Consider the following 144179-nt stretch of genomic DNA (forward strand, 5'->3'; position numbering starts at 1 on the left):
AATGTCTGTTAATACTGTGAAAACTCTCAAAACACAAAATTTTCAATGTCATCTTTTTGTCTAGAAATTTTGCCCCCCAAAATTTATGCTAGAACAATAGTGAAGGATTTATGAATATATGTGCATAGAATTGTTCTATTTGAGTTTTAACAGTGAAAACTTAGCCATCACCTCCTTAACATCAAAACCGGATTGATTATTTAATAACACCATAATTATACAATAGAATTTATGCCATCATTAAATAATAAGGTAAAACTGAAAGTATTATAAAAAGATATAGACCATATATTAATACATTAAAAAGAAACTAATGGCAGAGTATTATGGCATGGTAATATCTCTATGTATATCTAGAGGTACTAGGAGTTCTGAAAGGAATCACTCAGCAGTTTAACAACAGTTATCCTTGAGGATGTGGAATAGTAAGGTTACTTTCTCTTCCTATCTATCATTTAAAATTTTAGAAGAATAATATGTTATCTGAAAAAAAAGCTATTATGAAATGACTTCAATTGTTGGCTTCTAAAGAGCTTTCTGAACAACTCTTTATAGTTAAATTTATTGGGATGACAGTGGTTAATAAAATTATATAAGTTGCAAGTGTACAGTTCTAAAATACATCATCTGTATCTTGCACTGTGTACCCATCACCCAAAGTCAAATCTCCTCCTGTCACCATATGTTTGACCCCCTTTATCCTTTACTACCTCCCCCTACCCACCTCATTTCCCTCCGGTAATCACCATACTGTTGTCTGGGTCTATGAGTTTTTGTTTGTCTCATTTGCTCAGTTGTTGCTTTCAGTTTTATATTTGCATGTGAGTTTTTACATTTGATTTATTTAACTTAGCATAATATTTTCAAGATCCATCCATGATTTCACAAATGGCAGTATTTCATCTCTTCTTATAGCTGAATAGTATTCCATTGTATGTATGTACACACACACACACTCACTCACACACACACACACACACCATATTTGGGCAATCTTTTTTTATACAGAGAAAATCATGCGAACTAAATAACATAGAAACTCTTTCTTCTATGATTACATCCTAACTCATAAAGCTTGGATGCATTCCATTCTTCAGGAACTAGAATTAAAACTAATATATTTGCCACTTTTATAGAGTTTTCTACTTGGCCATCTCATGACTACTTAATGCTTATTTTTCTAGTTTCAAATACTGACAAATTATATAAGGTATCTGATTGTATAAAAAAAGCCTAAATATGGAGTTTTCCTATTTTTATTAAGGTAAACCATCTTCTCAATAACCTAAATTCAAAATTATAGAACCATCTTTAATTTTTTTCTGCTTCTTATATCAAATGTCTAACAAAGTCATTAATATTCTCCTACGCCTTTCTACTTTTTATAATAAAGGTCAGTAGACTTTTTAAATAAAGGGCCAGTTAGTAAATATTTTACCACAACATGCTTAGATCTTAAATGCCTTTTGCTATGTGACAGAAGTCAGACATAAAAAGACTCGTTTTGTACAATTCCATTTATTTGTTGCTCTGGGAAAGACAAAACTACAGGGACAGAAAATGGGCTATTTGTTGACACTGATAAAGGAGTGAAAATGTGAGGTGGTATCTCATTGTGGTTTTAATTTGCATTTCTCTAATGATTAGTGTGAACATTTTTTCATTTGTCTATTGGCCATCTGTATATCTTTGGAAAAGTGTCTATACATTTCTTGTGCCCATTTTTTGATTAGAGAGAAAGAAAAATATCATATGACCTCACTCATTTGAGGAATCCAAGGAATAATGAGAACTGAGGAACGGAATTGAGACAGAGGAGGGATCAAAGGGACCAGAGAAAAAGAGGACAGAGGGAAAGGGGATGATAGGATGAGATAAACCTGAAGGGAAGGGGGGAGGGCGCTGTAGGGAGGGGGACAAGGGAGATGTTGAGGGGAATAGGAGGGAGGGGGGATGCATTCGGGTGACCCTAGAATCTATGTAAACACAATTAATTAAATAAAATTAATTAATTAAAAGGAGTAAAGGGAAGTATTGAATGTAAATAAGCAACATGACGGAATCTGGGGGGTTAGAAAACTGTTCTGTGTGCAAGTGTGGTGGTAAATGCATGACTCATTGAATTTTTTAAAACTCAAAGAACTGGCCCTGGCCAGTTGGCTCAACGGTAGAGCATCGGCCTGGCGTGCGGGGGACCCAGGTTCGATTCCCAGCCAGGACACATAGGAGAAGCACCCATTTGCTTCTCTACCCCTCCCTCCTTCCTCTCTGTCTCTCTCTTCTCCTCCCACAGCCAAGGCTCCATTGGAGCAAAGATGGCCCAGGCGCTGGAGATGGCTCCTTGGCCTCTGCCCCAGGTGCTAGAGTGGCTCTGGTCGCGGCAGAGCGACGCCCCAGAGGGGCAGAGCATCACCCCCTGATGGGCAGAGAATCACCCCTGGTGGGCGTGCTGGGTGGATCCCAGTCAGGTGCATGCGGGAGTCTGTCTGACTGTCTCTCCCCTTTTCCAGCTTCAGAAAAATACAAACAAACAAACAAACAAAAACTCAAAGAACTGCGTATCACAGTGAATTTTACTGCATGTTAATTTTTAAAAAATCAAATGTGATATAGGGTGTGATGGAATGCAAATTGTGACAAATCTAGCTCTGTTACAAATTATCACAGGACCTGACCTAAGTAACTTTGGCAATTATTTGACTGTTTACTCTAAAAAGACAAAAACATGTGCACACAAACTCAGTGTTCTAGTTTAGGGGTTGACAACCTATTTCAGTAGAAGACAAGAGGGTAAATATGTTGGCTCTGTCAGACCACAGAGGCGCTGTCACAAGTACTGAAACCTGCAATTGAGCACGGAAGTAATCATAGACAATACATAAACAAATAAGCATGGCCACGTTCCACTAAAACTTTCTTTATAAAAATGTGTGCTGGTCAGGTTTAGACTGTGAGCTATAGTTTGCCAATTCTTGCCACAGTTGGCAAATTTGTTCTTCACAGGGGTATGGGCTAACAATTCTGAAACTACTTTATGTTTCAAGTTAGGATTAAACTAGGAAGTAAAGATATTATAGAAATCGAGTTTGGTTTCTCACTGTCAGAGAAAGAAGTTACAAACAAGGAAAGGTGGATGTTAGAACATGGTACTAAATTGGAGATGGAGGTATTAAATTGGGACTCATGAGTTTTGTTATATCTACAAATAAATATAGAAATAAATCATGATGTTTTTAGCTGGCATGATTAAGGGTACATACATATATTTCCCAGCTCTATCCACTAAAAGGTACTAGAAAAGGGTCACCTCAAAAGCATGAGCTTGGCTTCCAAATATCACCCTTTAATTAAAGAAACCAGGGTTTCTTGGAAACCTGCTTCATTCCTGGGCTGGACAGGGAAAACTTACGATAATCCTGGAATAGTTTGTAATGCCAAAATGTAAAGAAGTAATTTAAAATAAATAAATTGGCCATTAAAAAAAGGAACCTTTAGTCTTTGCAACAGTTTGTATGACCCTATAAAAGCATTATGCTAAGTGAAGTAAGCCAAAGAGAGATAAGTACCATACGATTTCACTTATATGTAAAATCTAATGAAGTAACAAGCAAAATACAGACAGACTCATAGAGAGAGAGCAGACTGACAACTGTTGGGAGTAGGAGGCTGGGTTAGTGTAGTGGAGAGATTGAGTAAAAAAGAAAAAAGAAAGAGAAAAAACTTATGGACACAACCAACAGTATGGGGACTGTCAGAGAATGGGGGTTATGGAGAGGTGGACGTGGGTAAAGGGGTGATAAAAGGTGGGGGATAGAGACTTGAGTTGGGGGTGAACAAACTGTACATTGTACAGATGATGTGTTGTAGAGTTGTTCACGCAAAACCTATATAATTCCGTTAACCAGTGTCACCCAAATAACTAAATAAATAATAAAAGATTGAGACATTGAAAGGCCACAGTGGACAACCTGAGAAAAGCTCCCAATGGCCAAAATTAAAGTAATTTGATTAAAAAAAATAAGTAACAATGGTATTGAATTGTAATTCAAAGAATGAAAAAGCCTGACCAGGCGGTGGCACAGTGGATAGAGCGTCAGACTGGGATGTGGAAGGACCCAGGTTCGAGACCCTGAGGTTGCCAGCTTGAGTGCGGGCTCATCTGGTTTGAGCAAAAGCTCACAAGCTTGGACCCAAGGTTGCTGGCTCAAGCAAGGGGTTACTCAGTCTGCTGAAGGCCCATGGTCAAGGCACATATGAGAAAGCAATCAATGAACAACTAAGGTGTCGCAACGCGCAACGAAAAACTAATGATTGAGGCTTCTCATCTCTTTGTTCTTGTCTGTCTGTCCCTGTCTATCCCTCTCTCTGACTCTCTGTCTCAAAAAAAAAAGGAATGAAACAAATATCTACATTAACAAAACAAAATTTGAATAAGTAAACAAATAAATAGAGACATACAGGAAAATTTTTTCTTACAAAAGATTTTTAATTAAAAATGTAGAAGGATGAGGAAAATAGAAAATTAGCATTAGAACACAGCAATAATATTTGCCTCAGGCAAGATCCAATGATGGATGCTAAAAGTGGGTAAAAGTTTAAAAAGAAATAGAATTTTGCATAGTATCCCTTCTAAAATGTTAAATACTCAAAAAGGGAAAAACAGCAACTTAACAATGGAAAAACCTGGTCAATCATTTGGTCAATGCCAAATGATAAAGATTAATATCATAAGTAATAAGACATACCAATGTAATTCATTCCTGATATGATGCATTAAGAAAGGTACATCACCCCTGAGATATTCTTTTCAAAAAATGCATCATCTCAATCAGATCAAGAAAAAGTCTGAAAAACTCAAATGGAGGAAAATTCTGCAGGATAACTCACCTGTCTTCAATGGTTTCAGGGTCATTGAAAAAAAAAAAAGCAAAGGAAGATTGAGAAATCATCTCCAATTAGAACAGAATAAGAAGACAGCAACTATAAGCAATGTGGGATCTGGATTGGATTGTAGAAAAAATAAAAGAGGGGCAGTAGTGGAAAAACTGGTAAAATTTAAATAAATATTGTCATTTAATTAATGTCATCATACCCAGGTTAACTTCCTAGGTTTTACCATCCTTTTCTTGGTCACATAAAATGATGGCATAAGGATATACTAGGTGAAAAGTATATGGGAACACTTTGGATTATTTTTGCAACTCTTCTATAAGTCTAAAATTATCTCAAAATTTAAAAAGTATTAGGGCTAAAAATTCATGTATTAAGCTCCAAATATATGCTAAGTACAGGATTCAATGTTAGGGTTGTTAGAAGCCTATCACACTGGTTTACAAATACCTATGCAATTGAAATTATACTTAAGATATTATCTTAAAGGTTCAATGATTTTTTCTAAGTGCAATCCATTTCTCATTATGAGCCTAGTGTAAAAGGACATAATGATAACCAACTTTAGCATCCAGTTGTGAAGAAATTAGATAAATATAAGAACATACCACGCTTCTCCTGTTACACCTTGGTGGAAGCCTCAGGCCTCTGGAGAAACCCAGCATTCCACTCTTGACACCCAGCTCAGCCGCAAACCAACAACAACATTAATGCAACAGGGCTCTAAACACTATGGATCTCTATGTCCTGTACGTATGGATCCAGAACTATCTACATGATCCAAGATAATATAGACTACTGAAAGGATTAATGGGCCAACAAAGGTTTGGGGGTCCTGGCTATATATCTGAGATTTTAACTCTGGAGACAAATGACTAGAATCATTGACTTCAGAATAGATGCCAGCAGAATGTCTCTAAACACCTTCCAGATGTTGTAACATCCAAGTGGATATCATTAGGGGCTAGATAAGGCCCCACACTTACCAGAAAACCAGCAAGAGGTCACACCTAACTCAATATACCTCCCCTACTCATTTCTCTCCTGTTTCAACATGGCCACTTGAACTTCCTAAGAACCCAGAAATTCTCTAAAATTAAAGCAGGAGGGAAAAGAAGAAAATTTAAAAGACTGAAAACTTACACCAAAAAAGACTAAAACAAGCTAGAGAGTTTATTTATACTGGGAAAGATTGAGAAACCATTACTTTTTATTCTAGACAATAACATCTCAGACATCTCTCATAGCAATATTTTTGCTGACTTACCTTTTCAGGCAAGGGAAACAAAGGAAAAAATAAACAGATGGGACTACATCAAAACAAAAATTTTTGCACAGCAAAAGAAACCATCAACAAAATGAAAAGACACCCACTGAATGAAAGAACATATGTGTCAATGATCCATCTAATATGGGGTTAATATTAAAATTTTATAAAGGACTTATAAGACTCCACACCAAAAAACAAAAAAACCCATAAAAAACAGAAAATAATTCAATTGAAAAATGGGCAAAGACCTAAATAGAGCCCTGGCCAGATAGCTTGGTTACTTAGAGCTTTGTCCTGAAGCTCAGAAGCTGACAGTTTGATGGCCAGTCAGGGCACATTACAGGAACAGCTCGATGTTCCTGTCTCTCTCTCTCTCTGTCTCTCCCTTCTTCTCTCCCTAAAATCAATAAATAAATATAAAAAAAATGGGAAAAGACCTAAATAGACAATTCTCTAAAGAGGACATAAGGTTGGCCAAAAGACATATGAAAAAATGCTCAGTGTTAATTTGCATCAGAGAGATGCAAATTAAAACCATAATAAGATATCATCTTACACCTTCCAGAATGGCTATCATCAATAAATCAATAAACAACAAGTGCTGGTGAGATTGTGGAGAAAAAGAAACCCTTGTGCACTCCTGGTAAGAATGCAGACTGGTACAGCCACTGTGGAAAACAGTATGAAGTTTCTTCAAAAAATTAAAAATGAATCTGCTATTTGACCCAATGATCCCACTTCCAGGAACATATCCTAAGACTCCTAAAACACCAATTTGAAAGAATACATGCACTCCCCTGTTTATTGCAGCATTATTACAATAGTCAAGATCTGGAAACAGCCCAAGTGCTTATCACTAAATGAGTGGACAAAAAAGCTGTGGCATATTTACACAATGGAATTATACTCAGCTGTACCAAAGGAGGATATCTTACCTTTTGTAACAGCATGGATGAGTCTGGAGATCATTATGCTAAGTAAATAAGCCAGACAAAAACAAGTATCATATGATTTCACGTATATGTGGAATCTAATGAACAAAATAGAACAGACTCATAAATACAAAGAACAGACTGACAGCTGTCAGAGGGAAGGAATTTGGGGGACTAGATAGAAGATAGAGGGATTAAGCAAACAAACACAAAAAAACTCATAGACAAGTGTATGGCGATTACTAGAGAGAAAATGGATGGGAATAAGGAGGAGTTATGCAAAAGAAGAGGTAATGGAGTTAGAAAAAGACTTTGCTTGGGGCAGAGGGCGTACAATGCAGTGTGCAGATGGTGTTTTATTGAGTTGTACACTTGAAACCTGTATAGTTTAGCAAGCCAATGTAATCCCAATAAAGTCAATTAACAAAAAATAAAATTTAAATAAGTAAATGCAATTCTGCAGCACGCCAAAAAATAAATTAAAAAAATTAGTGAGTGTCAAAATAAAAAATAACCAGAGGAGAATCTAACATGTCTTGATTTGATTTTTCTTAAGAACAGATTTATCAGAATTTAATTAACATACCACAAATTAACCACTTTAAAGCATATAATTCTATGGGTTTTAAATCAGCAGAGATGTGCAACCATTACCAGTATCTAATTTTAAAACCCTTTCATCACCTTCAAAAGAAACATAGTATAGTGGCTTCCAGTTGAGACAGCAGAGTAGATAAATGAGGTGCTTCCCTCCCCCATGATCACATCAGGATTATGACTACATTGTAGAATAACTACCACCCTTGAAAATCACCTGAAGACTAGCTGAACAGAACTCCTATAACTAAGAATATAAAGAAAAAGCCATATCTAGACAGGTAGGAGGTATGAAAACACACAATGGGCTGGTCCCACATGTGGTGGCTAAAAATCAGGAGGGATATTTCAGCTTCTGAGGTCTCCCATTGAAGAGTGAGTGGTCCTAGGCCCATATGAGGCTTCCCAGCTTAGAACACCTGTGCTAGAAAGAGGAGTCCCCATAACATGTGGCTGTGAAAACCAGCAGGGATCCTGTCCAGGTGAGATGGAGGACTGCTAGAAGCTCAGGTGTCCTTTTAAAACGCCTAAGGAGACTCACACACTCGAGTAGACAGCTGCTTAAGGAGCATCAAGAACATACTAGAAAATTGTAATTATTTGGTTTCATGGTGAAGGCTGGAAAGGCAGCTTTCTCTGACTTACTTCACAGACGTAAGTGCTAACAGTTTCTATTGTTCCTTTGCTGAGTCTCCCCCAATCCAGCCTGCAGGTGTGGACAGGCACCAAATCTGAATCTCCATCAAACTCACTAACACCACTCACCCAACCCCGATGAGTTCCTGAGAACTCACCCCACCAAACTTGAACACAGTTCCAAACCCCTTTCAGTGACTGTCCCTCACAAGAGCCTGCCTCTGCCCATGGGGTAGATTTCCTTAAAATCTCTGAAAAGCCCACAAACCCCAAACAAGAAGCAGCTGGCGTTGGCATGCCCTGTACTGTGGGAGACTGCAAGCTGGCGAAGCCCTCGCAGTTTGAGGCTTAGCCAAAGGCTAAGTTCTTCCCCCTCACCTCCATATTGGCTGTGAAGCTGAATATTTGTACTTGTCCCATCCCCTCCCACCTCACTTGCTTGATTAAGTTGTTAGGAGCAATTTACATGCCCGTCTTCTCACCCTTCGTTTGTTCTGAGGTTGGTTGACTTCAGTTATGCAGGGTAGAGGGTTTTCTGCACTTGGGAGAATTCTTAGGTTGCCTTGGAGATGTGTGACTTTGTATTGGAGACCTCTTTATTTGCATGTGCTCTGTACTATATAATAAAGCAGACCAGGGGCTTTGCTTTGGCTCTTGCAAGCTAGCTGCCTGCATTGCAAAGAGATTTTTCGATCCCATCCTTTTTTCTCTCTGAGTTTAGTTCTTCATTCTGCACCATCCTCACTCAGGACCTGGACAATTACTAGCCACGCTGGTCTTTGGCACTCTTACCTCTTGCTAAGTGGTCCCAGGTTCAGCACTTGGTACTAGTGGTAGCTGACCTTGACTCACAGCATAGCTTCTCCCAGATGCCTTCAAGCCCAGCAGAAGCAACTCAGGCAAGGCATAGGCAGCAACTGACCTGGGCCTGCACCACAAAGCCTCCTAAAAGGACCCAGAACACAGCACACTCAATGTCCACTTTGGTAACACCAGAGCACCACTCATTAACTTCACAAATGATACACCCAAGGGATGGACTCAGCAGGCAACAGAGCTTTGTTAAAGCAAATTTTACTGTGTGATCAGTCCAGCACAATAGCTTGCCCACTCTAGTCACAGCCAGTCCCCACAGTCAGTCCCCATATTCAGCCTGAAGGTCAATCCTACCCACTGACATGCCAACAGTAATCAAGGCTCAACTACAACAGGAGGCACACACAACTCATAAAAGGAGCCCCTGTGGAGCACCCAGAACAGGTGACTAGGGAGCCTGCACTACTGGGTGTTACAGATAATCTACTACATAAGACCACCTTACCAAGACTGGGAGCCATAGCAGAGCTACCTAATACACACAAACACAGGAGACAGCCAAAGTGAGGAAACAAAGAAACATGTATCAAATGGAAAAAAGAAGATAAAATTCAAGAAAAAACAATAAAATAGAGGCAAGCAATCTACCTGATAGAGAGTTCAAAACACTGGTTATAAAAATGCTCAATGAATTTAGAAGAAGAATAGATTGATTCAGTGAGAACTTCAACAAAGATAGAAAATAGAAAAATGGAAATAGAAAACATAAAAAAAGACCAGTCAGAAATGTAGACTACAATAACTAAAATAAAAACATTATATAGAATCAATAGCAAATTAGATGAAATAGAGCATCAAATCAGCAATTTGAAGGACAAAGTAGCTGAAAACACCCAACCAGAATGGCAAAGAGGAAAAAGAATTTTAAAATATGAGGATAGTTTAAAGGACCTCTGGGAACAACATCAAATATAACAACATTTACATCATGAAGGTACCAGAAGAAGAAAAGAGAGAATAGGAATTGAAAATCTATTTGAAAAAATGATGACCAAAATCTTTCCTAAACTGGCAAAGGAAATAGACATACAAATACAGGAAGTACAGAGTCCCAAAAAAGATAAATTCAAAGAGGGTCACACCAAGACAAGATGTGGTACATACACACAATGGAATACTACTCAGCCCTAAAAAATGAATGAAATTTTACCATTTACAATGACATGGATAGACTTAGAGGTGTATTATCCTAAGTGAAATAAGCCAGACAGAGAAAGACAAATGCCATATGATTTCACTTATACTGGGAGTCTAAAACTTGAAATAAGCAAACAAGCAAAACAAAAACAAACTCATAGATACAGAGAACAGGCTGACGGTTGCCAGATGGGAGGAGAATTGGGATGGCTGGGTGAAAAAGGGAAAGGGATTAAGAAGTACAAATTGATAGTTACAAAATAGTCATGGGGATGTGAAGTACAGCATAAGGAATATAGTCAATATTGTAATAACTATGTATGGTGCCAGGTGGACACTAGACTTATTAGGAATCACTTCATAAATTATAGAAATGTCTAATCACTATGCAGTATACTTGAAAAAAAAACAGCATTTTGAAGTTATTATAACCTCGGCATCACTGACTGATGAGTTTAAAAATTATCTGTCATGCAAATTGGAAAGAGCCGTTGGCTGAATTTTTATGTCTCTTAGGCTTCTCATCTTAACTAACCTTTTGAAAACACTAATTATTTAGTTTTTGATTAGAAGTTGATAAGAATATGTGAATTGTTAACATAATTAAAATCCCTAACACAGGATTTTTTAATATTTGCATAAAACATAATTGCGAAGTTGTATTTTTGACCCATCCATTTAGACATTAAGTAAACCTAAAATGAAATTGTGTTGAGTAATTCATATTTTAAGCATAAAAAAGTGCATAGCTTTAAACTTTTTGAAAATTCTAAGTAGTATTTCTGAATTGACAAAATAAGAAACTATTTTTACATATAAAGTGGACAACTGGAGAATGACTTACTCCCTTTACATTTTTCAATAAAAAAAGGTAAAAGCTTGCCTTTTATTCATAAGATAGAGCCTCGATAATATTCATGTTAGATATTTATTCTTCTTATAAAATTGAGAAATGGGGAAATTACAAAACAGTAAATTATTTATGCTGTGATGTTATTAAAGTACAGCATTTGGAGTTGGCAATACTAAGCATAAGAAATTAGATATTATATCATACTTTCCAGTAACTGCTTTAAAAATAAAAACACTTTTTAGGCTAAAGAGCTTAGATCCATATGCATTGATTTTAGCAACTCAGACCTTTTTAAGTGTGTGTGTGTGTGTGTGTGTGTGCTGCAATGTAAGTTTAAAAATGCTAAATGCATTAAATATGATGCTTGTCGAGACTATCATTTATTTAAAGATTCATTTTATAATCAGGGTTTTTTTTGTTTGTTTTTGGGAGGGTTGGGGTTTTTGTTTTGTTTTGTTTTGTTTTTAGTGAGTGAGAGAGAGAGAGGGGAGGGATCAGACAGGAAGAAAGATGAGAAGCATCAATTCTTTGCACCACATTAGTTGTTCATTGATTACTTTCTAATATGTGCCTTGACCAGTGGGCTCCATCTGAGTCAGTGACCCCTTGCTGAAGCCAGTGACCTTGGGCTCAAACCAATGACCTTAGGCTTCAAGACAGCAACTTTTGGGCTCTTGCTGGAGACCCAGTGCTCAAGTTGGTGAGCCCGTGCTCAAGCCAGATGAGCCCCGCTTAAGTGGGTGACCTCGGGGTTTTGAACCTGGGTCCACAGCATCCCAGGTGGACGTTCTATCCACTGTACTACCGCCTGGTTAACCTATAATCAGTTTTATATATGTGTATATATGGCACAGTCAAATATTTTAATTTCATCTAGACAGCATACTTTATTTGCCAGCTTTCTTGCTCAAATATATGAAGAACAATCCCTTTTTTTTTTTTTGCTAGCTAGATAGCTTATTTTTTTTACAATAATAACATGGCACCTTCTCAACTTATATACAAAGAGTTTTTAAGCAAAATTAAAGTATTGTAATGATGTCATTAAGCTATAAAATTCTGTGTGAGGCAAATGGGAGCCACATGCTGGTAATGCACTGCAGATTGCCTTGACACTGATTTCTGAACTAGGAACCTCAAAGAGCCAATAGGGAGTGACTCTTGTGCTTTTGATCCCTGTTTCTCAGCTATCCCACTGACTTGCTCCAACTATTTGCATGTTAGTTTACACATTCTTTCCTTTAATCCAGTGGTTCCCAACCTTTTTTGGGCCACAGACTGGTTTAGTGTCAGAAAATACTTTCACGGATCGGCCTTTAGGGTGGGACGGATAAATGCACAAAATAAAATTATGTGACTGGCATAAAAACTGTGGTATTTTTAAATATAACTGTCGAACTTATGAGACAAGCGTCAAGAGTGAGTCTCTTAGACGGATGTAACAGAGGGAATCTGGTCATTTTTTAAAAATAAAACATCATTCAGACTTAAATATAAATAAAACGGAAATAATGTAAGTTATTTATTCTTTCTCTGTGGACCAGTACCAAATGGTCCATGGACCGGTACTGGTCCACGGCCTGGGGGTTGGGGACCACTGCTTTAATCCACAAAAATTTTAATCAAGTCACCCTAAAAATACCCATTCTCTTCCATTTTATTCAACAGACTTTCCATATCTCTACCAAAGTTCTTGGGTAATACAGTGCTATTTCCTTTTTATTCTCATATTCCATTGAGACAGAGACTGCTAGCTGTCTATTCAGTATCCATACTCCTGTTCTTTGTATTTAACTGGATTCTGATTAGTGTGTCCTGCTAAAATATTTTTCAGTCTTTCTCACAGCTAGGGGTGTTCAATAGGTTCTAATCAGAAGGAAGGTGGACTTTTTAAAAATTGTCTCAAAAGGCAATTAGAATATTAACATGTACCCTCATGCCATTAGTCTTTTTTCCTGTCCACAGTAAAGGTGTGGTGTCTGGAGATCCAGCAGCTATCTAAAACAATGGAAAATCTTCAGGATGAAAGCAATGACCAAACATAATAGAATAGAAAGATAAAAGAGTCTGCAAACCAGTTAGCAATGGAGTTTCATTCCTGCTCTGGAATGTCTTCTACCTTACTTCTTTCGTGAAAACAAAAAAACAAACAAACAAATCTAAGTTTTTGATTTTTTATTATTACTTTTGTAAAATTACCAGTGTAACTTTTAACTATACTTTAGCTTTTTTTTCATTAATGTTGCATTGTATGTACATACTTAAACATTCATATATGTAGTAAACTATGTAATAATAACTATATAAGTTTATATATTATTTAAAGCTTTAAACTTTTGTTTTAAAGTATAAACAGTATTTTAACATAATATAGCTCAGTTTATATGTTATATTTTAATTAGCTGATATTATATATATGCATAAAAATGCAAGAATATAAGTAAAAATGATTTATAATAGCTGTTTTCTGATTTTCATTATTTAAACAAAAATGTTTTGAATAAAAATTATTCACTAATTGTTTTTAAAGTCTCAAAATCAAATAGAGTATAAAAATTAATCTCAATTTGACATTAAAAAAGAATGCACACATTGTTGATATTTAAAATTTATTAGAAAAATATATTTAAAACTTTAATTATATAAATCATTATTTTTATCTGAGCTAATTTTAATTGATATAGTTGTGCCACCCTCAACTTCTAAAACGTTTTCTTATCTCCTTCTTATAAAACTCTTCTCTTAGAGATTATTAGTTAACCTGAGTTGCTACATACAATAGTTAAATGCTAAACTGAACAGCCTTATATTGTTTACCTTCTACCTTTACCATATGTACCAAAGTCTTTCAATTCTGTTCTTGTTACATTTTCTTCATTGTTCACAGTTGGATTATTTTTTACTTCTCAGATATGTCTCTCCTTCTCCTTCTCTTTTAATTGATTCCCCTCTGGCACTGAATCTTTGGCTAAACTCCAGATTTTTATGTTGGCTCTCTACCAGATACCTCCACTGAATGGTCTAACAGTTATCTTAAACTCAACATATTCCAAAGGGAATTATTTATTTAAGTAGCAACAGCATCTCCTTTTCCTACAAAAGAGCTTCTCCCATTTCTCCACTTTGTGGTGTATGACAACTCTATTTCCTGTTCTTGATAGTTGCTTGGGCCAAAACATTCAGTTCTTCACTCACTCCACTCTAGCTTTTTATCTTTTTTGTTGTTGTTTTTGTTAGGTCAAAATTCGAACTTCTCATTATAGTCTACATATTCTCTGAGTTTGCCTACTAGTGTTCTCCTTGCTTGATTCCCTCACTTGGTTCTTGCTATATTGTCCTTCTTTCTCTTTCTCAAACAGTAAGTCCATCTGAGGGCCCTTGCATCAGCTTCTCCCTCTGCCTGGGCTATTCTTTCCCCAGTTACCTGAAAGTCTTATTTCCCAACCCTTCAGGTTTCTGCTCAAATACTACTTGATCAGTAAGTCTTTATTATTATTATTACTTTTTTATCTAAGCTGAAAGAAAGAAAGAAAACAGCCCCGTTATCAGTCTTTCCACTTGTTATTAACTTAATTAGGGTATCCCTAAGCTTGCCTTTGCTAAAAACGTCCTCAATCTGATTGAGCTGCATGTGGCTCATGAGCCACGGTTTGCCAACCACTACTCTATAGTAATCAGCACCATCTGAATATGTGTTTATTTCTTGTCCCTGTCTCATAAGTCTGAGGGGTCAGAGGAATCTTTCCTGAAAATCTGGGGCTTCAGCTGAGACCTGAGTAGGATTAAACTACCCAAAAATAGGAAGAATCACATTCAGGCAAAAGTGTCAGAATGTGTAAGGCTCTGGATCTGGAAAAGGCAGGCACAGGACACATCTGTAAAAGGATCAGGTGAATGATGCTAAGTGTCGCAGCAACAATGAACTAATTAGAGACCAGATGACATGTTCCGAGGGGCTGAGGGGAGACAACAGTTCTGGTCAGCAGACCAAAAGACTGAAGCCCCATTCCCAACTTTACTCAGATATTTATTAGCCAGTACAAATAACTCAAGGGAGCAGACAGAAGAAAGTAAAGGACAAGAAACACGCTGACTTCTAATTTCTGTTCGGAGAGCCTAAACATTTCTGTTGCTGAATCTTAACCTGCTTTTTTTAAAATTTTTTTTTTACTTTTATTAATTTTTAGAAAGGAGAGAGAGAGAGAGAGAGAGAGAGAGAGAGAGAGAGAAGGGGGAGGGAGGAGCAGGAAGCATCAACTCCTTGACCAGGCAAGCTCAGGGTTTTGAACCGGCGACCTCAGCATTTCAGGTCGATGCTTTATCCACTGCACCACCACAGGTCAGGCCTTAACCTGCTTTTATGCTGTTTCTAGCACACACTGTTTTCAGTATGGGGTCAGAGAGGCCCCTGAACTCTCATCCGCTCAGGGCTTTCACACTAAGGCCCTTCTGTCTCTAATTCTTCACAGCATATTCCTACAGCTGAAGATTTCACATTTCATCCCAAGCACAATAAAAAATTTAAGAATTCGGATGATATCATTAGAATTTCATTTTGAGAAAATACTTTCAGCTAGTGTAAAGAAATGAATTCAGGGGAGTCCAAAAAAGTGAGGAGAGCCAGTGAGAGGCCCTTGCAATGCAGGTGTATGTCTGCCCTCTGGTGGCTTCTAAAATTTGTCTTCTATTAACACATAAATCTCTTTCAGTCTCTGGTTACGAATTTCTCTTTCCACTTATTTTGAAATAGTCATATTTTCCCTTGGTTTGATAATAGCTATTTCCCTTGGTTTGGTAAAGTTAATACTATAGTACCTTTAAAATAGAGATTTAACTTTCTCATGAACATATATACATTTTGTTTTATCTTTGCATATGCAATCAAAGATTATACTTGGTTTAAAAACTCTTTTCAATCAGCTGGGTTTTTAGATGTGGGGAATAGGTAAGGAACTTGTACCGGAATCCCATTAAGAACATGTCCTGCTGTTATAAAGAGAAATCGCACAAATAGTCTGATACAGCACAGATTTCAAATCGCATGCATTTTGTTGTGAATGTATACATGTTTGCAATCCACAACGGGGACAATTTTATCTTACAGGATAATATTGTCCATGAGATGAAGCTCTAAGGGAATATTTCTGTGGTAAAGCAAATACTATTTGCGAATGTCTCCATTCATTTTTTTTTTCTATAAATGAAGGTGACATAATAATATCCTATGTTTTTGATAATTCCAACTCTAGTGCTTTTAACTGGCAGCTCCTTCTGTAATATAATATATACAGATTCTATTTGCTGCTTTCAACCTCACGTGTGCCTCTTCAGCCATCGGAATTTGACCTTAGTCTGTCATTTTTTAAAAGCATTAAATAGCCTAGAGAACATTGGCAAGGAACTGGTTCATAATAACTGAATTAGTAACTGCCTCATCTAGTATATTCTGTATGGTTAGGAGCTTTGCATGTGATCGTAAGTCAAAGGTACTTTGATTTAACAAGAGACTAGTTGAATTCTTGCCTTATCCCTAATCTATTTTTACATGTTAAAATTATAACTATGAATAAAATTTTCATTATGTCTTAGGCATAAAAAATTCTAAGAAATAAAATATGTTTATTTACTGTGTGTGTGTGTGTGTGTGTGTGTGTGTGTGTGTGTTTGAAATTTCTTTATCAGGTATAGATAGTCTTTGACTGCTTTTTTTTTTTAATGTTCACACTTCTTTAAAAAAAATTATTGATTGATTTTTTTAGAGAGAGAGGAACAGAGATAGATAGATAGAGAGAGAGAGAGAGAGAGACAGGAACTTCAATCTATTCTTGTATGTGTCCTGACCAGGGATCGAACCAGCAACCTCTGCACTTCGGGACGATGCTCCAACCAACCAACCAACTTATTCAGCCAGGGCTTTGACTTCATAATTAAATATGAATCTTAAAATTCATGTAGTCGTGGAAAAGTTAACTGCAGAATTATACTTGGTGTATGTGTTATCACTCTCTGAAGAGTTAGAATACAACGTAATTGCTTAATGACCAAAACTACACTGATCACAATTTAGGGTTTTTTTTTTAAATATTTATATAAATTAGATAATATATTTTTAAATGATGTTGAGTGTTATCCCAAAGATGATAAAGAGGGTAGGTACCTACTTCCTCAACCACCCATCCAGAGCTGTTCATTCAAGAGTTACCTGCTTAGTTATAGGGCTTTCAGGTAAAAAATTTTTTGAAGAATGAGTTTTTCAGACTTAAAGTTCATTAGGTCCAGACTTATTTGAAAGATTGAAAGAGATAATCGACATAACAGAAAGTTGCACTGTATTCAGGAAATGTTAACCTTCTCTTTCCCTTCCTTTATCCTTCCCACTCCACTTACTTTCTCTTTCCCTTCTTTTACCCTTTCTCTGACCCTTCACTCACGGATATTATGAGGTCTCAAATAATAATTTTACATATAAACAAAATAGAGAAATGGCAATATTTAATATTGAAAAAAATCTGCCCTAACATAGCATTTAAAAAAAATCCTTTGATCTGAGATATTTTGATACAGTAGTTCACAGACTTTATCCAGGCATTCTTTCATGTTCCCCTGCCAATGCTGAAGAGCTCAATTGAGTTTAATGTTATAAAATTGTTTAAATAGACATAATTTTTATTATTTTTATAGTTATTGATACTACAACCATGTCTTAGATCTTTTATTCTTTAACTCTTTGAGTAGTGAGGTTTTTTTCATGCTCACTGACCCCCAGGAGTAAGTTTTTGTGGGTTTTTTTTCCAAAAAATAAAATTAGTTATAGTAACGGTTTTACTAACTTAAAAATTGTTTGTTTGATAACTAATTTATAGAAACAAGAAGAATGTACATTTGCTTTTTTAAAATATTGCCTTACACATTTTTAAAATAAATCAATCATACTCTGGGTGGTCAAGAGGCACGAGGACATACATGAACATTTGTACTACTCAAAGGGTTAAATAACCACATAAATATTTGATAAATGTTTTGCTAAAATATTTTGTGGGACATATAGTCACTTTGGAACTATTCAATTCTCTCTCTGTAGCAAAAAAGGAACCAGAACCAGTACATAAACAATTGGTGTGTCTATGTTCCAATAAAAACAGGTCTGTGTTTTATGATAAGCAGGTATCCAACCTGTAGGCTGTAATTTGTCAACCCCTGTTTTTGAGTAAAATGTACTATTAAATACACACACACACACATACATGCACACATATCTAAGCAAGATTATTTTTGTATATTTTCTTTATATAATGTGTATTTTGTATGAATAAGAATACATTTTGCCGGGGTCCAGCCTCAGGGGGAATCCAGGGGTCCCACAGGAAGAGACGGCATCGGCGCGAATCCAGTGAGAGAGCCGAATTCTTTTTTTTTCTCTTTATTCTCTAGTTAGCATTTACTGCCAGGCATCTCTGCCAATGGCTGGTCTAACTTTACTTTTATACACACACACTAAGTTACAATCACATGATATTCAGAATACATTGATTAATAATTGTTTTTGTTTCACTATGGTTACATATTTCTAGGCAACAGTTAATTCATTTCTATAAGCTATAAATCAGATGGTAAGTCATTCAAAGTACAGTTATACAATAACTTGAACAGCAATAACAATATTGGTACAAACTTCTAAAAGGTCAGTACTGATTAATAACTCTACCTTACCTAAGATTCTATTGTCTAGTCAAATTTTATTTATTTACTATATTCATACACTAATTAAGTTCTAACTTTATTTTTCTCAGAATGTTCCACCACCTGCAGGTCAGGTATGTAAGAAGAAAGGAAAGTTTCTTTACTCTACCACATGAAAAGGCTACGGAGGTAAAGTGATGAATTAAGTGAAGGCTGAAAGGTGCTTCTGTGTATAGTTACTGTTTCCTACCTATTCATAAGTCACAATCTATTTTTTCTAACATGATTAATAAGAAGAAATTCTCCTACAAACTTAAACCTTTACGAGGGATATCATAGCCAGCCTCTTATGTTTATGAGCCCAGTTCAAGGGGCTTACAGGCTTTTCTGTGGAACTCACACCCTCTGTCTCATTTCCAAAGAAATTACTACGAATCTACAGGAAAAGCACGGTACTATTATCCCTGTGCCATAAATGATAGCACACACCCAGAAAAAGGGGGATATAAGGCCAGATTAATTCAAAAGATCAAAGGGGGAAGTATCGTTGTGTCTTTCCTTTGCGGTGACTTTGTCAACCCACAGCCATTGGCAGCCATTGGTCTTCACTGCAGTGACTTTGTCAACCAGCAGCCATTGGTCTTCTCTGCTGTGACTTTGTCAATCAGCAGTTTTGGATCTTCTTCTGCTGTGACCTTGTTAGCCAGCAGTTGTGGGTCTTCTTCTGCTGTGACCTTGTCACCAGCAGTTGTGGGTCTTCTCCTGCTGTGACCTTGTCAGCCAGCACTTGTGGATCTTCTCCAGCTGTGACCTTGTCAGCCAGCAGTCGTTGATCGGCTCCCGACAACATTTCTAGTGCTTCCTTCGGCAGTTTTATTTTTTGCATGTATCTAGTTTTATTTTAATATATAGCACATATATTAAAAGAAAAATAGATTTCTGGTCATTTGTTCTTTCTAACAGCTTATATTTTCTATAAGTAGAAATATTTTGTTCTGGTTTACTGTACTGGGGATAATTTAATATAAGGATCATATAGGGATTAGGCCAAGTCTGTTATATAATAGCTTAGTATTGCTGGACCTAGCAAGGGGAAAATTGTGTAGCAAACCTTGAAGAGTAAACCATCTAATGATCACAGCTGAGTGATCTATTGAAATACCTTAGTGAGAGCAAGTTGAGAAAAGTTACTTGCTACTTGATCTTGCAGGCATGAGTCTCTTAGAATAATGGAGATAGTCAAATATTTATACAAGTGATGTTAATGTACACCACAAGCTGTGTGATTATACAAGATGGGACAAAAACAGGTTTACACTTGTTCATATGGAACATAATATAATAATAGATAATGATACAAAAGGAAACTCTGTGTTTCACATACAACTGTAAGCCTACTTATGCTCCACCATGTAATGGTTTTGGTTCTTGCCAGAACTTCTAGAATTTGGATTCAGTAACTAGATTGATTTTTGAGTTGTAATTTTTGAGGTAAGCCATGTATATTCCATGTAAGCTTGGCATATTTTTTTTTTATTTTTTTAATTTTTAATTTTTGTATTTTTCTGAAGTAAGAAGTGGGGAAGCAGAGAGACGGACTCCCTCATGTGCCCGACTAGGATCCACCCGGCATGCCCACTAGGGGTTGATGCACTGTCCATTTGGGGCATCGTTCCGTTGCAACCAGAGCCATTCTAGCTTCTGAGGTGGAGGCCATGAAGCCATCCTCAGTGCTGGACCAACTTTGCTCCAATGGAGCCTTGGCTGTGGGAGGGGAAGAGAGAGATAGAGAGAAAAGGAAAAGGGGAAGGGTGGAGAAGCAATGGGCCCTTCTCCTATGTGCCTTGACTGGGAATGAACCCGGGACTTCCACATATCAGGGTGATGTTCTACCACTGAACCAGCTGGCCAGGGCCAAGCTTGGCATATTTTAAACCATGTTTTGAAATTCATTATGTATGACTACAGAGTAGTCTGAGGAGTAAACTACAGTACACCTTGTGTGTGTCTGCAGACTCTATTACTTTCTCTCTAATTGTGCCTGATTTCCATTTTGAATTCATATAGTTGTAGGGAGGCTGACTCTTCTCCTGAAGTCCTGTGGTGGATGTGATGATAACTAACAGATTTACATATTTCACTTCTCTCCTGGTAATAAATCCTTATGCTGATTGGTTCAGATGTATAACATAAGCCTATCTTAGCAGAATGGATATTGTGATACTTGCTGAGAATATTCAGATAAAAGACATATTCTCTGGGTCTGGATGGTGTGGGTGTTGCACATGAGCTATAACAGCGTCAGCCATTTTGCTGGCCTCAGGGAAGCCAGTGTAAGGACAAAGGCAACAACTCAGAGAGGAAAACAAAGTGGAAAGAACCCCTAAGATGCAAAACAAGACTCTGACTCGGATTTCCCCAAATTACCTCAGTTGCTTCAGATGCCCTTCCCGTACTACCAAAGTCAAAGCAGGGACATCGGAGTCAGATTTTATTGCTTCTTTTTTCTCTTCCTCACTTTCTCTTGGTTCCTTCCCCGAAACATGAAAAGTACTTTCTAGTTCTCTTAGAATATGGGGACTACCCTAACATTATAACCTTCTCTGCATAATGTCTTAGAGTAAAACACGATGATATGAGTCATACGTGGGTGTCTCGATATGTGAAAGTATAAGAATTCCAAGAAAAATATATCTTTCTCTAAAAATTCTGGTACTAAGGCAGTTGTTTTACCAGGTGATAAAAAATGTCTAGTTTGATCTTCAAAGCTGAGCAATGGCTGCTTTGTGTTGGTATGTTTGTGATGTTCTGCCATAGCACTCATCCCAATTTGTAACAAAAATTATTTGGGGTGATTATTTGTCTTCTCTCATTCCTTTCAACTAGACTGCAAATTTTCTAAAGGCAGAGACTGTGTCTGAGTTTTCCTTTTCTTTGTTTCTTTAATTAGTAGTTACTAAGACTCTTTTTATGGCAATACTGTAATTACATGTTAATATTTATTAGCAAACAAATGTTTCTTCAGTAAATAAAGAGCTGGCTAAATAAAAAACAGGAAGTCATCATATGTCTAATTGTTACAAATCTGAATTCACCATCTTCTTTTATTGAGGAAACAACACCTAAATATTAAGGGACAAATTGAGAGAAAAGAAAAAGAGAGAAAAAAGAGAGAAGAATAGGGGAGAGGAGGGGAGCACTAGGGGGAAAAACAAAAAGCAAGAGTATCCTGAATGTTACAGACCCAGGGAGCTCAGCATTGCCCAGAAAGAAAAAAAGCATTAATGAGAAGCTAGACAATAGCAGCCCTGTATCTAGGCATAGATATAGTTGTATATTAAAACAGATATTTGTTTGTAAGAATCTGACTTTCCTAAGGTTAGAAATCTGTTGAATCAAATGTGAAACTTTCTTCAGGACCTCCCTGCCTTCCTTGTTCCTGGTATTTACAATTACTCTCTGTGAAGTCTTGAACTAATCAATAGCTAAGCATAGCATTTTGTACTTTCATCTACCTGTTCCCTAATTGTAAAAAAATAACTAAACAAAGGCTGACATTATCACATCATTCCAGAGAATTTGTATCATTGTCTGGAGGTGCGTGGATATCAGCTCTGGTCAGTTCTCAGAATAAGATGATGCCAAACTTCCCGACAATGACACAATTGGTTTTAAAATAACATTTAGAAAATGACAAATATTCAGGTATCAATTTCCTAATTTCAATTCATTTTAAAACTAGAGTAATCCAAACAGTATAGTGTTGGAATAAACCAGACATATAGACCAATGAAACAGATTCAAAAGTCCAGAAATATATCCATGCATATGCAGTCACTAATCTTTAACAAAGGTTCCAAGTAAACATGATGGGAAAGAACAATCAATTTAATAAATGGTATTGGTAAAACTAGATATCTATATATAAAAGAATAAAACCAGGCCCTTATCTTACACTATTCACAAAAGTTAACTCAAAATGTAATGTTTGAACTTTAAAATTCCTTGAAAAAAATAGGCCTTGGAAATTTTGGGGGAGGTCTAACACCAAAACCACAGGCAATGATAGCAAAAATATACAAGTGGAACTACATCAAACTAAAAAGCTTCTTCACAGCAAAGAAAACCATCAACAAAATGTAAAATCAATCTACAAAATAAAATATTTACAAATTACATATCTATAAATACTTACTATCCAAAATATATAGGCTCTGGTCAGTTGGCTCAGTGGTAGAGCATCAACCCACCATGTGGATGTCCAGGTCCAATTCCTAGTCAGGGTACACAGAAGAGGTGCTCATCTATTTCTCCAGCCCTCCTCCTCTCACTTTTCTCTCTCTCTCCCTCTCTCTCTCTCCTTTCTCTTTCCCTCCTGCAGGCATGGCTCAATTGAAGTAGGTTGGCCTTGGGCGCTGAGGATGGCTCCATGACCTCTGCATCAGGTGCTCAGAAGAGCTTGGTTGCTGAGCAATGGAGCAATGCCCCAGATGCATAGAGCATTGCCCCCTAGTGGGCTTGCCAGGTAAATCCTGGTTGGGGAGCATATGGGAGTTTGTCTCTGCCTCCTCTCCTCTCATTGAATTAAAAAAACATCAAAAATATATAAAGAACACATACAACCCAATAGCAAAATAATAATAATAATAGTAACTCAATTTAAAAATAGGCAAAGGAACTGAAGAGACATTTTTCCAATGAAGACATAAAAATGGCCAATAGATACATAAAAAGGTGCTCAAAATCACTAATCATCAGGGAAATAAAAATCAAAACCAAAATGAGATATCACTTCATACCTGTTAGGATGATGGTTTTCAAAAAGAACAAATGTTGATAAGGTTATGGAGAAAAGAGAACTCTTATACACTGTTGGGAGTGTAAATTGGTACATATATCATTAAAGAAAAATGATATATGAAAGTTTCTCAAAAAAACTAGAAGTAGAACTACCATATAATTCAGCAAGCTCACTTCTGGTTATATATCCAAAAGAAATATAATCTATATCTCAAAGAAACATCTACTTTCCCATGTTTATTGCAGCATAATTCATAGTAATCACAATATGGAAACAACCAGTTTGTCCATTGACAAATAGAGAAAGACAATGTATGAAACCTAATAATGTCAAACTCACAGAGAGTAGAATGATGGTTTCCAGGTTTTGAGGGAGAAAAGGTGAGGAGGGAATGAGGAGATGTTGCTCAAATAGTACCTTTCAGTTATAGATGAATAATTTTGGGGGTGAAGGGTCTGATGTATAACATGGTGATTATAGTTAATAAAATTGTATTCTCAAAATTTGCTAAGAGAATAGATCTTGAGTGCTTTTACCACACACACCCAAAAAAATGGTAACTATTTGAGGTGATGGATGTGTTAATTAGCTTGATTGTGGTGATTATTTCACAATGTATATGTATATCAAGTTATTCTGTGGTACACCTTAAATATATACAATTTTTATTTGTCAATTATACCTCAGATAAGCTGGGGAAAGTGAAAATAGAAATGACAAATATAATGCATGCTGAATATAGAGAACTTTGGACTTATGTAATAGAAGCAAAGCAGAATAAAACCACATTAAAAAAATTCAGGCCCTGGCTGGTGGCTCAGTGGATACAGCATCTTCCCGGCATATGGAAATCCCAGGTTCAATTCCAGGTCAGGGCACAGAGGAGAAGCAACCATCTGCTTCTCTGTCTCATGCTCTTCCTCTCCTCATCTTCTTCCCTTCCTGCAGCCAATGGCTTGATTGGTTCAAGCATGGCCCTGGCACTGGGGATAGCTCCCTTGGAGTACATCAACTTCAGGTGCTAAAAATAGCTTGGTATGGATCATTGGCCCCAGATGGAGTTGTCGGGTGGATTCTGGTTGTTGAAAATGCGGGAGTCTGCCTCATTATCTCCCTGCCTCTTACCTTAAAAAAAAAATTAAAAAAAATCTATAGATGCCCTGGCCCAATAAATAGATCAGTTGTTTAGAGAATTGCTCCAAAATGCAGTGGTTGCCAGTTTGATTCCCACACACAGGAACAGATCAATGTTCCTGTCTCTCTCTCTCTCTCTGCACCTTTCTTCTCTCACTAAATTGAATAAATAAAAAACTTTTTTAAATCCCAGAGACAACCACTCCTTTGCAGGAGAAGCACCCATCTGCTTCTCCACTCCTCCCCCTCTCCTTCCTCTCTGTTTCTCTCTTCCCCTCCCACAGCCAAGGCTCCATTGGAGCAGGGTTGGCCCGGGCACTGAGGATGGCTCTGTGGCCTCTGCCTCAGTCACTAGAATGGCTCTGGTTGCAGTAGAGCCACACCCCGGATGGGCAGAGCATCGCCCCCTGGTGGGCGTGCCGGGTGGATCCCGGTCGGGCGCATGCAGGAGTCTGTCTGACTGCCTCCCAGTTTCCAGCTTCAGGAAAATACAAAAAAGAAAAAAAAAAAGAAATTTTATTGTAAGAAATTTTATTCCAGGCCTAAATATTGCCTGGAAATCTTTTTTACTTGCTTTCAGATTACTTATTTTCTGTCAAATTAAAAACTTTGTTATTATTTAAATATACAATGATTCCTGATGACTAAATCTCAGGCAGATCAGAGGCGATAAAGGATGCCCACACTGTGTATGGTACCTTAAACTAGACTAGCAAATAATTGACACTTTTAATAATGTTATTCTCAAATACAGTGGTTTTGAACTAAACATTAAAAAGGAATCAGAATCAAACAGAAAATCCCAAAGAATTAAGCCTCTTGCAATTCTGCTGACTTTGTGTAAGACCAATTGCCACAGCCACCATCGCTGCAGCCTGGTCCATGCAGGTTCGCATTGGATTCGGACAGTCGGTAAAGAAACACCGGAGCCAAAAACTGATGGGCCATCATCTTTAATCCTAGCTTGCACCCGGCAGGCAAGTAAAAACACACTGGGCTCCAAAACCCACTCATTCAGTGCTCACAAAGCTACTGACTTATCCAAGTTTCCTAGAATCAAAGGTTTCTAGCTCACCAGACTTATTCACCTCAATTCCCCATCTCCTTCCTTCTCCCTACTCAAACTCTGCACCAACTGGCTTCTCACTCAACACTCTGCCATCTTGGCTGCTTCTACTGGCCCCCTACATGTGGCCTTTCTCTGCTCTCCTCTCTGCTTTCTCCTCTGATATTAATCTCAGGAACCAAGAGAGCAAGCTCCTGTTCTGCCCCTATTTTATAGTGTAGAAATCCAAACCTTTAATCCAATATACAAAACAGGGAAGTCTCTAATACAAAGTCACTTATCTGAGTCAAGATGAGATTGCACTACCCCACATCAAAAAGGGTGGGAGCCTGACCTGTGGTGGCACAGTGGATAAAACGTCGACCTGGAAATGCTGAGGTCGCCGGTTCGAAACCCTGGGCTTGCCTGGTCAAGGCACATATGGGAGTTGATGCTTCCAGTCTCTGTCTCTCCCTCTCCTCTTTAAAATGAATAAATAAAAAATTTAAAAAAATGTATAAAAAAAAAGGGTGGGAAAGGCTTAGTCCTAAAACCAAGCCCCAGGCTACAAGGATCCTGCCTGCCCACAGCCCGCCCCCAACACACATTAATATCACCTGGGTGAGGGCTTCCACGTGGGCAGCGCCATCTTGAACAAAGTGAGCATAATATATTTTATCTGCCCAACACTTTGGCTTTAAATTCTGCAGTGAACAATTAGACAAGTTCCCACATCCAATATTTCCTTTCTTGCTCACACGACCCCTCACCAGCTACATATAATCTTTAAGAGTAATTCTACTCTTAAATGAATTTATTTTCTTTCATTTTCCTAAAGCACTCTACATTGCTATAAAAATCAATTATAATGGAAAAGCTGAAGTAGACCTAAGTAGGCTGAAGTAACTTTCCCGATTCACAAACTGGAGACTTCTTGCAGTTTAATTAACTTGGGGTAGGTGCCAAACATTTTACTTAATTGTTATTAATTTGAGGATAATTCAACATCATTTCTACTAGAAAACACTTAGGCTCATAAAAAAAATCATAGTTTACATAATTAAGTATTCGTCCTTGAGATTACTCAAAGTATTTGACATTAGGACATATTATTAATTTTTAACAATTGAAATAAAATGCTCCCTTCTTATTACAGTTAATATTTTTACTTATTTTTTTAAAACCTGTTGGTGTTATTGGTTTTCAATACACCCTTTCTAATATATTTAAGGCTTCTGCAATCAAGCACTCATTTGGTTATAGTTGTCTCTTCCATTTTCTCAATTTGAAAACAAATAAATGCTTTTATCTTCTCCAGTTTATACAAGAAATTTATGTAATTACACATATGTAATTAGTTCCCTCGTGCAGGTACTTTTTAAAGTTTTAATCATAATTAAAAGATTACTGACTTTATTTGCATAAGCCAGTAATTCATTCTAAGTAGTTAATTATAAAAGTGAACTCATAATACATATACTACTAAACCCCATTGGTAAGAAACTGAACACAGCAAAGATTAAATACAACAGGATTTGTAAAGTAATGCTTTTATGTGTTTATTGTTTTGCAAATAAATTCACCCAAGCAATTTTATTCAAATTTTGTTCTCAGCCATTAAATTTCTGAGTTGGGTTTCTTTTTTTTTTTTTTTTTTTTTTTTTCTTTTGTTTTGGCCACTAGAGGTCAACCACACCTATCTAGAAAACATGTTCATTTTTTGCTGTACAGCTTAGGGGCTTGCCTGAATATATCCATCATTTCTTCATCTTTTCATGTACTGTTTCATTAATCCATAATTCACCAGGCATTTATTCAACAATGTTCTGTGCCATCATGGTACTCATTTCAACAAAGGAGGAAGTTGAGTAATTTCTTTTATTTGTGTCTTTCCCTCTATTTCCTCGTACAGAAGACTCCTCATGTCCTGTTCTATCAGGCATCTCCCAACCTCTCTTTATCTTTAACTGCTACTTCTCTCTCTCTCTCTCTTGCACTTTTTTGTTGTTGTTTCTCCACCCATTAGAATTTAAATTTCATAATGAGTTTTCTATTCTGAAGTTTTTTTCACTCTGATCTTCTGGCCACTCATCTAAATCTCACTACTCATTTAGAGATGGGTTCTTACAAAGTCATCAGTATTTCCACTGTCATCTCTCATTCGTCCTCTCACTGTTGCTTGCCATTATAGCTTCCCTAACAAACACTACATCTTTGATGGTTATTCTCTTTCTCCCCCTTTTAAATCATTAACTTGAGTCCTGAGGTCATACTTCTTCAATAGTTGGAGAATCAAGACCACTTTCCTTCCTGCCTCCCCTTCATTCAGGTCCTAATCATTTCTCAATCTAAATGACCCACAGCCTTTAACTGGCCTCCTGGTATTAGTGTTATTTCCCTCCAATATCTTATACACCCCTACCAGAGTGACCTTACTAAAATACATTGAACCATTCACCACCCTGCTAAGGTCTTTTGTTACCAATGAAGTGACAAAAACACAATTCTTGTCTTGCTTGGAAGAATTTAATCAAGAGACAAAGTATAGCAAGCAAAGCAAGGGTTTATTGGCCATGCAGGAATATACTTAGAAATACCTGAGTGCGCAATTCACTCGTGAGAATGAGTGCCCTACTTAGTTACAGAATTTAAGTATTTCTGGGCTTTACTTCCTGGACTACCCCATTACCCACCTCCACCCCCTTTTTTTTCTTTCCAGCTTTTACTTCTCATTGATCTGTCTTCATTGTATTGCTGTGTGACTGATACCATGTCAGGGAATGGGATACCATGAGTCTGGGTGTGGTGAGGTAGATCCTGCATACCAGGAATGCATGGGGGAAATTCATGCCTCCCACTCCTTTGCCTCTCCCAAGTCATGTCTAACTAACTACCTAACCTAACATTCCAAATCCCTTCTCAACAGAGTGGAACCCAAAAGCTTTTGGGAAGTTGAAAGGTGAAGGTCTGGCTTCCATAGCTTCATCCTGCTGTTCATGGGCAAAGATAGATGGGTCTCAGACTTTTGCTCACTGTCCAGGACAGGATTAGGTAAGGCAGAACTGGATTTCTGCAAGATCTAGGGCAGTGGTCCCCAAACCCCGGGCCACGGACTGAACAGATCTGTGGGCCATTTGGTACCGGGCTGCAGAGAAAGAATAAATAATTTACATTATTTCCATTTTATTTATATTTAAGTCTGAAAGATGTTTTATTTTTAAAAAATGACCAGATTCCCTCTGTTACATCCATCTAAGACTCACTCTTGACACTTGTCTCGGTCACATGATACACTTATCCGTCCCACCCTAAAGGCCGGTCCGTGAAAATATTTTCTGACGTTAAACCGGTACGTGGCCCAAAAAAGGTTGGGGACCACTGGAACTGTTTGGGTCTTTCACTGAGGAAACGGGCTGAAGTCCCTTCATGACCATCATCTGAAACTGGATTGCCTAAATTCTGGAAGAGACAAAGTGAATGAGACAATTAAGTATGCATGGACCAAAAGTAATAGAAGGAGAATTGATGTTAAGGGGCCTAGTAGCAGAAGAAACCAAGTCATTTTGGGAATTCTATTTTGTATAGAATTCCAAGTGGTTTTTTCAATGCCCTGTTGGCTGTAGACCTGTAACCAATTAGCATGTTCCATAATTTTCTTGGTTCTCTGTTTAATTTGGCCTGTCGTATTTATATAAAAGCAGCAAGAGATGTTTGCTATAGCACAAATTCCAGCCTTTAATAACCTTCCATCGTAGGGTTTGTGGAAGATGAATAAGATCTTCTTGCTTCCAGCCTTAGCATTTTTGATATAATCATATTGTTCAAAACAATTAATTTCCTCCCGGGTATACTGAAGGATTAGGGTCTCCTCTGGGCCTGTTGGAATTAAATGCCCTAGAGGGAAATCTTGAGCAGAAGATGTTTTTTCTTTTTATCAGAGACTTCAGAAAACTTATTTCCCTGTGTTATTTCATCTGCTCCTTTTTGATGCCCCTCACAGTGTATAACTGCTATTTCCTTGGGTTAGTTTATAGCGTGGAGTAATTTGAGGATCCGAGGCCCATGCTTGATAGGGGCATCTCTGGCTGTGAGGATATCCCCTTTCTTTCCAGATAGCAGTATGAGTATGAAATACTAAAAATGCGTATTTGAAATCAGTGTAAATATCGACTCTTTTTCCTTTGCCTAGTTCAGGGGCCCTTGTTAAGGCTATTAATTCAGCTAACTGGGCAGAAGTCCCAGGAGCCAAGGTTCCCGCCTCAGTGACCCCGTGGAGATGTGCCAATCGCACGCACAGCACAGCGGACCCCACCCCTGATGGCCTCCTAGCACAGCAGGCCACGACTGATGGCAGGAAGACATGAATAAGTACCTGGTAATGGGGTGAGCCAGTGTTCCTTTTTACAGTGGAATAAGGGCAGGCATTCCTGGGATGACCCTATCTGATGGAGGAACAAACAATGTAAGATTCACAGGGATAGGAGAGACAGGGCAGAAGAACATGTCACCAAACATTGACAAAGTGTTGTGGCATGCTAAACACAGGAAGGTCTGGAGTTGGCAAGGAGGCTGTGTTATATTTCTGACAGGTCATTTAACATCACTCTATTTCCTACTTTGGGAATGCCACAGGAGTGGGACTTGATTGGTTACACAGTGTGCCTCATTGCATGGACATTTTCTTGCAGCTGGCAGGGCACCTAGAGCATCCTGCCCTGGTCTGTGACCCGATTATCCTGTCATGGGAATATTCTAGGGGTAAGCGTCCTAGTGGCTCTGAAGTGCTCCACCTGTGCCCGCAGTGGTACAGCAAATGGCAAGGGGGACGGAAAATGACTCTTGCTAGAGGAAAACAGCCTCACCAGAGGGTCAGCCTGAATTCAACTCCAAATGTGAGAAATGAAGAAAAGGGACGAAAAGAATATCCTTCTGGCCAAAAGGGCAAGGACCTCTATAAGTCTGAACTAGTAGCCTGACAGGAAAAAGCCACAGGAAGGGCCTTATGTGGTTTTACGGTGTTCCTGATGCATGGACGTTGTCTTGCAGTCGGCAGGGTACCTGGTGCAAACTTTCCCAGTCCGTGACCGAGTCATCCCGCCATGGGAGTCTTCTAGCAGTGAGCTCTCTAGTGGCTCTTAAGTGTTATACCTGTGCACACAGGTGCGGCAAATCCACAGAGAGAAAACCTTATGACCACTATGGGATTCAAATAATTTAACAGTCGATTCTCTACCCTAATGCTCATTTTAAGTATAAAAAAAGATATAAAAGATATACCAAAAGGTAGTTTATTATTTCATACATTTAATACTAAGAACAATAAGAGGTATGCAAAACTAGATTATGTTGTTTTAAAATTTTAATGAAAGAATATTAATAAATATTAATTTTTTAAAAATGAAAAAATAATCATGAAAACACTGTTATTTAAGATATATCCAGTGGCAGCTTGCCACTCCCTGGTTGTTTGACACTTTTTCACTTTACGTTATGTTTGCATACTGAAGTAACAAACGCAAGGGAATTAAAATGTAGTACTTCATCAAAGGTATAATGAGTTTTGTTAAATGAACAAATAAATATTACAAGCATAGTTCCATCAAATTTTTTCACCTATGGATGGGATAAACATTACTACAGGTGCTTAGAATATGCTGTTGCACAGATGAACATTAAAAAAGAGTAAGGAGTCTCATTTTTATATCCCATCTACGTATGGAATTATAAAAGATCTTATTTTTTTCTGATTTACTTATTTCACTCAGTATAATGTTATCAAGGTCCATCCATGTTGTTGTAAATGATCCTATGTCATCATTTCTTATGGCTGAGTAGTATTCCATAGTATACATGTGACATATCTTCTTTATCCATTCATCTATTGAAGGGTTTTTTGGTTGTTTCCATGTCTTGGCCACTGTGAACAATGTTGCAATGAACATGAGGCTGCATGTGTCTTTATGTATCAGGGACATGGACAAGAGTGTGGTGGTTACCAGGGGGGAGGGGGAGGAATGGTAAAAATGGGGTGGGGGAAGGGGAGGGGCACAAATAAAATCAGATAGAAGGTGACGGAAGACAATTTGACCTTGGGTGATGGGTATGCAACATAATCAAATGTCAAAATAACTTGGAGATGTTTTCTCTGAACCTATGTACACTGATTGATCTATGCAACCCCATTAAAATTAATAATAATAATAAAATTTTAAAAAGAGTAAGGAATGTAAATTTGTGATTTCCACATTAGGCAGCTGCCCAGGTGCCCACCTTAGAGAGAATCCTGATTACAAGTACCATTTTAATAATCAGATTGCTGAACTCAACAAAAAATTAGGTATTGGTTCTGTCAAACTGGTGTGAACTGGCTGAATCCCATCACTGCCCACAGCCAGACAAAGAGGTACAAGAAGCAAAGAATACATGATCACTCAAATCCTTCAAGCCAAGGCAGTGAGGACAACCGATCTTACCAGTAACAAGGAAATCCAAGTCTAGGTGCCAAAAAGATGTTACCAGTGAAATGACAAAACCTCAATTCATGTCTTGCTTTAGAGAAAGAATTTAATCAAGAGACAAGGTCCAGCAAGCAAAGCAAGGGTTTATTGGCCATGCAGGAATATACTTGAGAAGGCTTGAGTGGGCACCTCACTCGTGAGAATGAGTGCCCTAATTAGTTACAGAATTTAGGTATTTATGGGCTTTACTTCTTGAATTATCTTATCCCCCTCCCCTGTTTTTTTCTTTCCAGCTTCTTCTCATTTATCTGCCTTCATTGAATTGCTATGTGGCTGATACCATATCAGGTAACTGGAGACCATGAGTCTGGGTGTGGTGAGGACCCAGACTGCATACTAGGAATGCATAGGGACAATTCATCCCTCCTCCTCCTTTGTTTCACAGCTCCCATCTAACTAACTACCTAACGCAGGGGTCCCCAAACTACGGCCCGTGGGCCGCATGTGGCCTCCTGAGGCCATTTATCCGGCCCCCGCTGCACTTCCAGAAGGGGCACCTCTTTCATTGGTGGTCAGTGAGAGGAACATAGTTCCCATTGAAATACTGGTCAGTTTGTGATTTAAATTTACTTGTTCTTTATTTTAAATATTCTATTTGTTCCCGTTTTGTTGTTTTACTTTAAAATAAGATATGTGCAGTGTGCATAGGGATTTGTTCATTTTTTTTTTTTTTATAGTCCAGCCCTCCAACGGTCTGAGAGACAGTGAACTGGCCCCCTGTGTAAAAAGTTTGGGGACCCCTGACCTAACCTAACACTTTCATCATTCCCTGAGCTTTCAGGACATGCCCAAATCCCTAGGAGAGTACAAGAGTGGCCTGCCACAGGCCTCTACTTTATACCCTCCCCTGCATACTTTCTGTCTCTCCCTTTCCCCAGACCTTCACTCTGTAAGTTTCTAGCTTGTTCCTTTATTGTTGATTTTACACCCCACACTTTTCTTCCATGTTGATTTTTATCCTTTAGAGTAATTTTGTTAAAAGCCCATGGGTAGCCCTGGCCGGTTGGCTCAGCGGTAGAGCGTCAACCTGGCGTGCGAGGGACCCGGGTTCGATTCCCGGCCAGGGCACATAGGAGAAGCACCCATCTGCTTCTCCATCCCCCCCTCCATCCCCCCCTCCTTCCTCTCTGTCTCTCTCTCTTCCCCTCCCACAGCCAAGGCTCCATTGGAGCAAAGATGGCCCAGGCGCTGGGGATGGCTCCTTGGCCTCTGCCCCAGGCGCTAGAGTGGCTCCGGTCGCGGCAGAGCAACGCCCCAGAGGGGCAGAGCATCGCCCCTTGGTGGGCAGAGCGTCGCCCCTGGTGGGCGTGCCGGGTGGATCCCGGTTGGGCGCATGCGGGAGTCTGTCTGACTGTCTCTCCCCGTTTCCAGCTTCAGAAAAATACAAAAAAAAAAAAAAAAAGCCCATGGGTAATAAACAGTTTCTGTAAATTTTTTTTACAGTCTCTGTATATTTTGAAATACCTTTATTTTATTCTCACTTTTGAATGATAACTTTTCTGAAAACAGTATCCTAGTCTGACAGTTATTTCTCTACATCCTTGGAAGATAAGATTCTAATGTTTTCTAGCGTACAGCATTGCCAATGAGAACTCTGCGCTTACTTCAGTTGTACTTCTTGCTAAATGACCAATTTTTCCTCACCACTTTGTTTTTTAATTCTCAGTTTCTCCTTATTGTTTTGCAGCTTTACTTTCCATTTTACTAATTAGAACACAGTATGATTTTTTTTTTTTAATCTGAGGGCTCCAATCATTATATTCTGGAAAAATCTGAGAGCTTTTTGTTTGTTTGTTTGTTTGTTTTTGTTATTTATCTTTTCTATCTTTTTACTTTAATTAAATATGTAGAAATTCTTCTTTGCTTCTCTGGGAACTCATTTAGTTCCTGTTGGGAGCAATCTGCCATGGGACTGTGTTGGGCAGATAAAATGTATTATGCTCACTTTGTTAAAGATGGCACTGCCCACATGGAGGCCATTGCCCAGGTGATATTAATGTGTGTTGGGGGCTGACTGTGGGAAGGCAGAATCCTTGTAGCCTGGGGCTTGGTTTTGGGATTAAGCCTTTCCCACCCTTTTTGATGTGGGGTGGTACAATCCCATCATGCCTCAGATAAGTGACTTTGTATTAGAGACTTCCCTATTTTGTATATTGGATTAAAAGTTTTGAATCTACACTATAAAATGGGGGCAGAACGAGAGCTTGCTCTCTTGGTTCCTGAGATTAACATTAGAGGAAAAAGCAGAGAAAGGCCACGTGGAGGAGGCCAGGAGAAGCAGCCAAGATGGCGGAGTGTTGAGTGAGAAGCCAGTTTGTACAGAGTTTGTGCAGGGAGAAGGAAAGAGATGGGGAACAGAGGTGAATAAATCTGGTGAGCTAGAAAGCTTTGATTCTAGGAAACTCGGATAAGTCAGTAGCTTTGTGAGCACTGAATGTGAGTGGGTTTTGGAGTTCAGTGTGTGTTTTTACTTGCCCGCTGGGAGCAAGCTAGGATTAAAGACTATGGCCCACCAGTTTTTGGCTCCGTTGTTTCTTTACCGACTGTCCGAATCCAATGCGAACCTGCAAGGTCTGGACTGCTGTGATGGTGGCCTGGACTACTGGCTCTACAGACTGCTTTGTTGACACATGTGTCTAAATTGGGGTTCACTATCAGATAACTGACTTGCCTATAGACATAAGCATGTTCTTTCTCTAGTCCTATCAGTAATAAGGTGATACTTAGTCCTCTTCTGAAACTTAGCCTTATTTATCAATTGGTTTAAATCTTGACCAGGCAGAGGGAGCTATTTATTGGTGTTCCCTCAAAAAATATCAACACATTTCAGCAAAAGGTAGTAGTCTATGTCATGGTGACTCAAAGCACTCTTTTCTGCTTCTGTCATAAAGTAGCAATGGATTCACTCATTCAACAAATATCTACTGCACACCTATAATGTACTAGGCCCTGAGGGTACATCAGTGAACAAAACAGTCAGAATTTTTGCTTCATGAAGTTCACATTCTAGTGGAAGAGGAAGTAGAAGTTATAAAAATAATAAGTAGAAGACAAGATGGTGATAGAGTAGGCGGACGTACCAACTCCCACCTCCCAGAACCAAAGTGGATTACAAACTAATTTTAAGAACTATCATCTGGAAAAACCAACTTTGGACTAAACTAAGAGGACTCTTCAACCAAGGAACACTGAAGAAGCTACACCAAGACTGGTAGGAAAAGCGGAAACGTGGAGAGGGCTTCCCAGCTTCCAGGAATGAATGAAGCAGGGAGGGACTCACGTGGCAGTGAGTTTAGCAGAGAGGGGAGGGTCCTGAGCCCCAGGAACAAAGCCCTAGCCTGCAGCCCCAGAGCCTAGAAGAGGTGTATGGACAGTATTTAGCTGGAAACAAGACAGGATACTGTATGGACAGTATTTAGCTGGAAACAAGACAGGATACTGTTTGGAGAGACTGATTTTTCAGACCCAGGATTCTTCTTAAAGGGATCGCGCAGAACACCTCTCTCACAACCACTCACCCAGGGCTCCAGGGGATGGGGAGAGAGGAGAGAACCAGAGTAGCAGGAAGAGAGTGTAATCTAGGAGGCACAGGGAGAAACACTTTAAGGGACAGCCACCCTAACCCCTGGGATGAGTCACTCCCAAATATTCAAATTGAATTGAATATTTCCCCTGGAAACAGTAATACCAGCAAAGGGAAGCAGAACACCAACCAAACAAGCTCTCTCGTGGCACTCAGAGCACAGTCGCTTAGAAGGAGGGAGCTTTTGGGACTACAGTAGTGAGTCTTAAGGTCTGAGCTGCAGTGCCCCCACCCACACAACTGAGGGCTCGCCCGAGGGCGGGTGGCGGCAGGACTCAGAAGTGCGGTTCTGTCGGCAAGGGCGGAAGCTGGCTGGCCTCCACTGAGGCCCAGGTGTGAGCTCAGTCTTGCTCGGCTGGGGAGGAGGGGGCGTGCAAAAGTGGTCAAGCCCAGTTGTGGGCAGCCTGTAATCCAGCCTGCAGGGGAGGGGCAGGAACCCCGGAAGGGGTAGAGACTGGCCTTTGAGCAAGGGCTCAGGAGCATAGCCTTGCCCTGCCCTCAGAACCGAGGCTTGTGGCCTGACTTGGGAGCCAGCTCTGCCCACAGGGGTGGAGCCAAAAACCCAGAACAGACAGGCAGAGTCCCGCTACTGAGCATGGGCATGCAGTCCCACCTGGCCTGTGGAGCCAAAGCTTGCAGCCATCCCACGAGTGGGCTCCTCTAGCAAGAGCAAGGCGGAAGCCCAGAAACAGGCGGAGACCCGCAGCAGAGCAAAGGTGCTCGCCACTGCCCTCATGGCTGAACATAACGCCACTCACGGGGGTGGGGCAAAGGCCAAGGCCACCAAGGCTTGTACACCTGAGCATGTGATCAAAGCCACTCCATGAAGGAGAGGCAGAAACCACATCAACAGCCCTAGTGGGCAGGCACCAGCAACGCCCATACCCAAATGCCCTAGGCAGCAACAGCAGAGGGGGTGGCGGGCCTGCAGACAGACCATACCTAGGGAACAGAGGCCACACCCAGTGGACTCCAGTGGCCAAGACCTTCTTTTACACAGAGAAGATGAGAAGGCAGAGAAATGCAACACAAATAAATCAAGAGAAATCCCCAGAAAAGGACCTGAATGAATCAGATATAACCAAATTACCAGATGCAGAGTTTAAAATAACAATTGTTAAGATGCTCAAAGATATTAGAACAACAATAGATGGTCATTAAAAACACCTAAATAAAGAAATAGAAAATATAAAAAAGGACATTGAAATAATAAAAAAGAATCAGTCAGAAATGACAAATAAAATATCTGAAATAAAGAACATAATGGAAGGATGGATGAAGCTGAGAATCGAATCAGCGAGTTAGAGGACATGATAAATAAAGGTATGGAAGCAGAGCAAAAAAAAGAAAAGAGACTCAAAAAGTCTGAGGAGCCTGACCTGTGGTGGCGCAGTGGATAAAGCATCGTCCTGGAAATGCTGAGGTCGCCAGTTCGAAACCCTGAGCTTGCCTGGTCAAGGCACATATGGGAGTTGATGCTTCCAGTTCCTCCCCACCTTCTCTCTCTGTCTCTCTTTCCTCTCTCTCTCCCTCTCTGTCTCTCTCTTTCCCTTTCTCTCTCCTCTCTAAAATGAATAAAAAAATTAAAAAAAAAAAGAAACCTTAAAAAAAAGTCTGAGGAAACTCGAAGAGAGCTCTGTGACAACATGAAGAGAAATAACATCCGCATCATAGGGGTTCCTGAAGAAGAAGAGAAAGAACAAGGGATAGAGACTTTGTTCAAGCATATCATAGCTGAAAACTTCCTTCAATTAAGGCAGGAAAACATCTAACATGTTCAGGAAGCACAGAGAACTCCATTAAAGAGAAACCCAAAGAAATCAACACCAAGACACATCATAATTAAAATACCAAAGTTAAGTGATAAGGAGAAAATATTAAAAGCTGCTAGAGAAAAAAAGATTATCACCTACAAAGGAGCCCCCATAAGGATGACTTCTGACTTCTCAACAGAAACACTTGAGGCCAGAAGGGAATGGCAAGAAATATTCAAAGTAATGCAGAACAAGAGCCTACAACCAAGACTACTTTATCCAGCATAATGCAGAACAAGAGCCTACAACCAAGACTACTTATCCAGCAAGGCTATCGTTTAAAATTGAAGGAGAAATAAAAAACTTTCCAGACAAAAAAAAAAAAACTCAAGGAATTCACTACAACCAAACCAAGGCTGCAAGAAATGCTAAGGGGCCTGTTGTAAACAGATCAAAGGAGAAAAAGAATATAGCAAAAGAGGAATACAGTTTTAAAGAATAAAATGGCAATAAACAATTACATATCAATAATAACCTTAAATGTAAATAGATTAAGTGATCCAATCAAAAGACATAGGGTAGCTGCGTGGATAAGAAAACAGGACCCATACATATGCTGTCTACAAGAGTCACACCTTAAAACAAAAGATGTATATAGACTGAAGATAAAAGAATGGAAAAAAATATTTCATGCAAATGGAACTGAAAAAAAAGCTGGGGTAGCAATACTTATATCAGACAAAATGAACTTTAAAACAAAGAATATAGTAAGAGATAAAGAAGGTCACTGCATAATGATAAAGGGAGCAATCCAACAGGAAGATATAACCATTATAAATATCTATGCACCTAATATAGGAGCACCTAAATATATAAAGCAGACTTTGATGGATTTAAAAGGTGAGATCAACAGCAATACTATAATAGTAGGGGATTTCAATACCCCACTAACTACACTAGATAGATCCTCAAGAAAGAAAATTAACAAAGAAACAGCAGACTTAAAGGACATACTAGATCAACTCGATTTAATAGATATCTTCAGAACCTTTCACCCTAAAGCAGCAGAATATACATTCTTTTCAAGTGCCTACGGTACATTCTCTAGAATAGACCACATATCAGGGCACAAAAGCAGTCTCAACAAATTTAAGAAGATTGAAATCATATCGAGCACTTTCTCTGATTACAATGGCATGAAACAAGAAATCAACCACAACAGAAAAACTAAAAAATACTCAAACACTTGGAAACTAAATAGCACATTATTAAATAACAAATGGGTAAACAATGAGATCAAAGAAGAAATTAAAAAATTCCTAGAAATGAACGATAATGAGCATACATCAATTCAAAATTTATGGGACACAGCAAAAGCATACTTGAGAGGGAAGTTCATAGCATTACAGGCATACCTCAAGAAGCTAGAAAGAGCTCAAATAAACAACTTGACCATACATCTAAAAGAACTAGAAAAGGAACAGCAAGTAAAGCTCAGAGCTAGTAGAAGGAAGGAAATAATAAAGATCAGAGCAGAAATAAATGACATAGAGGCTAAAAAAACAATACAGAGGATCAATGAAACCAGGAGCTGGTTCTTTGAAAAGGTAAACAAGATCAATGAACCTTTAACCAGACTCACCAAGAAAAAAAGAGAGAGGACTCAAATAAATAAAATTAGAAACGAGAGTGGAGAAATAACAACTGACACAACAGAAATACAAAATATTGTAAAAAATATATACTATGAAGAACTGTACACCAAAAAACTAGACAACCTAGATGAAATGGACAAATTCCTTGAAACATATAATCTTAATCTGGAAGAATCAGAAAACCTAAACAGACCAATTACAACAAATGAGATTGAAACAGTTATCAAAAAACTCCCAAAAAAGAAAAGTCCTGGGCCTGATGGCTTCACAAGTGAATTCTACCAAATATTCAAAGAAGAACTAACTCCTATCCTTCTCAAGCTATTTCAAAAAATTCAAGAGGAAGGAAGACTTCCAAGCTCCTTTTATGAGGCGAGCAAAATTCTGATTCCAAAACCAGGCAAAGACAACACACACAAAAAAAAATATAGGCCAATATCCCTGCTGAATTTAGATGCTAAAAGCCTCAACAAAATATTAGCAAACCAGATCCAGCAATATATGAAAAAAATCATACACCAGGATCAAGTGGGATTTATTCCTGGGAGGCAAGGCTGGTACAATATTCTCAAATAAATTAATGTGATTCATCATATAAACAAAAGGAAGGAGAAAAACCACATGATAATTTCAATAGATGCAGAAAAAGCATTTGATAAAATCCAGCACCCATTCATGACCAATACTCTCAGGAAAGTGGGAATACAGGGAACATACCTCAACATGATAAAGCCCATCTATGACAAACCCACAGCCAACATCATACTCAATGGGAAAAATTTAAAAGCAATCTCCTTAAGATCAGGAACAAGGCAGGGGTGCCCTCTTTTACCACTCTTATTCAACATAGTTCTGGAAGTCCTAGCCACCGCAATCAGACAAGAAGAAATAAAAGGCATCCAAATTGGAAAAGAAGAAGTAAAACTATCACTATTTGCAGATGATATGATATTGTATATAGAAAACCCTAAATTCGCAGTCAAAAAACTACTAGACCTGATAAATGAATTCAGCAAGGTGGCAGGATATTATATTAATACTCAGAAATCAGAGGCATTTTTATACACTAACAATGAACTGTCAGAAAGAGAAATTAAGGAATCAATCCCCTTTACCATTACAACCAAAAAATAAAAAATAAAGTACCTAGGAATAAATTTAACCAGGGAGAATAAAGACTTGTGCTCGGAAAATTATAAAACATTGATTAAAAAATCAGGGAAGATACAAACAAGTGGAAGCATATACCATGCTCATGGTTAGGAAGAATAAGCATCATTAAAATGTCTATATTACCCAAAGCAATTTATAAATTCAATGCAATATCAATTAAAATACCAATGACTTACTTCAAAGATATAGAACACATATTCCAAAAATTTATATGGAACCAAAAGAGAACATGAATAGCCTCAGCAATCTTAAAAAAGAAGAATAAAGTGGGAGGTATCACACTTCCTAATATCAAGTTATATTATAAGGCCATTGTACTCAAAACAGCCTGGTACTGGCATAGAACAGGCATATAGATCAATGGAACTGAACTGAGAACCCAGAAATAAACCCACACCTTTATGGACAACTGATATTTGAAAAAGGAGGTAAGAGCATACATTGGAGTAAAGACAGCCTCTTCAACAAATGGTGTTGGGAAAATTGGACAGCTACTTGCAAAAAATGAAACTAGACCACCAACTTACACCATTCACAAAAATAAACTCAAAATGGATAAAAGACTTAAATGTAAGCCGTGAAACCATAAGCATCTTAGAAGAAAACATAGGCAGTAAGTAAGCTCTCTGACATTTCTCGCAGCAATATATTGCTGATCTGTCTCCACAGGCAAGTGAAATAAAAGACAGGATAAACAAATGGAACTCTATCAAACTAAAAAGCTTCTGCACAGCTAAAGACAATAAGAACAGAATAAAAAGACAAATGACACAATGGGAGAATATATTTGACAATGCGTCTGATAAGGGGTTAAGAACCAAAATTTATAAAGAACTTGTAAAACGTAATACCAGGAAGACAAACAATCCAATCCAAAAATGGGCAAAAGAAATGAATAGACACTTCTCCAAAGAGGACATACAGATGGCCAATAGGTATATGAAAAAATTTTCAACATCACTAATCATTAAAGAAATGCAAATTAAAACCACAATGAGATATCACCTCACACCAGCCAGAATGGCGCTCATCAATAAAACAACACAGAATAAGTGCTGGCGAGGATGTGGAGAAAAGAGCTCCTGCACTGCTGGTGGGAATGCAGACTGGTGCAGCCTCTGTGGAAAACAGTATGGAGATTCCTTAAAAAATTAAAAATCAAACTGCCTTTTGACCCAGCTATCCTACTGTTAGGAATATACCCCAAGAACACCATAGCACTGTTTGAAAAGAAGAAATGCACCCCCATGTTTATGGCAGCATTGTTCACAATAGTGAAGATCTGGAAACAGCCCAAGTGTCCATCAGGGGATAAGTGGATTAAAAAGCTTTGGTACATATATGGAATACTACTCAGCCATAAGAAATGATGACATTGGATCATTTACAACAACATGGATGAACCTTGATAACATTATACTGAACGAAATAAGTAAATCAGAAAAAACTAAGAACTATATGATTCCATACATAGGTGGGACATAAAAATGAGACTCAGAGACATGGACAAGAGTGTGGGGGTTACAGGGTGGGGGGGGAGGAGAGGGAGGGGGTTGTAGGAGGGGAGGGGTTCAAAGAAAACCAGTTGGGAGGTGACGGAAGACAATTGGACTTTGGGTGATGGGAATGCAGCATAAGCAAATGTCAAAATAACCTAGAGATGTTTTCTCTGAACATATATGTACCCTGATTTATCAATGTCACCCCATTAAAATTAATCTAAAAAAAAAGAATTTGTCTCAGTACTAATTCAGGCAGTTAGAAGAATAGTATAAGGATGCTAATTCTGCTTCTCAGGCCACATCCTGCAAAAGGGGCCCCAAGATAATTGGTGATTTGGCTCCTCTAATTTTGCCAATTGGATTCAAAAAAACAGGTCAGAAATGCCCTGAAATGGAACTAACAGTACAAGGGCATAAATTTAAAGGACTTTTAGATACTGGAGCTGATGTATCTGTTATTGCTAAGCTACATTGGCCTCCTTCCTGGCCCACTCATGCAGCAGCCACAGAATTACAAGGTATAGGGCAGAGTAAATCCCCTCAACAAAGTTCAAGTTTTTTACATTGGGAAGATTAAGAAGGTCATTCTGGATTTTTTAAGCCTTATGCGCTCTCTGGATGTCCAGTTAATTTGTGGGGTAGAGATGTTTTGAAAAATACGGGAGCATTGCTTGTCAGTCCTAATGGTCTAGTCAGTACTCAGATGCTTGATCGGGGATTTTTTGCCCACTAAGGGACTAGGGAAAAAACAGCAAGAAATAAAATAATAATAATAATAATAATAATAAGTAAATGGAGAGAAAAAGCAGGTTAAAGCAATTGGGAGTGCCCATTGGCAAAGCGCACCCTCACTGAGAACATAATACTTAAACATTTGTACAAAAAGAGTTGAAAAAAGTGAGGGAGTAGACCATTCAGATATCTGAGGGAAGAGAAAACCACTCTGAGGAAGGAAGAATGAGAAGGCCAGTGGGGTTGGAGAAGAGGATGCAGAGGGAAAGAGAGAGGAAGTTTATGGGATAAGAGGTCAAAGAGGTAATGGGGAGAGGGGAGCAGGTCATGTAGGACAGCGAAGAGTGTTTGTGATAAGGAGTTAAGCTTTCATTCAGCGTGATGGTGAGATACATGAAAGGACAATAGCGGAGGAATAACAATATCTGTTTTAAGTTTTCAAAGGATTGCTGTTGCTGCTGTGTTGAGAATGAACCCAGAGGAGCAGTATAGAAGCCGGGAAATCAGTTAGGGGACTGTGGCAACAAACCAACCGAGTGAAGATGGTGTCTCAGAAACAGGGGCAAGAAATAGTAACAGGTTGCCAGACTCTGGGTATATTTTACAAATGAACCAAGAGGAAGTTCCAATGAATTATTAATTGTATATTAAAACCTGTGCTACTAACTACTAACTACTTTCCAGGGTAAATGACTCTTGGAAAATACTGAAGAATCCTAGTAACCCTATGGTCCCCACAAAAGCAGGGGACCATATTTCAATAATTTAAAATAGAGCTTTTTGTAGTTTAAGTTATTCCCAATGTGATTTGGAAATGAAATCTGGGCCAGAAGAACTTATACATTGGGTATAGAAATTATATTAAAATCCTTCCTCCCCAGGTACCAATAGATACTTTTTAGAATACGCCATGTAAATAAATATATAAAACATATAGCTTTAACAAGAGAATGTATTGATAAGTCAATATCCAGACTCAGAGCCATAGTGACTGTTTAAAGGATATCTATGTATTGCATTTAAGGTTTACTAAAAAGGGACCATGTTTCCGATATTTTGTGAAATTCTGTTCAATTTAAATCTTTACATGCTGTTCAGGAATACTGGGAAAATGTATAATTTCTCTTCTTTTTATAGCTTTAATAAGTTTTCATATAAAAGACCAAATGAGGATCCAACTACTAAATAGGAATACATTAAATGATTGTTTTTTCTTAAAGTCACAGGCCGTTTAAGTCTTGATTACCTCAACCATTAAGACTTGATTACCTCAACCTGTGAGTAGTGATTTTAATAAGATTATGAAATAAAACTTCACAGACATTTCTTGAAGACTAGTTCACACTCTACTATCTAAGATAAGCTTATGAAACTTAATTTACCAAGGTAAGTAATAAAATTTGACCAGTTATCTATATATTTCTTAATTATTCAAATGTAACAAAGTAACAGCAAGTCAAAAAGCATCATTATCTTCACACTAATATCATAAACATTTGTTAGGAACAAAAGGAAAATGCAAATTTCTATTTATTATTTGCAAAAAGTCATCAAAATTAGAATGTGAAGGAAAATAATCTATAGTCACAAATGTGTATAAGTAATGTAATCTGTCCTCCCATTGACAGTTGTCATCCATGCAAATTCCACATCATTTCTTTTTATCTACTATTGTTTAGTGTTTGAAGAAACATCTAAACATCAAGGCATGAATGACCTCACTCTTACCTCCAGGGGCAAAGGCTACAAAAGTAAATGTCAGCATCTCCCTAGATGATCAGGAAGAATGTCAAGGACTTGCTTTTACAACATAGTAATCTGGGGGTTTTTTAATTCAGAGATTCTATTGTTTTTTCCACTGCCACCTGTAACAAAACAAGGAAAGGAGGTTTAAAAAAAAATCAATGTTAAATGTAAACAAATCATTTGGGCTCTACTTGGCTCCATAGTATTTTATGTTTACTTTGCAGATGTAACCTTTCCAGGGATTGGCCATTCCTGTGTGATAAATAAAATTATCTTTAAAATTGGAGTATGATGTCATTGCAAACATGGTATGATGGAAACAAAGATATAGACAGTGCCCATTTATCCAGAATGGTAGGAAGATGGAGAGTTGAATAGTCTCATTAGGTAAGAATTATTGTACATAGATTACCAATTTTCCAAGAAGTAGAGTAAAAATAGAACAGCTTTAAACTATCTTTATAGTAAGAACAAGTTAACCCATTTGGTTCATAACAGTAACTATGGATTCTAACAATTATGAGTATAAATTTAGGCTGCTAGCTTTTAACTAGACCTGAAAATTGTTAATCTTAACAAATCTTTGCCAAAATTGCATCATTATTATTTGCCTTTCTTGTAAAAGAGATGTAAAAATGTACATTTTTACAACTCCTATAGTTTGAACTTTTAAAATATTTTATTTCAGAGATAAGGAAGAAAGGTTAGTAAATCACAATAATAATAATCCTCACATAGAAATAATAGAAAAAAAGGCACATTTTTCCCACATTACTTCTAATTACTAACCATTTTGTGCAAATAGGAATTGTGATTTAAAATATTCAAAAATTCTTGTTGAATATGCAAAAAATTTACACTGTATATCCTTGTCCTTCATTTGCTTTTCCATTGCAGTAAGAATAAACCTTCTAATCAAAAAGATTGAATTTGGAGCACAAATATGAATATAAATATCCTGGAAATACTTTATACTACTTTTGTATACATTTCAAATTCAAAGATCAGTTTTACCTTTCTGCTGTGTATGCCAAAGCTTCAAATTCAGTATTAAACATGGAAGGCTGTTTCGGTAGGAAACAAATGCTCTCTGCTCACTTGAGATTTTACTAGCCTCCTGAGCAACAAAAGCATCCTCAGTTTTTTCTAGTCTTTGAAAGGTCTGGCAGGTGTCCCCAAACTATGGCCCACGGGCAGCATGCGGCCCCCTGAGGTCATTTATGCGGCCACCCACCGCACTTCCGGAAGGGGCACCTCTTTTATTGGTGGTCAGTGAGAGGAGCACTGTATGTGGTGGCCCTCCAATGGTCTGAGGGACAGTGAACTGGCCCCCTGTGTAAAAAGTTTGGGGACCCCTGGCTGTAGCTTTCCAGGAATGCAGGCATTTTATGGCCCAGCAGAGCCCAGCAAATTCCAGCAGGAAGGAAAAGGTCGAGGACATTCAGACAACAAAAGTATCCCTGTCTACTAAGCATCGTAGACATGAATGTGGAGAAGTTCAGTTTGAGTCTACAAGACATTGTGCCTTCCTAGATCCTATTTCAGCATTCACCACCTTCCAGTTGCTGTGCTGCCAACAGCTGAACCTATGACTTTCCAATGCTCCCCCTGGAGCACTGGACTTACCTTGCTGCAAGTGCCTGGAACGTTGGGAGTTCTCCCTTTCCTCCCTCCTCCCCCGGACTACCAGGTCTACCTGCAGCTAATGACTGATTCCCAGGAGGGCACAAAAACACTAGCTCTTTTGCCTCCAGATAAGACAATCTCTGAACTGTAATTTATATTCCAGAGTTCCCCACAGGATCAAATTGAGTATGAAGCTACACCTGAAATCATACTATTGCTTGGCTTCTTCCCCTTTCTCCTCTCACTTGTTTCTCCAGGGTGTGCCCCTTTATAAATCACTTAGACCCGAATCCTTAACTAAAGTTCTACCTCAGAGACAGTTCGGTCTACAACATGGGCAAAGGTCAGTATCCAAGAGTCCCAAACACATTTTTTTCAGTTCAAGCAAATAGGTATCCAAGATAGAAAGTAGAAGCAGAAATAGCAGATGGAGCAGGTAATATTCAGAATCTGAATCTGGGGCTAAAAGGCAGTATCAGTGAATTATAATGGCCACTGTCAAAAAGGACTGATATTCAGGGGAAAACTCAATTCTGGAAAAGGATGGGATTTTGGCAAGCTATAAGAATAGAGAATGGGAAGAAGAACTAATATAGAAGTCCAGTTATCAAAAGTGTGACAATTTTTTATGACTTTTTTCTGTCATTCCACCTGAAATACCTACTTCCTAATTTCCCAATTTTTGCCTTCTGTTGAATCTGAAAATTTGAATTAATCTTTGAAAATACAGCCCTGATGTCTCCTCCTCCTCTATATAAACCTCCTCTATACAACCTTTGCAGTGCCCATAACACAGGCATAATCACTTTCTCCTCTCTGCCATCTCTTTAATGAATATATAACTCTGTTATTGCAATTTTTACCTAATAGTATTGTTCGTGTTTCACCTTTCCTCTCTTTATGAATTATGACAGGACAAGATCTGTCTTATGGATTATTTCAACCCTAGAACCTGCCATGATGTCAAAAGCACCCATGATGAATTGATAGGAACAGCTCATAGAACAATTCAGAATCTCAATTACATGACTGGGGTAAAGCTCAAATAGCTATTCAGATAGATCCTTCAAAGCTGGTCTGGCAAATAGAATCAAGGCTGCTGGTTGAGGACTAAGAGGCCCACCTGAGGGGATGGGGCAAGGTGGTAACTGCTGTGGAGTCAAGAACTGGATTGGGTTGGAGAAGCATTTATTTCTAGGGTCATGCCCTTTATCTCCCCAAATCAAGAAATTATATAAAGATATTATTTTTTTCTACACAAGAAAGATCAAATTTATTTTATATAAAAAGCCATCAATAGGCCCTGGCCGGTTGGTTCAGCAGTAGAGTGTCAGCCTGGCGTGCAGGGACCTGGGTTCGATTCCCAGCCAGGGCACATAGGAGAAGCGCCCATTTGCTTCTCCACCCCCCCTTCCTCTCTGTCTCTCTCTTCCCCTCCCACAGCCAGGGCTCCATTGGAGCAAAGATGGCCTGGGCGCTGGGGATGGCTCCTTGGCCTCTGGCCCAGGTGCTAGAGTGGCTCTGGTCGCGGCAGAGCGATGCCCCAGAGGGGCAGAGCATCACCCCCTGGTGGGCAGAGCATTGCCCCTAGTGGGCGTGGCGGATGGATCCCGGTCCGGCGCATGCGGGGGTCTGTCTGACTGTCTCTCCCCATTTCCAGCTTCAGAAAAATACAAAAAATAAATAAATAAATAAATAAATAAATAAACAAACATTAGGATCCTATCAAGTAAACAGTTATTTTTTCCCCTTCTTCCCTCTCCTACAATTTGATGTTTTGCTTGTTTGATGTTTGAAGTAATGATATTTAAGTTCTATTTGCTACCCAGTTATATTAAATAATTTATTAAAGAAACAAATTTAAATTACCAATTAAATTCATGATTTTACATTACCTGTGCATTTTATTGAGAACATCTTTTTCCCTATAACTTTAACAAGTAGATGGTTCTTTGTACTGAGAATCCCATCAGTGTTTCAATGTCTCGATTCATATAATTATAACCAGTTTATTAACTTACTAAAACATAAACTCTATTGAATTGTGCTTAATCTATAATTTAACAAGTGTGGGACAGAAATAATTTTACGTCACTCAAATTTCTGTCTTATGAACTCACTGCATTTAGAAAGATATCGTTGTAAGACTTAAATAGCAGACTTTATGTTATCATTATCAATTCAAACAATAGAGTCAGTTGTAGAGACTTAGTTTTCTTTTTTCCCACTGTCATGATTCCCATTCTTAACACTGCAACTCCTCAATGTCAAATGCAATGGTAAAGACAAGTAATCTATAACACATAGATTCTGACTTTGCTGATTCCAAAATGGCTCATTTTGAAGTACTTGAAGCTTGAAGTACATTCTGAGATGAACAGAATTTCCTCAGCTTACCCATAACATGAAAACCAGGTCCAAATTTGTTGGTCTTTCTCAATGTCCTACTGTTTGTTCTTCCTGTCCTCTGCCATAGTGAATTCACTAGTTCAGTGTGTCATTGTTTTTATGTGGTGCTATTACCATAGCCTTCTTTCCAGATTTCCTGCCTATAGCCTACTCCTGATATAGCTGCCAAATTTTCTTTCTAAACTATTAGATATATCATGTTATACCCACTAAAAAACTTGCAGTGCTTTCCATTGCTTTTTGCCAGAGTAAGCCTGTCACCACCTTTCTTTGTAGTTTAAGCTATTACCTTCCCTGAGTGCTATTCACATAGTAGACCACTGTGGGAAAAACAGCTGTGTTATACTTACTTGCTGGTTTCCCACCTGCAAGCCCTTTGCAAAATTAGTGCATGGGCATGCGCAGAAAGCCAGGTGTGCATCTATGAAAAGCTATGGGTGCTTTCCCTCTGGGTTGATTCTCCCAGATCCCTCTGCCACCACTGCAAGGTGTGGATCCCTGGGTCCCTCAGCAGCCACAGTGATTGGAGGTTTTCCTGATCCCTTGCCCTCCACTGCTGAAAGCAGTTATCCTTTGTTTACTTGCTCACCTGTCTTTGCAAGCCTTCAATTAACTGGCATGGCCTGATGCTTTTCAGCCCCGCAGTTCCTCTCCCATCTGCCTGAATTCAATGCCAACCTGCCTGGCCTTGGCCACCGGCACTACAGCCACTTACCAGCAAGGCTCTAAGACAGCAAGCATTTCCGCCTCTTTTTGGCTTTATTTACTCCCACAGCCTAGAATAATACCCTTTTACCAATAAGATTCCTATTCATCTCTTAATACCCTTTTCAAATGCCATCTTCTTCATTAAATACTTTCCTCCAAGTTTCCTAATCCTAAATTGTAATCACCTCAAGTGCCAAGACTCTGTCTTAATCAGTTTTGTCTTAATTATCCAATACTTAACATTTGGCTTATAAATAATGTCTAATTAATGTTTTTTTAAATTGAAGTGTTCTCTGAATCTTCTAGCTTATAAAATTATAAGATCTAACTTATACTCTTCAGTCTGATCCTCCTTAAATCTGAACTTGCAACTATTGCCGGAATGACTTAGTTAAGATTTAAATGGCCTTGTCATTCCAATTATGATAATGTTACTTCCAAAATGTTGAGTTAGTTCAGGGCAGCTTCCCTGTACTGTTAAACTTTGGGACATTGAAACACAGGCTTGGGGAGATGATTGGATAGGAAGCATTGCTCTATTCATTTACCTCCCAGTCTACAAAAATGAAAAAAGAAAAAAAAATGTTTCCATGACCCTCTGTGACTCATTCAAGTCATTAAATAAATATTCTTGGAAGACTCAGTATATGACAGGCACTGGGAGTAGAAATATAAGCAGAATAAACGTGATCTTCGACATCATGGCAATTACAGTTTAGTGCAAGATCCATTTAAAACCCACACACTTGCACATAGAGTACAAATTATCTTAACTACACAGAAGAAAGTACAAGATGTACAAGAAAGCACAAGAAGGGATCTGTACCTATCTTATTTGTCTTTTAATTCCATGTCTAAAAAATTACCAGCGTTATTGCCAAAGCTTATTAGTGTATCGCACCAGATAACTCTTGCTGCTTTGCTGTTATACCACATCAGATGAATGTCAAGAAGACTGTCCAGAGGCTTATTCATATCTCATTTTTAAGTTCATCAGAGGAGAAAAGTTCTCAGCACTGCTTGTATGGATACAGACAAGTGTATCTTCTATGTAAAAATTCCATATGCTTTTACATGAATCTCACAATTTAAGTATATGTGAAAATGGATAAAAGGTAGAAGAGAAATAAATGACAAGAGAAGATAGAAGCATGACAATAAAAAATGAGAGGGGGAAAATTTAAGAAAAATTATAAGGGGATGAAGAAAATTGGAGTGGACAGACAGAACATTTTCTTTAGATATCTTCACACACTTTAAAATCCTCACCCAGTAGTTGGCATGCTTTGATGTTTCTCTGCCAAAGCTAAAGCACTAAATTAAATTTCATGTTATAAAATTATTAAGATAGACATGATTTGTTGTTTTTTATGGTTATAGATATCATAATTGCGTCTTAGACTTTTTCCTTAAAAGGACCAGATCAATATTTGCTGAAATGTTTCACAAAATTTTTAATGAGACATATAGTCACTTTTGGAACTGCTCAACTCCACTGTGTAGCAAGAAAGGAACCAGAGACAATACATAAACAAATGTATGTGTCTATGTTCCAGTAAACTTTATTTACAAAAACAAGCATCCAACCTGTAGGCTGTAATTTGCCAATACCATCTTAGAGTAAAATGCACCATTAAATACGCACACATGCACAGACACATCTATGCAAGATTCTTTGTATATATTTTGGTTATAGAATGTGTCTTTCATGTGAATAAGGATATAATTTTAGGATTTATTCTGCATTAAATTATCTATAAAACATGATACATATTTTAATTACATTGTAATCTTCATTTTTCACTTTTCCTGAGACAGCATCAGATTCATATCTATACACTAATCTTTCCTTTTTCATGATATTCAAATTTTAGCCATCCATGATTTTCAAAATCCTTTTTCTGTAGTACTATGGCCTTAATGAAAATAACCAATCTGATATATTTTTGCGTACGTGCGTTATTTAAGCTAATTACTTTTCCTTAACTGGAATATAACTTTGTAAATCCAACTATTACTGTTATTTTATAGACCCAGTTTCAGCCACTTAATCCTTCATATTTATTGTTTTCACCATTAGTAGTTATGCCAAAGAAGTAGGCCAATATCAACCTTTTCCTATAGAAATGTACTGCTGAGTTAGTTACTGATGTCCCCTTTCCTGGAGACACTGCAGACACTTTCAGGAGAGTTACTTTAATTGGAAATGCTTTTCGGCCTTTTTTCCAGATTAAGAGCAAATATGTACTTAATTGTCTGAAAAATGCAGTGTTTGGCATTATGTTAGGCTCTTTTAGATTTCCCAATTGAGAGTGCTATCAGAACTTAGCAGGTGACCCCCTTACTTTCTTTGCAGTTTACATATTTGGAGTTAGGGACTTCGACTCTTTTGTCAGTTTGCTTGGCAGGACTAGAGAACAAACACAGAAACTTTAATGGCCATAAAGATGACTGGATCTTTACAGAATGAGAGCCAAGATTATGCACTACAGAAAAGAGAGAAGGAGTTCTGTTTTGCCATTTGCAGAAACAGGCTCAAAGCCAAATTCATTTCTTCTAAAATGGAAGTTTGTGTTACATGGTCATTAAGTCTGAGTTAATGAAGTTGACAGTTAAATTATAAGCAAAACTCACTGTTACTCAGTACTGATCTCATTGCCTTTACTCACTAATCTATGTATGTGTGGAGCTACTTCTGTATTTGATGTGTTAATCTGATCCTGCCTGTTCTACCCAAGCAGAACTCCAGATGAAGCCTGAGAAATCCATCAAAGAATTGAACACAGACAGTATTCAGAAAGGTAGGAAAGCAAGGTGGGGCTTAGGGGTCATGGAAAGACAGCAGGCTTGAATTGGGCCTTTGATATTACATCAATTAAGCCTGACGAGTGTAACAGCAAACCACCTTCTTGTCCTAATTTGCAGATTGAGCTATGTCTTACCACAAAGTGAAAGAGCACAGGCAGTCTTTTCTTCAGTTAAGGCAAATAACTGGTTTAAGAAAAAAGTTTAAGAAAAAAAATGATACATAGAGAGAGTAACGTGGCCTGGCAGTCTCTAAATTTAGCAATCGTACTAAATGTATTACCATCATTTCAGTTTCAAATCTTCTTTCTGCTTGCATTCTAAGCAAGGGTACCATATTTAGCAATGCCAGCTAAATTTGAATTTCAGATCAATAACTAATAATGTCATAGAAATATATACCCTGCAATAGCTGAGATAAAGTTTTACTAAGAAATTATTCACTTTTCCTCTAAATTTAATCTGGCAGCTCTAATACTTAGTAAAGCATGGGAGATGACAGAGGTGACATTTCATATAGGAATATTAATTATTGAATGGATAAATTGACACTAAAGTCTCTCGTGCTGTGGTTCATTATGGATCAATTAAGATCCGTTTATTATTTCATATACAAACATGCATAATTCAGACTAACTGGGGAAGTTCATTCTGAAGTAGTAAAATATTTTAATATAAATGATATAATCAAAGGAAGGAATACAGATTCTAGCTAATTAACCAGGCACTGAAAATATTTATTAAAAGAGTTATGTGGATAAATTGTGTATTATCATAGATGGCATCGCTGTTAGTTAATTGCAGCTGAAGGGGTAGAGTAGTGAGTTTATTCCCTTGAGGAAAATGAATAGTTGTCATTTAAAGCTCATTGAGGGTTGTACAGCAACATGAAAAATAAGAGAAAACAAAAAAGAATTAGAACAAAGGAAAAAACTCTCCTCTTGAAACTAACACAAGATAATAATAACAATTATAGCTAACATTTTATTAAACACATACTATTGCCCATAGATTTGAGTTGCACATTTTGACAAGTACTTTATAGGCATCACCATCTCTTTTTTGTCTTTCAATCTTCACGGTATTCTTGTGAGAAAAAAAAATGCTTAATGTCTCTGTTTTATAGATTTTAAAAAATCAGGGCTTAAGACTGATTAAGAAAATTCACACAGCCCTGGCTGGTTGGCTCAGTGGTAGAGCATCGGCCTGGCGTGCAGAAGTCCCGGGTTCGATTCCCGGCCAGGGCACACAGGAGAAGCACCTATCTGCTTCTCCACCCCTCCCCCTCTCCTTCCTCTCTGTCTCTCTCTCTTCCCCTCCCGCAGTGAGGCTCCATTGGAGCAAAGATGGCCCGGGCGCTGGGGATGGCTCCTTGGCCTCTGCCCCAGGCGCTAGAGTGGCTCTGGTCACAACAGAGCGACTTCCCGGAGGGGCAGAGCATCGCCCCCTGGTGGGCGTGCCGGGTGGATCCCGGTCGGGCGCATGCGGGAGTCTGTCTGACTGTCTCTCCCCATTTCCAGCTTCAGAAAAATACAAAAAAAAAAAAAAGAAAGAAAGAAAATTCACACAGAGACAGGTCAAAGTCTTTGATCTATCAATATATTTTACCAATGCCATAAAATGTCATGCTCCTAACCATTAATTAATATCAACCCCAACAAGTAAAAGACCAATCTGATGTATACTAGAAAACAGGAACTAGTTAGAATAAAATAAAGTTGCAAGACTCAAAAATCAGAAGTTACACATGCACAAGCATAAAAAATATAAAGAAGACATTAAGAATCTTTCAGCTGTTTCTGACCTAATTGGGAATTGCTCTGACCATAAGGTAGATGGAATCTTGTGCTAGAGAAGGGAAGGGTGCTCCTGTGTAGTCTACAAATGCTCCCAAAGTGAGTCAGATTCAGCCTCTAGGGGAGAACCGTGATTTGGACAGATGTACTCTACTAATAGATGCAAGTGATTCATTTGGCCACCATATGTTAGGAATAGTAATTGAGACATAGGGTTGAATGTGATAGAAATGGCACTGTTGTCATTAATTATGATTATGGAAATCGGCTCCCAATTTGGGTGTTTACCAAGTACTCATTGGGCATGGACAGAGCACATGTTAGGAAAACATCATTTTCTAAAAAAGAATAGTTCATTAAAGTTACTAATGGCTTAGTCAGCTATACAGTGTCAAGAGGAAATAAATATTTGAATACCCAAAAGAATTTTAAAAGGACGAAATAAACATTTAAATATAATACAGTGGTCCCTGGTCTATCGTGGGGTTAGATTCCAGAACCACCCGCAATAGGTGAAATTCCGCGAAGTAGCAACCTTATATTTATTTTATTATTTATGCATATTTTACGGCTTTATTAACCCTCCCCACACTCTTATACACCTTTCCCACACTCTTATAAACACTTCCTAGGCTCTTAAACATTTTTTACACTCTTAAACCTACGTAAAATCCCGTGATATAGTGAAAAATCCACGATACAAAATTAGATATGGGCCCTGGCCGGTTGGCTCAGTGGTAGAGCGTCGGCCTGGCGTGCGGAGGTCCCAGGTTTGATTCCCGGCCAGGGCACACAGAAGAAGCGCCCATCTGCTTCTCCACCCCTCCCCCTCTCCTTCCTTTCTTTCTCTCTCTTACCCTCCCGCAGCCAAGGCTCCATTGGAGCAAAGATGGCCCGGGCACTGGGGATGGCTCCTTGGCCTCTGCCCCAGGCGCTAGAGTGGCTCTGGTCGCAACAGAGCCACGCCCGGGAGGGGCAGAGCATCGCCCCCTGGTGGGCAGAGCGTCGCCCCCTGGTGGGCGTGCCAGGTGGATCCCAGTCGGGCGCATGCGGGAGTCTGTCTGACTGTCTCTCCCCGTTTCTAGCTTCAGAAAAATACAAAAAAACAAACAAACAAACAAAAAAATTAGATATGTACGATTTAAAAATTCGTAATACAGTAAGACCACGAAAAGTGAACTGCAATATGGCAAGGGACTTTATGAAAATGTAGTATCATTTTCATAAAGTATTTAATTACTTTGAAATTAAAAATTTAGTGACTTGTATGATTTTCTAGTTCCCAAGATTTAGAAAGTCATAAAATTACACTTTTTGCATTCACTCCTGGGTTCAAACCCAATGAGAAAAAGGCACAGAGATCAAAGAGATGGATATTAAAATATAAGTTTTATTATAATAATTTGGAATGGAAGGCATGACTTGTTTAGACTTACAATCACAACAGGCTTCCTTTACTTCATCCTCCAATTAGACAAATGTCTCCAGCCCGTGACAAGCAGCTCTGGACAATCATAGGCCTAACCTTGCAGGTTTATTAGAAAGAGGAGCAAAGAATTCATACTTCCTGCAGGTGGGCTGGATCTAAAATTGAAAGAGAGAAGGTAAAGTAGCACACTCTAAGCTATTGTTCCAAACCTACTCATTTGACAAGCCACTCCTGGGGAGCTTGTCCCTTGGGGGGCAGTGATTATGGGGTTGCGAGGAGGCCAACAATATCACTGATGCAAAAAAAGAATGGAATCTCTCCCAAAACATTGACCTTCCTCTACCTCAGTCAAGTGGATGCCTCAGTTGCTGGAGTAACTCAGTAACTTCTAAGAGTCCAAAAGACTTGCAAATTTTGGAATCAAGACTTTATACTCTTTTGAATTTTTCAATAAAAATAGACATAGTAGAAACTCTGCTTAATGCTTATCATATGATAGGCACAGTTCTAAATTCTTTACAGATATAAATTCATTTAATCATTCCAATTAGCTTATGGTTCATCTTTTACAGTTGAGGAAAGTGAGGCACAGAGCAGTTAAGATTAATCCTCCAATTTTTTTGCCAGTGATACTTTTAGTGTAAGTTCCACTTGTGCTAGATCAGAGACAGAAAATTTTAGCACAATTTTCTGTATTTTTTCTTTAGTAAATAAAATGTACTTGGTTTCTGTCCTCAAATGCTATATCCTACATAGGATTGGATAAGCCTAGGGCTTTCTCTAAATCAAGCAGCTTCTTTCTTTGGTCTTTGTATCCACCTTCCCATAGAAGCTCCAACTTCTAAAACTTCCATCAAAAGAGAAAGTTGGCTCGGTGGATAGAGCATTAACCCAGAGTGTGGATGTCCTGAGTTCAATCCCCAGTCAGAGGACACATGAAAGTGACTATCTGCTTCTCTTCTCCCTCTTCCCCTTCTCTCTCTCTTCCACGCTCACAGCCAGTGGCTTGATTGGTTTGAACATTGCCCCCATGCACTGAAGATAGCTCGGTTGGTCTGAGCACTGGCCCCAGATGGGGGTTGCCAGGTTGATCCTGATCAGGGTGCAGGCATGAGTCTATCTCTTCTCCTTTCACTTAAAAAAGGAGGGGGGCGGGCTATACATCTGCCCTTTTTCTAGTCTTTTAGGATTAACCAATCTAACTTTTCTAGATTTCTCATTTTTTCCTCCACAAGCATTTGCTCGGTCATCTGCAGATCCCTCAAGTGAAATGTGACTCTCTCCTCACAACCCAGCCAGTAATACGAAGCCCTTCTCTATCTACTGTACATGAACCAAATCCTGGTATGTTTAAAATTCATGCCCACTTCCTTGTGAGCTTACCACCTGTCCTTCCACTGAGTTTGAGCCGATTAATGTGTGCATTTTCTTGCTTCCTAAACTTTTTTCTCTCTATCCCACCTTGATTTGTTCAAGTCTCTAAAATTTGGATTTTGTTTGCCATCTGCTTTCCTTAACTGTATTAAAGTTGAGTTCCTGATACCAACTTCGGTCTTTGGCTCTTCTTTCTTGGTTTGTCCTGTTTCTGTCTGTACTGGTAACCCAGTTTTTTCCTTTATACCAGTGCCTCTCAACACTATAGACCTCAGACTGCTACTAGGCATAGCTAGGGTTTTAAAACATAAGATATAATTAAATGAAATAATTTATAACAGAATACAATTCTGATGATAATTGTAAAGCCAGGGGTTTTTTTTGTGAGTCTTTTTAGGGTATGTGTGTGTGTGTGTGTGTGTGTGTGTGTGTTAGAGACAGCCATGCCAAGGCCAAGGCCAGTGCTGATGAGAAGTAAGCTGGCCCAAGAAAGCCATGTGCAGGCAGAGGAGCTGTACAACAGGAGAACGGAAGGAAGTCCCAGGCAATATTCTTGTTCCATATTAAAAGGAAATAGATATCAGTGAAGATACACATTTCAAATGAGAGTGGACAGTACAGGGGCAAAGCTATTAGATGGAAATATGTCAAATCACAACAAAAATGGAAGTCAACCTCAGTGGCCTCTAACTGCTATTTTACAGTAGACTTGATTAATTAATAAGTATTTTTAATGTCTTCAAAATGGCATTAATTAAATTTTGAAATGAAAAAAAATCAGCTTATCTGTTAATATTGTTTAGTTTCCAGTTATCTATTGTTGTGTAAAAAAACACACACAAAAAAAACCAAATAAATAAACAAAAACTTCAAAACTTAATAACTTAAAATGATTTCTTTTGTTCCCAAATATGTAGTTTAGACAGGGCTCAGTGGTGATATCTTGACTCTGTTCTACTCAGCCTGAGCTGGGTGGCTTCAAGGTTGGGGTCTAGAATAATCTAAAGGTTTGTTCACTCCCGTGCACTAGGACCCTAGCAGTGAGTGAATACCAGAACATCTATACGTGGGCTCTCCATATGGCCTGGGCTTCTTCACAACATGGTGACTGGATTCTTTGGGCAAACATCCCAAGAGAGAGAAAGAGAGGGAGAGCAAGAGGGAGTGCCAGGTGGAAGCTGTATTTCTTTTTTGACTGAGCCTCAAAAGTATCTTTTCCACCTCATTTATTCCTTGGGGTAGCCACAAAGTTCTACCCAAGGTCGAGGGAGAAAAGAAGAGAACCAGACATGCTAAGTTACTTGTACCACATTCTTTTCATCTAGGCAATCACAATGGACTGCCAAGTTTTAAAGGGAGAGGAAATAGACTTCTTAAGGGGGGAACAGCAGAGTGCTAGAACACATGGTCCTGGGAATATTACTTTGGCCATTTTTGGAAAATACAAATTTAGCAAACTTCTTTTGAAAAACAGTGAAGTATGAAAAGTAAGGTCCAATTTCATTTATTTACAGAGAAAAGAAAATCTAAAAGCTTTCTCAAATGGAAGCAAAGAAATAGGTATTGTTACCTTTCTTTTGCAAACCACAGATTTCCTGAGGTTTTGCGTCAATAGGAATTCTATTCTAGAAGTTAAAGGTATGGTTTGACCCCAACATTTTATGGTTGCATCTCAGCAGAATCTGAGGATATGAGTAAAATGTGCTTCTTCCTGAAGCTTATTTTAGACATAAGTAACAGATAAGTCACTAAGCAGCTTATGATTCTGTTTTTATTGATTTATGACTCACCATGTGCTCCTATCTTTCAGGCAAAACTAATGTCTTTCCATGTAGGTGATTTGCTCTGTTAGACCTCATGGGGAAAAAGAGTTCTTTGCTTTATGTTTTACTCTGACAAGATAATGGCTTTTGTCCTGATCTTGAGAGGTGACTAAGATATTCACTTGGAAAAATGCATTAATTTGTGAAACTATATAAATTCCATGTAATTATGAAATTATATCTACTTGAGCATTATTACCTGAAAGAGTTAACGCTCTTTCTTGGCAATTTTCTGCTAAGACCCAGGCCTTCCAATGTACATGGGTTCCCACAAAAGGGAGATCCTAGATCCATTCTGGGAAACTGGGCTCAGGAGCAGGATAATGGGAGAGATTACTTCTAAAATGCCTATTTTGTTCACTGTCACAGTTAGAAGATGACTCAACTATATAACTCATGGATTTTGTACTTGACTCACACCATTTCCTCTCTCCTGAATGAGCCCTACTTTCAGTTCAATCATAACCTCCAAGAATCCACCATCAGCCTCTCCATGTTCTCCAACATTATGATCACTTTAAGTCTATCAGATTGAGCCTAACATCAGATTTAATTACTTAATTTGATATAGAATTTTATATATTGTCTATTTTCCTTTTTTTTTAACACTTAGCATGACATGTTAAATTATTCTTTATTTTCCTCTCCCACTGGAGACATTCATAGTCTTTGTTCTTCTGGTACCTAAAATAAAACCTACCAGATAAAACTGGGCTTTCCAATACTAGCTTCCTCTCACAATTCCCAAGAGCACTTACCTCTGAAACTCATCTGAAACCAATTAAATCAGAGTCCTGTGGGGAAGAGCCTAGGCATCAGGGTATCAGGATCTTAAAAAAAAAATTTCCTTCATAATCCGGTGGTCAACTAAGATAGAAAACCACCAATCAGAGGATATCCAATGATGTTTCATGAATGAAGTTTGTCTATTAAATATGGACTTCTCATTACAGATTCCTGAAGTGTCTTTATTTTATAGAATGTAAGAATCTTAGTTGGTGCTCAATCTGTACTTTCTTCCTCAGATGGAATAAAGTAGAACTTGGTATATAAATGTACTACATGCATTCTACACAAAGGGTTTTCTACAAAAATTATTTTTTAGAGTACAAAAGTTTAGGTAATGATTTAAGCTGATACAGAAGATATTAAAGATTCTCCAGATGTTATCATATTTAATATGTGGTTAATTATAGAACAAAATCATCTAAGCCATGATTTTCAAATTGTGTTCAGAGGAAATGTTTAAGTCAAATTTCATGTTTTGTATATTTTTAATAGCTCACATATGCCATATTCTATAATTTAAAATATTAGTGATTATACCATATTAAAATATATTGGTGGTAAAAATTACTTTTCTGGTGCTTCTTTCATACATATGCACATACACACACACATCTTTCTTGAAATTCAGATCTGCCCAGGTCTACTCACATAAAACTGTGCAAGACTGTTTATTACTAAAGCATATGCTGGCAAGATTTAGAAACGTCCTTCTCTTGGCCAAAAACCCCCCTCAAAATACAGTAAAATCAGTTGTCCAGTAACAAGTGAATGCATAATATGTCACAGAGCAATAATATAGTGTCATAAGTAATGTATTACTTTTACATTTTAGGCACTCCTCTATAGACTTTCACATTTATTATAGGGAATACAATATTGCAATATTACTGATGATATGATTTTGACAAAAATATACCAAATACTGCTCTTTTAAGCTTCCAGATCAATTAAATTGAGAAGTATCTGATATTTTTAAGTCATCTATTTTTCTTTTCTAACAATGATTATTTACCTTTTTATAGCTATGAATTTTTTAAGAATTCAGTACATATATGCAACTAAAAATGTATGAAATAAATCATATACAGTTGCTGATCAAATGCAGCAATTCTTATCTGTAACCACAGAATTTATTAGAAAATTTGTCTTCATCAATAAACCAAATTGATTTCAGTAATTGAATTTATTATGAGTAAATGCTTACTTGAACTCATATATCACATTTATTAACCAAATGCAATTTTTATATTTTATAGATAAGTAGTTTAGATAAATTTTCTTTAAAAGGTAAAAGATTAAAATGCTTTTTAAAAAAATGAAAACCTTAAAAATCTACTGATTTAGGAGACTGGAATTAAATATCTGTCAATTTTTTCCTCTCCTCCCCATCCTCATTACAAAAACTTCTGTTTTAACTCTTCCATTAATCTCTTATCTCCAGTATGACCACCAAAATTTCTGCTTCCCATTACCACCTGAATAATCTTTCTAAAATTTTAATGTGATCACATCTATTCCTTGATTAAAAACCTCTGTTTCTCCACAGTATACAAGTCAGGTCTGAACTTGGTTAGCATGACATTCAATAGTCTTCACGTTTCCTTATCTAGATCCACCCTCCCCCCCCCAAATCATCACAGATCCTCTCAGCCTTTAATTCACAGGACATCTCCACCATATCACTATGACTGATACAGGTCATTCCTCTAACTGGAGTGTTTTTATCTCTCCTCTTTCTTCCTTAGGTCTAACTAGAGAATTAAAATTCATTCTTCAAAATCCTGGAGAGCAATTTCCTCTGCAAAGCTTTCCTTCTTCTTCTCTCAAACCCTTTTTATTTATATGAATCTGTTTCCCTTCCTAAACCATGAGCTCCTTAGGATCGGGGACTAGACTATGTATATATAACTAAAGTTAGTATAATAACTCCCGCAAATAGTACAATGCTTAACATACAGTAGGTACTCCGTTATTGGTTAAAGCAAGCTACATCACAATTCTTGACTCTCTTCTACTAGTCTTTATGTGGGTATTTAGTTCTGTGATTTTACTCAACACAGTTATAAGTATATTATTACTGAGTATTACTTAGGGTTCCCAAGAAAATAAAGAGAAGCATCCCAAATCAGAGGTAATTGTTTGTTACTTTTCAAACTTACATTGCTAGCTATTGTAATGAGAAGTATGGATGGTAAGTATATAGATTCTGATAGAAAAATCAAATTATCAAATTAAGACTCTAAGTGTGCATTTGGTGTTTCAATAAACTTCTATAGTTTATATGGACTGTGTTTTCCCAGAAAACCAAATCTCCTTCTTAATAATGTATCATTTTTTTCAGATACATCTAAGGGAAGAGATAGGAATTGTCAGCAATGTGTACAGTGGTGGGGTCTCTGCCCTAATAACTGTTTTAAGTACAAAAAAAAAGGTTTGCCAAAAGGTAGTTTATTATTTCATGCATTTAACACTTAAATAAGAATAAAAGAGGTACACAAAAGTAGAGTATGTTTTAAGAAAAAGTTTTAAAATATTCATGAAAAATGTTAAATAATACCTGTCAAAAAACAATAAAACTGTTATTTAAGATATTTTCATACTGCTTCTTGATTGGCATCCTAACTTGCAATTCTTTTCACCTATTAACACAGTGAACATTACTACAGGCGTTTAGAATATGCTGTCACACAAATGAACATTAAAAAAGGGTAAGAAATGTAAATTTGAGATTTTCACATTGAGCAGCTTCCCAGGCACCTGCCTTAGAGAGAACCATTATTACAAGTGCCATTTTAACAACTGGTTCACCAAACTCAACAAAAAATTAGGTATCGGTTCTTCCAAATTGGTGCAAACTGGTGGAATCCCACCACTGAGTGTGTATATCAGTGTTGAAAATTATATTTAAAATTGGAGCTAATGGAGATTTCCTCAAGCCTATTATGTGGCAAGTATAACATTTTTCTGTTGCACACTTTATAATCATATACATTTCAAAATTCACCTCGGATTTGTGAACAGGAGGGACCATGGTAGCCTTCTCTGCTTAGCCACGTTTTCTGAGAATGTCAACTCTTAGGGACCCTCGTTCACTTAATGAACCCCTAAGCCTACTGAAGTAGGCTAATTAGGAAAAAGAACAGTAACTTCACATTACTGCCCTTGCAGCCACATCAACCCAAAGTAATTCTCTTATCCTTCCATGAGGCAGGAGGGAGTACAGAAGCAGGAACTGAATTCAGTATTCTTTGTTACCCATTAGGAATAAGGTTTGGCATCAAAATGTGTCAAGTTTGACTTGACACCAAGGGCCATTAGGTTTCAATGTTTTTTTCCAGGGACCTGGGCAGCTTTTTCTTTTCTAATTCAGCATAGAGAACTGTTCCATACGCTCCTGAAAGCATCACTGGCAGTTTCGGGGAACGGAGAAGATTGTATTTACTGGAAGCTGTCTCAGAATAAGTGTATAATGAGAAGAATACTTCAAAGAGCCCCTTAGGGAAATTGGTGGAGGACAGGGAGGAACCCTGTCCTCTTTCCAGGAGGTGGGAAGGTATTCTGGAATAACCAGTGATTTAGGGAGGGGAGGCAAATGAACCACAGGGCCTCATTCTGATTCCTAGGGGATTAGGCATTAGAACTGCCTCCCAGGGCCTCCTTTTCTGCCTTTGCTGGAGGAGAAGACTGCACCAGCCACACGGCTGCCTAGACAGAACATGGGGCTTAGCAAGTTATTTACCTTCTTCATTGCTTTTATTCCATTATTTGAAAATGGCAGAACATTCTGCAGAAGTATATTGAGAGGGCTAAATAAATTAACATGCCTAAAATAAATAATACAGAGCCCAACACAAATAAATGGTCGATGACAATTACATCAGTTACTTTTAAAACTTCGAAACATTAGTTCAAAATAGTTCCAAGTTAATCTCTAGCCAGGGATATCTATTTAGTTTTATCTTTTGGACTTTTCCATTTTTGCAGGAATTGAAGGAGGGCAAAAACGTCCAGACAACTTGGTGAAGGAAATAGGATTTATTAAAGCCGGTGGAGCACGTGAAGTTTGTAGCTCCAAAACAAGGACTCCCCGAAGTTGACTTTCTTACAGGCTATGTACCTTTACAGTATCTAAGCAATGGGCATGTGATTTCTTTGTTTAAGGCTTCCCAGGACTGAAGGAGAGGGGAGGGAAAGTTTCAGTGGGTCAGCAAGGGGGAAGGGGGTTTCCAGATCACTGGTCATAGTTACATATACATCCTGCTGTTCTTGTTTTGTATTGTAACTATGGGATATAGATAATTTATCACTGGCTGACTCGGTTACCCCAGCTGGCTTTTTTCCCTTTGTTGGGCAGATAAAATATATTATGCTCACTTTGTTAAAGACGGTGCTGCCCACGAAGAGGCCGTCGCCCAGGTGATATTAATGTGTGTTGAGAATCCTTGTAGCCTGGGGCTTGGTTTTGGGATTAAGCCTTTCCTACCCTTTTTTGATGTGGAGTGGTACAATCCAATCATGCCTCAGAGAAGTGACTTTGTATTAGAGACTTCCCTATTTTGTATATTGGATTAGAGGTTGTGAAGCTACACTATAAAATAGGGGTAGTACGGGAGCTTGCACTCTTGGTTCCTGAGATTATCATTAGAAGAGAGATCAGAGGAGAGCAGAGAAAGGCCACGTGGAGGAGGCCAGGAGAAGCAGCCAAGATGGCGGAGTGCTGAGTGAGATGCCAGTTTGTGTAGAGTTTGTATCTGGGATAAGGAAGGAGATGGGGAACTGAGGAGAATAAGTCTGGTGAGCTAGAAGCCTTTGATTCTAGGAAACTCGGATAAGTCAGTAGCTTTGTGAGCACTGAATGTGACTGGGTTTTGGAGCCCAGTGTGTATTTTTACTTGCCCGCCGGGTACAAGCTAGAATTAAAGACTATGGCCCATCAGTTTTTTTCTCCGCTGTGTCTTTACCGACTGTCCGAATCCAATACGAACCAGCATGAGCCGGGCTGCTCTGATAGTGGCCCTGGCCCTGCCTCCTGGCTTTACACCCTTGTATTCTTTTCATTTCTTCCTTCTCATCATTACCACCTTTCTCATCATTACCACCTCTATTGTGGTTTATAAGTTTTTGGACCTGAAGGACAAAGTAGCTATAAACAAGTTGTGTAGATTACAAATCTGGGAGAAAAAAATTAAATGTATTTTCTTTCTTGGAGAAGATCAGCTAATTGTAGTTAAAAACATGACAAAAGCATTTTTTCTTGAGAATACATTCTTCCCCCTCAATATACTTGTCTGAAAAAATAAAGCAGTCCTGTATGAGCTATTGAATTTGATTAGATACTAATTTCAAAGCCTCAACCTGCTCTTTTAATTCTTCCAGTGGAATTCTTTAATATATACACATCCCTTTATGACTGCACCCCGAACCCAGGTCTGTGCTATGGGCAGCACGCATCTCTCCCTCTGGGGCTCTGGGTCTTTGGCTTCTCAGTAACTCAGAAGACTCCCAACACTGATGTTCTCTCCCTCTGTAACATTATACAACATTATTACAACCACTGTAGCCCAGCGATTTGGTGCCACAGCACGCTGGTGTGCCATTAAGAGTTTTTAAAACATGCAATACCTGACTGCTTAGTTAGGGGCACTGGCCTCTTTTCCCTTGGATTGGCAAATTAAAAAAATGACAACAGCCAACACTATAGTCATACGGTGTGAATTCCCTGTCCTGATCCATAAATATATAGGTTGTGTAAAAGAATTGCATCTTTTTGATCATGTCATATAATGTTGCATCTGATTTGTTAATTCTTGGTACCAGAAAACCTTACATACAATCATAGATTTCTGATTTTCTTAAACTAATTACTCTGGAGCAAAAAGGGTGGGTAATTATGATTATTATATGTTTTATAAATTAATCAAAATAATACCTATTTTTTGTTAGATCAACAAAAAATAATTTTTTTGGTGTCCCACAGAATTTAGTAATTAGTTTATGTGCCCCATCAAATGAAAAAGGTTGCCTGGCCAGTTGTGGCACAGTGGATAGAGTGATGACCAGGAGCCCCGAGGTCACCAGTTTGAAACCCAACATCGTCTGTTTGAGCTTGGGGTCCCTGGCTTGAGCCAAAGGTAGCCAGTCAGATCCCCAGTCCAGGGTACGAGAAACAATCAATGCAGAAGGAAGTGGAACAAGTAGTGATGCTTCCCTCTCCCTCTTTCTCTCTTTCACAAAGAAAATAGAAAGGGAAAGAAGTGATAGGTTGAAAATTGCTGCTATAAATTGAAAAACACTTGCAAAAATAGGGTCTTGGCAAGCAGTATAAGCTACTCTCAGCAATCATTTTACAGAAGTGGAAAATATATCTACAAAACAAGATTATCTGTCTCTTGCTTCACAGAATGTAGTTTATTTATCTTTCCATTATTTAGAAGGATTCTCAAAAACAAATGAAGTAGATATTTGAAATTTAATTGGATATTGTATTTAGAAAATAAAACAAAACAATATTGTCTGCCAGGTATTGTGTTCTGTGCTGAATAGGGAACAAAATAGACATGAATTCTAACTCATGAATTATAAGATAAGCCTTTAGTTTCAGATTGAGTGTGCCCAAGAATTACTCAGGAAGCTCGTTTGAAATGTGGTTGCTGAGGAATTGGATTCTGATTCAAACAATCTGAGACAAACCCTAAAATCTGAATTTTTCATCAGTGCCCCACACGATGCTGATGCAGATCATCCAAAAAACACACACTGAAAACACTGCAGGAACGGATGACCCAGGCAAATTTTGTTAAGGAAAAAGAAAAAGGTTTGTGATTAACATTTCTCAAAGTAGTAATTTATGATGAAGGGACACAGAAAATAAGCATTGGCCTCCCACATCACCTTGCAAACGCAGAAAAAGTGTATCGTGAATGAAAAAAGCATAAAGGTTTCACTTTACAGGGAAATTTTGCAGAAGATGCAAGCTTTGTGGTTACTCAGACTTTTTCAGGCACTCGATCTTCCAGCTGTGACCAAATCTCTCAGGACTCTTTAGTACGTGTTCAACCTCTTTCCCAAGCTCCTGAAATGTTCAGAGAACAAGCCAACTGAATCAACAAGAGCTATATTTACCACAAGTGAAAGACTATCAATACTAGAGATAGCAGCAGGGAATTCTGACATCTGGTAGCGCCAGACGACTATGAAAGGCATTTGGCAAATCAATATTGGTGAAGCTTAGGAAAGACAGGTGCTTAATGGGGTCAGGATTAAACCAAACTGGTTAGAGAGAAAACTGTCTCATATAACGCAGGCTTGCCTGCCAGTTTGAAAAACTGATCCTTGATTCCCCAAGATGTCCATCCCTGCAGACAACTATACAAAGCAACTTATGTAAGTGGATACTATTTTTTATAAATGAATATCATGTAAAATTGAATAATCTTTTACAGATTTTTTTTTCCTTAAGGTTAAAATACTGAGAAACTGTGAATGGCTTTCCTCTTAAGGTTTCTTGTGGAAATTATTTACTTATCCTGAATAATTGCTTACTTATACTGTTGGGGTAACTGCCATAAACAAACAATGTGCCTAGCGTGGTGGTGGGATTCAGCTGGTTTCCATTAATTCAGCAGGACCCATATCTAATTTTTTGTTGAGTTCAGGGAACCAGTTGTTAAAATGGCACTTATAATCAGGGTTCTTTCTAAAGTGGGCACCTGGGCAGCTGCCCAATGTGGAAATCACAAATTTACATTCCTTACTCTTTTTTAACATTCATCTGTGCAACAGCCTATTCTAAGGGCCTGTAGTAAAGTTCATTCCATTAACAGGTGAAAAAAATTACAAGTGAGGATGCCATTTAAGAAGTAATATGGAAATATCTTAAACAACAGGTTTATTGTTTTTGACAGGTATTATTTGATATTTTAATTAATATTTTAAAACTCTTATAATCTACTTTTGTATACCTCTTTTATTGTTCTTATTTAAGTATTAAATACATAAAATAATAAGCTACCTTTCGCTATATTTTTTTTTATACTTAAAACAGTCATTAGGGCAGAGAACCAGTTGTGAAATTATTTGAATCCCACCACTGGTCCAGTGGTAGTGATATTTAGTGAGGCATGGAAGGTAGCCTTCTCAATTTTTTAGTAAGGCAGCCTTTCAAGGATCTTGAATGATCCTTCTAGGAAACATAAAAATTCCCATAAAATTTTCCCCTTTCAGTTAATATATTTATGTCTCTGCAAGTCAGATGGTACCTTCTTTATCTGGGAGCTCAAGTAGCACAGAAGAGAAAAAAAAAGTCTGGAGTTGGTCATCAGAAGAACAATTTATGAGGCAAGAAGACAACATTTATATCACATTGGACATTAAGCAAATATCAGAGACCCAGCTGATAGAGAATAGAGCAGGGAGGAAATTCAAGCTCTGCTTGACAGGAAAAGGGAGAAGGGGTGGAAAGTAGTTCAGTGTTTCACACACATGACCTTTCACTTTGTGTTGTTAGGCTTTGCCTACTCTTCAATCTAGCATTTATTTCTTCCTTTAGCAAGTACCATATGTCCCTATGTATAAGATGCACCATTTTTCAAAAAATTTGGGGTCTAAAAACTGAGTGCATCTTATACAGTGGTTGTAGGGTTTTTTTACTTGAATTTCTCGCTTTTTCATGTTTGTTTTTGTGTTCATTGTTGTAGACAATTTGACACCAGCTAGAAGAGAGAAGAAACCAACTATCGGAGAAGTTTGTACCCAGGTGAAAAGATCCTGGGATAATATCAAGACTGAAATTGTTGTCAAGTCATATAAGAAATATGGCATTTCAAATGTCATAGATGGAACTGAAGATGAGGTAATAAATGAAGACAGTGATTCATCATCAGACACAGATGATGAGAAGCTACTGCATGGGAGTTTTGACAGTAATGAGTTGTATAAATTTTATGACCAACAAAACTTGAGTTCAATACCTTTAGTAATATTTTTTTTTCAAATTTTGGGCCTCAAAATTAAGATGTGTCTTATACATTGGAGCACCTTATACATGGGGAAATATGGTATTTCACCAAACTACCCACAATGTTTTCTGTCCAGTACTTGGTGCTAGGATATCAAAGTGAACAAAATAATAAACTGTCACACCCTGCTCTGTTTTTCCTGCATTCCTCAAAATGAGCAGAGTGTGCTAGAAGATTCACTACTTAGTGAGGAAAGCATGACCAAAATGCCGCCATCTCACTAATTCTTTTTTACTTGTTCAACTACCTTATCAATTTGCTTTATGCTAATTACCAATAATTTGCTTCAGTGAATTGCGCTAAAACACAACCATTAAAAAAAAAGAGATTAAAGCAATTAAATAGTTATGGAATGATTTAGTATAGCTTCAAGGGGAACTACTGATTTTTAGAGAGATAGCAAGAGGATGAGAGAGAGGGGAGAAGGAAGGAAGCATCATTTGTTGTTCCACTCAGTTGTGCATTTTCACTGCTTGCTTCCTGTGTGCCCTGACTGGGGATCAAACCTGTGACTTTGTTGTTTAGGGAGAACACTCTTACCTGACTGAGCTAAATAAGTGGCCAGGGCCAAGACAAACTTTAAAGTAAAGAAGCACCCTTGCTTCACATGCATTTCAAAATTATCTATCATTGATACTTCAGAATGTTTTTTAATGTACTAACTCCACATTATGGGCACATTGATGGCATTAGAAGATTTAATATTCCTTTTTAATAACTTACTAACTAACAGTATGTCAGGAAATAGTTTGGGTGATGGGAAGACTCAGATCGAAACTATCCTTAGGAGCACAGAGGTTGTGGATTCAGTTCCCTGGACAGAGCACATACAGGAGCAGCTCCATTTTCCTGTCTCTCTCTCTCTCTCTCTCTCTCTCTCTCTCTCTCTCTCTCTCTCTGCCTCTCTTAAAAAGAAAAGAAAAAATAAATAAATAAAGTTTGTCTCATCTATGATGGCTCTTAGCCAATTTAAAGAGTTCAAATAGTCTTACTTAGGCCTTGTTTACTTACCTTAATTACTGCTTTCTATTGAGAACTCTATGAAAATTATTTTTAAAGTTATCTCCTTTAAAGGAACAGAGAGTTCTACAAAAAGCATCTATATTTTATCTCCTTACACATTATCTAAGTTACCTTCTATCCCAATTCTCAAATAGTAATAACAATTATTATTTACTAAATGCCAAAAATGTGCCAGGCATTGTGCTACATCTTGCATAAGCATTGACTCATTATCACATACAATTCTATCAGTAGGTTCAATCCCATCTCACAGTAAACCAAGGCTTGGTTAGAGCTGGAGTTTACAAAGCTAGTGAACAAAACCGATAGATCCAAGACAGAGGGACAAGACTCCTTAGTCTGTTTCCCTACCCCACACCACCGTGTCAATACCTAAATAAAGTCTTCTATTAGTTCTCAAGAACATGAGCAATTCTGGTAAGTGTCCAAAGCCACAAGGAAAGAAAGAACATTTATTCTGTGCTTCTTGTGTATAGAAATAGATATAGATATGAATAATTAATCTGTTAATTTTTGTATTCAATTCCTTTATATGTGATGGGGCTAAAATATGTCCTTTTGGCATTTGAATATTTTAAGTGGAACGAGTCTGAAAAGACAGCAGAAACAGGAAGGTCACTCTGACCTCCCATCCACACTCTTCCGAGAACAGGTCATAAAACCTTTTTGTGAAAGGTGCACTCCCTCTGTAGGGAAGAAGGAGCATGCTTCTCTCTAAAGACAAAGGAATGCCAAGAAGAATCCAAACAAACAGCCTTGCTAAGCTCCCCTAATTTACCACACTTCCTTCATATCTCTTAACCTCTCACATTCCTTCTTAGCTGGCTACACCTGGCATGAAAATAACCAGATCCATTTAAAGGAAACCAAGGTCTTCCTTTCCTCATGAAGTTTTCTATTTGGCATAAAACATATATCAAATAAATGGATATACTTTTCTTCTGTTAATTTGTCTTTGCTAGTTAAATTTTCAGACCCAGCCAGGCACTCTAAGAGGGTGGAAGAAAGCTTCGTCCCTCCTCTAAGTATGTTTACTTATTCTTTGGCTATTTAGTCTGTCAAATTATCTCAAAAAATTAAAAGGTCCTTATTAAGCTCATTTAATCTAAAAATATAACAAAAAATAATAAAGTAGTGTAAGGGAGATTAAGAATATATGAAGGAAGTAGCAGATGGTTAACCTAATGGGCAAAGTAGGCCTCACTGAGAGAATGAGATTTGAGCGATGATACGAAGGAGGTGAGAAAGTTAGCTTCACTGATACCTGGGGGAGCGAGCTGTCTAGGCAGAGAGAACAACAGGTAAACTGACCTTGACCTTAAGGTGAGACAGTATCTGGTTTAGTCTTTAAGCATAGGCAATGATGGAAAGTGTGCTAGGTAATGAAGTCAGAAATAATAAGGAAGAGTCAAGTGGATCATCTAAGATCTTGTAGTTTGCTTTGGTAGCTTCTATTCTCAGTGAAATGGGGAGACATTGCCAGATATTGAGCAGAGGAATCATAGATATGACAAATGTTTTAACAGCTTCACTCTATCTACCCTGTCATAAAGGGACTCTAGGGGTAAAGCATTTTAGTAATTCTGATGAAATCATAATAGCTAGGACCCATATATTACATTGGCAAAAGTAAGATGTAGATACATTCTGAAGACACAACCTACGTAAATCTCCGGCAAACTGACTACAGAGTATATGAGGGAAAGAGAGAAATCAAGCTTGACTCTAAGATTTTTGGCCTGAACAATTAGAAAAATAAAGTTGTTATTAACTGAGATGTAGAAATCTAAAAGGATTTTGGAAAATAAACAGTTCAATTTCAGACATATTGCATTTAAAATGTCTATTAAATATCTAAATGAAAATGTCAAGTTAGCGAATGATTGAACCCAAGAGATTACAACAATCCTCAAAAAAAAAAAAAAAAAAAAAAAAAGAAAAGAAAAGAGCCTGACCAGGCAGTGGCGCAATGGACAGAGCATTGGAATTGGAATGGGATACGGAGGACCCAGGTTCCAAACCCCAAGATTGCCAGCTTGAGTGTGGGTTTACCAGCTTGAATGTGGGTTTACCAGCTTGAGCGTGGGGTTGCTGGCTTGAGCATGGATTTTAGACATGACCCCATGGTTGCTGGCTTGAGGCCAAAGGTCACTGGCTTGAGCCCAAGGTTACTGGCTTGAGCAAGGGGTCACTCACTCTGTTATAGCCCCATGGTCTAGGCACATATGAGAAAGTAATCAATGAACAACTAAGGAGCTGCAACAAAGAATTGATGCTTCTCATCTTTCTCCCTTCCTGTCTGCCACTATCTGTCCCTCTCTTTGACCCTCTCTCTGTCTCTGTCAAAAAAATAAAGGAAACAAAGGAAAATTTGTATCTGAAAAATTTTAAAGTCCAAGAGGATTAGAGTCAGTATCAAATTTAATTTTTTTTACAAAAATATATTTACATGCCCAAACTTTATGAAATAATTTATATTGATTAGATGTTTTTGTCATTGAAAGAAGAAATAAAACTGAGTATCTCAGCAGTTCTAGTCTTGAACCATTTTCTTTAACATCGACCATGGCTGAGGTCTGGGTACTGAGAGATGTCACTCATGAGGATATTGAAAGTTTTGCCATAATGGATCTATTTCTACATGCAAAGAAAGTATCAGATATTTGTTTTGAGGTGATAGTAACTTGTTTTGATGACTAGTACTATGATTTGTGCTTTGATTACTTTGGACAGTAGCCTGAAATTTTTCTGACAACAAACCTTTAAAAGAAAATAATTTATTGTCTCTCAACAGTAAATTTAGGCACATGGATTTTTTTTTAACTCTACCCATTTCATCATACTTGGTGGTTTTTATTCTTCACTTCAAATAATACTTGAAAATTATTTTATTTAGCACATTGAGGAAATACAGATATGAAAATATAGGTTAAAAACCCAGTTTGGTAAAAGAACCTCGTGAGGTAGGAGAGTTTATATATGTTGATGAAAATCTTAGTTTATTACCAGATGTATCATTTATGATGGACAAGTCTCAAAGGTACAATGAATCCCAACATAATATTAGAATGAATACAAACAATCCCTTTATAATATTACATAAGCCTTAACAGAGCCAAAAATATTTCAAGGAGTTTTTGTTGTTGTTTTAAAGCCTAGGGAACATTTCCTTATATGAAAATATAAAATTCAGTGTCTTCTAAACCTGTACAAAGGTCTAACATGTACAAAGAGGTCTTCTAGCCTGTACAAACAAAGATACATTTAAAAATTAGGCAGTTCCTTTTTTAAAAAAAATACATAAATGAAAGTTCAAAGCCATGTGCTGAGGATGATCAAATATAAGTAATGTATGTCAAAATATTTTCCGCAACTGACTGTGTGGCCTGCATTCTTTGAACATTTTTAGTCCCTGTGGTCTGGGACAGTCTTACATAATAGGCATCTTTCCCAGGAAGTCCTCGTTAACATCTGTGGAATAAATGAATGAGAGAAAAGAGAAATAAATGAACACCAGCCAAAATGTCCATCAAGTTAAAATATTAACTATTTACATGTAGCAATTTGCTTTGGTCGAATTATTTCATTTACCTATATCCTTAGTAAATTCCTCTTTATAATTTATTTGTCGGTTTTACAGGGAAAGTGTCAGATATTGCCATATCTAGGTCCTTAGAAATACAAAACTGGGCATCCCCTAAATTGAGAAATACATGAAAAACTGAAATACACCTTGAGAGAGAATATATTTTGTATTAAATACTTAACAAGGCATTTTCTGAACTGAGAAACACTTGGAAAATTGAAATATATTATAAAATGTGCCCCAGAACAGATAGAGTTGGGGACAATATAGACTAACACCATCCAATAGAAACATGATGACAGAGATGTCACTTTCAATTTTTCAGTAACCACACCAAAAGAGTAAAAAGAAGCAAGTGAAATTAAATTTAATGATATATTTTATATACATAAATATATCCAAATTTTTATATTTTACATCTAACCAACAATAAAATTCTTGAGATACATCTTTTGCAAACTAAGGTCTTTAAAATCTGGTGTGCACTTTCTACTTACAGCATATTTCAATTGAATCAGGTACACTTGAAGTGCTCAACAGACTCATAAGGGCCATGGCTACCATATTGAGCAGCATAGATAGAGACTGGTACTTACTTTTATTCTGAGTGGTTTCTTTTTCAGAGAGAGGAAGAGAAATATAAACCTCATTTTGTTGATTTTGTTTTGTTAAAAGTGTCATTGTGATCTAAAATATTAGACACTATGGACACCAAAGTCTAACTGAAGTTATTTGGGAGTTTTGCAAATGTTAAAGCTGCATGACATTAAACGTCAGAACCCAAAGGACATACAATACAGAGAACCAATGAAAAACAGATTTACAAACTGATTAAAATTTGCAGAACTGTCTCACACTTAATCCCATGCTTCTTGATGTTATTAGCTAAAGATATGATCTAGTTTTGACTTTTGAATCTAGGCCTCTGGGCTTTCTGCTGAGACACCGGGAAAACGAACATGGCTTTTAAACCAAGTGGACTTACTGTGCATTTGAATAATGCCTCTATCTCATCCTTTATAAAATGGAGCTAGTAACATCTAGGTTGAGAGTTTTTCCTCATCAAATGGGATAATACTGTCTATGTAAATCAATTTTTCCTTTTCCTGATGTACCACAATTTGTTCTCATTGCCTTTTGTTTGCTCTTCTTGAATTAACTGCTATCAGCTGTCATCAACTCTAACTCCTCTTCCTGTGCTTAATACCCTTTCAGACCATGCCTAGTGCCAGAAGAGGAATTCCTCAGGTGGCCCGCAGACCCAGCCCTAGACTGCTACCTCCACACCCCTCATCACAAAGGCCTATTTCCTCCAACTCACCAGGATAATTGACAGGACAAAAATTACATGTTAAGAGGCAATTATTCAATTTCTACTTTAGCTCTACCTTTTCCTTGTTATTTTCATTCCTGTTGCTATTCTTCTATTTATCACCTACCTCACTGGGGAGCACAGAATGAAAAGTTGTAAACATGAATCAGTCTATTTTAGATATTAGCAAGATCATTTTAAAGTACTATAGAATAAGGGTTGTTTAACTGTTGAGAAAAGTAATCTCAATACAGCAGTGGTTCAGGAATGTGTCACGTGGGGTGGAGGGATCCCAGAAAAGATTTGTGAGATGAGGCTTACACAGGGCACGGAGGCACCACAGGCCTCTTAGGGAATCCGCATAAGAAAGTCTGACTTTCACAAGAAAGACAATTTGCACATCTTCAATCACCCTGACAGTTTTCCAACCTTCTTGATGACAAAAATTTGTGTTAAATTCACACACACACACGTGTGTGTGTGTGTGTGTGTGTGTGTGTATGTGTCTGTGTTAAAGCTGGAGAAGGAAGAGAATTTGCCAGTTTTATACAGCACTTTTTGATTAAATACTAAATGCGCTGGTTTAACTTAAACATATTAATATAATTGTGGTTAAAAACTACAATGTAAAACGTCAAATATATCTAGGATTTCAAAATAGGATGTGTATCATATTCCAGAAAAAAAAAGTCTCATTGACATTGATAATAAATAATTGACTTTTCAAGTCCAGTTTTAGCTTGTGATTTATTTAATTGTTTAGTGAATACTGGAAAATTAAAGAGAGTACCCTAGATCTTGGAGTGGAGCCAGGGGGAACACGTCTCACTCATGTAGAACAAATTGCAGGCAATAACATTAAGTTTAAAACAGCACAATTGGTACTTCAAATATGAATTTCTAGGTTTTATTTTAGCCTGAACCAAGCTAAGATTGAGAAAAACCTTAGTTTTAGTACTAACTCTGCTAGTTACTAAGTATTGATATATAATTTACATAGCACCCTTGATCCTATATTCCTATATTATACAAATTATAAACTCTGTGTTTTTACCAATTTTATTATCCAAAATAGTGTTTCATGGCTTATGTTTGAAAACGTTAAAATAAATAATTTATACAATATAAAATTTCAGGATGAGGATCAGAGACTCAATTTTATCAGAGAAATAAAAAATACAGGTTTCTTCCACTACCTGAAAGTAGAGCATTCCTATTAGCATTATGTAAAGCAAAATGGTATAAAGCACAGAAGTAATTACCTTAGAACCTGTCTTGCTAACAGATGCACAAAATAAATACAGATAAAGCACAAATGCTCACAGACACAGTTCAAAGCTATGGTGACTTGATGCTGATTGTAGTTCCGGGGGAAAGAGCTTAGTAGGGACCACTGTCACAGCTTGAGATGCAAAATAAACAACAAAAAAAGCATCTCACTGCAAAATGAAAACTGATTGTTATTTTCACTTTTCATCCTTTTTTCATAGAAGTAAAAATCCTCTGAATTCTTTTCAGTTAGCAAGAACAGGTACTAATATAGGTTTTTCATAATAATAAAGTGGCTTAACAGTAAACTTCTGAAAAGTGGAGGATATAGTACTTGCATTAAGCATCAAAATCTTCAAATTCCTTAGAAGCCAAAGTAAGCAGAAAAAAGAAAGGAAAGTGAGTTGCAACTCTTACTGTAAGATAAGAGACAATTTCTGCTTTACACAGGAAAACACAGAAAAACACTTTGTATGAGATAGTTTTATTTTATGAAGTTATCGGGCTCAATAATTCAATACCAACTCTGTAGATAGTGCAATGTCTTCCTCATAATCTCATGTTGATGTAAAAACTCCATATAAATTCAGAAAAACCATTCAAGATCATCTATCTGACTCTCAGGTTATGAGCCCAGGAACAGAGATTATGGTTTGGATTTTACAAGTGACAAAATGGAGATAGCTTTTAGTGATTTCAGTTTTTCTGGAACGTATGACATTGGATGACAAATTGGCGGTCTTCTAGTTCCCCATGCTCTATAAATAGCCATGAAGGAAATAAGAGAGAGAAGCTATTTATACATTGAGAACGGAGGGCCTCCTCATTTATATGGCTGTCTTCTCTGAGGAGAATGTTAACCCTTTAAAAAGCATTTTGTTTAAGCTGTTATATGAAAATGTGTCCTCGCTGAGAAAGGAATCAGAATCAATGCAGATGTAAGAAGAAAAGAAACTGCACAAATACTGAACTGAAGTTTGATACTGGCAAGGCTCACAATGTAAACTTCTCTTTCTATTATTTTGGCTTTCAACTTCCTTTAATCTCATAATCAAGATGAAAACATAAGTATGGGACAAAATCCAAACACGTTATTGTAAATCTTTTCAGCTGGAAAGGTGTTCTACTCCCATTCAGAACACAGAGAGCCAAAAGAATACCTAAGAGCTGGGGAAAGGCCAAATTTCACTTGTAATTGAATGGCCCATGAGGAGTTTTGGTTGTAGGCCAAAAATTATAAAGTGAAAAATGCTTTCTACACTTTTTAAAAGGCCTAACAATCCAAAATACACTGACATCCTAAATTATGGCTTCTTATTAGATTGTTAAATTTCAGTCAAGTATCCTTTAGTCTTGTCTGGCCAGTTAATTTATCTCCATATGTCTTATATTTCAGCATTGATATGAAAATGATATCACTATATCTTCAGATGTTTTGTTTTAAGCTACAAAGAGATGAAAAATGCCCAACTGCTTTCTTTTTAAAGTTTTGTTTTGTTTTGTTTTGTTTTTTAGTATTCCTACTTGGCATCCTTCTCAACTATTCTTCTACCTTGTTAAAGCCATTGGTCCATAGATTCTACAGCTTTTTTATTATCTATTACTCCTTTCATGTGTTTACTTCCCTCCTTAGCTAGATTCCATGTGCAACATTAAAACAACAGTTGTCAAAAGCTTAACTATTTCTCTCATTTCTCTCTTCATCATATTCTCTTAGCAAAATCCCAGTCCTAATTAAACTCAGCTAATACAGTGAGTCTAAGCCCACAACCAATTTCTTCTGGATAAAAACATACAATTACTGGGTCTGAATGTATTACATGGCTACAAAACTCAAAGGGGCATGCAACACTGCTCAGAAATTCTACTGGATATATGACTCTCCCAAATAACTATTTCATGCATTACTATCTTCAGTCTTTCTATAACATTTCTCCCCTAACCCATTCTCAGCTGACCACCTTGCCTCATAATTAAACAAACAAACAAAAAGACAGATTAGGTAATATCTCATGTGTCACGGTGACAATGAACTACTTGGAGACCAGATGGAATGCTCTGAGGGTTGAAGGGAGGCAACAGCCCTGGTCAGCAGACCAAAGGACTGAAGCCCCATCCCCAGCCTTGCTCAGATATTTATTAGCCAATACTCAAGGAAACAGCAGAAATTTTCAAGGGGTAAAGTAAAGGACAAGGAACATGCTGACTTTTAATCTCTGTTGTGAGAGCCTAAACATTTCTTATTGCTAAATCTTATCCTGCTGTTTTGCTGTTTCCAGCACAGGGTCAGAAAGGCCCTGAACTTTTGCCCTAAGGCACCTCTCTGCTTCTAATTGTTTATGCATATTTTCATAGCATACTCCTATACTCACACATCTTTATAAATTGAAATAGCCAGTCTACTTATATCTGCACCTTTTATGAATATATGTAGTGTTCTTTGGTTACCCAAGTCCAGTTTCTTCACTTGTGCTCTAGGTATAGTCCTTTCCTTTGCTTTCAACAGACTCTGTTACTGCGATTACTTCCTTTGTATCCTGCAACTATTTCTGCTTCTCTAATGAATTATTGCCATTTAACTAAAACATGTAGAGTATTTCCTCTGTTTAACAAAATAAATCTATTTTGACCCTCTTTCTGTTCCAGCTTCTGCCTCATTTCTCAACTCCCACTGACAGCACAGCTTCTCCCTTAAATGGTAGTCCACAGCCACTACCTTTCACCTTTTGACCTTACACCCTTTCTCCAGGTTTTCTGTGCCACCAGTTCACCACTCCTGTTCCAATCAGTTTACTGATGACCTTCATATGATCATGTCCAATGGTCACTTTTTTGTTTTTACCAGATTTTATCATCAGCATTTGCTACATTATTTTTGAAAGTGATTTATGTTTTAATAAGAAAAAATGTGTTTTCTGGTTTTCCTTTCACAGCTTATTCCTTCTAAGTCTTTTATTTTTAATCTCCTGATTAACATGAGATGTTGGTATTGCACAGAACTGTGCCTGATCCCCTTTTCTTCTCTACCTGCATAGTCTTCATTGGTGCCTTCCCTCAAATCTAGCATTTTAGGAATTTTCCCAAAGTTACTTCTCCAGACTTGGTCTTTTTTCTGAAACTAATGATTTATACTGTATATGCAACTCCTACTTAATATCTCCATAAGATTTTCTGATAAATATGTTAAAATTAACATGGTCCAAACAGAACTATTGAACTGTTTTTACAAATTTGCTTCACTCTCAATTTTCTCCAGTAAGTAGTATAGCCATCCACACAGTTGTTTGAGTAAAAAATCTAGGTATTATCCTTTATGCTCCACCTTCAATAAAGCAAGTCTTATTGAGTCTACCTCCAAAACCTATCTCACATTATCACTTCTTTTTATACACAGTTGAGCCTGAACAACATGAATTTGAACTACATGGCTTTATTTATACAGGCATTTTTTTTTCAATATGTACAGTAAATATATTTTCCCTTATGATTTTCTTAATAACATTTTTTCTTATACCCTACTTTATCTTAAGAATACAGTACACAATAGATATAACACAAAAAATATATGTTAATTGATTATGTTACTAGTCAACATTAGGCTATTATGAATTAAGTTTTTGGGGAGTCAAGTTATATGAGAATTTCTACTGCATGAGCAGATCAGCACCCCTAACCCCAACTTTGTTCAAAAGTCAACTATACATTGTTATGAAACTATGGTCTTCTACCTGGTCTCTTGTTTCTCCTCTACTCTTCTACAACCTCCTCCACAATTCCCTACATGGTAGTCAGAGGGGTTTTGAAATGTAAATCAAGTCATGCCACTCCTTTAAAATCACTAGTGGATTCTCATCATTCAAAGTAAATCCAAAATAAATTAATATGTAAATCCAATCTCCTCAGACACCTTATAAATAATCTAGCTCCTGCCTACTCCTATGACCTCTCAAATTTCTCACTAACTTCATCTACCAACACTACCCCTCCTTGATCACCCGCCTTGGGCCACCTGCACTCTTTTTCTACCTGCAAAGCTTTTTCTCTGATATTCTCACACATGAGACTTGCCCTTTTTTCTTTTAAATAGTATAACTACTTTAGAGTCATTCTGACTACTGTATAATCAAAATAGACACACAGTCATTATGCTCTTCCCTCTCATTTGTTTTTTTTTCCTTCAGACTCTCTCCTTCATTGAAATTATCTACTTCTATGACTTTTGTTGCTATTGTCTTTTGATAATGGTTTAATCTACATTTCAAGCTCTCTCCTCCACCACACCCTCATTTTATTCTATAAAGCATCACTTGTTGGTTCTATTACCCCTCAGCCCAAACCAAACCAAGCTTATCTTCCAGCCTTAGAAATCAAACTCTTGAATTTCCCTGGCTGTAGCAATAACACTGACAGTATCTGAGGCTACTACGCTAGGAATCTGGGTGGATATTTCTCTTTTACTTTATTTCTTTCTTTCTCCAACCAGCAAGTTAGTCTCCCTAAAATCTGTTTTCCCTTCACCATTACAAGGAAGGGGGGGGGGGGATAAAGCTCACTTTATTTAGCAGCTAACCATCATGTTGGCACTTTATGTTGCCTTATGAAGTCCTCTCACCCAATACTCTGAGGCAGATATTAGAATTCCTGTTTCATTTATGGTGAGAGTAAGGGTCAGAAAGGTTAACAACCTGCTCAAGATCAGCCACAGCTAATCATTAGTGGATCTGCTATTGAACCTGTCCTGAGATTACACCCTGCTGATTCAATAATTTTGTTTTTAATCATATAGTTTTCTTTAAATTTTTGTATACAATTTTAATATATATCATTTGTATATTGCATTGTGTACCCACCACCCAAAGTCAAAACTTCTTTTAAATGTCCCTCATTATCTAGCCCAGTACTCATTGAATTTTTATATTTTGAGCATCTACAGTGTATAAGGAACTTGATGAAAAACAAAGATCAGTGAGAAAGAGATTCTCAAGGAGCTTACAGTCTATGAAGAAAGACAACATATGAAGATAATTAGAAGCATTTTTATCTGGTTTATTCCCTATTGTATCTCCAACATCTAGAACAGTTTTGATTAGTTTCCTAGAGCTAGTGTAACAAATTACAACAAATTAGGTGGTTTAAGACAACAGAAATTTATTCTTTCACAATATTGATGGCAAGAAACTCAAAATTAAGATGTCAGTGGGGTTGGTTCTTTCTGGAGGCTCTGAGAAAGAATATGTTTCATGCATTTCTCCTTACTTTTGGCATTGCTTGTCCTGTAGCTGCAACACTCCAAACTCTGCCTCCTTTGTCACATGGCCTTCTTCCCTGTATAATCTGTCTCTGTTTCTCTTTGTCCCTAAATCTTTCTCATCTTGTAAGGATACCAGTCATTGAATTTAGGGCTCCTACCTGATCTAGCTTGCCTGCATCATTGTTGCTGCAAAGATACTATTTACAAATAAGGTCATATTCACTGGTTAGAAGTGAACATTAATCTGGGGAAGACACTGTAAATAAACTTATTACAGTATATAGCACATAATAGCCACTCAATAAATATTTGTTGCATAAAGAAATAGCATAAAGTAGAAAACGTTTTAAGAGAGGTAGTAATTTTTTTAAATTTCATTGCTGTTCTGCCCTCTAACGGGCAGCCTCGCTCTCCACATTCTGCACTTGCTCCTCCCCTCTTGATGACGTCACCGGTCACCCGGGAAACCGGCTGCTTCGTCCAGCCCACCGGAAGCTGGTTTCATGGCAGCGGCAGCGAAGGAAGCAGTTTTGGGGCTGTTAGTGGGGGCAGTGGACCAGGGCACCAACTCGACACGCTTTTTGGTCTTCAATTCAAAAACTGCCGAACTACTTAGTCATCATCAAGTGGAAATAAAACAACAGTTCCCAAGAGAAGGATGGGTGGAACAAGACCCTAAGGAAATTTTGCTGTCTGTCTATGAGTGTATAGATAAAACATGTGAGAAACTTAACCAGCTCAATATTGACATTTCTAACATAAAAGCTATTGGTGTCACTAACCAGAGGGAAACCACTGTAGTTTGGGACAAGATAACTGGACAGCCTCTCTACAATGCTGTAGTGTGGCTTGATCTAAGAACCCAGTCCACGGTTGAGAATCTTGGTAAGAGAATCCCAGCAAGTAATAACTTTGTCAAGTCCAAGACAGGCCTGCCACTTAGCACTTACTTCAGTGCAGTGAAACTTCGCTGGATTCTTGACAATGTGGAAACAGTTCAAAAAGCTGTTGAAGAAGACAGAGCTCTTTTTGGTACCATGGATTCCTGGCTTATTTGGAATTTGACAGGAGGAGTTAACGGAGGTATCCACTGTACAGATGTAACAAATGCAAGCAGGACGATGCTCTTCAACATTCATTCTCTGGAATGGGATAAAGACCTCTGTGAATTTTTTGAAATTCCAATGAACGTTCTTCCAAATGTCCGGAGTTGTTCTGAGATTTATGGCCTAATGAAAGATGGATCCTTGGAAGGTGTGCCAATATCTGGGTGCTTGGGGGACCAATCTGCTGCATTGGTGGGACAGATGTGCTTCCAGGATGGACAAGCCAAAAACACGTATGGAACAGGTTGTTTCTTACTGTGTAATACTGGTCATAAGTGTGTATTTTCTGATAATGGCCTTCTGACCACAGTGGCTTACAAACTTGGCAGAGACAAACCCATTTGTTACGCATTAGAAGGTTCTGTAGCTATAGCTGGTGGTCTTATTCGCTGGCTAAGAGACAATCTTGGAATTATAAAATCCTCAGAGGAAACTGAAAAACTTGCTCAAAAAGTAGGAACTTCTTATGGCTGCTATTTTGTCCCAGCGTTTTCAGGGTTATATGCACCTTACTGGGAGCCCAGTGCAAGAGGGATTATCTGTGGTCTCACTCAGTTCACCAATAAAAGCCATATAGCTTTTGCTGCATTAGAAGCTGTTTGTTTCCAAACCCGAGAGATTTTGGATGCCATGAACCGCGACTGTGGAATTCCACTCAGTCACCTGCAGGTAGACGGAGGAATGACCAACAACAAAATTCTTATGCAACTACAAGCAGATATTCTGTGTATTCCTGTAGTGAAGCCCTCTATGCCAGAAACAACTGCCCTGGGAGCCGCCATGGCAGCAGGGGCTGCAGAAGGAGTTGGGATTTGGAGTCTGGAACCCGAGGATCTGTCAACCCTCACAATGGAGCAGTTTAATCCCAAGATCAATGCTGAAGAAAGTGAAGTTCGTTATTCTGTCTGGAAGAAAGCTGTGATGAAGTCAATGGGTTGGGTTACAACTCAGTCTTCGGAAAGTGGTGATCCTAGTATCTTCAGTAGTCTACCCTTGGGCTTTTTTATAGTGAGTAGCATGGTAATGTTAATCGGAGCAAGGTACATGTCAGATATCTCATAAATAAAACCAAGTCATGGATTCCAACAATGCAAGCTCTTTACCTAACAAGAGACTCCCAACAAGTCTGTCTCTTAATGTGATGACTCCATTCATAGACTCTAATTTTATTTGTAAATCACTTGCTGCATGAACCCTCCAAGTTGATCTGTGGCTTGAAATAAAGAAAATGCAGCAAAAAGAAAAAAAAATCACATTGGTGTTTCTGACTAGTTTTTAAAGCTTTCCATAATTTTCTTAACCCTATAAATAAATCTTTTCTCTCACTACACTTGAACATAAAACCTATTTGTCAATTGGTCTAATTTCCTTCCTGACACTCATGTTCTCATTCTTGATCCCCTAATTACATTCATACATGACTTATTATTGTTCACTCAAATTCATTTGTTTATGCTACTTCTTTAGCTTCCATACTGACTTCTCCAGTTATTTCCTTCTTATTTATTTTAAAATGTTATGGTCTGAATGTGTCCCTCCAAAAGTCATATATTGAATGATAACCCCCAAAGGTGATGCTATTATGAGGTAGGACCTTTGAAAGGTGTTCTCAACATGTGGGTGGAATTCTTGTGAGAGGTATTAGTATATAATAAGCAGTTTCCAGAGAGACCTCTAAATCTTCTACCATATGAGGACACAGTGAGAAGAGGTTGGCTATAAACCAGAAAGAGGGTCACTCACTTGACCAGAACACTGAGGAATATATTTCTGTTGTTTGCAAGCCAAAATATCTATGATATTTTGTTATAGCAGCCCAAATAGACTAAAACATCTTCCAAAGCCTATTAAAATATTGTATCTTTCAAGAAGCATTTTCTGATTAACCACCTCCTTTCTCTAAATTTCTAAAGTGCAATTGTATTTTCTTTGCATCACCTGAAATTTCAGTTACTTATTTATATAACTACTTCCAAACTCAGTTGCTTTCAACAACAGTAGGATATAAGGATCCAAGACAACCTCACCCACATATCTGACAGGTGATACTGGTGTTGGTTAGGGCACCTCTATCTTTCTCAATTGACCTCTCATCCTCTGGTTGGCTAGACCAATTTCCTTCTGTGTCAGCCTAGGGTAGACTATTATGGTAGAAGCTGCAGTTTCTCTTAAGATGTGGACTCTCATACTCAACATAGCATCATTTCTATCATATTCTATGGTCTGAATAAGTCACAAGGCCAGCCCATGCTCAAAGATCAGAGAAATAGTCTCTATATTTTGGTGGGACAGGCAACAAAGTCACACTGCAGAGAAAAATGGGAGGAGAAGAGAAAAAAGGCTGTGGTCATCTTTGAAAACAAATACAACACTTGTGATATAATGACACACTCTCTTTAAGCGTTATTTTCCAACCACATGTGTTTTAATGTGATTGGTTCATAAATTTTGATATAATTTCCTTGAAATTAAAATTCAAACCACGTCTTGAAAATTTATAAATGCTTAATACAGACCTGGGCATATATTATATTTTAAATTAATATTTATAATATTAATTATACAACACTTTGCTAGACACTTATAAGGATGTAAAGTCATTCTAAGTATATTAAGTAATTTAATTCTCACAATGACTATATGAGAAAGGTATATTTTTAGCCCCATTTTACAAAGAAGAAAAGAGAGGCAAGGTATAGTTAAATGCTTTTCTCAGGGTCCACAACTACCAAGTTGTGAAGTTGCTAGTCAAATTCAGGCTTTCTGGTTCTGAATTTCATGCTCTTAACCAATATACTTTATTTGTGCTGATATTATGATGATGCAAATTAGCATCATTGTTTTTATATCTGTACAAACATATGTCACTTAAAACTACCTAGAAAATATTTTAGCATCATTGGTATGATAGACAGGCAGAAAAGACAAATGATATATTTCTAGACAGAATGGGTTTGTATAAAATACTGAGTTCTTTTTGAAAACATAGAAAAATAAATCTAATAATCACTGATATCATACCTGAAGTTAAACCCCTCTTTTTTTGTTTTTACATATTTTAAATTAAAAAAATGTTTCAATTACCATTGACATTCAATATTTTATTAGTTTCAGGTATACAGCATAGTGGTTAGACATTCAGATAATTTATGAAGTGATTCCCTGATAAATCTAGTACACACCTTAAGCCCCTCTTTTTTTTTCTCTTCCTGGCCCTCTAAAATCTCCCACAATGATGTGAACACTGGGCTTTTTTCGGTATATTTACAGGACAAAGTTCTAGTTAATCAAATCCCCAATGAAGAGTATCTTATCTGAGCTTTGGTAATATCCTTCTGCTGTTCACATTAGCAGGAGATTAGCACATGTCACAAATGAGACCCATACTCATGTGGGTCAGTTAACATGCCACCATTTCATCTCCTTATCTTAATTGCCCTTAGTCACCAGCAGGATTTGGGATGAGAGACTGGAGTAGATCTGGTCCATCAGTTACAGCTTTGAGAAAACCCCAAAGTGCATGCATTTACAGTAAGACAGTTTTTAACAACTTCATATCCAAGGTATGTTCTGTATTAAAAACTTGAGATCACTGAGGCCTGATGCCAGAATTTGAGTAAAGCCAGTGAATGTAATACTTGTTTGTCCTCTTCTTTCCTTTGCAGGTATTCAACATATGTTCTTCTTAAGAAAAGCATAGTCTTGAGCTGCTAGAATTTTTTTTTAGAAACATCTTATTTTTTCTGTTGTTTCCAGATAACTATGATGTTCCTGGAGCAGTTTCCTTGTGATTTCCCACCTATAAGCAAGGGAATATGTAATAATAAACTTAAGTAACTTAAAATGTTTAATGCATAACATGGGCTACTGAGAATCTAGAGATGATCTATTTGATGGTCCTTTAAACTATGGAACAAGCAAGCAGACATAAATCCTGTGACAAAATAATAGCAGGAACTGGTAAGAGTCTTTAGAATTCATGGTAAAAGGTGTGTAAATGTCTTTCTCTCTGAGTCAGACATGGGCAAGGATGTTATCTAAATCTTTTGGCATGATCTAGGTGATGTTCTCCATAAAATCAAGGAGTCTTCTCACAAAATAATTGTTATTGGTTGAATTGTGTCTCCCCAAAATGATGTTGAAATTCTAACCCCTGTACCTGTGAATGTGATCTTATTTGCAAATAATAAAATTAATATGAGGTCATTAGGGTAAACCCTAATTTAATAAGACTATGTCTTTATCAGAAGGAGACATTTGGATAGAAAGACAAACACACAGAAAGGGAAGACAATATGAAGACACCAGGAGAAGATGGCCATTTACAAGCCAAAGAACATCAGATAGTGGTAGCAAATCCCTAGAAGCCAGAAGAGGGGAAAGAAGTAAATTCTCCCTCACTGCCCTCAGAAGGAACCAACCCTTCTAACATCTTTATTTCAGACTTCTACCTTCCAGAAGAGTAGATTTGTATTGTTTATCACTAATTTGAAGAGACATATGCAACATTATTTACAATAGCCAAGATATGGATGCAATCTAAGTTTTTATTGATAGATGAATGGATAAAGATGTAATATATAGTACTCAGTCATAAAAAAAATATAATAAAATTTTACCATTTGCAACAACATTGATGGATGTAGAGGGCATTACACTAAGTGAAATAAGTCAGACAGAGAAAAATAAATACCACATGATTTTACTTATATCTGGAATATAAATAATAAACAAGCAAAACAGAAACAAATTGAGAGATACAGATAATAAGTTGATGGTTGCCAGTTGGGGATGGGTCAAAAAGGTTAAAGTGATTAAGAAGTAAACAATTGCCAGTTTTAAAAATAGTCACAGGAACATAAAGTACAGCATAGAGAATATAGTCAATAATATTACAATAACTATGTATGGTGTCAGGTGGCTACTAGACTTATTGGTGTGATCACTTCATAAAGAATATATATATTTAATCATTATGTTATACATCTGAAACTAATATAATATTGTATGTACACTGTAATTAAAAAATCAATATTTTAAAAACTGAGTTGTTTAAGCAACTCAGTTTATGGGAATTTATTATAGCAGCCCCAGGAAACTAGTACAATAGTGTTTATATATTCTTAGTGACTTCAGGCCCTAAATGGCTGTAGCTCCTAGAGGATAAATTCTGGTACCAGTAACAAGGTACAGATTATTTAGGAAACAAAGAAACTATTGGCCACAGGAATAAACACAATTTTCTTAACCTTATATTCATGCAATTTTCTTAACCTTATACTTAAGGTTAATTTTTTTAACCTTAAATCATGACTCTATTTTCAGAAGGGAGAACAATTTCCCATGGTAATTATTTAATGAAAACATAACTTCATTTAACACTGTTTTCTATTCCACAGTAATTTAAAAGATATGTAAAGAGTGAAAATAAAATGCTATCTTTGAAGAGTTTATAATTAGTTGGGGATAAGCAAGACACTGACCAAATTAAAAATCAAAAAAGGTCATATCCAATGAATTTGTAAATTAAACAGTGTAAAAGTACTATAAACTCAACATTAGAATGAAAATCACATAGGAAAAGTAACTTTTTAAATCATATACTATTGAATATTTGCAAGCATAATATGTAATACTGCAAAGAGACATAAACTTTAAAAAAATCAACTTTACAGTAAAGGTTTTACTTACTTGATCTCTTCATTCTTAACTACCAGCATCTTGACTGCAATTGTGACTTGGTTTGCAAATAATCTAAACGCTTACAGAAGATACCTGGAAAGATGTTCCTGACTCTGCTCTTCATGCAGCTAATGGAAAGGGGTGACTGAAAACAAATAAAACTGTAATATGCAATGGGAATTATATGTGGTTTTCTTCTTTTCAGTAAATTTATTATATTACATATTATTATATATTACTATACCGTATATATTAAGCCACAAATAATATATTCACTATATGTTCCTTAAAGGCAAAATATATGTCTTGCTACCACCTAGGATCTAGGATTTTTCAGTATATTGGTTAAATAAACAAAAGGATAAGTGGGTTTCTAAAATTAACTCCTCTCTGACGAACATATTTATGTTCATAACCACTTGTTCTGGTGCAATACACATTTTTTTTCTTTTTCTTGTGTTGATTAATTTTTATTGATCCTCTAGTCTGTGGTCTACACTATTCTGTCTCACACCATTCAGTGCTGGATTATTGACTCCCTGCCTAAAGACTCATAATTATTTGCAGAAAATTCTTGTCTTGGTTGATATGCTTGTTCAAAGTTGGCTTTAAGTATAGAACCATTATCAGTTCATTGTAAGAAAGGTTCTGTTACTCTCTAGTATTTTCTTCAGCAAAGTTTGTTTTCTTGTTTGCTTGGTTTTTTGTAATTGCAAATCAATACCCAGCAGAGGATCAAGAAATTAATCCAGTGGTTTGAGATCAGTTATTTTGAAAAGGTAAAGGGGAGGGGAAAAAAAAGAAAGAAGAAAAGAAGAGGGAAAGAAAGGTGAGAGGAGAAGAGAGGGGAGGGGAGGGGAGAGGAGAGGACAGGGGAGGGGAGAGAGGAGGAGATGGGGATGAGAGGAGGGGAGCTGAAGGGAGGGGAGAGAAGGGGACAAGAGTTATGAAGAGGAGAGGAGAGGAGAGGGAGAGGAGAGGAGAGGAGAGGAGAGGAGAGGAGAGGAGAGGAGAGGAGAGGAGAGGAGAGGAGAGGAGAGGAGAGGAGAGGAGAGGAGAGGAGAGGAGAGGAGAGGAGAGGAGAGGAAAGGAGAGAAAGAAGAGAAGGCAGTATGGGTAAATAATGCCTTATAGAACTTTTTGTATTTCTTACTTAGGACCATAGGAAAAAAGGGTGAGAGAATGTTTGAAAGCCACTATCTACCACTACTCTCTATCAATAATGTATAGCCATGGGATGACTTCCTTTAATATTTGCATGACCCCATAACTTTGGCTTCTTTCATTTGAGTTTATTGGGCTAGTACCCAGCTTTCCTGAATTCTGCTCACTTTGCAGCAAAAGCACTGACATTTGTATTTTTTTACAAACGTGACTTACAGAATATGGCCACTTTGAGAATGATCTCCTGACTTGTAGAAGCCACCTATATCAAGAAACTCAGGCAATCTGCTGCATAGTACTTAATAGATGGATGACACTAGCCCTGGACAGGTGGCAGAGTAAACATATTGTGTTAGACTCTGTCTCTGTCCCTGTGCATAAGCCTAACTATAGGGGGTCTCTGGGTTACGACACAGTTCTGTTACTAAGACAGTGACATAACCCGAATCCTGGTGTAAGTCAAAACACACCCTAGCCTAAGTCACTTACCAATCCTAACACAGTTGTAAAATCATCATCTAGAGAACATGAAAACACAAAAAAGCTACTGGAAAAGAAAAAGTACGTAAATATATTGTACTGCATATTCTCCCGCTATGTGCAACCAAACTAATTCACCCACGTAGTCTGTAAGTACGGACGCTAACCATGTAAGTTGAAACACTCACATCTCAATTTTTTGAAGTTTTTATGGGAGTGAGTGCCTTAAACTCAAAATGTCGTATGTTGAGACTGTCGTAACCTGAGGACCCCCATATTATCTACTTGCTAACAGCTGGACTCAGGAGTCTGAGTACTTACAGCATCCTAGAAAAATGAGAGGTTCTTAAAGCTGATCAATTCAGCATTATATGCTGAAACTCTATAGCTAAATTTTATTAAAATAAATCTAGGATGTTCCTGCTAAAACTAAACAAGTTCTCCTGTGCTCCCAGCAGGTAAAGGTCCTAAATTAGTTGGATATGACCAACTTAAGTACTGAAATGCCTTTAAAATGTGACTCTAAAGTTGCCATATAGAAATTTTTGTATTTCTTACTTAGAACCATAGCAAAAAAAGAGGGGGGTTAATTACTGAGGAGTTAGGGCCTTGTAATTACTGCAATGTTACAGATTTTGGCTCATAGAGCATGCAGTTCTGAAGAGGAAAAATACACTTACTTCTCTTGCAAATTGCAGGAAGTGGGCTCAGATGCTGGCATTGGAGATAATCCTCCCTGCTAACCAGCTCTATAGAAAATGTTGCTCCTTAAAGCTTTTGAAAATGAAGCCTTATGGGTGATGGTGCCCTGGGTAGAGTGTTGAGCATAATGCCAAGGACCCAAATTTGAAACCCCGTGGTCACCAGCTTGAGCTCTGGCTTATAAGCTTGAGCAAAGGCTTGCCAGCTTGAGTGGGGTCACTGGCTTGAATGTGCGATCATCAACATGATCCCAAGGTCCCTGGCTTAAGCTCAAAGGTCACTAGCTTGAAGCCCAAGGTCACTGGCTTGAACAAGGGGTCACTGGCTCAGCTTGAGTCCCCCCACTTCCATCAAGGCATACATAAAGAATCAATCAATGAAGAATTAAAGTGAAGCAACTATGAGTTGATGCTTCTCATCATTCTCTTTCCCTTCCTGTCTCTCTCTAAAAACAAAACCCTGACAACTTACTTTTATTAATAAAAATGTTTTATTAAACAAAACATATTTTGTTTAATAAATAAAATATTTTAATTTTATTATTAAATGATTATGTTACATATATTAATAAATTATTAATTAGTAAATTATTAATAAAATATTAAATGAATAAATGTTTCATTTAATAAATAAAATATAATTTTGTTTAATTATATAAAATAAAATATTAAGGTGACCTCTCCGTGTGGTGAAATGCAGGCTGAGCATTCCTCTAGCTTCACATCTAGTCAGAATTCACTGCTCCCAGTCTATTCATCAATTCAAAATAAATGTTCAAAGCATTTACGTGTGCACAGTGGTAGGGACTCTGTATCTGCCCTTAAGGCTCTAACTCTCTAGTATGGGATTAGTTAGTAAATAAGTAAACCATGGGGGAACCATGGTGCTATGAAAAGAACAACATGGTATAGAGGTAACTGTGAATTAATTCATGATGAATTATTTTAACATGAGACCTGAATGATAAAAAGAAGCCATTTATATGGTAGTGGAGGAGGAATCTTAAGAAATGGGATTCCAGGCAAGGAGGAACTTGGCTGGCTAAAAGAACTGAAGGGAACAATGCATGAATGGCTGGGACAACCATTGGGGACAGTGGAAGAAGAGGAAACTAGAGAAATAGATGGGAGGTGGTAAATCAGAGCCTAATAGGCTCTGGTAGGAAATCTGTTTTTTGGGGGTTTTTTCATTTTAATGAATTTATTGGGGTGACATTAGTTAATAAAATTATACAGGTTTCAGGTACACAATTCTATAACACATCATCTGTACACTGTATTGTATGTTCACCACCCCAAGTCAAGTACTCATCTATCACCCCTGTACCCTCCTTCACCTTCTTCCATTCCCCCAACCCCCAGGATTTTATTCTAAATGCAATGGAAAACCATAAAAGGCTTTTAACAGAAGAAGAACCTGATAAGATTGAAAATTTTAAAAGCCCACTTTCAATGAGAGGTGGTGAATGGGTTGGAGATAGGGACAAATAACCAAGAAGGACCACGGGGAGACCAGTTAGGGGTCAATTTTAGTAACCAGATAAGGGATGGTGATGACTGAAGTTAGAGCTATGATTAAAGAAATGGGAAGATGACTTTGAAAGTAAACTGCTTGAACTTTGTGATGGATTATATTTCAGAGAAAAGGATGGAAGGACCAACAATGACCCCCTAAAATTCTTATTTCAATATTTTGATGGATAATTGTTGATATTCAGTAGGACAGGAAAGTCTTGGAGAATCACAGGCTTTCGGGAGAATATCAAGAGTTTTTTTGGGGAGGACAGACTAACTGAGATGCCTGAGCAACTTCAAGCAAACTTGAAAAGTAGGCAGTTGTAGAGCCAGGGAAAAACTTCTGAAAAGAGGTTCGCTGTGATCAGGTTAATGTCTCTGCTTCTCCACATAGTTGCCAGGAGCCCCAGCTGCCCCCAAATGGGAAGAAGTGGTCATCAAGAGGAAACTTAATGTTTATTTAATCAAATCACATACACTGTTGCATTTGACTTGGTAACTCCAAGGTGAACTGTTGCCCAGTCAACTTTTTGTCCAGATAGTGAGCTGTATCTATGGCTACATCATCTGCTTCCTGCTTTGTTGTAAATAGAAAAGTTACCACAAGGTAGAATAATAGACAATATCAAAAATGGGAAGCATCTGGTATCAGTTGCTGCAATAGTGCAAGTAACACTGAGATGGGAAAATGATATTTAAAAATAAAAAAGTCAGAGAGAACAAAAATGTAAGATAAGAACGCATCTCTCCATTTTAGAAAGGATTTCAGTTGGTTGGCATGAAGAAGAAGGGAGTTCCAAGACTGTGTGATTGATAAGAGGTCAAGGCAATCAAGAAAAGTGTCACCTGGAACACTTCAGAACTCCCCAATGAACCAGACTCTCCTGTACTATGTTGATCTCTAGGGCCATCTGTACTGGTCTCCCCAAGCCACAATGCATCTTTTTTTCAGTAGGGCAATAAAGCGTATGAACAATTGATCAAAAAAGAACAACTTGGTGGTTTTAAATTTGCATTTGACTTATAGCTGAGTAGAACCAATGGGTTTTATTTTTCCATTGATTTGTGAGGGGAGGAAGAGAGAGAAAGAGAGAGAGAGAGAAGTGGAAGTCGTTATTCCACTTATGTCCTCACTGGTTGCCTCTTATATGTGCCCTAATCAGGGATGGAACACGTGCCTCGCACAAGGATGATGCTCTATCCCCTGAGTGACCCAGCCAGGGCCTCATTATGTTTCTTAACTCTTTCCATGACCCTATGTGGTCATCCCTTTTTTACCCATAAAAATTTTAAGAATTAAAGAGGTTGAGAAATGTGTCCAAGGTGATACATCTAATGAAGAACAGAAAAAGCATATAATCCAGGCTGATCTGATTTTTATGCAACAATGTTACTAGTGAGAATGGGTCTCAAATAAGTGAGCTGAACAAAGAATTGAAGAATAAGTAGGTCATTAATTAATGAATTTATTATGGTTTCTCATTTTAGTAAACAACTTTGTTTTAATATTAATATATAATTTCTACCTTCCACTCATTAAAAATATACCACAAATATCATTAAAATTTTACAAAAACCAAGTACAAAAAAAATCTGTCCAATGGGAAAAATACACAAGTCAAGGGACTACATAAATTCAAAGAGTACTTTAAGTGATAGCATGTTTCTGTGATACCTACATTGAAGGATAAAATGTATACATTGCTAAGTTTTAGGACTGCAGAAAATTTAACTTGTTTTTCAATAAATAAGGACTTCATAAGACGTAAGTAAAGAGGCTTTAAGATGATACCCCCAGGCAATTTATATTTCCCTTCAGTTGGTCTATTTGCCATCCTCTGAACATACCATATACTCTGATGTCTTTGCTTCTTGCTCAAACTATTTCTTTTCTCTACAGCGTCCATGGTTTCTTTTTTCTGTATAACTCTGTATACCAAAATCTCACTCATCCACATTGAGTCGAATCTATAATGTCTAACGCAACTTCTCCCATGAACATTCTACTAATAACAGAAATTAAAAATATTATTTTTTATACCTTTGTCTTGACTGTCTCCTCTAATTTGAAAGCTTCTTGAGAAGCTGAGTTTTATGCATCTTTGTGTCTCTCCCTTTTTGCTGGTCATAGCAGTATTGCTGTATAAAGTCACTCTGAATGCTGTTATAGGCACATTCTGGATTAAACCATTGTTCCTAGGGGAAATCCAGAGTTAAGTTCCCACAAGCCTCTGGATAGAACATTTCACCACGTGATCAATATACAATCTTGTTTTATGTGCCTTTCTGCTTAAAAAAAAACCAACATTATTTAATGTATATTGTTGACTCATTAACATTGAACTCATTAACAACCAACAATCATATAACTCATGCCTGAAAAAGTATCTAACATACACATTTTCTCCATAAGGCACATCGTAGCTTTTTTGAGGTTAGAAAAACTAGACAGTACTTCAGCAATACCATTGAAGGCCATTAGAAACAGAAAAATCACCCCAAAACACCCATAAAATGTAAAAACATGGCAGTAATTAAACCACAAAAGCACACTTGTTTACAGTATAAGAACAGAAGCAAGCCTGACCAGGCGGTTGTGCAGTAGATAGAGCGTTGGACTGGCATGCAGAGGACCCAGGTTCAAAACACCGAGGTCGCCTGCTTGAACACAGGATCACCAGTTTGAGAGCAGGGTCATTGGCTTGAGTGTGGGATTTTAGACATGACCCCACAGTAGCTGGCTTGAGCCCAAAGGTCACTGGCTTGAAGCCCAAGGTTGCTGGCATGAGCAAGGAGTCACTAGTTCTGCTGTAGCCCCCTGGTCAAAGCACGTGTGAGAAAGTAATCAGTGAATAACTAAGGAGCTGCAACAAAGAGTTACAATGAAGAATTGATGCTTCTCATCTCTCCCTTTCTGTCTGTCTGTCTCTATCTGTCCCTCTCTCTTTCTCTCTCTGTCTATGTCACAAAAAAATAAAAAGAAAAGAAAAAAAAGAAGAGCATTGCCTTGTTTGACTTCAGCTGAGAATGTGCATATAAGGTGACTCAACTTTTTGCCACTCTGGACATAAATTATAAATGACTGCAGGCTCTGGCGGTTGGCTTAGTGGTAGAATGTCCACATGGTATGTGGAAGTCCCAGATTCAATTCCCAGTCAGGGCACATATGAGAAGAAACCATTTACTTTTCCTCCCTGCCCCCTCCCCCTTCTCTCTCTCTCTTTCCTTTCTGCAGCTGTGGCTCCATTGATTCGAGCATGTTGGCCCTGGGTGCTGAGGATGGCTCTAAGAAGTCTGCCTGGGGCACTAAAAATAGCTCAGTTGTAAGCATAGCTCCAGATGAGCAGAGCATTGGCTCCAAGTGAGGGTTGCAGGGTGATTCCAGTTGGGGCACATGTGGGAGTCTGTCTCTCTATCTCCCCTGCCCTCACTTAAATAAAAAAATAATAAAATAAAATAAAAAACTGCAAAATACTATAAGTATTTATTTTGAGGGTTACAAATGCATTTTAGCAAGTAAGAAAATTCACAAATCTAGAACCAGAAATAATGAGAATTGACCATATTTATTTGTTGTATTATTGATCTCCTCTTCCTGATATTTAAGCTCTCTAACAGAGAAAACTTTTTGTTTACTCTTTTACTTTCTCCTCAGCATCTAGGCAGGCACTATCTACTAGAAATATAATGTGAGCCACTAATGTGAGCTACATATGTAATTATAAATGTTTCAGTAGACATGTTATAAAAAACGTTTAAAATTAATTTAAAAAGAAACATAATATGTTCATTTACCATAATATATCTATTTATTCATAATATATTCACTTACCATAATATGTCCAAAATATTATTTTAACATCTAATTAATATAAAAATATTAACATATTACTTTAAACTTTTGTTTATTTATTCCAAATCTTGGAAATCCAGTATTTATTTTATACAAGCACAGTTCAATTTGGACTACCTGCATTACAAATGTTCAATAGGCATACATGGTCAGTGGCTACCACATTACACAGCTCAGATCTAGAACAATGACTAGTACATAATGATTTCCTAATAACTATTACTGAGTGAATTTATTTATTGCCTTCTCTATCCCAGACACTGTACCACTATAGATACTTTAGATTACTTAATACATACAACCACCATTTTGTTAGCTATCATTACTCTTTTCACAGTTCAATGACTGAAATGCACTAACTTGCCCACAAGCACAAGGAATTCCAAAACAAAAACTTGAGTACCTAATTATATAACAAAATCCAGTATCCCCAAATATGTTTTCATTTAAAGATACTAATAAAATTTTACTTAAAATATGTTAACATATTAATTAAAAGATGTTTGATGATGGGAGAAACCACATGGTTCTAAAAGTATTTCAGGTCTGGCTAAATATATATAGTGCTTTTTTTTTCAGAGATAGAGAGAGAGTCAGAGAGAGGGATAGACAGGGACAGACAGACAGAAAGGGAGAGAGATGAGAAGCATCAATCATCAGTTTTTCCTTGTGACACCTTAGTTGTTCATTGATTGCTTTCTCATGTGCCTTGACTATGGGCCTCCAGCAAACCAAGTAACCCCTTGCTCAAGCCAGCGACCTTGGGTTCAAGCTGGTGAGCTTTGCTCAAATCAGATGAGCCCATGCTCAAGCTGGTGACCTCGGGGTCTCGAACCTGGGTCCTCCGCAATCCACTGCGACGCTCTATCCACTGCACCACCACCTGGTCAGGTTATAGTGCATATTTTAAGAACCAGAAAAAGCTTATTTGTTTATTTATTTATTTATTTTACCAAGGGGGGTGGACAAACAGCCTGGAAGGGAGAGAGATAAGAAGCATCAATTCTTCATTGTGGCATCTTAGTTGTTCATTGATTGCTTTCTCATACGTGTGCCTTGACAGGGGGGGCGGGGAGGGTGTCCTAGCAGAGCAAGTAATCCCCTTGCTCAAGCCAGTGACCTTGGACTCAAGTTGGTGAGCCTGCGCTCAAGCCAAATAGCCTGTGCTCAAGCCGATGACCTTGGGGTCTCGAACCTGGGTTCTCAGCATCTCAGGCCAACACTCTATCCATTGCACTCAGAGGTGGATTAAGGTCGGTTGAGGCCCTGGGCGCAGAGGAAAATATTGGGCCCCTAAGGGCCCACCCTTCATTAGAAAAAAGTGTAAAGTTGGGGTTTTGCGGGGCCCTTCAGAAGTCAGGGCCCAGGGCGCGCGTCCAGTGCGCCTGCCATTAAATCCGCCTCTGACTGTGCCACCGCCTGGTCAGGCAGGAAAAGCTAATTGATTGAGTCATTATACACCTGAGTGATTAAGCACACTGCTACCCAACAGCCTGTCAGTTGTTCGTGTAACTTGCCAGAGGCTCCCTGGGAAGGCTGGTAGCACCCCCGGCTAGGCATCAAAGCATGAAGCATCAGGCATCTCGCTGCTGTTACTGACAATCTGAAAAGTTTGACACCACTACTGGGAGCAATATCAAAAAGACATTTTTGTCTTTCAAAACTCACATAGCTCCCTTTGTTTTCATATTTTGTGGAAAAACTTTCGTTATTTTTCTTATCTATGAATCAAACATTCCTGCATTTTTACACAAAAATATGCTATAAAAATACTGTGTAACATCTATTTAATGATCACATAATAATCAATTAAAAACATTTACCTTCTTATAATTCTAAAAAATACTTAGGATGGCTTGATCAATTAATAAGAATGAACTATGACTGATTAACACAAACAAGTTATTTTTTCTGTTCTAATTCTGCTCATATAAGAATCTGCAAGATTAGCCAGCGGTTATTTGTGAGAGAGCAAAAAGTAGAGATAAGAGAAGGTAAATCAGTCAGAACAGTGTCCAATAACAAAGCTCACGTTGATTCTGGAAAAGTTGAAGAGCCCTGAGTATCAGAGTGAAAACTGCAAGTCATGTTCTCGGTAACCCCGAAGCCAGACTTTGGTTACAGATAATGTTGCACCATCATATCTCCTCAGCTTGCAATGTGTTATCCACACACTGGTACAGAAAGTAACCTACACACGCCCTTCAGTGGAGAGAGCACCAGAAGTCTGGACTCTGATGTGGGCAACCACAGACCTGCAAGTGTGGTCTCTGCACCTTATTTTTCTACAGTGAGAGAGCTTTTAAATTCTTTTTAATTTACTTATTCATTTTAGAGAAGAGAGACAGAGAGAGAGAAAGAGAGAAAGGGAGGAGGAGCAGGAAGCATCAATTCTCATAGGTGCCTTGACCAGGGTTTTGAACCGGTGACCTCAGCGTTCCAGGTCAACGCTTGATCCACTGCAACACCACAGGTCAGGCCGAGAGAGCTATTAAATAGAAAAATAGCCCTTTTTTTCCTACTCTACCTATTGTCACTGGGCTTTTTGGTTATTTAAAAATTTTTTATTTTATTTTTTATTTATTCATTATAGAGAAGAGAGAGAGAGAGAGAAGGGAGGAGGAGCAGGAAACATTAACTCCCACATGTGCCTTGACCAGGTAAGCCCAGGGCTTTGAACTGGCGACCTCAGCATTCCATGTTGACACTATCCACTGCACCACCACAGGTCAGGTTTGTTCTTTAAATAGTCTCTGAATGTGGGATTCCCACAAAATAAACCATTCAAGTGCACAGAGTTTCTAGAACTGAACCACATATTTCCATTAGAGTTTAACATATTCTAACGTGGTGAGAGGAAATGCCTGCATCTTCTCTAAGAGGGTCATTATGTTTGAAGGAAATTCACAAGAAACAAACAACTGGAGCTGCTTCTGTCTCCACACCGGTGTGAGAAGTATGCTTTCAATGTGATGGAATGGGGAAAAATTAATCCAATATCCACTGCCCATTGATTCTGCTGGTTTTGAAAGTCTTCAAATATGAAACTAAAACAAAATCTCATGAAAGCTGCTTTACAAATTCAAATTTTGTGTAGAGTAGCAGAAAAAAATACAATAATGTGACCCGAAGTTCAGTTGTTAATTTTAGTCAGGAAACAGAAAGTAGAACATAATCCCAACACAAGTAAGAAAATTACTCTTCCAAAGTCAAATAGTGAAGATGGAGAGGAAAGACAGACTAGCACGACCTGAGGACACACAGGTGGGGAACGAAAGTTCTTAGCTCTCAGCATGATCAGCTCTTAAATCTGCAGCAGCACTGGCTACTAAATTGCTAAATTGGCTACTCTACAGAAAGCTCAACCTGAATTCCCTCGTATGGAACAATGTTGATGATATTCCTCACTTGGTAATCTGTGTTCTCCTATTCCTCACCTCATAAGACCTTGCATAATATCGTTCCTAAGTCCTTTCTACCAAAGTTATTATGATCATTGTGATGGTTGATTTTATGTGTCAACCTGACTGGGCAGAGGAATGCCCAGAAAGCTGGAAAAACATTGTTTGTGGTTGTGTCTGTGAGGTTATTGTTGGAAGATAATTAAAATTTGAATCCACGGCCTCAGCCTGAGTAAAGATTATCCTCACCAATGAGGATGGGGATCACCCAATCTGATGAGGGCCTTAACAGAAAGATGAAGGAAGGGTAAACTAGGTATTTCTGCTTGAGCCAGGGCATCCATCTTCTCTTGCCCTTGGAAATCTATGCTCTTGGTTTTCCGACATCAAGTCTCAGATCAGGACTTACATCACCAGCTCCTCAATTCTCAGGCCTTCACACTTGGACTGAACCGCATCACTGGATTTTCTAGTTCTCCAGCTTGCAGACAACAGATTGTGGGACTTAGCTTCCGTAACCATGAGAACCAATTCTTATATTTCCTTTCATATCTATCTATCTGTCTATCTGTCTATCTATCTATCTATCTATCTATCCATCCATCCATCCTACAGATTCTGTTTCTTTGAAGAAACCTGACTAATATGGTCATTATGCATATAGCTGAGATTAGAGAAGCTGTGCTGTGAACATAAAATATAGTTTCTTCACAAAAAAACTTCCATTCATTTACTCACTCCTTTATTGAACACATATTTATTGAACTGTCTCCTATGTGCCAGGCACTGTTCTAGAGTCAAGCATGCAGTAATTTATGTATCTAACAAAACCTTTCATGTTCTGAAACTTTATTTCTAGTTGGGAAAGATAAATATTAAATAAAACCACATGTAAATAATATAATTTCAGAAAATTAAAAGCAGGGTAAATAGTTGGAGCCAGAATGTGAAAGCTTGAATATAGCCCAGACAGGTTAACATTATATTCCAATTTTTAGAAGTTTTGAGGTCCCCCAAAGTGCTGAAGCATAGAATAGGTCCATTTAATCTAACTGGTTCATGAATTCATGAATGTCTGTGCCAAGCCTAATAAAATGCTGACACAAATTAGCAGTAAGATTCATGGTAAAACTGATTTATGACAGTTGCAGGGAGGGGGAAAATGCATGGTAAGGGACTAGACAGTGACTGTGGTAGTTGTATTCTAAGTAAGGTGGTCAAGAAAGACTTCTGAAATATCAATACATGTACAGAAACCTGGGTGCAAAAATCTGAAGAAAAGATGTTATGAAGAGAAGGAAGAATCTGATCCAGATAGCATTTTGGGTATGCAGGAAACTGTAAGAAAGTCAGTGTGTTTAGAATACGGCGAGCAAAGGCATTCAGCCATAAGAGACAAAGGTAGAAGGTTGGCAGAAGCAGATCACATAGACCATGGTAAAAAAAAAAAAATTGGAGGTTATTCCAAATACAGTGGAATACCATTAAAAGGCATTAAACTGGGAATAAGTTGATGTGATTCAAAATTGTTAAACTCTTGAGAAGAAGATCACACAAAAGGAGGGCGTAATCAACAATCAGTTCTATTTCAGGGTGACACAGGCCCTGGAAGGAAAAGAAGTTTAAACAGGGAGTGGGCAGGTTGTACAAAAACAACAATAAGAAAGATTCAAGGACTATCTGACACTGGTGACACAGGTTAAGTTAAAGGACAATGTTACGGAACAGACATGCTTATGTAAACATGTGTAGTGGTCAGGGAAGATAATGGACTATCAACACGGTAGAGCCTGCTGCGTCTTGTCAAACCTACTGACCATTGCCCACTCCTGGTGCTTTATGTGAGAAGAAATGACACTTCCAAAAGAGACTAGAGAAACATCTTAGTAACTATGATAGCGTGGGTCAGAAACTGAAACGTTTATGTGGAAAGTACTGATTCTCTTGTTACCCTTTGCAGCAGCCATGGCAGCATTTCCTTGGATCTTTTCTCAAGAGAGCCTGCTGCCAGTTTCTCTGTTGATGCCATGCCTTCAGGGTCCACTGCAGAGGCCACACTCTCCCCAGGCAACCATCAGCCAATGACACACACAGTAGGGGCACTGGAGCTTGGCAAATTCTACCCATGTGGAAGTCCTCTGCTGAGCAATCTCCATTGGGATGGCTGAGATGTGCTCAGATGGGCCCCTCAGTCTGAACCTCTTTCTACCCAATCCTGCTCCCTTCACCTCTCCTTTTATAGGAGTCAGACTGGGATCTCCATCCAAAGTAATTAATCCTGTTCTCTCTCCTCTTTACCATCTTCAAAGCATTACTTCCCATAAATCCCTTGTATTCTTAACTCTATCTTGGCATCTACTTCTCCAAGGACCTGAACTGACACATACACTGACAAGCTTCCACTAAAAGTTGGAAATGGAGAAGAGAGAGAAGCATGTTTTCTGTGAGTAGAATGTGACCTCATGGTAAAGCGCCCATGTGCCCCGTCTTCAGCACCAGTATTTTGTTCTCTTTGACACAATTACAAGCCTTAGGAGTTCAGGAGCACGCAGCCAAATGTACTAGGAGATACAGCAGCTTCTAGAAAACGTGTTTGATGCATTCAGGGAGATATGAGAAGGCAGGGACTCTTATGGAAAGAAGGAGGAATCTACAAGGAGAGGAAGACTTAAAATGAAGACAATGATGAAAAAGAAACTGGAGAAAATAATACAAAAATTCTCAGATACAACAGCCAATCTTAAATCTGCATTGGCGACCATCAGAAAACAATGTCAAATGAGGATAACAAATAAAATGATACTAAGAACCAACTTCATAGGGAATATAAGAAGAGAAATAATAGAGATGTGGAGACTCAACCTATAAATTCTGGGTATTATTGAAGTGCAAATATAAACAGGTGGAAATATAACAATATTAAAAGAAAATTTTGCTAAACTAAACAAAAGCTATGAAAGGTATCATTGTTGTTTCATGAAACATTAATTTTAAAATGGATAAATGACATCAATTTTAAATAAAATGGTAACAAAAAAATTAGCAATTCTCTAACCAAAGGGAAAAAATGTTTAGTTACTAAGTCTCAAAAGTCAGGCTTATTTCAACCTACTTATCTGTAATATTGACAAAGATAAAGAAATTACCCTATTTGTCTTAATCATTCTACATTGCCCTTCTCAATTGTTTTCCTCAGTTGACAGCTTGCTAGCCACATTAAACTGAATGTAATGCCTTAATTTGCCATACTCAGACCCCAAAACAAGACCATTTGGATCCCCTCGTGATCTTCAGTGCTCCTTGGGATCCTTACTTTAAGAATTAGAAGACCACTCAGCTTCCCCAGGCCATGACATGACCCTGCAGCCCCTGAGCAGCCATATTTTCACCAAAGGTTACCCTGTTAGGTCACTGCTTCTCTTACCCCAAACATACCAGAATTAAAACACTAATAAGAAAATAGTCTCCTACCTTCTTTTTTGTTTCTTTCTTTCTTTTTTTTTTTAATTCAGTGAGAGGAGGGGAGGCAGAAACAGATTCCCATATGTTGCTCCACTGAGGATCCACCCAGCAAGCCCACTAGGGGACAGTGCTTTGCCTATCTGGGCTGTCACTCCATTGCTTAGCAACCAAGCTCTTCTTAGTGCCTGAAGTGGAGGCCATGGAGCCACCCTCAGCTCCCAGGCCAACTCACTCTAATCAAGCCATGTTTGCAGGAGGGGAAGAGAGAGAGAGAGAGAGAGAGAGAGAGAGAGAGAGAAGGGGGAGGAAGAGGTGTGGAAAAGCAGATGGGCACTTCTTTTGTGTGCCCTGACCGGGAATTGAGCCCGGGACATCCATACACCAGGCAGATGCTCTACCACTGAGCCAACCAGCCAGGGCCACTGTTTTCTATAAAAAACAAATAATATTAATATATTTAGTAGACTCCAAATTTTAAAAAATAATCAAAAAAGAAAATTAGATAACTAAAAAAAATACATGTAATGGCTAATTGTCACATAAACTACAATCGTTCTTAGTAGTAATTATATAATCTTACATTATGTGGCTATTGTGTTTTTTATCATTTTTAATGATGAAAAGGAATATGTTATATATTCTCAAAGCTGTTCTTGAAAGTGGATTTTGTGGCAAAATTGTTGGAATTAATTTGGTCTCATTTATCAACATTTCACTTAATAATTTTACTCCTAGCAATCACATCTAGTAAAATAATATGAAATACAAGTTAATATGTAGACATAAAGATGGTCATTGTTGAGTTGTCATAGTAAAATAAAAAATAAAAACAATATCAACATCCAAAATAAAGAAGACTAAGTAATTGGTTACCCATAATTATAATGGAGTACTGTGCAGCCTTTAAAATACTATTCACAAGAAATTTAAATAATAAGAAAAATGATTAAAAGTATAATATGATATTAAGAGAGATAGCAGAACATAAAGCTACTTAGCTAACTATGTATATGTAGGTGGGTGTGTTTGCATATACATATATATGTGCATTTTATCAGTGATCATTGTTAGTCTTACCTATAGAAAAAATACACCAGAATCTCATCTAGTGTAGAAACACAATAGACTTTCTTATTTACAAATTCTTATGATATTTTGTACTCTCAAATTATTTTAAAAGAAGAACGTCCTCATTCCATAATTGAAATTTTATATTTCCACTTATTTTCTTCATAAGGTTCTAGGCTATTCCTAAAAGGATAATACTGAGAAAGTGCTTATAAACTAGAGGTTGTAGATTGGTTGGTTACCTATAGGTTCAATTTAGACTACCGATCTGGTTTTGTTTGGCCTATGGTGTTTTGCAACTTGATTAGCTGCCAGTATCAAAATGTAGAGAATTTCATATAAAAATTTAGACATCTGGCCTACTAGAAAAGCAAAAGATTTCATAATGCCCAAGTTCCCAAGGGACGAAAATAGCTGGAGCTTAACAGCAGCTGGTCCTCTGAGGTGGGGCATGGACTTTCCTTACCCAGCCAGCTTCTCCCATCACATTACTTGTTTCATTCTCATCAGCATTTGACTTTGCTAGGAATACTTTGGAGATGTAAAGTTTTATTAAAACCAGAGTACTCGTCACAGTGAATGCCACCTCCCAGCCCCAGAGCAGGGAGCTCGGTTGTTTGGCAGCCTGGAATGGGAAAACAATGCCCTTAACTGCTGTGCCGTGGAGCAGGTGCACTCTGCCCACTTCAGGACTTCCAAGCTGCTCTGCCATCTGGCTCTCCTCTCTCAGTCAGTGTTTGTTATACCTCATCAACGTCTCGTCCCTTCTCATCTGTGCTAAGTCACTGACGTCATGGCTGAATTCTGTCACTCGGCTTCTTTTACATCTTTACATTCTCAATTTTTTATTTCATAGCTTCCAATTCTTTCTGAAATGCTTTTTGATTTTTACATAAATAGACTTTCATGTATTGATATTTTTATATTTATATGTATATTTATATTTTTATATAATTGGACTTTTGTAGACCTCCCCCAGCCCATTGACAAACTTTTTCTTTTATACTAGCCTGTCCAATTACAGATGACTTATTCATTCATTCTACAAATAATAACCCAGCATTAGGAAATAGCAGTGAACAGACAAAGAAGCCCCTATTGCTCCCACCTCTGGTCAGGTTCTATTTTAGTGAGAGGTAGACAAAGATTGAACAAATAATATCTTTTCAGAGAGTGATACACACTATAAAAACAAAATAAAACAACATGATATGATAACAACTAATGGGCCATTCTATATTGACTACATAAAGACGATTCCTCTGAGATAGTGTGACCTTTGAGCTGAATGACAAGAAGCAGTAAGTCAGAAGAACTGGGAGGAGCATATTAGTGTAGGATGAGGGAAGAGCTGTTACAAAGGCAATAAAGTGGGAAGACGCCTACCAAGGCAGAGTAGCAGAAAAACAAGGTGGGCAAGGCCAATTCAGTTCAAGAATGTGGAGCCTTACAGGCACAGCTAAAGGATTTAGATTTTCTTCTAAATGCAATGGGAAGCCTCAGAGAGTTTTCATGGAAGCCATTTAAAGAGGCCATTCAAGAGGTTGTTTGCAATAGTCCAGTGGAAGATAATGGTGATTTGGAGCAGGGTACTAGTAATAAGATTCATAAAGTTATCTTTAGATTTTTCTCAATTATAGTCACTTTTTCTGGGTCCTCTGATGCTGTTTATTTGCTACTAAAGAGTGTATAATTAGCCTAAAAGTCAGAAACTTATGGAGGACTGGGTTTTTGAATAACTCATGTTTTACTGTACTACTAATACTCTGGTTTCTCTTCAGCTCGCATAAATCTTTCGCCTTTTTACTGTACTTGAAGGAATAAACTATTGAATTTCCTTGACTTTAATATGTCATTTATTGAACATGCACCATTATTTTTATGTGCTGCTAAAAAATAAATGTTTCCAATTAAAAAATGACACAAGGCTTCCTTATTACATAGAAACTTTGTTTCACACTTATTAAAAGAGGCCTTTCAGTATTATTTGGACATGAATTTTTTTAAAGAATAAAATTTCATTATAAAGCTAAAGCATATTGTATTCTTTTTGAAGACACATTAAACTGCAATTAAAACCAATGTTATTATATCAATAATACATATAACTCAACAGAATTGGCCATGACAATATGTAAAGCTAGTTTTATATTTTTGTATTTAAAGCCAATGACAAGTTTGTCCTAACTGTCCCCTGGCAAACAACAGTTGGAAGACACTATTATTTGTAAAACACACCCTGATTCTAGATATATTAAAATATGCATCTTAAAACTGATGATGTAAAATAATAACAGGAAATTCTCTTAGTAAACAAAAAATATAAATAGGTCTAAAGTTCAACCTCTTTATTTATCACTGCGTTATTCTGCAGTTTATAATCAGACAACTCAGAAAACATTCATCTACCACAGATTTCACATACACACACATACACACACACACACACACGAGTTATACAGGGTGAGCAAAAATAGGTTTACAGTTGAGTATGTGAAACAGTTTATTCTGGTATTACTATTTATTAATTATTGTGTTATTTATTTGTATTATAATTGTAAACATACTTTTACCTACCCCGTATGTATGCCCATGTACAAACATATTTATATCATAATTTAAAGGGTTCTAATAAATGTGAGGGTAGATTGAAAAATCAATATTTCTTCTTCCTCACTTAGTTCAGTATCCAGCTGAGCACCTAGGTCAATATTTCATTCCATCATTTCTCTTTGCATATGTTCTATTTTAAAACTGTTCAGGCTCCTCAGCTAAGTTCCCCACTCTGTCACAAGCTTCAGCATGGAGGACAGATGGCCCCAGGCAGAGTCTTGATGTTCCTCATCCTTTAGATCACTCTCAAGCCTGGTAATATGTATAACACATTATCTGAAGTGGGCCAGAACTGACACCACTTTTCTCAGACCTCCACTTACTTTTGGAAAACAAGCCTCCTTAACTGCCAAAGAATTCAAAGTTTGCATGGGACTCAGAGGCCTGCATATTAAGAGTGCAAGTCTCTCCACTCCTAGAGAACAGCAGTAGGACCGTCAGTCTGGTCTGTGAGTTCAGGGATAAAGAAGGCAGTACAGAAGAAACACAAGAGTTATGGAAAGAGAAATGAAATTGGAAAAAAAAAAAAACAATTTTGGGCCTTGGCCAGTTGGCTCAGTGGTAGAGCGTTGGTCTGGCGTGCAGGAGTCCCAGGTTTGATTCCCGGCCAGGGCACACAGGAGAAGCACCCATCTGCTTCTCCACCCCTCCCCCTCTGCTTCCTCTCTGTCTCTCTCTTCCCCTCCCGCAGCCAAGGCTCCATTGGAGCAAAGTTGGCCCAGGCACTGAGGATGGCTCTATGCCTCAGGTGCTAGAATGGCTCTGGTTGCAACAGAGCAATGCCCCAGATGGGCAGAGCATCGCCGCCTGGTGGGGGTGCTGGGTGGATCCCGGTCGGGCGCATGTGGGAGTCTGTCTGACTGCCTCCCCGTTTCCAACTTCAGAAAAATACAAAAAAGAAAAGAAAAGAAAAAACAATTTTGGGTGCTCGTGAGGCTTACCTTTGTCACTCCCAACCCCTGGATCCTGTGAGGTTTTCTCTCTGGGAAGAAAAGATGTGGTTAAAAAAAGTTAGCACTAGTTTCCCAAGCAAGGCTTCTCTTAGTTTTTTGTCTGTTTATTTTGGGAAGGGATTCCTCCAAAAGAGCTAGACATAAAATAAGGGGAAACTTTTTCCTGCTTATGAAAGAGACATTAGTTGAACAAAAGAGACCCATAGGTGGTCAGCAAGAAGTTCTACAAGAGCCAACTCAGTGTGACAGGGAACACTGGTGTGTGCTGAGGGTGGAGTTGTGCCCTCCTCATGGAGGTGCTCAAGTCCTTACCTTTCACCTGTGATTGTGACCTTATTTTGAAAGAGCTTTTGAAATATAATAAAATTGAAATCATACTGGATTAGGATAGGCCTTAATTTAATAACTAGTGTCCTTTTAAGAAGAAACCAATTTGCACATGAAACAGGGGATTATACCATGTGACTATAGAGGCAGAGATAAGAGAGATGCCTCTATAAGTACAGGGCCAACAGTTGCCAGCAACCACCAGAAGTTAGTGCCTTCAGAAAGAACATGGCCCTGCTAACACCTTGATTTTTCACTATAGACTCCAGAATGGGGAAGTAATAAATCTCTGCTGTCTTTCAAGCGTGTGGTGATTTGTGATGGCAACCCTAGGGAACTAGTACAGAATGTAAGGGAAGCTCTTTATCCAGAGTGAGAAGTTTCGCAGGAGCTCGGGCAGCACCAACAAGACTTGCTCTGTACAGAGTCGATCCCTTCTGTAAGGCAGCAGTCCTGCCATTGTGGTGCAGAGCTGGGGGCAGCCCATGGGCAGAGCTACCCTAGAGGGGCAAACCTACAGCAAATGTGGGGCAGCAAAGTTGCAAAGTGACGGGGAATATTTTAATACATGATTAATGACTTCTAACTTCTCATCACCCCAAAGAGGACTTTGTGGACCACCTTTTTAACTTACTTTCTTCCCTTTACCACATTAGTATTTATTTTAGTACCTGAGTTTTTACTTAGTAAGCCCCAAATTGTGATATATTTTTTTTCTTTCTCTCTTCTTCTAGACTATAAATTCTACAAGGGCAAATGTCAGCTAGGTCTTGTCCATTATTGATCTCCAACACATAAGAAAATACCTGCAAATTAGTATGTGCTCTAAAAGTATTTTCTTTTCTTTTTTTAAGAACTAGAGATGGATTATGCCTTCCCCAAAGAATTGACGCTTGCTTGCCTATGAACAGAATGTACAATATTAGGAATAGGCATTGTTACCATTGACCATAATGCAGTTTTTTGCAAGTTAGTCGGAGACAAATTGGTCACAGGGGACTGTGGCTGCTGGAGACTGAGGGAGAGGACAGAGGACAGGCTGTAGGCACCAGGTCAAGTGGCACCCTGTCCTCCTGGGATCAGGATCCTCCACTCAGCAGGAAGAGATATCACTCGCTCCATAGTCTTGCCTCCTGAGTTCCCGAAGGGATCCTGTCACGTGGAGATTGCTGTAACTTGCTTAGGTGAGTTACTCTTTAGAGGTTGTTTCTTAGGCTCTGTGTCTTTCTTTCTCCTCATAGTACCTGTACATTTTTCAAAAGATTTTTTTGAATGAATGGGTAAATAAATGAAGACATCTATCCTCTTGAAGCTCTGAGAGTTAAAAAAGAAAGGACAGCACTTCTATCCTATGTCATGGCAGGGGTAGTGCAATATAACTCACAATATAATGGAGTCTAGAGGATTTGGGCTAATGCTGCTCAAGTCCACAATGCTCCAACCATTCCTGGAATCCAAGTTACTCTGACAACAGGCTTTCAAAAGGATGTGTACAAAGTGGATCATGGATAGAAGTGACCTCTAAGACAGAATGATGTTGTGGGATGCCATAAAGAAAAGGGAAAGTTGCCTGACCAGGTGGTGGTGCAGTGGATAGAGTGTTGGACTGGGACACAAAGTACCCCAGTTCAAAACCCCAAGGTTGCCATCTTGAGCGCAGGCTCCCTAGCTTGAGCGCAGGGTTGATGGCTTGTGCGTGGGATCATAAACATGACCTCATGGTTGCTGGATTGAGCCCAAAGGTCACTGGTATGAAGCCCAAGGTTGCTGGCTTGAGCCCAAGATCACTGACTTGAGCAAGGGGTCACTCGCACTGCTGTAGCCCCCCCCCCCATCAAGGCACATATGAGAAAGCAATCAATGAACAACTAAGGTGCCACAACAAAGAATTGATGCTTCTCATCTCTCTCTCTTCCTCTCTGTCTGTCCCTATCTGTCCTCTCTGTCTCTCTCTGTCACTCTCTCTCTCTCACACACACACACACACACACACAAACACACACACAAAATGGAACCTGGAGTGTCTTTTTTTTTACTTTTATCACATTTTTTTAATATTAGAGTTTTGTATCAGTTAACAGCTTTTTTAATATTTTTCTACGCCTACACTTATAAAAACTTGATTATTTGCCTCTAGTAATGCAATTTTAATGGAGTTTTTTTGCAGTGTGTTGTTTTCTTGCCAAACACGTTATGAGGTACTTACAAAGCAGGTTTATATTAGGGAGGACACATTGAGATCAGGAAGTAATCCATTTAATAAATGAAGCTACACTGTAGTTTAATGACTTACGACCATAGCTTAGTAGTATTAAGTGGGGCTGGGATTAGAATTTGTATCTGCAGATCCACTAAACAGCTCAAAGATTACTTGCTTGCAGAGGAGGGAGTTTGGTATACTGATTTGCCAATTGGAAGGGCTCACAAAAATGATAAAAGTCTCAGGAAAGAATGGCAATAAATTTTAATTTACCAATTTTAAGATAGCTCATCCGGAGGATCTTGAAAGTAAACCTGGGTCTTGGCAAAAAGTAAAACCAAGCTGTTCTGAGAAATGATGAAATTTCATCTAACACAAACCAGAATAACAGAATAAAAATGACAAATGTTCTAATTATCTTGAAATAAAAAAATAGTACATTGTAGGAATGTCATAAATTTAGGATCCCTTCTTCGTCAACATCCACATTTTATTACTCGGATAAAGTAGAGCTTATATAACCACACACGGCTTGGTGGAGAGAAAACTGTAGAAATAAGTATAATGTTACTTGAAAGTTTTGACATTTCAAGCTGGCTGTAAATGCAAATCCTTGCTGGGCTTTCTCTGCATGTTTTTGTTCCCATTTAATTGGGAGGGACAGAAATCCTCTTCACTAAGACATGTTTGTATGGTGCACAATGGTGCACAGTGCCTTACTCATAGGCAGGGAGAGATATGTGGTAGGCAAAAGAGGGTGATGGAAAGAAAATATGTAAGGAGCCATCTACAAAGTTTTCACTTATCAAAAATGTTAAATCATGAATCATATCATAGAGATCTTTTCACTTTAAACAGAAGTCCCCCAGATTATTAACTGATTTTAACTTTTTTAAGTGCTATCAATAGCGAATCATTTCCCTAATAGAGACACCCCCTCACTGCTGATTTTAACAGCCACCATGAAACAATTGTGATGTCACTCCTACCTGTCAGCTAAAGCCACAGCCTCCATTATCTGATTAGTACATTTCAAACAAGATTAAAATTTAGAAATTCAGTGAAAATGATTTATCACATAGAAACAATGCTGAACAGAAGTGAAGTGCCTGCAGCAGTTACTGTAGCTTTCTAGTAATAACCACAATAAGGCTCATGCCACTGGCACACAAAAGGTTATTTTGTTGTCGTCATTTCCTAAGTGAGTTCCTAAGCTATTTATGATTCTCATGGGGACACACAGTAAAACTTTGGAGTTGACACGATAACTGATAAGACTGCTGAGTCATATTTGTGTTTATTTCAAAAGCAATTATAATGATTTATGCTTAGGAAGAAAATATAATAAAGAGTGACTCTCCCAGCTTTCCATTCCTCACAATGATAAATTTTAATTGCTTCTTTTATTGTGATTCAAAATGCATTGAAAGGACAGACATATTTTCTCAAACCTCTGTGTACATATCAAAATCTAAAATAACATGTTAAAATATACTCCGAGGCAGATCTTTGTTCTGAATACACAATTTAATAATGCTATTAGGTCAAGTTCATTAGCTAACCACCAGCTCAGAAGCAAGAACTTTAGTTGTCAAAAGTAGATATTCTTCTTATGTAAATATATATTAACTATTAGGTCTATCTATTTAAATTTGTGTTTGGATTAAAAATGATTAAAATTAAAAACATTCATTTTGCTTGAGTCATTATATTTGATGTAGCAGAAAAATAGGTTTTTAAAATACAATTCATTCATTTACAGAATATTATTGAGTGACTGCTATCTCTCAGAAATTGTTCTACTTATACTATTAAGGAAGAAAATATAAACACCCTTGAGAAATTCAAGAGTCTACAAAAGAAATGAGAAATTCTAGAAAAGATGAATATATGTTGTCCCATAGGACAAAACTGTAAATAAAATAGAAGAGAAACTATTGAATATAGGCTGAAAATGGAACTAATTACCTCAAGTCTCCATTACATTAGAGGTGCTGCTGCAGACCTACTCTTCCAAGAAATCTCAATGTTAACTGACGTCTTAGTCAGCTTGGGCTGCCATAACAAAATACCACCGACTAGCTGGCTTAAAAAAAAGAGAAAGAAATTTATCTCTCACAGTTCTAGAAGCTTGGAAGTCCAACTTCGAGGCGTTGCAAAGTTTGGCTTTATTCTGAAGCCTCTTTTTTTTCTCCCCTCCCCTCCCCCTACCTGCTATAGGCAGCTACCTTCTTGCTGCATCTTCACATAGTGGAAAAAGAAAGTTCCAATGTCTTTTCCTCATTTTATAATGGCACTAATCCCATTATGGGGCTTCTACAGTTTTGACCTTATCTAAACCTAATTACCTCCCGAAGACCCTACCTCCTAATACCATCATATTAGGGATTAAGACTTAATTATATGAATTTAGATGAGACATACACATTCAGTTTATAATAATTGGTCCAACATACGGGCATTAGAAGTTAGAAGAGGATAACAAAAATACTGTATTAAAATTTAAAAAGCTAAAAATAGTTTTTTTCAACTTTTGGAAGATAGATGATATCTGGAGAATTTGTGGCAAAACAATGTACTATAATAGTAAGTTTAAAAGAATAAGTGGAAATTCTTGGAACATTTACCTAAATACTTTGGAGAAATAAGCCTGATTTTGAGAAAAAGTGATTTTAATCATTCAATAGTAAAAATACTTATTATTCTAAGTCTTATGAAAAATACAGTCAAATATATGACATGATTTTTCAGTGCAGGGAACTTCTCATTTGCATCTAATCATAGCATACATCACAATACAAATGATGTATCAATCAGTTCTAAATTGTTGGTCAACACTTTTGTTTCAAGATGTCTGGCTTTATCTTTCCTCCTTCAAAAAATCACTTTGAAATGACATTTTAATAAAACCCTCAGCCATCCTGTCGATCCAGGAGCTGTGTCATCAGCACAACAGAACAGGAGGGTGTTTCTGATGACAATAAACTGACAAAAGAAGGCAAAAAAGCTGAATCATGAAATAACACTAACTTCAAAGAATGGGTCCTAGAAAAAGTGACTTGTGGTTCTCCCTGTTGGCTATACTAGTCCCCTTCTTCCAGAAGCTGACCCTGAGCAACTGCCGTCCACAAGTGGTGACCTCTGAAATTGGCAGCTGGGGATGGAGAAGCAGGACTGTGCTCTAGGTGACCTAGTGTAGCCATCAAGGACACAAAGTCCCTGAGCTTTGACAATATGTAACAAGCATTTCCTAAAAGAAAACCAACCTGTCCATGCTTTTGCTACATGCACACACACTCACACACATGTGGCACACATACTCACACACGTGTGGCATACACACATATACATACGCACACAAGAGGGAGGCCTCATTACCTGAATCTGTATTCACTGCCAAGACAACATAAATTTTCATTTAAACACTGAAAAACTCTCCTCTTGTCAATAGCAATCTAAAATATCTACTGTAGATATAATAGGTGACAAATATTTGAGAAATATCAACAATGTGAAGGAAAGCTTAAAAAAATTTATAAACAAAATAACTAATACCCCAAATAAACAAAGAACTTGAAAATAAATACAACTAGTAACTTCTAAAAGATTCAAAAGAATAATTCATCCATTAAGAATGAAGCTCCTGGCCTGGCCTGTGGTGGTGCAGTGGATAGAGTGCCAAACTGGAATGCTGAGGTCACCGGTTGGAAATCTTGGGCTTGCCTGGTCAAGGCACATACGACAAACAATCAGTGAACAACTGAAGTGGAGCAACTATGAGTTGATGCTTCTTGTCTCCTTCTTCCTCTCTCTGTAAAATCAATAAATAAAATCTTTTAAAAAATGATGCTGTTAAGAGAAAAAAATTATTAAAACAATCAATAAGTGAGTATAAGTGGGTCCTGGCTGGGTAGCTCAGTAGATAAAGCATCATCTCAGCGTGCCAAGGTCCTGGGTTCCACCCTAATCAGGGCATGAATGAAAGGCAATTAATGAGTGCACAACTAAATGAAACAACTAAGTGGAACAAGTTGATGCCTCTCTCTCTCTCTCTCTCTCTCTCTCTCTCTCTTACTCTCTCTTTTTTCTTCCCCCTTCCTCTCTTTTTCTTAAATCAATAAAAAAATTTTTTAAAAAATCAGTAAGTGGTATGAATAGAAAATAAAATGCAGCTGAAAAATCAATCCTAGATATTATTCCCAAAAGTAGTGTAAATAGTGAAGAAATAAAAGCTAAGTGACCAAAGTATGAGAGAAGGGTTAGGAGACAAGGCAAAAAGATACGTATAAGAACTCTAACGTCCATTGACTGAGGGCTTTAGTGCAGAATCACAGAAAGCATAGGGAGAAGAGGAGAATAAGAAGAAATAAAGGAAAAAGTCACAGTAAAATGCCCTATTGTTCAAAAAATACCCTAGCTTATAGTTTGAATGGCCGCAAACAATTCTGTTCAGTAAAGCAAATCAAGTTTATCCCCAAACTGGTATAAAAGAGTAATGGATTAGATTTGACAGATTAACAAAATAAAGAGCTTGCCATCTCAGATAGCAAGATACAATAAAATGGAGTAATTAAGACAATGTGGTTTAGGACAGGGAAAGCAAAACAGTGCTCTGGGATCTAGTAGAAAGCCCAGAAACAGAGTGATGTCTTTTGGGAAAACTTGCTATATAACTAAAGTGATAACAATCAGTAAAGAAGGAACGGGCTGCTCAATAAATGATGCTGGGACTATTGATTAGCCATGTGGGAATAGGATCCTTATCCCATGTCTTACAAAGCTAGAGACTTAACTTGGAAAATCACAACTTTAAATTTGGAAAAGTAACTGCAGAAATATTTGCTAATAAGGACATGAAAAATGAAAGGTTATGGTTTGAGTGGAATTGGCTCCACTACTTTGGAGAGCAATCTGGCCATATCTATCTAACATGCATTAATAAAAATTTAAATTGAAGATGTGCATATCTTAAAACCCAACAATTCTGTCTAGATATTTACCTTAAAAAAACCAACACATATTCTCAAAATGACATCACAGGTTTATTTAAATGGCAAAAAGTAGAAAAGTAAATAAAATAATATGAAATTTGAAAACTTACACATCAATTAATAACAATAAATTGTGGTATATTCATAAATTGCATAATAAATGAAATATTATATAGTAAGTATAAAAATAAACCAGAGTTATTTGTATCAACATCAATAAATCTCAAAAAAGCAACCTGGAAAATTGGATACATAGCATAATGCTATCTCTTTAAAGCAGGGGTCGAGAACCTATGGCTTGCGAGCCAAATGTGGCTCTTTTGATGGCTGCATCTGGCTCACAGACGAATCTTTAATAAAAATAATAATAACGTTAAAAATATAAAACATTCTCATGTATTACAATCCATTCATTTCCTATCGCTCATGTTCATGGTTGTGGGTGGCTGGAGCCAATCACAGCTGTCCTCCGGGACAATACCAAATTTTTATTGGATAATGCGTAACATACATAGGTCATTGTATGGCTCTCACGGAATTACATTTTAAAATATGTGGCATTCATGGCTCTCTCACCCAAAAAGTTTCTCGACCCCTGCTTTAAAGTGTAAAAAAATACAAAATATTTACCTGTGTATATATTTAAATATGGAAAGTCACCCACTCTTTGGAATTTTGCTATGACTCCCCTAATAAACTAATACACATACTTAGGATTGCATTTGGCTTTGCCTTTGCAGACATGCGTTTAGTAGATTAGTTGGAGAATAGTATGTGGGTTAGCTCTGTGACCTATTATATATCCACTTTTTATCATTATTTCCTTGGATGTTGTTATCTAGGCAAATAAATGCCTTCCATGGCAATGTTGATCATCTCTAAACATTATTAAACATTTGCAATACACTATTTAAGTACATTACATAAATTATCTTATTTATTACTCACAAGAACCTTTCATAATGCAAATTTTATTCCCATTTTATAGACCCAAACACTAAGCTTAGTTGGTATTCAAACCTAGGCAATCTGGTTTTAGGACTTGCTTTTGTAACCACTGCCCATAGCTGCCAGACTCCAAAATCACATCTATTTCTTTTCATCTCTTCTCTATTGTGTCTGCTGCCTCAGGAATATAGTCAAGATTAAATCAATGTGTTCTCAAATTACTTAAATTCTTAAGTTTAATGGACTAAAAAAATTCAAAGTGAACTGTCTGTAAGGCTGTTGTTTGTGGCCATGCAGATTCACATTGAATTCAGGCAGATGGTAAAGAAACTATGAAGCCAGAAAATGGTGGGTCATTCTGTTTATTAGAGCAGTGGTTCTCAAAGTGTGCACCAGGGCACACTGGTGCGCCCTAGAAGATTTCCAGGTGTGCACTATGGTATTCCAGAGAATTATGTGCCTGTTGGGAACCAAAAAAACCAACAGGGTTTTTGGAGTTTAGATGTTTGGGGGACAGAGGTGTGGGGAATTGGCTGTAAGCTGACAGTCTGCCCAACCCTCCACCTCACCTACCTGATTAGGTTGCAAAAGGCTGTTAAGATGTGGTGCTAGATTATTTACACTAACCCCCATGTTCCCGGGAAAGACTGGAGACAAGTTTCTTCTATCCTTTGTTTGGTGTAAAGTTAAGATGATACGTATGGTGGGGGTTTTCTGCACTTGGTAAAATTCTTGGGTTGCCTTGGAAACATGATCAGAGACCATTGATTTGCTAATGGCCTCACTTTGCCCTATAAATAAAGCAAGATGTGGTTTTGGGGAATGCTTTGTTCTTGCCAGCAGTAATTACAGGGCCCTCCCAACCTTGTATTTTCTTAATTCCACACCATTCCCACTGGGGACCTGGAATTACTAGCTGCACTGGTTTGCGGCATGTGCCCAGATGTAAAAATTATACCATTTCATTATGGAAATATCGTTCTTTTTGTTAACATATCATTATTATATTTATTATTAACACATTATTATATTATTTTTAGATAAATACACCCAAATAAAATGGACAGATTTCTCAAAAAAGATGTGTGATATTGAAGAATCTGATTCTAGAAGTGAGCAAAAGTTAAGTGTAAATAAAATAGGACTTGAAGGCTGACAGGCAGAATTTAATTTATAGCACTTTCCATCACTTAACACTGAACAATACTATTGGATTAGAAACCCATTCATGGAAGCTTCAAGTGATTTTGGTGTAACATTAACAGAAGAAGAAGAACTCGCAGCTATATCCACTAATCATGATTGATGATTAAACATAAGGAATTATTTCTTGAAGCCTTTTGGATTTCTATTAAAGAATATGTGGCAATATCTAAAAAAGATTTGAACATTTTACTATAATTTTCAACATCCTATTTATGTGAATTAGGATTTTCTACCCTCAACACAATTAAGAGTAAAAAGAGAGGAATTCTTCAATGTATTGACAAGGAAATGAAAGTTTGCCTTTCAAGTATATGTCCAAACATTGAAGAAATCACTAGGACACATCAGACTCATGTTTCTCATAAAAACAAGAATAAAAAAACAACACATTCACACCGGGACCTGCCGAATTTACTAAATCTTACTAAGAATGTATCTCTATATATAAAAAGATAACCTTTTTGTCATTTTTTTTTTATTTTTAACCCCTCTTTTTTACATATTCTGAAAAGCATAACAAAAAATATATCATAAAAATGTTTTTTAATGTCAGAATAAATTTAATTTTGTCCTATTTATTTTGTTTAATTACCATAAAAGCACACTTGGACTTTATATGTTTTCTTTAATATTTGACTTAATTATTATAACGTATTTCTCAGAAATTTGTATATAGTGCACCTACAATTATTTGTAGGATTTTAAATGCACCCAACTTCAAAAAGTTTGAGAACCACTGTTTTACAGTCTCCCAAAAACGGTTAGGCAAGAAAGCAGGCAGAGAAAACTGCTTCCCTCTCTCAGGGCTGATGAGCAAACAGGGAAGAGGGGGAAACCCCTGCTCCTGCAAACAATAGCAAAAATGGCCCCTCCCAATGGCGGGGAGGCAATCTGCAACCTACAATCTGCCATCCTGAGGGGAAACACCTGCAGCCTTACATAGACGATACACATGTGGTTCTGCCCCATGCTCATGCACCAATCAGGCAAAGTACAAGCGAGCAAGTCTAACACACTTGTTTGTCCAACACTGGCCTTGCACAATATTACTAATTTACTCACTGTACCAATAATAATTATTCCTTTGTATAGACTACATGTTATTGAGTTAAGATACCCTGTCAATTATTATTTTGGTATTTTTTTCTTTGATTGACTACTCTGGCAGCCATACTTTATTCAGAGTGTCGATGTAAAAATACTTCCAAACCTGTAGGAATTTGAGCCAAATGGTCCACAATTGCTAGGAAGCAAAGTCTCAACAGATTGAGAAAGTGCCCTAGAAAATAACAATTTCACCACTTATTTTACACATTAGAAGCAAAGGGGAAGATGTGAGGGGGTTCTGTAAAGCCAGTGGCCATGGCCGGGGCCACTATCACAGCAGCCTTCCGGCCCATGCAGGTTCGCATTGGATTCGGACAGTAGGCAAAGAAACAACGGAGCCACAAACTGATGGGCTGTCATCTTTAATTCTAGCTTGCACCCGGCGGGCAAGTAAAAACATACACTTGGCTCCAAAACCCAGTCACATTCAGTGCTCACAAAGCTACTGACTTATCCAAGTTTCCCAGAATCAAAGGTTTCTAGCTCACCAGACTTATTCACCTCTGTTCCCCATCTCCTTCCTTATCCCAGATACAAACTCTACACAAACTGGCATCTCACTCAGCACTTTGCCATCTTGGCTGCTTCTCCTGGCCTCCTCCATGTGGCCTTTCTCTGCTCTCCTCTGCTCTCTCTTCTAATGATAATCTCAGGAACCAAGAGCCCAAGCTCCCGTTCTACCCCTATTTTATATTGTAGCTTCACAACCTCTAATCCAATATACAAAATAGGGAAGTCTCTAATACAAAGTCACTTCTGAGGCATGATTGGATTGTACCACCCCACATCAAAATGGGTGGGAAAGGCTTAATCCCAAAACCAAGCCCCAGGCTACAAGGATTCTATCTGCCCACAGAGACACACATTAATATCACCTGGGCGACGGCATCTTTAACAAAGTGAGCATAATACATTTTATCCGCCCAACAGGTTCCAAAGTTGATTGGTGTTAGATTAGGGAGGTGGGAGAAAGCAAAGTGGGGAAATCCATGGGATTGGATAAAAAGTACTGAAATTTCTCTTACATAGGCAGGAATAAGATAGTGCATAGTTAGTTAACATGATAACTATGACAATGAGGAAATTTGTGGGTTCCTGCCCTGGCCGGACAATTGCCCTGGGGATGGGACAGGAAAAGAAGTTTATCTGCATATTATCAGGTACAATATTATAGATGCAAAAAACAACAACAGACAAGCTAGATTAAGGTAAGTATTGACCTTTATTAGAGAAAAATACCTCCCTAAGACATGACTACCCACATGAACTGCTTTTAGTTAGAAAGTTTTCATTTCAGACCATCCTGTGTGTTTACTTCAGGTCCCTGAGTCTGTAAGTCCACGATTCAGGCTTTCCCTGAGCTTGCCAGGGTCAGCATGTGGCTCCTTTTCATCCACAAGAGTGACAGTAAGCACTACCTTCATCAATACTGATCGTTTTCCTCTATAGACATTCTTAATGTGATTGAATACTTACTGCTAGCTTTGAGTGAAAGTAGGATATATAAAATATCAAATTCTAGGAAGTCTGAAATTTTGGAAAAGAAGCTCATTAGATTCAAAAGGTATTATTTTGAGGGTTCTTTATTTTTCTCCGTTGAACTGTGATCCAAGTAAGCATCTCTTTTCTTTCTCTTCCATTGTTACTCTCTCCTACTTTAATTGAGTAAAGAAAGGGTTTATCTAGTATTTGTTTCTGAATTATCTTTTGGCCACCTAGCTACTTATACATATCACATGCTCTGGCCACCTCTTTTAGCTCTTTGAGGTCAGAGGTCATTGATGGGCCTACCTTGAATCCTGGACTAAAATAAGAGCTTCTGCCTAGACAACAGTGCTGAGGTAAATATGAGTTGTGCCTTATGTTTAGTTACTGACTTGTCCCTTTATTGTCCACATTGTCAGAATTTAATGTTGGTATACCAGAACTTATTGAAGGATTAAGATAAAAATATTAAATTTGAATATAAATTATTTTAACTCTTCATATGATTTTACCTTTTTTAATAGTCCAAAAAATAAGCATCAAAAAATAAGCCTTTTACATTTGGTCTTTAAAGCATCTGATCATGCTTTCCATGCCTAGGAGGTTCACAGCCTTAGAAAGAGTATCAGCCCTGGCCAGTTGGCTCAGTGGTAGAGCGTCGGCCTGGCGTGCAGTAGTCCCGGATTGATTCCCGACCAGGGCACACAGGAGAAGTGCCCATCTGCTTCTCCACCCCTCCCCCTCTCCTTCCTCTCTGTCTCTCTCTTTCCCTCCCGCAGCCAAGACTCCATTGGAGCAAAGGATGGCCGGGGCCCTGGGAATGGCTCCTTGGCCTCTGCCCCAGGTGCTAGAGTGGCTCTGGTCGCAACAGAGTGACGCCCCGGATGGGCAGAGCATCACCCCCTGGTGGGCGTGCCGGGTGGATCCCGGTCGGGCACATGTGGGAGTCTGTCTTACTGCCTCCTCATTTCCAGCTTCAGAAAAATACAAAAAAAAAAAAAAAAAAGAAGAAAGAAAGAAAGAAAGAAAGAATATCAGATAACACTTAAATCTTCAAATCATTGTGAGGAAACTCACTCCCTACCCCAAGGTTGGTTTTCCTTGAAAACATGACCTTATCATCAGACATTTTATGGAGATAGGATATTCCCCAACAACACATTCCCGAACACCATGATTATGTAATCCAGACTAACCTCTGGGGTAGGTAGAGATGGTTCTAGACAGTCCAGAAGACTTTGGTGAACTTTATGTAAAGTGAGTAATCAAAGATTTTCCTAGTCTTATGGAAGCATCAGTTTAATCAGACACATAGAGCTCTTTCAGAGATAAGCATTCATTCTTACACAGAGTAGAGTTTAGGTCCATATTTAGGAAGAAAATTAGTTTCTTCCACAGGCCCACACACACAATAGAAGTTTGGCTTTACACTATTCAAAAGAATGTCAGTCCTGTCCACCACCTCTTCTCAGATGTGGGTTGTTTATAAAAAGAACACAACTCCAAACCGTCCAATCATTGGTTCCTAGAAAAAGAAGCATTAACATTTCCCACGTTTCTGTACATTAGGCCTGTTCACATTGGCATGCTATTCTCTGTAACAAAATGAGGATGAAATATTATGTCTCCTGAGAACACCCGGGGTGGCAAGAAGGCAAGTGGTCCTTTCTTCTAAATAGAAAAATAAAGGCTCTGGCCAGGTAGCTAAGTTGGTCTTGATACACCAAGGTTGGGGTTTTATCCCCAGTCAAGGCACATAGAAGAATCAGCTTATGAATGCATTAATAAGTGAAACAACAAATTGATGTTTCTCTCTCTGTCTCTGTCTCTCTCTTTTCTTTCCTATCACTCTGAAAAACAATAAAAAATTAACTGAGAAATAAAGATGACTGTATCTTGGCTATCTGGTATGTGAAAGATGTGTTTTTCTTTGTTTTAAAAACTGATTTTATCTATTCTTGGATATATTAATAAAATTCTTTAATAATTTTTTAATCTTGAATGATTTCAAGGTTATTTTTAAAATAATTCCTCAGATTTATAAACAACATAAAATTAAGATATATTTTCAAGAGATCATTTTATATACATAAACACTTGTCTATAAAATGTAAGTTAAATGCTGAGCATGTTGATATTGTCAAAGAAAAAAGAATAATGACCTCATACCTGAATCGATTCTCCTTCTATAGTTTTCTAATTGAATCATCTTTGTCCTTCACTCCCCCCACTGAATTGATCTACTTTCTTAGCTTTATTACTACACAGAATATTTCCTTGAAAATGGAATTGATAGTTATTCAATTTATAATGTATAATATATTATGAGATGAGTAGAAATTTGTATTTCAAAACAATTTATTTGCATGTTTTAAGAGATTGAAGTTTCTGGCCCTGGCTGGGTAGCTGAACTGGTAAAAGCATCATCCCTATATGCCAAGGTTGCATATTTGATCCCTGGTCAGGGCACATACAAGAATCAACCAATGAATGCATAAATAAGTGGAACAGCAAATCAATGATTCTTTCTCCTCTCTCTCAAATCAATAAATAAAAGTTTTTTTAAAAAAGATTGAGGTTTCTAAACATATCATTATTATTTTACAAGTAAAGAATAAGATAATTCAGGATGGAGGACAAGATCTTCACAATTTGAAGATTTTCCTGATTAAGCCAAATGGCCTAGTTAGCAGACATGAATATGAGTAAGCTCCGTAAGGACAGGAATTACTCTTGCTTGCTAAGATAGGCCTGAGTTGGTTAGCAATAAATACCTGTTGAATAATTTAAATCATTAATTAAGATCAATATTTTTCATTTATATGTAGAGAATGAAACAAATGATTTGCCATTTTGCTGTCATACTAAAGAATAGGGTCCCATTTGCAGAAGAATTGAATTGTATATCTAGGCCTTTGTTCTTGTTCTGCTCTCACACATGATTAGAGACAGATATTACAATGCTATCGGTAGTTCCTTGAGCAGAATAAAAAACAATTATAAAATTAGAAGAATTGGGGGCATTATAGATATGAGAGGTTGATTTGGGGATTTTAAAATCCTTTATGTCTTGTACTTTTAATGTTTTTAATTCAATATTCACTAAATATTTATTAAATATTGAATGTGTGCTGAGCATAATTTTAGGCATTGAAAATATAGCAATGATTAACAGGGATGAAGATTCTTCTTTACATTCTATGGGGGTGGAGCGGACAAAAGCAAGTAAGTAAAAATAAAGAAGAATCTGAAGATCAATTGACTAGTGATTTTAAATGATAATAAATGCCAGGAAGTAAGGGAGGGGATGAACTATTAAGCCTTGTGAAGTCAGTAGCCAGGGCCAACATCACAGCTGCCTGGCCCATGCAGGTTCCCATTGGATTCGGACAGATGGTAATGAAACAACGGAGCCAGGAACTGATGGGCCATTAGCTTTAATTCTAGCTTGCACCCAGCAAGCAAGTAAAAACACACACTGGGTTCCAAAACCCACTCATTCAGTGCTCACAAAGCTACTGACTTATCTGAGTTTTCTAGAATCAAAGGTTTCTAGCTCACCAGCCTTATTCACCTCTGTTCGCCATCTCCTTCTCTCTGCAAAAACTCTGCACAAACTGGCTTCTCTTTCAGCACTCCACCATCTTGGCTCCTTCCCCTGGCTTCCTCCATGTAGCCTTTCTCTGCTCTCCCTTCTCTGCTCTCTCCTTTAATGCTAATCTCAGGAACCAAGAGAGCAAGCTCCCGGTCTGCCCTCATTTTATAATGTAAAAATCAAAACCTTTAATCCAATATACAAATAAAGAAGTCTCTGATACAAAGTCACTTATCTGAGGTATAATGGGATTCCTCCTGAGAGTGCACCACCCTACATCAAAAAGTGTGGGAAAGGCTTAGTCCTAAAAACAAGCCCCAGGCTACAAGGATCCTGCCTTCCCACAGCCCGCCCCCGACACACATTTATATCACCTGGGCCACGGGCTTCCATGTGGGCAGCGCCATCTTTAACAAAGTGAGCATAATACACATTTTTTATCTGTCCAATAAGCCTCTTGAATTTAAAAAGTGTCCTTTTCTTTTTCCTTTTACATTGAGGTCCTGATATGACCCCTTCCATTTTTATAGTTTGTCATGAGTTTAAAGGCACCCTGAACCCAAACCTAACATTCCAGCCTTTTGTTTTTCAAGGAAAAGAACCGAAGGTCTCTTTTTCTGTAGCTACTTCCTGCTGGTTTGGGTTGGTGAAATATCTAAGAGGAAGGGCTGGTCTGAGGTTCCGGCTAGGTGGTGAGAACAGTTTTTGCAAGCCCTTTCCAATCTCAAGGGATCATTTCATATCCCGTCCTGAGTGATTCAGCCATCTCCTTGGCAAAAGTACTTTACGAATCTTCTAAGTCTGAACTTCCGTCTTTCTGATATCAAGGGCATTATGGTCAGATCCTGAGTATGAGGGCAGTTGAATTCAGATCTGACACCCCGCAGCTCTGAGGAGCACCCATAGCTGTAACTTGAGACTTAGCTGCTCAGGGGAAAGGGAATTCCCCCTGATGGAGAGATGAAGGAAAAGGGAAATCCCCTGGCCTGATCCCTAAAAGTGACCTCCCTGCAAGCATTCAAGGGCTATTACCCTGCAGCTCGTGTCCCTTACCAAATGGCGTGAGATGAGCAATGTCCTTTTCCTTTGCCAGGCTTTGGGGGGTTGTTTCATATGATTCCTCACATGGAGAACCACTTCTTGCTGCGACAATGAACTTTCCAGAGGCCAGGTGCTCTGAGGGACTGAGGGGAGGCAACAGACCTGGTCTGCCGACCAAAGGACTGAAGCCCCATCCCCAGCCTTACTCAGATATTTATTAGCCAGTACAAATAACTCAAGGAAGCAGACGGAAGTTTTCAGGGAAGTGAAGTAAAGTACAGGGAACATGCTGACTTTTAATCTGTTCTGAGAGCCTGAACAATTCTGTTTTGCTGAATCTTAGCCTGCTGGTTTGCTGTTTCCAGCGCACAGTGTCTCCAGTACGGGTCAGAGAGGCCCCTGGACTCTCATCTGCTCAGGACCTTTGCCCTAAGGTGCCTCTCTGCCTCTACTTGTTTTCTTTTTTTTTTTTCTTTTTTTTTTTTTTTTTTCATTTTTCTGAAGCTGGAAACAGGGAGAGACAGTCAGACAGACTCCCGCATGCGCCCAACCGGGATCCACCCGGCACGCCCACCAGGGGCGACGCTCTGCCCACCAGGGGGCGATGCTCTGCCCATCCTGGGCGTCACCATGTTGCGACCAGAGCCACTCTAGCACCTGAGGCAGAGGCCACAGAGCCATCCCCAGCGCCCGGGCCATCTTTGCTCCAATGGAGCCTTGGCTGCAGGAGGGGAAGAGAGAGACAGAGAGGAAAGCGCGGCGGAGGGGTGGAGAAGCAAATGGGCACCTCTCCTGTGTGCCCTGGCCGGGAATCGAACCCGGGTCCTCCGCACGCTAGGCCAACGCTCTACCACTGAGCCAACCGGCCAGGGCCTCTACTTGTTTTCTTAACTCTGCATTTATTCACAGTGTATTCCTACAAGTCAGTTTTAAATGCAACACACTGATGTGCTAGAGAGTGACAGGTGGGGTGAGCACACGTATTAGAAAGGAAAGTCAGGGAGAGTTTTTTGGTATAACAAGAACTTATTCTGAATAATGAGATGGAGCCAGGAGTGGAAAGATATGGAAATGTTTTCTATGTAGAGAAAGAGTAACTGCAAAAGGCTCCTAGACAAAAATAATCCTGACAGTTCCCAGGATCAGATCTTATGTCAGCATAAGCTGAGGACAACAAGCTAGGAGGCATGCAACATTGGGGAATAAGATCAGAAAGGAAGGCTATGCAGCCATAGAAATACTGTTTTCCTAGTTCATTGGGCTGCCATTAACAGTTTAGAGCAAGAAAGTACTGCAGCTTGACATTTCCAAGATTATATTAGTTACTTTATTTTGTTTTTTCTGTTGGTGCTTTATTTTTTTCCTGGAAAGTATTTCTAGCTCTAGAGACATAAAGTGATGAAGCCAAGGCCCAGGAGAAAAGAAGAGCTAAGAAAGGACCACAGGAGAGTTTCTTACAAGTTTAGAATTCTTCAGGATTAGCAAGAGCACTTGTTTAAAATACAGATTCCCAGAACTCACTTCTAAGAAATACTGTTTCAGAGGGTCTTGAGTAAAACCAGGAGTGTGAAATTAGAACAGTTACCTCAGATGATTCAGATCTAAGTGGCCTCTAGACCACTTCGGTGTAGTGATCATTTCAAGTTAAAGAGAAAAGGGTTAAAAGTTCTCTAGGTTGACCAACCCAGTGCACCATTAGAGGAACACAGCAGGATTTGGTCAAGGTACCCTGTCAAGAAGACAACTGGACCCTTGATGAGAATTGGATCCCTGATAGAAAAAAAAGTTTTCAGACCTTACTTTAAAATAGAGATTTCTTGGCCCTGGCCGGTTGGCTCAGCGGTAGAGCGTCGGCCTAGCGTGCGGAGGACCCGGGTTCGATTCCTGGCCAGGGCACACAGGAGAAGCGCCCATTTGCTTCTCCACCCCTCCGCCGCGCTTTCCTCTCTGTCTCTCTCTTCCCCTCCTGCAGCCAAGGCTCCATTGGAGCAAAGATGGCCCGGGCGCTGGGGATGGCTCTGTGGCCTCTGCCTCAGGCGCTAGAGTGGCTCTGGTCGCAATATGGCGACACCCAGGATGGGCAGAGCATCGCCCCCTGGTGGGCAGAGCGTCACCCCATGGTGGGCGTGCCGGGTGGATCCCGGTTGGGCGCATGCGGGAGTCTGTCTGACTGTCTCTCCCCGTTTCCAGCTTCAGAAAAATGAAAATAAATAAATAAATAAATAAATAAATAAATAAATAAATAAATAAAATAGAGATTTCTCAACTTGTATGCCACAAAAAATTTTAAAACATGGAATACCTAAGTATTTAGTCAAGGTCACTAACCACTTTTTCCTTAGAGTGTCAAATAAAAAAATGACAATAGCCAACACAACAATAGCTATCTAGTGTCAATAAATCAAAACTACACCTGATTTTTTTTGTCAAATCAGCAAAAAATATATAAGGTGTGCTAAAGAATTTTAGTTAGTTTATGTGTGCCACGAGATTAAAAAGGTAAAAATCACTGCTTTATAAAAAGGAGACATAGGCAGAGTATATACATACACTCCATAGTAGTTGGGTTTGGCTGACCTGATGCTTGAAATAGTTCATCACATTACAGTAATGTATTTATTCAATCACTACGTTTCCTAGCTTGCCCCATGACTTCCACACTTCCATCCTTGTCTCAGTTCTCTTCACAATTGTGATTACAGTTGCCATTGCTCATTAAGCTCTGGCTTCTCCTTGAGCCACTACAAGTCTCGTCTTTCAAGGTTACAGCTCTTTGATTCTGGCTTTGCAGCTCTCTTTGAGCAACACACATAAAAAGCTACTGTGCATAATGAGCATTCAGGCTGAACCCAGCTCTTTCTTCTCAGAAAATATGCAAGCTGACTTTTCTTATCTTTTTATAATTGAGAGGAGACACACCAAAGAAAAAGCCATTTTGCACATGCAACCAGGGACCACTTCCCTTAAACACTGTACCCATTTTATTCTGCAAATGTGGTGGCAGAAATTCAAATCCAACCTTCTGTCCCCAAGAAAACAGAGCCGAGCATGAGGTTCTCTGCAGAATTTGACACATATCCACGAAATGTGATCTAAAAAAATGTTGCCTTGAGCATGACTTTGAGAAGGGTTGGCAACTTTCCTGTGTGTCAACTAGATCTGGGTGCCATAGGCAGACAGCCAGGCCAAACTGCGGCATATTGTCTACACCTGTAGGACAGGCTGGGCAACAGTTTATCTTAATAGCCTGTAAGGTCAAGGCTGCAAACTGCCCACCATCCAATTTAAAATTAAGATAATGCAAAAAAAAAAAAAAAAGACAATGCAAACTGAGATGTTTTTAGTCTTGTGACATTTAGTCTTCTCATAATTAGAACAAGGCACGTGTCCTCAAATATTCCATTTATTTTTTTATTTGTTTCCTTTATATAATATCTGCAATTTTTTATAAGGTTAGTTCTATTTTGTTGTGTGTATTTTGCTGATACAGGTTTCCCTGCTAATGAAAAGCAGAGGATCCCCATGAGAACTTTCCTGAGCTGAGTGGTGGACAGCAAAAAAATCCCCTGCTTTCTGAAAGTCCACTTTCAGAAAGTGAAGCCAGGCCACTTCAATTTTTAAGAAAAACCTACATTAGTATCGGTTTTCATTAAACAAAAGAAATCCAGAGCATTTTCACTTTTCCAAAAAAAAAGCCTTTACCATGCTAATGTAGGTCTTTAAGAAAAGTGAAGTAGCCTAATGCAAACTTTTGGAAATGAGGGGTCACCTATGCTGTGAATGAGCGTTCCTTTTTTTACTTTCCAAACGGAAATTGCTAGAGTAACACAGGGTTATTGTTAAATGTTTTTCACATGCGCCATTTTACTGCATTTTATTTATTACTCACACATTTTCAAGGTGTATCTTCACATCTTCCAAGAATAATATTGTCTTCACTTTTCCAAAACGTGTGTACAACTTATTTCTATTTTAGTCTTATTACATTTACCAGAATTTATAGAATGTTACTAAATGATAATGAGATTATCAGCAGAAGTATCTATTTTTAAGCCTTTCCGTGTGGCAAAATGGAAACACTTTCAATGCTTCCTAGCTCTCTTATCATTCAATCGAAAGCCAGAGGAGAAATAATGCTGTGGGAAAGATGGGAAGTGGGAGAGAGACAAGCATATGCATGGAGCGACACGTGGAAAATTGAGAAAGAACATACACAAGGAAAATCTGGGGTCTGATAAAATTTGATCGTGTATGAATTATTGGCTCCAGTTTGTGCTCTTAACTTACACATGAATGAGTATACCAGACCCTTCCCTGAAACCAATCTTGAGAGAGAGAAGTAAAGAATGAATGCGAATGCTAAATAGTATTGTGAGTGGAATATAAAGGCAAGTGGCAGATGCTGAAGAAAAGAGAGGGTGGATCATATAAAACAATTTTTATCTTCCTAGTGATTTCACTTGATCTCCAGCTTGCAAACGCATATAACATATGGTATGGTGTTAATTTTCAATGTTAGCGTAATGAGTTCACATATTTGATCTCTGTATTCCTATTTTGAGTAAAAGCAAATTTTTGTTGTCGCTGTCTTAGGCATGATAAATTTAATTCATTATGGGAATGGGAGGGACAGTTTTTCTGAGGAATTTGTGATTAGAATAAAGATGAAGCTCGAAGTCAAAGCAACGAATAATTGAGAGAGGCGGAATGAGGTTTTCTTACAGGGACAGCTTGATTTTTTTTTTAATGGAATCGATATATTGGCAGAATTTACTGGAAGAGGAGAGGTAATTAGAATTGACTACACAGTCACACTGGATGCACTTTCATAATAAATGTCAGACTCGCCAACAGGACCTGTGGTCCTAGATTTTTTTAAGTTGAGGTTATTCTTCTGACAGAGAAAAAGCTCTAAAGATTCGGAAAGATGTTCCCCTCAACTAACGATTGGGAAGCTCTTCTTTATAGAAAAAGGCCCTTTTCCAGTCAGTTGCTTGTTTTTCAGAGAACTTAATTTTAGGGAACAGGGTTGGGGCAGCAAGAGCAATGAGTGGAAAGAACATGTGTTTTGAAAGCAAAACGTCAGCTTGAATCATGGTGTGTCCTTTATCGTGCTCAATAGTTTGGGTGAGTAACTTGAAACTCTGCACACTTCAGTTTACTCATTGGTAAAATAGAAATAAAACTACCCATATAATAGTGCAGAGATTAAACAAAATATATAAATTTCATGACCTGATGATATCTGGCACCCTTACAGTAAATTAAAAGTGTTGGTTCTCCTTTACTGTTACTTATATAGCCCTCTGAAATATGTTCTTACTTTAATATCTGTACTTTTTCCATCTTTGTTCACAATCCTCTTCTTAGCATCTAAAAGTGCCCATTACCCCAAAATAGTTTGGTATCTTTATCGCTGGGATGCAAACATTAAAAAAATATATATATTCATTTCTGGACTTTCAAAATAGGTAGTTGAAGTCTGTTTTTGAATCAGTGGTCCTGAAATCTTATCTTTGGATTGTAACTTCTAGACATTTGTGATTTAAAAAAAAAACAGAATTCTAAATTCCAAAACCTTCTCTTTAAACATCAAAGAACAAGCTTGGAGATTAGAATATAGTGTTTTTATTATAAGTCATGCACCAGGACAGTGCAGGATACAGCACAAGTGAGCACCCTACAGCCAGGAGATCATAATTGTTAGAGCATATGCCTTCTGTATTCCAAGTACTTTAGATATTGTTGGTCAAAGAAGTTTGTAAATATGATATATATGTTTGCTCACTTTGCGTGTAAGAGACAGGCTGTAAGCTGGCGAAGTCATTATAGCCTAAGGCTTAGTTTTAAAACTAAGCTTTCCTTCTCTTCTAATACTAAGGGTCTTCTCAAAACTAAGCTTTTCCCCACACCCTTGACAGTTGCATGATGGGGGGGGGGGGGTGCACTCTTATGAGGAATCCCATTTATGCCTCAGATAAGTGACTTTGTATCAGAGACTTCCTTATTTGTATATTAGCTGAAAGGTTTTGATTTCTACACTACAAAATGGGGCAGACTGGGAGCACTCTCTCTCTTTCTCCCTCTCTCTCTCTCTCCTCTCTCTCTCTCTCTCTCTCTCTCTCTCTCTCTCTCTCTCGGTTCCTAAAATTAGCATTGCAAGGAGAGGCAGCTAAGATGGCAAAGTGCTGAAGAATAAGCCAGTTTGTGCAGTTTGTGCAGAGAGAAAGAGATGGGGAACAGAGGTGATTAAGGCTAGTAAGGTAGAAACTTTGATTCTAGAAAACTCGGATGAGTTAGTGGCTTTGGGAGCCCTGAATGGAAAGGAAAGTGTTTTCCCACTATGTGTATTTCTCACCCACCGGGTGCAAGCTAGGATTAAAGCTAATGGCCCACCAGTTCTTAGCTCCATTGTTTCATTACCGTCTGTCCGAATCAAATTCAAACCTGCACGGGCCAGGTGGCTGTGATGGTGGCCGTGGCTACTGGCTTTACAGATATGTTAACCCATTCATCTGCACAATAACTTTTTGTAGATAGATATAAGGGAAATTATTCTCAAAGAGGTTAAGAAAACTTAACCAAATTTACAAAGCTTATAATTGATGTCTGTGGTATTTTATCCTATGGGAACTGGCTCCAGTCTGTGCTCTTAACCGTTGCACCATCGTGCTATAAAAGCTGGTCCTGGGCTTGGGATGAGGTGCTTGGAGAGTAGTAGTGGAAACAATCTAAAATCCAAATGCTCAGAGAGTGTGGATTATAAAAAAATCCAGTCATGTTTAGAAATTCCAAAGCAGAGAAAGCTAGGTAAAGATGGCCTCACAGAAGGGCCCACACCCATGCCCCCACCCTGACACACCCACAGCAGCATGGAAGCAGTAGACCAGTGACGCAAAGCATTTTTTCAGAAGGAAAACTTGTGGTAGCATGCTCTATGCTTTTCAAATCCTACATGCCAGTGGGGTACCCTGAATGTCACTAGGGTATCAAGTGCTTCTGGAATTCAGGAATGGGGTGGTATGTGAAAATGTGCATGCTTGGGGAACACTGATTGTAAAGCCAGTAGCTGCAGTCACCATCATAGCTGCCTGGCCCATGCAGGTTTGCATTTGATTCGGACAGATGGTAATGAAACAACAGGGCCAAGTACTGGTGGGCCATTAGCTTTAATCCTAGCTTGCACCCAGTGGGCAAGAAATACACACAGTGGGAAAACACTTCCCTTTCCATTCAGGGCTCCCAAAGCCACTGACTTATCCAAGTTTCCTAGAATCAAAGTTTCTACCTCACCAGCCTTATTCACCTCTGTTCCCCATCTCCTTCTCTCTGCACAAACTCTGCACAAACTGGCTTCTCCTTCAGCACTCCACCATCTTGGCTGCTTCTCCTCTCCTCCACATGGCCTGTCTCTGCTCTCCTCTCTAATGCTAATCTCAGGAACCAAGAGAGAGCAAGCTCCCAGTCTGCCCCATTTTATAGTATAGAAATTAAAACCTTTAATCCAATATACAAACAAGGAAGTCTCTAATACAAAGTCACTTATCTGAGGCATAGTGGGATTCCTCATGAGAGTGCACCACCCCACATCAAAAAGGGTGGGAAAGGCTTAGTCTTAAAACTAAGCCTTAGGCTATAAGGATTCTGCCTGCTTAAAGCCCACCCCCCCCCACATCCAATACAAACTATAAACAAGCAAACATATACATTATATTTGCAAACTTATTTGACCGACACTGATCTGAAAGCTGGATGGCGTCTGGACAGGGAGAATGCAGAGTCTCTGCCTTGGGCCTGGAGTCCAAGCTCCCATCCTGTCAGCACACAGTGTTCACCAGTCACACAGCATAGGGAGGGCAGGGCCGGGTATGTAGGACCTGATGCTTGTGGCAAGCCCTCTGCGGTAAAAGAGTACAACATGATAAATATACTTCGAAGAAGTAAAGTGAATGTTTCTTTAAATTGACAAAGAAAACATTCTTATAAAAGCTAATAAATGATTCTGTCTCTCATAGTCAGAAACCCAGCTCTTTTCACAGCTAAATGCTGTCTGAGTGCCTCTTCTAGGCTCTGGGGCTCTAGGCTGGGGCTCTGGACCTGGGGCTGAGGACTCGGACCTGGGGACTATTATGCTAAGTGAAATTAGCCAGGCAGAGAAAGAAAATATCCTATGATCTCACTTATATGTGGAATCTAATGAACAAAGTGAACTGAAGAACACATAGAGGTAGAGGCGGGGTCACAGGGACCAGAGGGACAGCAGTCAGAGGGAAGGGGAACGAGGGGAGGGGATCAGAGAAGGTAAAGGGATTAGTGAAAATATATATACATAACACAGAGATATAGATAGCAGGAGAGTAAATCCTAGAGGAAAGGGGGAGAGAGTTAGGGGGAGGAGGGCAAAGGGTGTATAAAAAGGGACACAGGAGTGGGAGGTGAGGGTGTTGTTTTTTTGTTTGTTTGTTTTGCTTTTTTTTTTTTTTTTACAGGGACAGAGAGAGAGTCAGAGAGAGGGATAGATAGGGACAGACAGACAGAAATGGAGAGAGATGAGAAGCATCAAGCCTCAGTTTTTCGTTGTGACACCTTAGTAGTTCATTGATTGCTTTTTCATATGTGCCTTGACCGTGGGCCTTCAGCAGACCGAGTAACCCCTTGCTCGAGCCAGTGACCTTGGGTCCAAGCTGGTGAGCTTTTTGCTCAAGCAAGATGAGCCCACGCTCAAGCTGGCGACCTCAGGGTCTCGAACCTGAGTCCTCTGCATCCCAGTCCGATGCTCTATTCACTGCACCACCACCTGGTCAGGCAGTGAGGGTGTTATATTCAGTGAGACACTTGAATCCATGTAACACAATAAATTAAAATTAATAAAAATTAAATAAAAATAAATAAATAAGTAAAAACACACACACAAAAAAGCTAATAAATACAAGTATAACTAAATTTATATTATACGTTTTATAAATTAATTACAGGAGGTCTTTAGGTTACAACACAGTTTTGTTCCTATGTTGTAACCCGAATTTGAGGGTAAGTCGAAACATACCCTAGCCTTAATCATTTACCTTTCCGTACACAGTTATAAAATCATAATCTAGAACATAAAAACACAACTAAGCCACAGAAAAATAAAAAACTCATAAATATACTGTACTGTACACTGTACTGCAATAACAAAAAAAGATGAATGTAAAAAAAATTCTTTATCTTTACTCTTGTGGTTGGCTTGCACTCTGGAAGGGGCATTGCAAGGTGGGAGAGAGTGACCTATTGGGAGGAGGAAGCTGGAGAGGCAGGAGAACCTGCAGAAGGTGCTGGAGACACTGGGTCAGGTGAATCAGGATTGCCTAAGAAACATGCTGGAGACACTGAAGATGATTCTACCTGTACTGCAGGTGTTTCATCTCAAGAAGCAGCTGATAAAGAAGGTATAGAATCTATTGCAGGCCTCTCTGCCTTCTTAAAGAATTGTTCCAGGCTAGTCTGGAAGGTTGATGACATCTTCTCTTCCAAATAGCATTGCAAGGCATCCATAACAGCTCTGTGGACCTTACTGAATCTGTCATCGCTGGGGTCCTCAGCCTGAAATTTTGCCAACCCATCCTCTACCACAGGAAAGCCTTCTGCCAAACCCATGGTAGTAAATCTCTTGAGTTCTGGGGTTTCTATCTCTTCCTCTTCAATCAGCTGCTTCTCCAGCTGAGTGAGGTCCTCAGCAGACAGCTCTTCTCCATGTGATGCCAGTAGCTCTGTGATATCCATGGTTTTCCTTTTCTTTGAAGCACTACCATTGGAAGACTCTGACTTTTGTTTAGGAGCCATGATAAGGGCCAAAAAGTCACCAAATAAAGCAACACAGTTGAAACACTTGTGCTTTTAACAGTCCAAAATGGCGTAGGTAAACGTACTGGGTGAGCCAACTCCCTCACTCATAGGCTGCGTTACTGCGTATTCGTCCACTGCATGCAACCAAACCAGTTCACCCACATAGTCCATAGTACAATGCTAATGGTGTAAGCCAAAAACTCATGTCTCAATTTCTTAAAGATTTTATGGGAGTGTGTGTCATAAACTGAAAACGTCATATGTTGAGTCTGTCACAACCCGAGGACCCCCTGTACTTGTTTGTGCCTCAATAAGATATTTTTCTTACATTATGGGTTGCAGACTCTGATTATCTTTTGAAATGGTAATTATTTTGTAATACATTCTGTAGAGAAAATATAAAGTTAAACAATTTCCTCAAGAATAGTTGATTGACATTTATTTTTTTATAACTGATACTTGGAAAACATAAATTATGTGGCCTCACAGAGATGTGCCAGCTTTTTTGCCTGTGCCCTACAAACACAAGAATTTCAAGTTCTATTTTGGATAACTTCCATCAGAAAGAAGATCTATGTAACACTTATAATTGTATATGCTGCATTATTGAGTGTATGCTGGCCTGAAAAATCTCTGTATCAAGTTGTCAATAAAAACTAAATCCTCTGCGTACAATTTTACCCACTGGCACCTGGAGGAACCTTCCATAGGCTTTTCCCCAAGCTTTTTTCTCCTACATTCCCACACATTCTAGGGCCGGACATTGTAGGCATCACATCCTAATACCATCCCTGCTCTGCATATGTCTGAGGTGGTGGAACAGTTGACATGTATATTTCTAGAAGTCATTTCCACCCAAGGTTGACCCGCATATAACTTAACTATTCACAAAAGTAACTGTAAAGTAAATATTACACTAAATACAAATTGAATGTACCCTCAGGTGAACTTCCCCTTAGTCAGAGCCTCAAAGTTACTTCAGCCACTGCAAAGCCACTATACACAAGGTACGGTTTTGATGAGTGGAAATCAAGTGGCAAGCAACAGTATTTTTATTTAATTGCTGTTAAATTTTTTTACTTCTGTAAATGTTGTAAATATGAGCATGTGAACACATCATCGCAGCCTCTTCCAAAGGCTCAGAGGAAGCCCTTCATGTGAGAAGCCCTGAAGTTTAAGCTTCATTGACTGTTCATCTAACTCTGGGTAAGAGACACCTCAGGAAGACCAAGGAGGACAGGAAGAAGAAACAAGGACTGGTGGCCTTTCCCCAGGGTTAATTCTCATACTGGGCGGGGGGGGGGAGATAAAGGGAGCAGAAACCCTGACTTACTCTGGAAAAATGAAGACAAATTGAAAGTGACTAAGAAAAACTAGGCCCTGGCTGGTTGGTTCAGTGGATAGAGCATTGGCCCAATGTTTAGATGTCTCAAGTTCAAATCCCAGTCAGAGCACAAAAGAGAAGCAACCATCTGCTTCTCACCTCTCCCTCTCCCCTTCTCCTCCTCTTCCTCTCCACTTGAATGGGCAACTTCAAGTTCTTCTCCATTCCTGACCAGAATTTTGGGGCTCATGGGCAAGTTGAGTTCAGTTACTGAAAATAAAATTATAATTCTGTATTCCTAAGCAGTGACTTTAAATATAAATCTCATTACATATGAAAAGGAAATGAGTGAAACAGAAAAAAAGCCAAGGAATTTAACCTTCTGCCCTAAAAAGATTATAAATTAATATAAAATGCTTTAAAAAGAAACAGATAACAGTTTGGATATCTTTTAATAATTTTCCATGGTAATCTCTAAATCCCCAAGGTTTGAGATACTTTTGACAGACATGGACCCATATTGGGTTTCACTTGCCTTGGGTTGAACGTGACACTACTGATTGTGCCGGGTTAGAAAACAGTACCTGGTGATTGGCAGGGTCACTTATCCCTATTTTTACCCTTTTCTCACCAGAAAAGGTGATTGATGCAGCTGAAACAAACTAATCCATCAAAAGACAATGCAAAGAAATAAATTCAGTTGGTCCCTGCTACGTGGGCTGATTGGCATCTCTACCCCCTGCCCCAAGAAAAAATTTTGTGTGTTGAACTCCTAACCACCAGTATCATACAATGTGACTGTATATAGAGACAGGGCCTTTTAAGAAGTAATTAAGTTAAAATGAAGGCATATAGGTGGTCCCTCAACCAAAATAACTGGCATCCTTATAAAAAAAGAGGATATTAAGACACAGGCAACACAGGGGGAGGACCATGTGAGGACACAGTGAAAAGACAGCTATGGTAGCCCGGGCAGACCAATACAATCCCCCGCTGGGTCTGAGTAGAATAGAAGCTTCCCTTTATGTTCATAAATGGCCAGGATATTCATGAAACAAAATTCTTAATACTTTCACATCTATATCTACTGTATTCACCAACTTTTCTCCCATATCTACGAAGTCCCTCTGGGTAATGGTAGGCCATTTTAAAGGAGAAATGTCCTAAAAATTAATGTTGCTGTCATCCACACAGTGTGGATCTCGAGACTAGTGACCATTTCCATGCACAAATTATTTCTTCTCCGTGATTTCTCTTACTTTCACTAGCAATTTAACACTTCTCTGGGAATTTAATATTTTTCCCTTTGAGGTAAATGACTGAAACTATATTTGAGATGAGATTTCTCCTATTTTTATAAAATGTACGAGCATGTACATTTTTGTTTGTTATATAAAATGTCAACACTTCATTTTAGTGTCAAAACAGCTATGAGAATTTGAGGATGGGCATGTTTTATACATCAAATGATGGGAACAGTTAACTCAGGTTCTATATTTTACAAGCTTATGTGTAAAACAAAGTCTCCCTTTCCAGTAGAGAGTCACCATTTCAGCAGAGTCTATTGTGGTTCCCTGTTATGCATTCCACAGGTGCCATGGCAATGATGAAGATTCTCACCAGAAAACACCTAGAGGCCAAGATATGTCAGGCCTGCTCTACTGCCCCTGCATGAGCTTCTGGTCTACATAACAGGGAGTGCAAGGCTAGAAAAGTCCACACCTTAACCCCCAGAACATTGGCTATGTTCCCAAAATGATAAAAAGGGACATCACAGGAGTGATTAAGTTAAGGATGTTGAGATGGGGAAATTATCCTGTAACACCAGGTAGTGTGATGTGATCACAGGGTCCTTGTAAGTAAAATGGAGACAGGAGACTCTGAGTAGGTGTGACCATGGAAGCCAAGGTCTGAGAGAGAGAGAGAGATAGAAAGATTTGGGCCCTGACCATTTGGTTCAGCAGAATATCAGCTGGCATGTGGAAGTCCCAGGTTCAATCCCCAGTCAGGGCACACAGGAGAAGTGACCATCTGTTTCTCCACACCCCCCATCTCTTTCTCTCTCCCACAGCCATGGTCAAATGGTTTAAGCAAAGTTGGCCCCAGGCACTGAGGATGGCTCCATGGCCTCACCTCAGGTGCTAAAATAGCTCAGTTGCTGAGCAACAGAACAGTAGCCCAGCCAGTTTTTTTTTCACATTTGAAAAAAAATTTTTATTTCTATTTAGTGAGAGGAGGGGAGGCAGAGACAGACTCCTACGTGCACACTGACCAGAACCCACCCAGCAAGCCCACTAGGGGGTGATGCTGTGCCCATCTGGGGCATTGCTCTGTTGCTCATTAACCAAGCTCTTCTCAGCACCTGAGGTGAAGGCCATGGAGCCATCCTCAGCACCCGGATCCAACCTGCTCCAACCAAGCCATGACTGTAGTGTCACAGTGGATAAAGCATCAACCTGGAACACTGAGGTCACTGGTTTGTAACTCTGGGCTTGCCTGGTCAAAGCTCATATGGGAGTTGGTGCTTCCTGCTTCTCCCCCTCTTCTCTCTCTCTCTCTCTGTCTCTCTCTCTCTCTCTCTCTCTCTCTCCTCTCTGGTGGCTCAGTGAATGAAGCATTGACCTGGAACGCTGAAGTCGCCAGTTCAAAACCCTGGGCTTGTCGGTTCAAGGCATTTACCTGCTCTTTGCCCACCACCTTTCTCTTTCTCTCTTCTCTCTCTGGTCTTCAGCCTTCAGAAGGAATGGAGCAAGGGCAATCAAGAGCATTGCCTGGTAGGGGACTTGCCAGGTGAATCATCACTGGGATGTATGTGGGAGTCTGTCTGCCTCCCTGACTCTCACTCAATAGGAAGGAAGGAAGGAAGGAAGGAAGGAAGGAAGGAAGGAAGGAAGGAAGGAAGGAAGGAAGGAAGGAAGGGAGGGAGGGAGGGAGGGAGGGAGGGAGGGAGGGAGGGAGGGAGGGAGAAAGGAAGGAAGAAAGAGAGAGAGAAAGAGAGAGAGAGAAAGAGTGAGAGAGAGAAAGAGTGAGAGAGAGAAAAAAGAAAGAAGAGAGAGATTTGAAAATGCTCTACTTTGAAGGTGGAGAAAGGGACCACATGCCAGAAACACCACTGACAAAGTCAAGGAAATGGCTTTTCCCTACAGAGCCTCCAGAAGGAACGCAGACCTGTCAACCCACTTTAGACTTCTGGCCTCCTGAATAAATTTGTGTTTTTTAAGCTACTGAAGTCCTGGTGATTTGATACATCAACAATAGAAATCTAATACTCAGTGTGGGCTGCAGAGCCTTCCTGCAAGCCCAAGGCCCCTCCTGGTGCTGAAAGCATCGTGAGAAACCCTCAGTTCTACTCACTATTAGAACGTGAATTAAATTATGGCACTAGTCTGACCCAATAAAGAGCTCACAGGAAAGAAATGTGGTGATTTTGTATTCCTTGAATTCACAGCACTTCCTGTCTACTCCTTCCACGGTCTATGTAGGTCTCATCTGAACACAAAACTCCTAACTTGACCCCCATTGTCCTATCTTGACCAAGATTCTTGGCTTTCACAGCCTTGACTACATTAACTCTCATAAACCCAGCCAAAAGGCACGCTGGAAAGGAGGCTCTCATACTGACGTGGAGCAGGGTCTTATTTTAACAAAGCAGAGTGGAGAAGCCAAATCCCTGTAGTGAAGAATCAACAGCTTAGCCTCAAGGCTGAAAGCAACTTCTTAAGGTCTAGTCTGGTGAATGGACACAAATTATAGCTAACTGTGGGGCAGCTGTGTTAGGCTTTTTTGCGGGGTTACCAGCTGGAAGCACCTTGCTTGATTAGTGCATGAGCACAGGGCAGAGGCACGTGTGCATAGCCCATATAAGGCTATGGGTGCTTGCACTCTCTTTCAAGAGATGAGAGATGGGGGATTGCAGATGGTGGATTGCCTGCCCACCACTGTGAGGGGCCATTTTGCTCTTTGTTTGCCTGAGAGGTGGTTTCCCCTGTCTGTGTGTTTTTCCACCATTGTGAGATTTTATTAAATGGAATGGCCCAACCTTTTCCAGTTTCTCTACCATCTGCCCAAATCCGATGTGAACCTGCTTGGCCTCAGTCACTGATATTACATCTGGTGTAGTTGGCAGGATTCAGAGCAGATTAGTATAGAGCTGCTGACACCCTTGAGGGGTGGAATAGAGGAATGGCTGTTCCCAGTGGCTCCCCTGTTGGGGACTGTGGGCTGGGTGTTTTTTACAATCTTTCAAGAAGATACCAGGAGCTCTGTGCAAGAAGCTGAGTGAGGTAGAAAGTTCTGGGATGAACTGCATACTGAGCACCAACAATGGTGTGAACTGAAGAGAGAGCTGGAAAAGGAGGCCAACCATGTTCGAGAGCTGCAGAGCAGCAATGGCACCTGGAACTGGAGCAACCTGCAGGTTCATGAGCTGCAGTTTTCCCTGGAAGTTGAACATTGGCAGCGGCAGTTGTTGGAGGAACAACTGCAGGTTCAGGTTCAGCTTCAGCAGGCCGAGAGCCAGCAGCCACAGGCGCTGAAGATGGAGCTGTGCCAGCAGAATGGCTCTGAGTCAGTGGGAACAGGTGTTTCCAGCTCCTCTTCTGAGGATGAAGACTTGGGCTGAAGCTGCCATCCTCACACTCAGAGCTTGGACAGTGGTCATCCAGAAGGTAAAAACCCAGCAACAAAGAATTCCTCCTCAGCCCCTGGTAGGCTTGCTGCAATTGTAAGACATAGGGATGGATGACATCATGCTCTCTGAATCAGAGGTGGAGAGGTTGGCCACCATTGCCACATGGTCCTCCTTGGGGCAGCGTCTTCAGAGCTGCCATGACTACAGGGATGAGGGGGAGGCCTGAGGCCCTGTGTGAATCTAGTTGCCTGTAATGGACCTTGGTGATTTGCACAGACAGCTGGGCTGTCATCTATTGTGGACTGAATCTTGGACTGCAACCAGAGGGGGGCACTGGCTCCCTTGTTGGATAGACATGTCACCTTTGGACAGCGTGAGAGACCCTGATTGGGGGAGCAGCTCTGGTGGACGCCCTCCTGCACCGGGAAGCTGCTCTCACCCAGCTGCAGAGATGCACCAAGGATATTTTTTGTTTCAATGGACATGGCCCTGGACTATACAGGCCCCCACCTAAGATGGGTGGCCTTGTTGGCACAGTGGGGTGGGGAGTTGAAGATGGGCCTCCAGTTAACTCCCTGAGGAGAGTGCTCAGGAGACACTGTGAAGGGCACCTTTATAATTGTCATTTTTGGGATGTATGTAATATACCCCTTGTGAAGCAAGCAACCCTAAAGGGGTGGAATGTGGGACAGATGTATTAGGCTTGCTCACGAGGTTACCAGCTGAAAGCACTTTGCTTGATTAGTGTATGAGCATGTGGCAGAGGCATGTGTGCATAGCCTATATGAGGCTATGATACTTGCACTCGAGAGAGATTAGAGATGGGGGACTGAAGATGGCGGATTGCCTCCCCACCACTGCAAAGGGCCATTTTGCTGTTTGTTTTCCTGAGAGGTGGCTTACCCCCTGTTTGTGTACTTGTCCACCATTGTGAGACTTGATTAAACAGAATGACCCCACCCTTTCCAGCTCTGCAGTTTACCATCTGCCCGAATCCAATGTGGACCTGCCTGGCCTCGGCCACCAGCATTACACTAACATTTCTTTGAGTGCCCAGTTTGTGCCAGAAACTTTATATACCTTGTTTTTTTGTTTTTTGTTTTTTTTTCATTTTTCTGAAGCTGGAAACAGGGAGAGACAGTCAGACAGACTCCCGCATGCGCCCGACCGGGATCCACCTGGCACGCCCACCAGGGGGCGATGCTCTGCCCATCCTGGGCGTCGCCATGTTGCAACCAGAGCCACTCTAGCGCCTAAGGCAGAGGCCACAGAGCCATCCCCAGCGCCCGGGCCATCTTTGCTCCAATGGAGCCTTGGCTGCGGGAGGGGAAGAGAGATACAGAGAGGAAAGCGCGGCGGAGGGGTGGAGAAGCAAATGGGCGCTTCTCCTGTGTGCCCTGGCCGGGAATCGAACCCGGGTCCTCCGCACGCTAGGCCAATGCTCTACCGCTGAGCCAACCGGCCAGGGCTATATACCTTGTTTTTTAATCTTCATAGCAATACCTATGAGGGGGTATTTTATTACCCTCATTTTACAAATGAGGAAACAAAGGATTCAGGAAGATAATTAGTTTGCCTAACATTACACACCTGCAGCTTGAGCCCAGATAGTCTAACTCAAAACATCTGCAGAGACTTCTAGCCAGCAATGCATTGAGGTCATGGGCAGGTGTATTTTAAGACTACACAGATAATGCAGTCAACACTTATCACCCCCTTGGTGACAAAGCATTAAGAAGCTAAGTTTTAGGGCCCCAGATAATAGGGATGGAGCTCAACACAGATCTTCAGTGCCAGAGAAGTAAAGAATGAAGGCAGAAGAGGAAACAGCAGAAAGATCAGCCACAATCGGACCTGGAGCAGAGTGAAGCAGCAGCCCTCACTCACCAGGGGACCCAGGTAAACTAAGTTCCTCCCGAGCACATTGGAGCAGTGGGGAGAGCAGCAAACTTTTTCAGACTTCACTGACAATGAAGAAGCAAGTCCCTCTGTTCATATTGTTTAAGTTTAAACAGATGTCCTAAAATCCTGGAATCATTTTTTAGTAATAAAATATCTGAAATATTAATGTATTTTGTACATAACCAAGCATCTATTTTTCACAAAACAATTCAAAAGATTGAAGGTGAACACAGTTCAGCAATGGAACTTAGTCTTATATTGAATGACTTTGTCCTTCAATATCAATCTCGTTTTGAAAAGAAATTTCTTCCTTTAATTATAAAAAAGAAATTGTCAGATTTAGAGGAATCAAATCTGGGCATAACAGAAAAGTTTATCAAAGAAGTGTAGAATTTTTACCAGACATGTTTTCAATATATCGAAGAATGGTCTGAAACAAACATCACTGGAAATGGCAGTTTTCAATGGTGTTTTTACTTCATCGCAAGTATATTGGGCAGATATTGAATCTTGTCTTGAGTTTTTATCTAAAGAAATGCCAGACATCAAAATAGATGACAATTGTCTCTTTGAAGAAATTAGAAGACTGAATGTATATTTAAATTCTGAAAAATTAATACAATGAGAAAATGAACACATGGAAATTAATAAAAGATGGGTGGAAATATTCAGCCATTTCAAAAATGAACATATTCCATGTGAAAATTTATTTATTCTTGTTCAATTTACCTTGTGCTGCCCTGAAACTAATGCAGCAATTGAAAGACTTTTTTCAATTGCTAATGATTTTTGGACAAGTGAGAAATCAAGATTGAATGTTGATATTCTAGCTGCAGCACTTGCTGTAAAATTCAATATGAAAGATATTTCTTGTTCAGATATTTTCAATATATTGTTACAGGATAATACATTGACAAAAAATATTCATTCAATGGTAAAGTACTCATTTAGATAATATCTTTTCCTTACAATTATTATTAAAAATTAATAGGCATGTAAGCATAATTACAATATAAAATATTACAAATGTTTTTATTATGCATTTATCATATTATAGTGTATTGTTGCAATGAATAAAATGATTCTTTTATTTATGATACTGTTTTCTTCTGTTTATTTTTGTCCTCCTTTTTATTGTAAAAATGTTGATCACGTTATTGTTGGGCCACTTTTACTGGAAAGAGTTAGAGGTGGACAATTAGGTATGTGGTAGAGTGCTAATGAGGATAGTCAATGGAGGCCCTCTGCCTGGGCTCAAAGCCTACCCTACTGGTTAGGTAGGAGAGATTAAGCAAGTTACTTAATCCCTCTGGTCTCGGTTTCCTATCTGCAAAGTAGGGATAATAATAGAGCCTGTGTGTATTGCTGTTGGTTGAGGAAGGTTCTCACTGAATTCAGGCAGATGGTAAAAGAACTGCAGAGTCAGAAAGTGTCAGACCATACCTGTTTATTGAAGGCTCACAAAGACAGGTGAGTGAATAAAAAACAAAAGGGAAAGAACTAATAAACAAAGGAAAATCTTCTTTTTGCAGTGGAGGGCAAGTAAGCAGGGAAAATCGCACCTCATGGTGGCTGGAGAGCAAGAATCACTGCTGAGGAAAAACACCCACAGCCTTACATAGACCACACACATGTGGTGCTGCTGTGCACCCATGCACCAATCAGACAAAGTGCTCGCACCTGGTAAACCTGCGAGCAGGCCTAACACAGCTGTTTTTCCCACATTCCACCCGTTTAGGGTTGCTTGCCTCACAGTTTATGTGACAGGATTCTTCCCTGATGATGCCTGTGCAAGGAGTGTTTCTGTTACACAAACACAAACAGTACAGACTACAGAAATACAAAACACAAGCTGTGGGTGAAATGAGAGAGTGGTTAGTAGCACTGTGGGGCAGCTGTGTTAGATTTGCTCTCAGGGCTACCAGCTGCAAGTACTTTGCCTGATTGGTGCGTGGGTGCGTAGCAGCGCCACATGTGTATAGCCTATATAAGGTTAGGGGTGCTGGTGTTTAGGGGATTGCTGATGACGGATTGCCCATCTGCCACTGTGAGGGGTCATTTTGCTGTTTGTTTGCCTGATAGGTGGTTTTCCCTGCCTGTGTGCTTCTCTACTCATTGTGAGACTTGATTATCAACAAAATGGCCTAATCCCTTCTGGCTCTGCAGTTTTTCTACCATTTGCCCAAATCCAATGTGGACCTGCTTGGCCTCAGCCACACTGGCATTAGAAGCACCAAGAGAGACAAATTTATCTCTTCTGGCAGAATACAGGCCAGAGTTCTGTCTGCAGACAGCACAGTAGCTGGTACCAGAGGCCGCCATGGGTGGGCGTATCAAAATTTATTGGCCTGCACACCAGGATGTGCTGTTTCTATGTGCAACAAAATGGGATAACTCATTACTGGCCATAAAAAAATTACAAAGGTGCCCTTCATAATGCTGTCCCCTGAGCACTCAAGGGATAATACACTTCTGTCTTAGGCAACCCAGTGCTGGTTGCCCAGGGAGTTAACTGGAGGCTCACCTCTAGCCCCTTATCCCATGGTGCTTACAAGGCCACCCATCATAGGTGGGGGGCCTGTACAATCCAGGCCATGTCCATTAAAGCCATGGGCTTTTAAGGAAAACTGTTGGGGCAAACAAAAGCACATTTCCCTGCCATCCAAATCCCAGAATGAATAATAAGTCCTTGTTGCTTATCTGCAACTGGATGGGAGCAGCTGCCCAGTGCAGGAGGGCCTCCACCAGAGCTGGGCACCCACGTTGAGGTCTCTCATTCAAAATCCAGAGTACTGAGATGACGTCAGAGTAATGGCGGGATAGGAAGCGATATCGATAAATCTCCCCCAAAACTCAACAAGATCTTCAA

The 144179-nt window shown here is 38.5% G+C and overlaps 1 non-coding gene and 1 pseudogene across 1 annotated transcript; both read left to right on the forward strand.

Moving 5' to 3' along the window:
• Nucleotides 1-49692: 49692 nt before the first annotated feature.
• LOC136307206 (small nucleolar RNA SNORA36 family) lies at nt 49693-49821 on the forward strand. The gene has a single exon (XR_010725874.1). It is a non-coding gene; the product is annotated as a small nucleolar RNA SNORA36 family (small nucleolar RNA).
• Nucleotides 49822-66505: 16684 nt separating this feature from the next.
• Nucleotides 66506-87690, forward strand: LOC136337835 (glycerol kinase pseudogene; annotated as a pseudogene).
• Nucleotides 87691-144179: the final 56489 nt, after the last annotated feature.

The sequence above is a fragment of the Saccopteryx bilineata genome, chromosome 5 (genome assembly GCF_036850765.1).
Source record: "Saccopteryx bilineata isolate mSacBil1 chromosome 5, mSacBil1_pri_phased_curated, whole genome shotgun sequence".
Classification (NCBI taxonomy): domain Eukaryota; kingdom Metazoa; phylum Chordata; class Mammalia; order Chiroptera; family Emballonuridae; genus Saccopteryx; species Saccopteryx bilineata.